Source organism: Pongo pygmaeus, chromosome 8 (genome assembly GCF_028885625.2).
Source record: "Pongo pygmaeus isolate AG05252 chromosome 8, NHGRI_mPonPyg2-v2.0_pri, whole genome shotgun sequence".
NCBI lineage: Eukaryota > Metazoa > Chordata > Mammalia > Primates > Hominidae > Pongo > Pongo pygmaeus.
The window spans coordinates 5,470,386-5,613,842 of record NC_072381.2 but is presented as its reverse complement, the minus strand read 5'-3'; the positions used below and the strand labels follow the sequence as shown (position 1 = coordinate 5,613,842).

At 44.8% G+C, this 143,457-nt stretch overlaps 4 protein-coding genes across 5 annotated transcripts; 2 read left to right on the top strand and 2 right to left on the bottom strand.

Annotated features, from left to right (window-relative positions):
• Positions 1-9,455: 9,455 nt before the first annotated feature.
• CALML3 (calmodulin like 3) lies at positions 9,456-11,388 on the bottom strand. The gene has a single exon (XM_054503594.2). The coding sequence runs from the start codon at positions 11,126-11,128 to the stop codon at positions 10,679-10,681; it is 450 nt and encodes a 149-aa protein (XP_054359569.1). The 5' UTR covers positions 11,129-11,388; the 3' UTR covers positions 9,456-10,678.
• A 25,078-nt stretch (positions 11,389-36,466) lies between these two features.
• On the top strand, positions 36,467-37,357 carry CALML5 (calmodulin like 5). The gene has a single exon (XM_054503593.2). It carries the CDS (start codon positions 36,616-36,618, stop codon positions 37,054-37,056), a length of 441 nt encoding a protein of 146 aa, XP_054359568.1. The 5' UTR covers positions 36,467-36,615; the 3' UTR covers positions 37,057-37,357.
• Positions 37,358-77,709: 40,352 nt separating this feature from the next.
• On the bottom strand, positions 77,710-122,383 carry NET1 (neuroepithelial cell transforming 1). 2 transcript variants are annotated; one of them, XM_054503591.2, is made up of 12 exons: positions 122,111-122,383; positions 108,312-108,378; positions 105,818-105,877; positions 83,489-83,596; positions 82,912-83,079; positions 82,521-82,583; positions 82,096-82,192; positions 81,882-81,958; positions 80,921-81,178; positions 80,325-80,495; positions 79,142-79,328; positions 77,710-78,822 (listed from the first exon to the last, which is right to left on the bottom strand). In XM_054503591.2, exons 1-12 carry the CDS (start codon positions 122,236-122,238, stop codon positions 78,416-78,418), a joined length of 1,791 nt encoding a protein of 596 aa, XP_054359566.1. In that variant the 5' UTR covers positions 122,239-122,383; the 3' UTR covers positions 77,710-78,415. The 2 variants fall into 2 exon arrangements, with proteins under 2 accessions (XP_054359566.1, XP_054359567.1); XM_054503592.2 differs by lacking the exons at positions 105,818-105,877; positions 108,312-108,378; positions 122,111-122,383 and adding an exon at positions 88,561-88,852.
• A 7,814-nt stretch (positions 122,384-130,197) lies between these two features.
• On the top strand, positions 130,198-141,948 carry TUBAL3 (tubulin alpha like 3). Its single transcript, XM_054503590.2, has 4 exons — positions 130,198-130,236; positions 133,969-134,212; positions 139,579-139,731; positions 140,596-141,948. The coding sequence occupies exons 1-4, from the start codon at positions 130,234-130,236 to the stop codon at positions 141,534-141,536; spliced, it is 1,341 nt and encodes a 446-aa protein (XP_054359565.2). The 5' UTR covers positions 130,198-130,233; the 3' UTR covers positions 141,537-141,948.
• The last annotated feature ends 1,509 nt before the right edge of the window (positions 141,949-143,457 follow it).

Genomic DNA, 143,457 nt, shown 5'->3' with positions numbered 1-143,457 from the left:
TTTAGTTCCAAGATGTGTGCCATGCCTGTTTGTAAGTTGTATTAAACAGCCCTGCCTGAAGGCAGGAGGCTCTCTGTGCCTGGTAAACAGCACAGGGCCTGGTCCACAGCAGATGCTCAACAAATAATTGTAAGACTGGCGAATGGATGAATGAATGAAATATGCATGAAATAAATCTCTGATTTTTCATTCTCTAAATGCCATCCATATATCTTTGTGTTCACTACAGCAAAAGAGGCTACAGCAATAAAGATAGAATCGCTACTTATGAGGGGGGCCATTCCCTTTCCTACTACCTTCCTTCCAGACGGCTGATGCAGGGTTAGAAATGAGAACGTGAGGCCAGCCACGGTGGCTCACGCTGTAATTCCAGCACTTTGGGAGGCCGAGGTGGGTGGATCACCTGAGGTCAGGGGTTCGAGACTAGCCTGGCCAACATGGCGAAACCCTATCTCTACTAAAAATACATAAATTAGCTGGGCGTGGCAGCTGGCACCGGTAATCCCAATTACTCTGGAGGCTGAGGCAGGAGAATCGCTTGAACCTGGGAGGCAGAGGCTGCAGTGAGCTGAGATCATGCCACTGCGTTCCAGCTTTGGTGACAGAACAAGACTCTGTCTCACAAAAAAAAAAAAAAAAAGAAAGAAAAAGAAAAAGAAAGAAAGAAAAGAGAACGTGGAAGGGAATAGATTCCAGCATCACACTCTATTTTCCTCGCTGAAGCCTTTGTGTTCTAGGTTAAATAAATCTCTTTTTAGCCTTCCTTCTTTGGAGTTTCCTGAGGTCCCTGCAGGTTTTTTTTTGTTTTTGTTTTTTTAACAGAAGGCTTGGTTATTGCAAAACCTCTTTGCATGTTTTTGTTCCCTTTCAGTGGAGACTCTGTTTGGCAATAGAATTAAAATTTCCTCACAGGTTTTAGGTTACAGATAGGGTCTTACTCCATCCCTGAGTCTCCTTTGGGAGCACAGTTTTTTAAGAGTTGTGACTGTGCAGAACCGGGGCTTGCATAAGGCCACCAAGACTCTGGATTCAGGAATGGAAAATTTCCTTTTAAAATTAGTTAGGGGAGTTTGGACCAGGATTTTTATTTGGATAGCCTAATTCTTGGAAATGCAGCTGGTATCCCTTGGGATATTCCATAAAAACTTTCACGCATAGCTTCAGGCATTTATTTATTCCTCGTAAGCCTTGATGGGGAGAGGTCTCCACACAAAGTGCTGTGATCAGGACTTCAGGAAACACAAAGAGGCTTTTTTATTCTGCGCAGGCCAGGTTCGCACGCAGGTGAACTGTTCTGCAGTTTGGTTTCCCCTGCAGACAGCTCCAAATCTGTGCTATGGTGAAATTCTTCCTCATGTCGAATCAAAATCTTCTCTGTTGATGTTTAAGACCACTTTTTTTGTTTAAGTCCATTTAGTTTTTACTGGAAAAGAGGAACAACTCTTTACCTTCTGCCTAATCTCCCTTTCTGAATTGAAAGACTGTAATCTAATCGCTGTGAAGTATTTTCTTTCCCAAGCGAAAGAATCACAATTCTCTGAGCTTCTGCGCTTTGGCGCGGCGATAACCACGGGCGGAAAGAGTGTTGGGGAGCGTTTAGAGTCTCTGGCAGGCTGACCACACACTCGGGGTTGTTAGAAGCTCTTTCCCGACTACATCTGTCATCTAGGCCGGGAGAGTTCAGGGAAAAGTTCTGGGGCTTCAAGCCTGCTGTGCAGAGGGAGAAACTGAGGACCAGGTATGAGCCGAGCCCAGCCTGGCCGACAGGTCCTGCGGGTGGCACAACGTGAGGCGTCGCTTGGTATCTGGATTCTCTCGAGTCCACAGGCAAATGGCATTACTTAGTCACTCTCCATTCAGTGTGTAACCTGACAATATCAGCGGTGCTTTCTGGACAAAGAAGCTAACAGAAGAAAGCCAAAGTTGTGCCATCAGGCTGGGTGGAACAAACGCCAGGCCATCAACAAAGAGCCTGCTTCGATCTTCATCATGGGAGGATGGAGGGTCTGATGAAGCAGCCACAGTCTGCGTCTGGGTGTGGCAGGCCCTGCCCGGGGAGCTCAGTGGGACATGGTGAGCAGGGCAGGCACATAATTTGGGGGGCTTAGTGCAAAATGAAAATGCGGGGCCCCTTGTTCAAAACTCATTAAGAGTTCAAGACAGCAACAGCAGAGCCTTAAGCCAAGTGTGAGGCTTTCCTGAGAAAGGGCCTGCGTGCCTGTGAGGGAGCGAGGAGGGGGCGTGTGGTGACCCTCCCACCTGTGGACCGTCTCTCTCCACGCTCCGCACCCTCCCTGGGAAACTTCATCCATTCTTCTATTTGGAAATCCTATTACCTGAAAATCAACGAAAACCTAGAATTTATCATCCGATCCCCCCTCCCATGTCCTCCAACCATCAAACTGTAATTGTAACCCATTTTCCTTTTTCTGACATTGTTCGCTCCCAGTTGCTACAACCTTGCTTCAAGCCCAGGTCTCTCACTTGGGCCGTTCTCAGGCTTCCTAATGAGTTTCCCTGTCTCACCCCGACCCTAATCTTCATCCCCTAACAGCTGCCAGCGTGCTCTCCATCCGCCTCCTTCACACGTGTGACCCACAACTGTCCACTGCCCCTGGAGTTGAGCCCAGGCTCCGCAGGATGGCAGTGGGTGGGCCTCATTGCCCGGCACGCCTACCTCTCCACCGTCCTCGCCAGCATCTCCTCCCAGAGCACACCAGGCTGCCCCATGCGTCCAATCCACACACACACTCAAACAGCCACTAAGCCAGGTTCCGCTTTAGATCTTCACTGTGAAGATGCTAACAAGAGGAGCTGATGCTTCGGTGGGGAGCAAGGTGGAAAAGAAGCCCTCATGGGAATGGATCGAGGTGAGTGCCCGGGTTCCAGATGTGCAGGTGCAGGGTCTCCAGACCAGCCTAAGGCCGGAGGTCAGGGCTTGGAAAGTCAGGAGGGGCTTCCTAGAGGATCTGATGTCAGGACCAAGGGCATCAGGATGGGTAGGAAGTGGTCGCGCAAGAGGAGAAGAAGGCCTGCTTTGGGCCCTGTGCCTTTTCCCACACTGCTTCAGCCTGGGACACCCGACACCGCCTTGGTCTGGCTGCCCTGCAGACCCGGCAGGCAAGTCCCTTCTCTGTGGAGTCTGTCCCGGTACCCACTCTGCTCCCTCCATGTGCTGAGCCATGGCGGACACCTCCTCTTCTTGGCTCCAGGGCACTCTCCCAGCCCTTGTGAGTGTCTCATCCTTGTCTGTTCACTAACCTCCCCTGTTATGTGTGAGTCTTTCTCTCTTGGCATCCACTGAAGCCTCACACACATGAGCACATGCCTGGCACTCAGCAGCATTGCAGAATGTGAGTCTGCGTTGAGCCACGAGCTTTATTCTTACAAATGCTGTATTATTCAGAGCAGGGGGAAGTAGCTCTGGCCACAGGCACTGGTCCCATCTTCAAGGAGGACTCTGAGAAGCTGACATGTGTCCCAAGCTGAGCTACCACTGGGGGATAAGGGAGGAACCTTACCCACTGTCAGGTAACAACCTCTGGACAGAGCCTGGAGAGGAGAGGATGCCGCGTGGGGCCTGAGGGCACCTGCTGCTGCCGGAGGCACCAATACGTGGACACATGGAGAGGGGCTGCTGCTCTAGACTCTCACAAACATAGAGAGAATAAAGGGGCCAGTGGGGGCAGTTACATGGAGGCACTTTCCAGACCTGTCTAAGGAAAAGCTTTCTGGGGAGAGCAATTTTCCAACCTTTGGGCGACTTGCCTTGACCTCCCTACCACGGTCACATTCAAGGCCGTGCACACCTGCCATTGCTTAGAATGTCACCACTCACAGGCCTCTCATCCTGCATGGGAAATTAGGCCAGATAAACTCTGTGATGCTGTGCAAACCTAGGCGTCTACAAGCCTAAATGTTGATCTCAGCCTGACTCTCACCCAGCCTCGGGCCTTGCGGTACCACGGCTGTGCTGTCTTCATGTCCAGGTTGCATCCCAAGCGGCGATACCCTGTGCATGGCTGTGCAGCCTCCAAGGATCCTTCTCTTCCTCAGCAGAGCTGGGGTTGGGAGAGCAGGGGCTTTCCTGGGATGCTCCGCTGCTCCTCAGCAGGGCCAGACTTTGAATCCCACTCACACATCTACGGTCTGGAAAGACACACCAGAATTTGTCAAAAGACAGGTGCCCATATTCAAGGGATTATTTCGCTCCTTCTCCTTCCTTTACCCTTGGATCCTCTCCAGAATCAAGTGGATCTGACTCCCTGCATCCCCCGGGGAGTCACTATGAAGTCGGAATTGTACTCGGACAAAGGACGGCTCTGGACCAAGTCCCCAGCAGCCCTTGCAGACCTTGGAGCAGGAAGAGAGGACGTGAATACACCTGACCCCCTTATAGTGGATGCTTGGGAGCTGCCATAACAAAGCACCACAGATCAGATGCTTCAGCCACAGGAAGGTCTCATCCACAGTCCTGGAGGTTGGAGGTCCAAGGTGAAGGTGTTGGCAGGGTTGGTTCCTTCCAGAGGACTGTCGGGAGGGGCTGTTCCAGGCCTCCCTCCTGGGCCTGTGGACAGCTGTCTTCTCCCTGTGTCATCACACTGTCTTCCCTCTGGGCATGTGTGTCCATGTGTCCCACCCTGATATGAGTTTTTGGAGGTTGGGGGCACAATTCAACCATAGTAGGCTCATGTGGCTTTTTCTGACTGCCCGTCACCTGAACCCCAAGATGTGAGTTTGGATGAGAAGCTGAGAAGCCCGACACCTCCCAGCTGCTCTGCAGTAATGAATGGCGAAGGTTCGTGCAGCACTTTGGCTGCAGACAGATGGACCTGTGCAGGGCAGGGAGAGGACTGGGACCTCCTGTTGCAAAGATGTGCCCACTGCAGGATTCTCTCTTGTTTTCTGGGACTGCAGCGGCCCCAGCAACTGCATGGGGTCCAGTGGTGGGCCAGAGGGGCAGTGAGACATCACGTCTTACATGGCAAGTGGGCAGTCCACCAGCACTCCTTCTGCAGATGCCCACACCCAGACACAATGGGTCCTGTGGCTCCTGGATGTTCCTGGCATCGATCAATTCCTTTTCTTTTCTCTAGGTCCTCTCTGCCCAGACAAATTCTGCCTGACAGCTGTTTCCCACTTCCAGGCCTTTCCTACCGAGATCTCTCCAGCAGTCACTGCCTCTGTGAGCTCAGCGCCTCTCGGTTTCAGGGTCCTTGCTCTGAGAACTCCTCTCTGGCACAGTGGGAAGGGTGTGAGCTTTGCGGTCGGTCAGACCCAGGGTCAAACTCTGATTCACTAGATATACGGCCTTGGAGAAGTTATTCAAAGTCTCAAAGTCTTAATCTTTTCTTCTCTGAAACACGCTAAAACAAGCTACTGCACTGACTTGTTTGGAGGATTAAAGGAGCTAATGAAATGCAAGACAAGTGCCTCCTGACAGTGTGCCCCAGTGAGGGTTGAGCTTCTATCATGGGGGGCCTTCAGACCAGAGTCTTCAGGTGTGCAGTGGGCTATAGGTGAGACTGGTTTGGCTAGTGATGATGGGAGATGAACTTCACCATGGGCCAGCAGGGCCACATGTGGTCATTCTTCAGGAAGTCACTCCCTGGATGTTCAGCTCTCCAAGGTGTGCAGGGCCACCCAGTTGGCTCTCCGAGGCCTAGGCCCACCTGATGTTCACCTTTCAGATGTTCCCCTCCTTATGTGCTAAGAGCCTGTCTCCTTTCCCCTCCCGGGTAGTTCTGCACACACTACACAGACATGAAAGACCTGAAGAAGGTGTTTAGGGGACTGCGTGTGGTTCCTTCTGTTATTATTCTGATAGGTATTTTCTCCTCCGATTATGGAAACCCTGCCATTGTTTCTAGGTCTGTTTCAAGCTCCTCACTTCCCTGCACTTTGAGGAAGGTGCTTGTCCCACCCAGTACTCAGCACCCAGCCTTGTCCCTGTTAGAAAGGGCTCAGAGGAGGCCTTTCCCAGGCACTTCCCTTTCTTGCCCAGTCCAGACCCCTATCTGAGATCCTGTTGCTATGGAAATGACTACCGGAAAAGCAAGATGGTGAGGAGATTGACACATGGTTTGGGGCCAGACCTTTCTCAGAGGTGGTTTTTGGTCTTGTCTTACTTTATGTAGCTTTGTTTTTTGGTGGAGAAACACAACTCATATTCCCCATTGCTACCATTCTCCATGGAGCAGTCTCACCCCATACACGAGTTTGATACTACATTTCTCTAGCGGAAGCCATGAGTCATTTTTAGCTGGCTGGTTCTGGGAGCCTTTGAACAGGCCTTTGGAATCTTTGAGGATAAACAGGAGCCGGCAGGGCTGGGCTGCATTTGATTTAAAATTGGAAACACGGGAGTCAGAGGCGAGCTTTATATAGTCTAGGAGTGCAGGAGCCCCAAGTCCTGATTTATGAGGGAGCTCAGTGAAAGCACGTGGAAGCCAAGGTAATATTTATAAATTCCTTTCCCCTAGGATGGCTGGAATGTTGTTTTGAGCTGCAGTCAGATTGCACCTTTTTGGGGGATGAGGGCAGGTTGTTTAAATTAGGTTATTCAATGACTGAAAAGAAAGGGATATGCCAGCTGGGCAACTGCCTCTAAGTCTTTGCCACAGAAAAACACAGGGCAGAAGAAAGCTCCACCCACAGGGCTGGGTTCCTCTGGGGAACCCTGTATGCCCATTTGGGTGGCTCCTTCCTCCTGCTCCAACCCCCAGGCCTCCCCTTGCCTATGTCCAACAGGCAAGCACCCACCCCTGGCAGCTGGAGTGACCACATTTTACCAACAAAAAAGTTTACCTTGACATCTGGGTTTGGGGCAGGCTCTTTGGAAGTGCTGACCAGGGTGGGAAAAAAGAAGGGAAAATAAGATAAAGGGATATGGGCAGGAAGCTAAAGACGGGCCCAGGTGTGACCTAGGTAGACCTGGATCCCGAGGCTGTTGTGTGAGAGGACACACTCACTGCCATGGGTAAACTGAGTCAGAGTAGCTGATGCCATGCTGTGGAGATCAGCAAGGCTAGCCCGGTGAGAGATGCATTCACACTGTGGGTTTGGGGTCCGCTGGTGAGGGCAGGGGATTCCCTGGGCATCACACCCCGTGAGGCAGAAGGACCAGTGTCAGAGAGCATTGTCAGAGCTGCGTCCCCTTCTGGCCCGGCCTTCCTTACCCCAACACAGAAGGTCGGGAGGGGGCGGAGCCATGTGGCAGCAGACGGCACTCACTGTGGTGAGGGCAGTGACCCAGCTTCAAGGAGAAGGGAAGACAGAAGATGTTACTGAACAATCATATTCAGGGCCGGGCACAGTGGCTCGTGCCTGTAATCCCAGCACTTTGGGAGGCTGAGGCAGGAGGAAAACTTCAAGCCAGGAGTTTGGGCAAGACTGGGCAACATAAAGACCTCACCCCTCCAATTTTTTTTTTTTTAATTAGTGGGTCATGGTGGCACGCGTCAGTCCCAGCTACTCTCGAGGTCGAGGTGGGATGATCACTTGAGCTTGGAGGTCGAGGTGGGACAATCACTTGAGCTTGGGAGGTTGGAGCTGCAATGAGCTATGATTGCACCACTGTACTCCAGCTTGGGCGACACAGCAAGATCCTATTTCAAAAAAAAAAAAAATGTGTTTGAACACCAAGGGGGAGGGGAGGGGTCATTCACCTTTGCCACAGGACCCACTTTGACCTTGCTGCCTTGGGCTTCTGTCCGTATAAAGAAGACACCTCCGGCCGGGCGTGGGGGCTCACGCCTGCAATCCCAGCACTTTGGGAGGCCGAGACGGGCGGATCATGAGGTCAGGAGATCGAGACTATCCCGGCTAACATGGTGAAACCCCGTCTCTACTAAAAACATAAAAAATTAACCGGGCGTGGTGGCGGGCACCTGTAATCCCAGCTACTTGGGAGGCTGAGGCCGGAGAATGGCATGAACCCGGGAGGCAGAGGTTGCAGTGAGCCGAGATCACGCCACTGCACTCCAGCCTGGGGAACAGAGCGAGACTCTGTCTCAAAAAAAAAGGAAGACACCTCCATTTACTACTCTGCTTCTGATGACTCCCCCTCAGGGAGGATCTGGGGCTGCCAGCTCTAAGCTGAGAGCAGGTAGGACCTTTCCACCACCCCAGCCAGTGCCTGCCTGAGCACAAAGAGCCGTTGATGAAAGGCTCCCAGCACCTGCAAAATCCAGGCCCAGGTGACTCCAGAATGACTGGTGTGTGGGGTTGCAAAAAGACCTGCCCTGGCGGAATCGCTGGGAGGCTGGGAGGAAAACAAATAAAGACACTGGCGTGCCCTCCTAGCCCAGGCATTGGCAGTGCGTAGGTGCCAACCCTTGTAAGACCTTCCTCAAGCCTGCACCTGGGAAGAGGGGGCTTAGATGTCAAACCTCAGCCATGTGTATGACAGTGACTACAAAGACGCCCCGTGCAGGAAGACCTCGGTTTCTCTCCTTCCTGCAGAATTTAGGAGACATTCTACAAAAGGTGCTCAGGCCTGATGTCCTGTTCCTTTTGGCCGGCGGTCAGCAGCCATGTGGGGGCTTCTGCCTGCCCCTCCTGCTCACTGCCTCCCACCCGCTGGGGAGCTGCTGCCCAATGAACTCTAGACACTCTGTCCAAGTGTTTATGAGGCTTGTTCCCAAATCTTCCCCAGGACGTGTCCAATCAACCCCGACTCCTGAGAGTGGCAGGGAGCGGTGGGGATTTGCTCGGCAAGCTGAGCCTTAGCTTGCCCTCTGCTTCTGTTCCCCTGACAGGAGTACCTGCCCTGGGCCAGTGCTCCCCTGAGACCCCACCATCCAGCATCCCCTCAGGAATCCAGCCCCAGAGCACCTGCTTCTGCCCCTTTCTGCTCTTGTCTTGTTCTCGAGCTATGGAGAGGGGTGGCTACCCTGGACAGCCTTGCAGTATTAGAGCAGGAAGGGATCTTTAAGGTGATGGTAATAGTAGCTGTCATTATTAAGCACCTTACTACATGCCAGGTGTGTTAAGAATGTTGTTCTGGCTCCTCACAAGTGCTGGAGAGAGGCGCTACCGTAATTACCATGGTGGAGGCACAGGTTGGTGGCAGACCTGTAGCTGAGTGGTCAGGGCACAGCACAGATCTGACTGAAATCCCAGGTCTGCCTCTTACCCACTGGTGGGACACAGAGCTGTTTTCTGAAGCCCTCTGTGTCTCCACTTCCTCATTTGTAAGATGAGAAAGGTAATAATAGTGGCTGCCCCATAGGGAGGTGCCAATTGTCTATGCAGGCCAAGTGCTTGATGGTGCCCTGAGCCCAAGCAGGTGGCATGAGGGTCCTGTCATCCTGGAGGTCCCAGTGGTGCAGTGATTATGGCAAGGCCGGGGCTGGGCCCAGCTCTTTGTTTTACAAAGGAGGAAATACCGGGTGGTGGTGGGCGGGGGTGGGGTGTCAGGGAGAGAGGATACATCCACCATGGCCTTTTCTGATGAGCTCCGTCTAGTGCCCATCCCGCAAAACATACCTCCCTTTAGAACTGAAGGGATCTCTGGCAGGGCCCCTTCGACCTTCTTTGGGTGTTGCCAACCGCTTGCAGGGCTAGTGCAGGACTAACGGCTCTGAATTGCTCTTACACTTTGTGTGCCCAACTGCCCCCCAGCCCCTCACCATCTCTAGTGCCTGGCACTTCACAACCAGGGAGCACTTGCCAGGGGGAATCAAAGCAATCAGCAGGTCCCTTCTCAACGTAATGGACTCGGGTCTTTCAAGTCCTGATGGACTTTTAACCACTCTTTGCTGCCAGCGTATCCATTTGATTGAGAATATTCAATATTTCCCTCATCCAGACTTCTCTCTCTCTGAGGCACCGTCCCCCCTCTCCCCTGTATAGGAATTCACTGCATTTTTAAAAAGCACAAAAATGGAGATTCCTGCCTCATTTCAACCCTGAATTCAACAAGGATCATTTCCATGGGAACCAGAAAAAAGGAAATGAAATAAGAACGAATATCTCATTTATTTCCCTGCAGCTCTCATCCCCCGCTCATCCAAGCCTCCCTCCTTCCAGATGAACAGGAACAGGTTACAGCTGACCCGGTTTCACTCCCAGCTTCAGAAGATGAATCACGGTGGGCTGGCGGACAAGCTGGGGCAGCGTGGAAGGCAGTGCTGTTTTCAGGAGGCCTGACCTCTGTGGCCAGAGTCCCCGTCAGCACCGCTTACTGCAGGCCAAGATGCCTCCCAGCCTGCAGAATCCGAGCGCGGAGGGAGCCTCCAGTCCAGGAGCCTCCGGAAATCCTGGCGTGGGCTGAGGCCTGCAGCCCCCCTGGCCTGGGCATTGGGTGCCTGTTAGGGATCTTGCCTGGGTGCCCTAAGGGGTCACTCGGTGTCCGTCCTGGCGGGCCCGCAGAGTCAGCGCAACCTGCCCTGGTGCTTGGTCCTAAGGTCAGCCCTGCTTCTCCCGAGTGGGGAGGGTTCACGGTTTGCTTGGAGTGGGAGCGTTCCGTGTGATCCAGATGAGCAGGTGGGAAGGTCGGCAGGAGAGCAGGGAAGAGGTGCGGGGAGCGGGGTGCGGAGAGGTGGGCTGAATCAACCACGCCCGGGAAGAAGCCACAGTGCCCGGGGGACGCAGGGGGATGGGGGCGGAGGCGTGAGGCCCGGGGTTCTTGCCCCGTGGGCCGCGTGGGCGCCCAGGAGCACGGTGGGCGCCGGCCTCACTTGGACACCAGCACACGGACGAACTCCTCGTAGTTCACCTGTCCGTCTCCGTCCGTGTCCGCGGCCCGGATCATCTCGTCCACCTCCTCGTCGCTCAGCCTCTCCCCCAGCCGGGTCATGACGTGTCGCAGCTCGGCGGCGCTGACGAAGCCGTTGCCGTCGTTGTCGAACACGCGGAAGGCCTCGCGGATCTCCTCCTCGTTGTCCGTGTCCTTCATCTTCCTGGCCATCATGCCCAGGAACTCGGGGAAGTCCACGGTGCCGTTGCCGTCCCGGTCGATCTCACTCATCATGTCCCGCAGCTCGGCCTCCGAGGGGTTCTGGCCCAGGGACCGCATGACCGTGCCCAGCTCGCGGGTGGTGATGCAGCCGTCCCCATCCTTGTCAAACAGGGAGAAGGCCTCCTTGAATTCCGTGATCTGCTCCTCAGTCAGCTGATCGGCCATGCCAGGGGTGGGGGCGTGGGTGGCAGGAGAGGCCACGGCGGGGTCTCCCTCCCAGTGCCGCAGCTCGGCTGCTGTCCCAGCTCTGGGGTGGCGCGTGGAGATCCGGGCGGCCGGCGGGCTGTCTCGCCCTGGCTTGAGACGCTGGAGCTTAAGAAGCGGCAGAGTCCTCCCCCATCATTGGCAGACGCCCCTGCCCTGCGGTTGCCCGGGCCTGTCCTGTTTAGACAGGAGTCCAGGGCCTGCGAATTGAGCTGACGCCAGCACCTCTGTGCCTGCTTGCACCCGGACCCAGCAGAGCCACAGGGGCCCCCGAGTCGCATCTGCAGTCAGGGCGTGGTGGACGAGCTTTGGAGCAATCCACGCTGGACTCCTTCCTCCTGAATTTCCCCTTCTCTCCTCCCTCCCCGTCTCCCACCTGCCGCCTGTCTCCCACTCAATGAGCTCCAGTGCCCTTTCTTCCCTTGAGTGGAGGGCTTTTTGCAGGATGAAAGGCAGATGAAAGAAACTTCCTTGCTTTTGGTTTTTAAAGCCTTATATAGCACCGGAGGGTTTTTGGAGGAGGAAGGTTTTCCCTTCGGGTAGAAGCAGCGAGTTTTCTTACCTTCAGAATGGACATGAATAGGGAGGGGTTTCCTCCAACCCATTCACTCATCCACTCTTTCACAGATATTTATTGAGTGCCTACTATGTGCAGTGTCACTCTGGGAGCTGGGAACACAGTGGGACTGGCAAGCCACCCCCAGTCCTCATGAGGTTAACTAGCAAGACAGCTAGTTTGCAGGTAAACTAATCGAGGAATGCAAACAAGGTAACTAGGGATTATTGATAAATGCTGACGGACATACAAGGTGGTGATGGACAGGACCCCGAGGTCACCTTTCAGCCTGGTCAAGGACAGACCTTCTGCTGAGAAGCAGCCGTCTAGGCCAGAGTGGGTATTGTGGGGCCAAGGGTTGGAAGATGATCAGTGGGGCTGCAGGCCCGTGAGGGAGGGGACAAGGAGGAGAGACAAAGGAGACCTTGAAGGGCTCAGCCAGGAAGTCCCACTATCATTCTCTGGTCCACGTTGCCCCAGGAGCTCCGAGCAGCATGGAGCTGGGGCTGTGGAGCGGCCTCTCCGGGAGGAGACCTGCTCAGGGGGATGGTGGGGTGTTCACAGCACAGACTTGGCTCCCACTCCCAGGGGGCCTGGAGACATGGCCCCCAGAGAGGCAGGAGCAGGCGCTTCACCTGTGGGAATCCAGGAAATCCACACTGGGGGAGAAACATGGAGCCCACTCTATTTTTTGCTGGGTGTGTGGGGGTGGGGTAGAGACCTGAATGGGAAAGAAAGTGTCCTTTTGAGGACCTGGACTTGCCGAGGAGAGACTATGGCAGGAGAAGGGCTCGGATATTCATTTTTTTTCTGAGTTTCCTTCCCTTCTCTATTCAAGTAGAGGCAAGTGTGTCCTTCGGGTCTGGAGGGGGTCTGTGGTAGGGGAAAATTGAAGCCACCTGCAAGACACCTTCTTTCCTGCCTGAAGTCTCCCACACAGCCTGGGTCCTGAGGGTTTGGGCAGGAGGAAGCAGGAAGGTTGAAGAATCCCTCCATCCCCATGGAATCTCTTCCTTAGAAGAGAAGTTTGTGGACCCCAGAGCAGCAGGGCTCAGGGATGTGGCGGCCACAGGCAGCCTTGACAAAGAGCCCTGGGGCCCAGGGGTGGCGTGGAGGGAACGAGGTGATGGGCATCTTGGAAGCCCTGTGTGTGGGTAACACTTTGGTGACCAGAGCCCAGCCTCCCCTCCTTTCCCTGCCCCAGAATGTTCGGTCTTGCCTGAGACCTCACACCCCAACAGCTCTAGGGGAGTGGGGAGATGGTCTGGCCAGGACTCCCTGGGGTAGGAGAGGGGCTGATAATAAAGTTTAGATTTAGAGAGAAAAATGAGGCAGCATCTCCATTTGCAGGCTGGGAGCATGCCCTGGGCCCAGGTTACAGCTCTGTCCATGGGGGGCTATGCAAGAAAGAGCGTGTGCTTTGCTCCTGGGAGCTCCACCCCTCCTCGAATATTCTGGAGAGCTCTTTTGTGGTGGGAAGACCCAGCAAAGGCTGCACACACAGCTTGCTCAAGGTCACCCCGTGAAAAGTTCAGCTGGGGATCAAGGTCCCTTTTTTATTTTGGGGTTTTTTTGGGGGCTAATTCTGGGACATGGGGACCTTCTGTCACCTTCTGAGAGGGGCTCTTGATTGTACACTGGTGCCCGATGCCTGAGTGTTAGAATTCATATCCCAAAAGCATTTTAAAAATATTTAAATATTTCCACTCTAGATCACCTGAATATCCAACAATAGCAGGTTAGTAAGAAGTACCTGAACTTTCCTCCACACCATGAGATAATACACAGCCTTTGAAATGAGAATGAGGATATAACAATGGAAAGATTTCCATGGAAAATTTTTAAAGAGCAGATAGAAAACTGTATATGTGATATGATTTCATGTATTAAACATATATATGTTTATACATTCACAGAAGAAACGCCTAGATAATCATGTACCAAACTCTTAATAGTGGATACTTTGGATAACAGGATTATAAGTGCTTTTAATTTTCTTATAAATATAGTATCTTTGCTCATTTAAAAATGTTTTACATTTGCCATATATCATTTCTATTATTAGGGGAAATGACTGAAGATTCAAAAACCATCCCTGATAAAAAATATTCCATATCTTACTGAACTCCCAATATTCTTTCTCTTTCTCTGAGGTTAGGTAATGTGGAGGGCTTGGTAATATTGTCAGCTTTATATCTCTCAGAGATATGAGACTATGGTGAGCATAGCTATTATTATGTATAGAAAAGCAGAATAATTAATAGCCAGTAACCACTCCCCCTATTTGACTGCCAGAGTGATGATCTAGTGGAAAAGACGCTATGAAGCATTTTTCTTCTACTTTCCCTGCCTAGGGGCTGGAGGGACATCTTCATGAAGGAATACAGGGGCAGTCACAGGAGAAAGGAGCACCAAGGGACACGGGCATGTGGCTGACACAGTCTTCTGGAGAGCCCAGGAAGGCATCAGGGGGAAACCTGGCCTGAGACGGTGCCCTGATGGACAAGGACAGGAATACAGTCATACCTCCTGCCTCCTTGACCAATGACCAGGATGAGAAGCCAACAGGTAACTGCTGGTTTCTGGGTCATGGCTCTGTGGCTCAAACATTAGCTTTTACCTAAATGTCCTTCTCAAAAAGGCACATTAAAAGAGGACTCAGTGCCAGGTGCAGTGGCTCACACCCATAATCCTACCACTTTGGGAGGCCGAGGCAGGCGGATCACTTGAGATCAGGAGTTCGAGACCAGCCTGGCCGACTTGGTGAAACCTCTACTAAAGGTCTCTACTAAAAGTACAAAAATTAGCTGGGCATGGTGGCTGGTGCCTGTAATCCCAGCTGCAGCTACTTGGAAGGCTGAGGCAGAAGATTCGCTTGGACCAGGGAGGGAGAGATTGCAGTGAGCCAAGATCGTGCCACTGCACTCCAGCCTGGGAGACAGAGCAAGACCCTGTCTCAAAAAAAAAAAAAAAAAAAAAAATAGGACTCAGAATTTTAAACAGCGTTGCTTAGTGCACAGTGACTCACAGAGGACTGCCTTATGATGGGCCAGACTGTTGCAACTCGCTGGTTGGGAAACTGTGACAGAGAGATTGTTTTTTATTTTCTGTTTAACTCTCTCCCTGCAGCCTCTCACCCCAATATAGCAACTCCTTTCCCTATAGAATAGATATTATTTTGGTTTCAGGATCCATTTAAACATTTAAAAATTACTGGGGACTCCAAAGAGCTTGTGTTTATGTGGGATATATATATATATATATATATATACATAAATATTTACTGTGTTTGCAACTAAAACCGAGAAATATTTAAATATTTAAGTATGTTTTTATATATTTATAACTTAATAGAAATAAACCCATTACTTGTTCACATAAAAACATATTTTTCAGCAATCCCATTACTGGGTACGTACCCAAAGGAATATAAATTGCTCTATTATAAAGACACATGCACGCGTATGTTCATTGCAGCACTATTCATAATACCAAAGTCATGGAATTAACCTAAACGCCCATCAGTGATACACTGATAAAGAAAGTGTGGTACATATACACCATGGAATACTATGCAGCCATAAGAAAGAACGAGATCATGTCCTTTGCAGGGACAGGGATGGAGCTGGGGTCCATTATTCTTTCAAACTAATGCAGGAACCAGATACTGCATGTTCTCACTTATAAGCGGGAGTTAAATGATGAGAACACGTGGACACACAGAGGGGAACAACACATGCTAGGGCTTACTGGAGGGTGGAGGGTAGGAGGAGTGAGAGGATCGGGAAGAATGGGTAATGGTACTAGCCATTAATACTTGGGTGATAAGGCTGGGCATGGTGGTTCACGCCTGTAATCTCAGCACTTTGGGAGGCCGAGGCGGGTGGATCACGAGGTCAGGAGATCGAGACCATCCTGGCTAACATGATGAAACCCCGTCTTTACTAAAAACATAAAAAAATTAGCCAGGCGTGGTGGCACCCGCCTGTAGTCCCAGCTACTTGGGAGGCTGAGGCAGGAGAATGGCTTGAACCCGGGAGGTGGAAATTGCAGTGAGCAGAGATCGCGCCACTGCACTCCAGCCTGGGTGACAGAGCGAGACTCTGTCTCAAAAAAAACTTGGGTGATGAAATAATCTGTACAACAAACCCCCATGACGCAAGTTTACCCACGCAGTAAACCTGCACTTGTGCCCCTCAACTTAAAATAAAAGTTAAAGAAAAACAACATTTTTAAATGAAAAATAAGTATTTTCCAAGACAAGGAATAGGGAGAAGAGTAGCGTTTTACAAAGTAGTTTTGCAAATATCTTTCATGCTTGGCATTCCAGAAGCAAATCTGCATCTACGCTCAACCTGTGGCAAAATGTTTTGGAGTGTATGATTATCCAGCCTCACACAGGTATGCAGCTGGGGAAGGAGGGAGCATGTGAATAGTCTTTTCAAAAAATTGTGGATATTCTTCTTTGATACTACATCAAAATTTGACAAATGGTAGTTTCTGAAAGAGCTGCAGTGTGGAATCTGAGACCATGTCAGAGACCTTTTCATACTGTTAAATGAAAATCCATTGGTCTCTTTTGCCCTTTGAACAGACCTGTTACCCCATGCATGGTTTTGTAATGCCACGCATTGGTCATGTGCAAAATACTGGTTCACTGGTTGAACAATTTCATACATAACATTTACAAGTCACATTCATTAGGCCAGGTGTGGTGGCTCACACCTGTGATCTCAGCACTTTAGGAGGCCGAGGTGGGAGGATTGCTTGAATCCAGGAGTTCAAGACCAGCCTGGGCAACATAGTAAGACCTCGTCTCTACAAAAAATTGAATAATTAGCCGGGTGTGGTGGTGTGTGCCTGTAGTCCCAGCTACTTGGAAGGCTGAGGTAGGAGGAGGACTGCTTGAGCATGGGAGAGAGATCAAGGCTGCGGTGAGCTGTGATCATGTCATTGAACTCCAGCCTGGGTGACAGAGTGAGACCCTGTCTCAAAAAAAAAAAAAAAAAAAAAAAATTCATTAATGTCACCTCCAATCTCATTAGAAAAGCTGCTAAGTACTGGAGAGGCTCAAGTTCACAGTGACAAATACAAAATTTCAAAAATTCCAATTTTCATTCAGAAGCTCAAAAATTTGTAATGGCAACAAATACTGTCAGTTGTTTTCCTTGAAGTGACAGGCTCACTTCATCCATTCTCGAAAAAATGTCTGCCAAATACTAGGTCTGAGTGATCATGGTTTGTCCATCAGCTGTTCTTTCCAACAAAAAAGATGTTCTATGAAAAAAGCTTACCTTGCTACTCATTGATCAATCACACAATGCTTTCCTCATGACAATCATCACACTTCAGTATCAGCAGACTATTAAAAATGTACAAGTAAGCTTTGAAATTTAATAAAAATAATTCTGCTGCCTCAAGGTTATTTTTAAGTGCAACCAGCTTTTTTGTTTGTTTGTTTGTTTAATGAGACAATGTGGCAGTGGAGAGTGTCATGATGCCTAGCACAGGGTTCCTAATTCATGCTAAGGCACTGGTTTTACCCCTGTTGCTTTTGACCTCAGCGTAAATATCAACACAGTGAAAAGGGCAAAAAACACTGGTTTATTGTGAAAATAGTTTTGACCTCTCAGGCCCTCAGTAAGGGTCTTGGGACACCCTGTCCCCAAAGAGATTCATGGAACAGGCTTTGAGAGCCGGGTGCCTGGAGTGCTGGGACTCAGGAGTGTGAACTGGGTGTAGAATTCCCAGGGCTGCAGGCATCAGGTAAGGACTCTGGAATTGTGGTGGGACAGTGCTGGCCTTGCAGAGAATAGTATTAACGAAGAATCCAATAGATACAGATCAAAGGAACCCCCACCCCACCCCCCACACACACCAACTGCAGCTGCTTTCTTTGAAAACTAGAACCCCTAAAGCCAGAAGGCCCAAGGTGATTTGCTTTTCCCGCATGAAGTGGTGTTGTAATAGCCTTTGTTAAGAAGAATTTGTTAAGTGTCCTTTTAAATGTGCCTCTCCTGCTGGGTGATATAAAGATATGAAGATTCTCCAATCTTTAGCCAGTTCCATTTCTGTGACCCTGCTGGAATGGGTGTGGCTGAGTAGTTCTGAACTCTATCTCTTTCCTCGATAAAGCCATCCACCAGCCCTAACACTTGCTCATCAACTTCCTTCCTCCCCAGTGTAAATATTAGCACTTTTATGTAACTGAACCCAGCTTCGGCTGCTCACCGCTTGAAAGCTGGACTCAAGAGACAAGGGGTGGTGGGAGGAAAAGCAGGTTTATCTGGAGAGCTAGCAAATAAAGGGGATGGTGGTGAGCTAGTGTTCTAAACCATTATACCATCTCAAAAATTTCAGGCTGGTCGGGGTTTTTTTTTTAATGGGAGGGGGATATGGGGGAGAAGGGAGGATTAGCATCAAGAGGTGATTGAGGACTGCAGATATCTGGGTGCCTGTGAGGGTCCAAGGAGTTTGGGAACTTTTTTGTCCTTGGTGAGGTCACAAGGCTCCCGTAAATCTTTAACAACACATAGTTAATTGTTTATATGCTTTACCTTTAATCTCAGAGTGAGTTTCAAAAACTACATGATTTCTGTGTTTATGTATTATCTCAGTGCTCTAAAATCATCCTAGCATCCGTGCAGGAATGGGTAAAGGCCCCTTAAACAAAAATGGAGTTAGTTATGTTCGTTCTTTTACGGTTTCACGGTTACATTTATAATGTAAGACATGGATTTGCTTACTATCCATTGAGCAATTACTATCCTTTGTGTTATGTCTCCATGTCACAGATGATGAATATGAATTAAAGTTGGACAACTAGCAAGTTTAAAACTTGGACTGGGACCTAGATCTTCTGATTCCTACAGCTAGCCTCCCTTTCCATCTTCTCTGTGGTCATCACTAATGCAGTTTTTGACCGTCTTGTCCAGAAGCTGCAAAACAGACAACAGAAGCCAGGAATGGCCCTGCCTTAGATGGCTTTCAGTGCAGGAAAGTATCAAGACAGGCTTGTTCGTAGCGTATATCTCTCTCCATCTTTTCTGCTAAGCACCTCATGTATGCAGCTGCCAATGTAACACCTCCATTTGCGTGTTTAATCACCATCTCAAGCTAATGTAACCAAGCACACTTCTTGGCCTTCATCCCTGCCTCCTCTAGTCTTCTCATCTCTCTCTCTCTCTCATTTTGAGACAGAGTTTGGCTCTGTCACCCAGGCTGCAGTGCAGTGGCACCATCTTGGCTCACTGCAACCTCTGCCTCCTGGGCTCAAGCCATCCTCCCAACTCAACCTCCCGAGTAGCTGGGTCTTCCCATCTCTTTAAAAAACAATTCATTCAATTGTTCAGAACAAAACCCTAGAGTCATATTTAATTCCTCCCTTCCTCTTGCACTTCTAAACCAGTCGTTCAGCTCTACTTTGAAAATGTTTCTTTACTCATCCAGTGCTCCAAGCTACCATCACCTCGAGGCAGAAATATTCAGTGGCCTCATAAGTGGTCTCCCTATTTGTGTTATATTCAATGCATGTCTTTTCTTACTCAAAATCCTATAAAGGCTTCTCTTCACCATCCATGACTGTTTCCCGCCTTCCTCACTATGATCCCATCGCCGACCCCTCAAGACTATGTTCCAGCCTACTTTCTGCTCCTTGAACAACACCCTTAGCCTGATTCCCACTTTTGTGACTTCGCATGAGTCCCCTGTCTGCCTGGACACTCTGCCCCCAATCTTGAAGTGCTCACCCTTCCCTGTCACTCAGTTGAAAGTTAAATTCCATTTCCTTTTGAGGGCTTCCCTGAATACCCACTTTTAATTAACTCTCTGCCTCCTCCCATCACTTCTGTTTTACCCCCTCTTTTAGTTCCTTCCCATCTTACTTTCACAAGAGCCAGGGCTGTTTCCAACTTCTTTCCCTGTCAAGCCTCCTTAGACAGGACAGGTCCTCTGCCTCACCGTCTTTAATCAGTATTTGCTAAGTAAGCAGAGCACAAGAGGATCATGTTGTCATCAAAGAGCAGCTCTGCCTCCAATTGCACAAGGATCGTTGGAACCTCATCCTTCCTTCAAGTTCTGGTTCAAAAAATTCCATGCTATGCCTCACACGGCCTTGCCCAGGTGCCTGTTTTATTTGCCTGTGTTGTCTGTTCTTTCTTCCCCACTGTCCTCATTTGCCATGTGGCTCAGTGGTGGCTAGAGACCTCCATGCTGGCCCCTGGGAGCAGCTGCTAAGGCTCGGTGCCTCAGGACACCTTGGCACCTGTGGATATCGACCACCAGGCTTCTCCTCTGTTCATGTCTCTGCAAGAATGAGAACCTGCCCTCATACCATTTGTGCTGTGTAGGCCTCAGGAGGCATGGACTCACGCACCCAGCTTCTTGCAAGCCCTCTGGTACGTCGCAGTGTTTACCCCCAGCTCTCTATTACAGCTACCACCCAGCGACTCTGGTGCAGGCTCCTTAGAGAGAGGCCAGGAAACTGCCAAGGTGATAAGTGACAGCAGGTCTTGGGGGAAGAGAGGACTTCTCTCCTTAGTAAAGAACCCGTGGAGGTCGGAAAGACACTCCAGGCTCAAAGCCAAATTTGAAAGTTAGGCTGACAGCCCAACTAGGGCAGATTGGAGGAGCCAGGTGGAGAGAGGATGTGGGGGAGTCGGGAACGAGGTGGAAGGAGAAGCCTGGAAGAGCGGCCCCGCTCCTGGAGCATGGCCAGCGTCACTTCGTCAGGACCTCGACCTTCACCCACTAGTGGGAGGGTGTTCCTCGCATGACTTGCAGGATCACCTGGGAAACACACAAATGGAAGAATTTAAAAATATCTGCTAGGACACCCCGTGTCCCCCACAACTCATCACAGAGCAAACTCATCACAGAGCAAACTCCTTGGCTACTTCTTGTCTTGGGCCGTCTTTTCATCTGGCCTGTTTGCCTGACTGGACTTTGGGGTCTTTGTTCCCAGCATCAAAATTTCCTACCATGGACTTTCCATCACAGCTCCCTTCCAGTCTTCTGGAAATTGTCAGAAGTGCCTGGATTTGCAGGGCCTGCACAAGATATGCTGTCGACCTGGGATTTTGGGGCATTTTTGCAGTTCACACTCCAATGTGCAACAGCAACCAAATGGAGATGGAGGACGTGAACATGAGCTACTGGAGATGCTGATGAAACGTGTATAAGGACTGCAATGGTATCTGTGTCCTGCTCATGAAATTGACCAGATACTGCGGCTTCCTTTTGCTTCCCAAGGCCCGGATTGACCTGACAATTGATATGCTTTGCTCTATACTCCAACTCCCATTGACCATGGGGTGAAAGCACCCTTTCTCGGTCAGCCTCACTTCTTCCCCGCAGAGGGAGGGATTTCCTGCAGGAGCATGGGCCCTAGGCCTTCCTTTCACACTGTCTCTTGAAAGCCTCCTCCAGATGTGCTGCCTGGCTCAGCTCTTTGGGTGACTTTTGTTCCGTCTCATGTGACTCATCAAGATTCACACAGGGTGTTTCCCGGGCAGGGCTGGAGTTGACATTCAGGGAGGAGATCACTGTTCTGGAACAGAGCAGTGATTGGTTTAATTGAAATCTGATAGATCATCATGTAAAAAGCTGGCATGTAAGCATGCTCCCCAGAGTCTGCAGGGCCCTGCACAGCTTCTTGCCTGGCCATCACGAAGAGGTGGTCCTCTTGCATGGTTGGGGGCCTCACCTGCTCCACGGACCCCCAAGCCAAACAATGAGATTGTACGGAGACCATCCTGGGCAGGTCCTCACGTCAGGTCTTGCAGTTTGCACCAGGTAGCCCCGGGCTATCCTGCCATGCGAGAGCTGCTTTCTCAGCACATGGAGTTCTACGGCTGCCTCGGCTGCAGAGGTCAGCTCTGGAGCCTTGCTGAGCACCTCCATGGATGCATTTTGCAAAGGGCCGAGTAAGAGGCATTAACGTGGCCTGTGCTTAGTTCCTGACAGCAAGTGGGATTAAACCAGGATTAAAGGATCAGCCCTAAACCAAAGCAGACCAGTAACAGGTCTCGTGATAAAAGCAGCCAAATAATAATAATAAAAATCTATTCTTGGACTTGTTATTTTCCTGGGAAAAGGGCTATTTCTTGTGAAATATGCAGGGATTGGAACTTTCCCCGACAGCCCGCCGTGAGCTCACTCACTGCCCCTGCCTGTGCTGGGGGGTGGTGGGTGGTGAGAGGTGCAAGTGGAGGGTCTGGACAGAGGCAGAGGGAGGAGAGGGGGCAGGGGGATGCGGAGGAAGAATGGGGGGTTCGCTCTGGGATAGCTTCGTGAGCCACTAAACCTTTCAAACTTGATGCTTGATGTTTTGAAAAAAATGACAGAAAATGTGGGCCGGGCACTGTGGCTCATGCCTGTAATCCTAGCACTTTGAGAGGCTGAGGCGGGCAGATCACCTGAGGTCAGGAGTTCAAGACCAGCCTGGCCAACATGGTGAAACCCCATCTCTACTAAAAATAAGCCAGGTGTGGTGGCCCATGCCTGTAATCCCAGCTGCTTGGGAGGCTGAGGCAGAATTGTTTGAATCTAGGAGGCAGAGATTGCAGTGAGCCGAGATGGTGCCTCTGCACTCCAGGCTGGGTGACAGAGTGGGGCTCTGTCTCAAAAAAAAAAAAAAAAAAAAAAGTGAAGGAGTGGGATGTCATTGAGGGGCTTAGCCACATGCTACAGATCTTTTTATACCAAGATGCATTCAATGATTAGCTAAGTTGGACAGTTTGTTACTTTTAGCCTCCACAACCAAAGGGGCAAGATAATTATCTCCCAGAGAACAAGCTGATCTTCCTTGAAGGATAAGGAGTTCCCCAAGCAGCAGGAAGAGCTTCTGTTCCCAATTCCAGCCTTTGAAGTTCATGCTTCAGAAGAAAACCTTAGCATTTAATACAGGAAGGCACGCACGTGTGTGTGCATGTGTTTGTACCCACACATGTGGCTCAAGCTTCCCTGTGACAATGGGTTGCCTGCGGGTAAGCGTGGGATGTGTGGAGAAGGCAGGAGAGTTTAGGGTGTGGGCTCAGTACCCTGATGAGAGATTTAAAGCAGGCAAAGGGATTTGGCAAAGTGCAGCTCCCATTTCATCATTTCTTCAGACCCTGCCTTAGTTATTTACTGCTGTGATTTTAAACTCTGCTCTTCGAAACCCTTGAGTTCTGCAGAAGTCCTTCGAGAGGTTCGTGGGGGCAAAGGAAAGGTGAGGGGCAGGAGCCCAGGCCACCCGGCCTCCTTCCTTTCCCCACCTCTGCTTTCAACTGTTTCATATGCATCATGCAAATCGCAGCTGTCATGGCTCAGGTCCTCATGTGTACAATGGGTGCCATGGCAGCATCCAGGTCAGAGGGTGACCAGAGTGACATGAATTAAGACATGAGAGGACTCCAAAGAGTGGTCAGGCCTCTCACGTCATAAGATCTCCATAAATAGTCACTATTATTTTGTGTTATTAGGGGTACGCTTTTCATTTGTAAGATGACTTCCATGGAGCCCCACCCCTCATGACACCATCTCACCGCCTGCAAATACCATCCCATGGAGAGGCAGGACTTGAGCCTATGAATTTGAGGGGGACACGGTTCAGTCCAAACCTCTTGGTGTTTCTGTGTATCCATTTTTGCATGTGTAAAATGAACAGACAGCTTCCGACCTCATCTCTAAAGGCGCACGGAGGAGGTGGAAAGGCCCTCGCCTGAGACTGAGCACTGCAGCCAGCGCAAGGCAGGATTTGCTGCTTCCGCGCGGGGACGCCTTCGGAAAGGTGGCAGGTGCCCACGGCGAGGAAGGGGCGGGAGTGAGGGGTGCGTGGCCCAACAGAACTCAGTGAAGAAGGCCATTAGGGAGGAAATGAGGGAAATGGGGTGTGCCAAGCTCTGAGCTTTTTCTGCCCGGTTTGGCTGAGGACACGCCATGGGTGAGTATCTGCCTCGAGGGGAGCTTGGTGGGTGAGGAAGGAAGAAGACACGATAGAGAACTGGAGGCAAGAAGGGAGGAAACCAAAAGGAACGGGGAGGAGAAAGGGCTTCTCTGGAGCTGCTTGCTTTTCCCAGATTCTCCTGCCATTCTTGGCTCCAGGGAGTCCTGAAAGAATGATGGTTAGGGCGGAGAATCCTGCAGAGGAAAGAAGAGAACAGACTAGAGCTCACTCAAGGCTTCTTGGAGGGGAGCGGGGAGCAGGGGCTCTGAGGCTGCGGGTCGCAGGCTCCAGGGAAGGAAGCTCTCCATGGGAACCTCAGTATGAATTCCACCGAGGTGCGTCCCGGCACAGACCCGAAGGCAGCCACATTTGTGGAAATGAGGTTTGAGAAGGTGGACTGTGTTTTGCAGAATGGACCAGCGGTGGGGGCTGGGGGGGCGGGAAAGGACTTTAAATGCTGGCAGGACTTTGTATTCCACTCATTCATGCATGCATTCATTCAGCCAGCCATCCTTTCGCTATCATTCATCAAATTAGCGCGCACTGAGTTCACTTTGTGTCAGCGCAGCGCCTGGCCCGAGGACCTCAGGGTGGTTTCGGCAAAGTTCTGCTGCCAAGGAGTTCACGGGCCGTGTTTCCTGCCAGGCCCCAGACACACTGTGCGTGGAGCCCGAGGAGGTTCTGTGTGACATGTCACCTGCGGGAAGAAAGAGGTGGAGGCTCGGGGTTTGTCCAGTCACACCCCTGATGGTGAGAGACGGGCGGGCGGGGCCTGACGCCCACTCCCAGCTGGATGCCTCTCTCCCACCCTGCGTGTCCTTTCTCAGACCCCAAAGCTTCCTGCCTGGTCTCAGTTCTTGGGAGAAGAGGGATAGGAAGCTGGAACAGGTATTTCTGCTAATGGGACATGGCAGATCAGCATTTGTGGGGGCTCTGTCACCCCGTGAGATGTCCCAGCAGAAAGCATGGCGTGTCTCCACTGAGAGCTCCACGGAGCAGCTTTGGCTTCCTGAGAAGTCGAGGTGTGAGCAGTAGCGGCCTTCCCTTTGCAGAGAGAAGGCTTGGGGAGAGAAGACCCTGGTGCCATCTTCAGAGGAGGTGGAAAGGAAACTGTATGACAGGAGAATGAACCAGGTTTGGGGCTCAAGGTGCCGGCCACTGGGAAAAAGAGCTGCCCCGAGTTGCAAAACTCTGGGTCCTATATGTATAAACTATGCCCTGAGGAAGGAATCTCAGATGTATCTTAGGAGAAAATGTTCTAGCTTGGGAAACAAACACAACAGGACCGTGAATCCAAATATTTCAAGTGGGTTTATTGGACTGGAGTTCCAAACGCTGCTTTAACTGTAAGTGATCACACCCCGGAATGTGCTGAAGAAAGGAAAATGGGCCAGTACCGGCGAGGACTATGGGCAAGGAAAACGAGAGTGTGCGATGTGTCAAAGCAAGACATCTGTGTATAGTAATATAATCAAGTAATAGATAGTAATAGAATCAAGCTGATGTATTTGGCAGGGGTGGCGGGAGGATGAGGCGACTCCTATCAAATTAGAAAGATGTTAACACTGTAACAAAAGGGGGGCTCCAGGAAGGGGAAAAGCGCGGCTCTCTTTTTAAGACGCCAGAAAGTAGTCAGACATGCTAAGAACAAAACAAACACAAAGAAAAACCAGCAAAGAAAGCTTTTTGAGAAGAGTAAGGCTACTGATCTTTGGGAATCAAGTCATTATTTCCACACGTGTCACGAAGAACACAGACATTAAAGCACAAAGGAGAAACTTAAACGAAAGTAGGATGGAGAAGTCAAAGCTCAAGTAAAGAGATTTTTAACCTAGAGAGGCTGAGTTATCAAGGAAGAGAGAAGGCCAAGCCAGCTTGTTGCAGAATGTTCCAGAAGATAAGATAATGATAGACTTAAATAAATAGGGACTGATCAAGGTGATAGCAAGTTCTTGGTGAAATTGCTTCCAAGGATTTTATAGAAGTGTATTTCATAGAAATGTACAGTAACCAGATGACTGTATTAAAATTTTAAAACTGCTGGGCGTGGTGGCTCATGTATGTAATTCCAACACTTTGGGAGGCCGAGGCGGGTGGATCACTTGAGGCCAGGAGTTCGAGACTAGCCTGACCAACATGGTAAAACCCTGTCTCTATTAAAAATACAAAAATTAGCAGGGTGTGGTGGCGTGTGCCTGTAATCCCAGCTACCTGGGAGGCTGGGGCAGGAGAATCACCTGAACCTGAGAGGTTGCAGTGAGCCGAGATTGCGCCACTGCACTCCAGTCTGACTCCGTCTCAAATAAAATAAAATAAAATAAAATAAAAATCTAAAACTGACTCATGCAGTTAAGTGTGTTTCCAAACAATGTAATTGGTGGGAGGCAGAGCGGGCCCGAATTGCTGTCTCTTCCCGGCACGGCCAGTGCTCTTCCTCCCACTCCCGGCCACCTCCTCAGGCCCCTGCCCATGCCAGGCCTGGGTGAAGCTGTGAATGTGCTTCTCCACTTGGGGGTGCGGGACAACGCTGGGACCTTGGGCTGGGCTTGTGGGCTAGAAAGCCTCACCGTTGAGTCAGGGGCTGCTGGAGCTGAGTTTTGTCTTCAATGGCTTATGAAGGAAAGATGAAGCTATCAGATAATGAGCAGAGGCTATGGTGCCCTGGATAAGAGCCTGGGTTCTGGCATCAGGCAAACCTAGATTCGCATTTCCACCTCTTTGATGAACTGGTTTTGTGACCTCACTGAGCCTCAATTGCTTCATCTGCTTACTCTTATTTTAATAAGAATAAAAGGAGAGGAAGAATGAGGTCATGCATCAAAGCCCGCAGCACAGTCCCTGGCACATAGAAAAGGCAGGTGCTCATCGCCTGTCCTCCTCAGGTAACCGGGGCAGCGGTGGCTTCCATGTGGTTCTGCCCAGTTTGGGCACCGAGGTGTGGCTGGGCTGCAATGGATGTTTGAGTAAAGGATAAAGCTGGTGGCAGCTGACTTTACTGAGCCCTGGTGCAGGGGGTTCTTGGAAATCCCACCGCAGAGGGTGGCATGAACCCCAGGGCTGGGGTACATACAGCACAGAGTTGTTCTGTATCTAGGGAACTTGAGGACATCACATCAACATCCCACCCTCATGAACTAGTTATGAACTAGTGACTTCTCATGAACTGGCGAAAGCTAACTTGAAGCTCCAGAACAGGGAAGAGCAACTTCCTGAAAGAAGGAAGCAGGAAGGAGAAACAGCTCCGGTGCTAGGAAAGCCATGGTTGACTGAACCAGATTGTGGGAAGGAGAGGGAAGGCAAGCTACAATGGTACAGATAGGGCTGTGGGCATCTTATCCCAAGGGAGGAGGAAGGAGGAGACACGGCCAGCCAGGTCCAGGACGTCCCAGCCTCTGGGCCAGTAGAAACGCCAGCGCTTCTTAAATGTCACCCAGTTGAGGAGAAGGGGGTGTGGGAGTAGAGCCTGTCCTAGAAAAGAACAAAAAGAGTGAAACTGGAGTTGGGGGTGAGTGGCGGAGGACATCTGGGTTCATAAGAAAGTGGGATGTAGCAGCTGGGGAAGATTTAGTGCTGGAAAAGAACAGCAAATGTGTATCTTTTACAATTAAACCTCCACCCAAGAGCCGGGGGATCCAAGAAGAGACCTGAAAACATATCTGTGGAAAAGGCATAGAGTTCTATGAAGTGGGGTTTTAAAGACATCCAAGTCCAGTGGGGATGGACCTTGGGTAATGGTCATGGGTAGGTGGGGAATGAGGGGCCCAAGGAGCCGTCGACCCCTGGTTGGGATCAGGAGCTGAACATGCCTGAGGAAGTGCCTGGACCCAGGGCAGCCGGTGAGGGACGAACACCACGTGAGTCTCGGGCCTGTATTTTGATTCCAGCTTCCTTTCCGAGGGGCAGCTCCTTCTTTTCATTCCTTGGCTTCCCAGTCTCTGAAATGGGGTTAACCGTGACGGCTGCCCTGGGCCTGGCTGCAGGCATGGGAGGAAAGGCTTGTGCATGAGTGACTGGTGAGCGCGTCCACGTCAGCCGAGGGCATGTTTACCTGGAAGCACATTCCTTCTCCTCAACCCACTCACTGCACAGTCAGAAAAATCCCAGGACCAAAGAAAGGGCCGAAGGTTTTCACAGGCCACTGGCACTGAGCTCTGGGCAAATGTAGAAATTGAGCTGAGAGGAGGAGCAGGACTGGGTCTCCTGCCTGGAAGCCCTGGTTTGCCCTGCTGCGCTTTCCCTGCTTCTAAGCCCAGAGCCCAGCAACTGCTGACCAGTCCACGTGCATTGGACCCTGTGAGGCTGGGCCTCGGGTGAAGGGTGGCTTTGCCAGGGGCTCTGTGAGGTTACTCAGTCAGTGTGCCTGACCCCTCAAAGTGTTGTCTGTGACCAGCCCCGACCAATTCAAGGGTGGCAGGGAGAACACCCCTGCATTGCGGCTGGACCTCAGCCCGGCAGGTGGGGGAGGCGATAGGTACACAGACATCCCCCTGGGAGGTTGGGGCAAAGTGCTGTGGGTGGAGGAGGGCAGTCGTGGCCCGCAGGAGGGCAGAGCTGCTTTAGGGGGCTGCTTGCATCTGGATGGCCTGAGAAGGGTGTGGTAAGGGGGTCCTGGGAGGAGTGGATGCAGCGTGGGGAGGCCTGGAGAGGGAGGCTGGGTGGGAGGGCAGCAGGGTGGTTTTGGGAGGGGGATCTTCCTGCCCTCAGTCCCCCTGGCCATTGCAGGCTTCACCTCCACCAGTGGCCTCTTGTGGGACCCAAATTCATTTCCACTATAGACATGGGGCCAGACTTGCTGGTAACCCAGGTTCCTGTCTCTGGGCTCCCCTCCAAGGAGCCTGCAAGGGCAGGGCACCCCTGTCCTTTTCTCCCCCTTCCTTCTCTGGGGCAGCCATGCTCTCCTCCCAGGACGCAGCCCCACCCAGGGCACCCTGCAGCTGAGCTTGATGCCTGGACCTGCTCTGGCCTGGAGGGGACACACATCAATCCCTGCAGATGGGCTGGCTCCTGCAGAGCAGGTTTCCCTTGGAAAGAGCTCCTGAGAGGTGGGGAGTGGCCAACCCTCCCCTGGAACTACACTGAGGACCCTCCTGTCGAGGGGACTGGGCCCGTGGGGTCAGCAGGAGTGGAGCGTAGGCACTGGGCTGCTGTCGGGCCAGAGGGAGGAGGTGGCTCTCCCAGGCTCACTGCTCTGCTGAGTCAAAGCCAGTGCCCTTCCTGTCTCTGCCAGGCCATGCATCCAACAGCAAGTGCAGAGGAGAGCAAGTGCCAGGGGGAGAGCACACCGTCCGGCCAGCCCTGTCCTCCACAGATGGCCCTGTGGTCTTGCACGGCGCCTGCCTCCTTTCCTCTCTGGCCACAAACCCACATCTCTCTTGCTTTCCTGGCCCATGTCGGACCCCAGGGCTGTCGTCTCCTTGCTTGGCACTGTGACCCCAGAGCCGTCATCTCCTTGCTTGGCACCATCCGGGTATGAAGAGGCACGGCATGGAGGCGTTGCTTCCTGAAAGCCTCTGAGCAGCAACCGGCTTACTGGGCAGGCCACTGGCCAGGCACCCGCAGCTCCTGGTGGGAGGTGGGGTCTCAAGAGGGTGGAACTCACAATGGGAGGGAAGAATGGTCCTCGCCTTTGTAGGGTGCCTTGCAGGCTACAGGCACTTTCCCATTTGCTTCTTGCAGCAGCCGCATAGCAGGAAGAGGTAGGGATTCCTAACCTCCTCTACAGTGGATGCAACCAGAGCTCCTAAGCCGAGGGCCTTCTTGTCTCCAGCTCTCCCTGGGATGGGCCCTACTCCGGAGCCTGAGGTGGGAGGACTGTTTGAGCCTGGGAGGCGCAGGTTGCAGTGAGCCAAGATCGCGCCACTGCACTCCAGCTGGGGTGACAGAGCAAGACACTGTATCAAAAAAAAAAAAAAAAAAAAAGGAAAAATAAAAAAAATAAATAGGAAACACTTAACCAAACAAAGATCCTTTAAAAATGTTTTATCCAGTTTCTTGTACACACATACACACAAACACACACAATGGCCATATCATTCAGCCTTTTTCATCTTTTCACCCCCTTTTCTGCATATTGGTATATCTGCAATCCATATTAATATCCTAGATTTTTGTTTATAGATGTATAATCCTGTTATTAGTTGTAATACATGACACATTGCCAGATTACTTAGAATAAAGCTGTCACATTTGACCTTTTCACCAGCAATGTGGAATGATAACAATTTCTTCACATCTTCTCTAGCAGTAGGTATTTTAATTAATTCAATTTTTGCCAGCTAGATTGGGCATGAAATGAAGCCTCATTATTATTTTAATTTGTACTTCCTCCTCTACCACTGAATTTATCATCTTTTACTGTTTGTTGGCCATTTGAATTTGCTCTCCTGTGAACTGGCTACTTACATCCTTGGCTTATTTTTCTATTGTTATTGTTGTAGTTTTAACAATTTTAGACCTTTTTATATATAAAATCATTTGTATATTTTTCATTTCCTCCAAGATCTATCATTTTGCTTTATCTAGATATAGTCTTTTTTTGCTGCTCACACAGAAGTTTTTACCTTTTTTATAGGTAGTCAAATATATCTATCTTTTCTTTGAGAACTTCTGGGTTTCCAGGATTATTTAAATAGATTTCCCTCTCACCTCTCACTTTGCACATCCATCTACTTGCATTTAGTTGTTTAGGTCTAAACTTCCCCAAAGGGTTTTTGTACATATGCGTTATAGCAATGAACAGGATCACGATAATCCCTGATCTTGTCCAGCGTTCAGGTTCATGGCCATCTTCACGCTTCAGAATATGGTTCTGAATCCTGAAATACATGGGCAGTCCTGAGCACCACCCTCAGAACCACAGCTTTATTACCGATTTTAGACGAAAGCTGCTGATATTTTTTCCTGACAACTGAGTTATGCCTTAAGTTCTGCTAATACTAGCTGTGAAATGAGGAGAAGCTCAGGACATGCTGAGAAGACCTATGGGAGAGGGAGAGGGGCCGCCTACCCCATGACGGCAGGTAGGAAGGGTCACCTGGGAAATCGCCACGAAGCAGGACCGTCTCACGCATGGCAGACCCCACACAAACCTCTGCGCAGTGAATGGGGGGTCCTAATGTATCATTTTAAACCACTGGGATTATACTCCATCTAATTCGTTTAAAATGATGGGGAATAAAACATGTAATCCACCTTAGATTTCCATCCAATACGGTCCAAGTTGAAATGTTTTAGTTCTCGGATAAGTACCTCTCTCAAGACACTTCTCCAGGAGGTGCTGGATAATCAGGGATGGGGGATGGGGACTGAAGAACAGGCTCTGGGTCTGGGACACCGAACCAGGTGTGTCCTGCCAGGTTCCCAGGCGTGTCATTGATGGGTAAGAGTCTGGGGGAGGACTGCTTTTGCCAACTAGCCCAGCAAGTCTAGACAGATTGTGGGCACTGGATAAATAGCAACCCACACCAGCCCCAGAGCCTCTCCTCACCCGAGAACGCACAAGCATCCTCTCCAGGAGAGGGAGTCGGGGGGGCCTCTGCCCATTGCCCAGGGAACCCCCTGGCGTGACTTCAGGTTCTTGTAGCCCAAGGATCACACCACTGATTGGACAGGAATCTAGATTGGAACACAGCTCTCCACCTTCCGAGTCCTCAACCTGTGATGATTTCCTATAGAATTATGAGCCTCTGTGAAGCGTGTTCCACACACGTGGACCATGTGGGGGACCCCAGGAGTGCAGTGGACAGGAAGGTCGATGCTGTCCATGGCATCAGTGAAATGGCATGGCATCAGTGAAATCAGGCATTTCTTTACTCAGCTGAATCCCTGAGAACTTAGAATTGCCACCCGGGTCTGCAGTGAGGATACTTCTGCTTTGGCCAGGAAGCAGCCTGGCAAGGCACCCAGCAGAGAGCTGGCGCAGGTGGGGGGTGCAGGAGCTAGCAGGGGCTCTGCCTACTGAGTGCTTGCTCTTGCCAGGTGCTGGGCGGAGGCTTTCCTGCAGGACTTTGACCCTCTCAAGGCTCCTATAAGGCAAGTGCTAGTACCATCTTCTTCACCAGAGAGGCAGGCAGTGTTTAGGGGTGAAGCAGCTCCCCCAGGCCACACAGGTAGCAAAGTGCAGAAGCCAGGAGCTGACCCCCAGTGATCTGACCACACGCTGTTGGGAAGACGTGTGCTGTGTAGGGGAGGTGTGTGGTGTGCAGGGGAGGTGTGTGGTGTGTAGGGGAGGAAGGTATGTGATGTGTAGGGGAGGTGCATGGTGTGCAGGGGAGGTGCGTGGTGTGCAGGGGAGGTGTGTGGTGTGTAGGGGAGGAAGGTATGTGGTGTGTAGGGGAGGTGTGTGGTGTGCAGGGGAGGTGCGTGGTGTGCAGGGGAGGTGTGTGGTGTGCAGGGGAGGTGCGTGGTGTGCAGGGGAGGTGCGTGGTGTGCAGGGGAGGTGCGTGGTGTGTAGGGGAGGTGCGTGGTGTGCAGGGGAGGTGCGTGGTGTGTAGGGGAGGTGTGTGGTGTGTAGGGGAGGTGCGTGGTGTGCAGGGGAGGTGCGTGGTGTGTAGGGGAGGTGCGTGGTGTCTAGGAGTACCTAGGAAAGGGGGCTCAGAGCCGGCTGCCTGTGAAACCAGCACAATCGCTCATCATTTCTATTTCTCATTGCTGAAGATAATCGCAAGGGAGATGAGCTCTGTGAAGCTGGGTCCCCAGTGTTCTCTTCCACAGATCACACCCTCCACACAGGCCCTTCTAATTTCCCTTCTCATGTCCCCAGAGAAGGTCAGGGCTGTGCCAACACCGCGGAGACAGCACAGGTGCCAGGTGAGATCAGTTTCTGCAAACACAGAAGTGTGAGGAGTTTCTGCGCTGGTTGAGGCTCCAAAGCCTGTTTGACTGGTTTCTCCACTCTGAGGAGCCAAAGTGTAGTGGAAGTGCCAGAGTGTGTTTTTGTTCCTGGGGTGAGTCTGGTGTGAAAGCTAGAGTTGGCCTCACCTGAACAGAAGGACGGCCACCCTACACCCTGCATATCTTCTCCCAACACACACACACACACACACACACGCATGCACACTTGCACACACATGCAAACTTGTGCTCACAAGCACACACAAACCCACACCCACACACACATGCACACACAAATAGACATATACATACACACACAAAAACACATGTGCGCACAGCTAATGCACAAGGCATTCCCATGACTGATGATAACTCTCCCCTTCCTGCCTCTGGGGACCCGTCTAGCCACCTTGGAGAGGTTTTCATCCTTCCTATAGCAAGTTGCAGACATCTTCAGTCCTCCTCAAAGAAGGAGACTCCCTTTCTCCTCCAGGGTGGCAGGGAGAGTTGGCGTCTCCATGAGGGGCTCAGCTGAGAGGCGCGGGAGAGGGGAGGAGAGCCCGCCTCCAGCACTCAATCACAAAGGTGCCATCTCCCTGCAACCCCCCCCACTTCCCTCTTCCGTGCTGATCATGACCTTCTCTTTCTCACCTGGTCCCTGGATCCTTCTCTGCAAACTTCAGCCTGTCCCTCTGCTGCAGCTCTTCCCAGCCTTCTGCACCTCCCTTAGGCCCCTCGCACACAGCTCCGGGGGCAGCCACCACATTAGGGCTAGCTGGGGCATCTTCCTTTCACTTCTCTGCTGGGTTTGCTTCTCACATGGCCCCTGGGTCGGGGGAGCTCAGCTGTGGGATGTGGAGCCAGTGGCTGGGCACCCCAGCTTCAGGATCCTTATGGAGTGGAGGACGGATGATGCTCTTGGCCCCTGCATCACACAGGGATACACGCAGAAGGCATCGCCTGAGAATGCACCTTAGCTAGAAAGAAGGGTTTCTCCCTCCTCAAAGCCAGGCTCTGCACCCAGCTGCTGTGCTAAACCAGCCAAGGCAGAGGGGCTTGACCAAGCTTGCCTAGATTTGACAACAAATGCCATCTTGTCCCTCTTTGGGAGCCCCCATTTGGGATGTGCCAGGCCATCTGTGGTGCGGGTCACTCATGCATGGCTGTCCTTGGTGTTCCTAGTGCTGAACCCAGAGGAGGGGAGTGGAAACTTCACCCACGGAGGCTGAGCCAAGGCAGCTGACGGCTTGCATACTGTGGTGGGAGGCTGAGGCGAGGATGAAAAAAACGATCTCAGTGCTTGTACATGCCCTGAAAAGAGAATGTGTTAGGGAGGAAATGACCCCGGATGGGGAAACACGCAGCAGGAAGTCAGGGGACTTTCCCTATGGACACGGCCTCTCCCCATCTAGAAAATGCACATCGCGAGAATAGTGACCATTGTCCTGTCTCGTGATGAGACAGCCTGAGACTTTTTCTAAATAGGTGCTTCTGCTCTGCATGGAACTGCCTCTGTTTGGAGCTGACACTGAAAAGTCAGCTAATGCTCTGAGCCTTGGCATGTTGGACTTAACTAAACCTCGAGGTGGACGCATTTAATTTTTCAGTTCAATCAAAAGAGGTCTAATCACAAAATTGTGAGATTCCCCTTCAAGTAGATGTTTTCCCGAGTGTTGATTTACATCAAACATGAATCAGCTTGTTATTGACCATGAGGTTTATCATAGAATAATAACACCTGCTGCTGGCTCTGTACTTAATATTCTGATCCTACACGCTCCGATCAGATATGGTGGGTGCATCATCCTAGTTTATAGATGCGGATATTGAGACACAGGTTTCCACATCACTGACAAAACTGGAACTGGGAGCTCAAGTCTCCTAATATTGTTTGCAAAGTAGTATTTAATACCTGGGGAAAATGACAAGAAATAATTATTAAGCATTTGGATTTTAATCACAGGTCCCATCAACAAGATGAGAAGGAAAGGAAATTTCAAATATAGATTTAAATCTTCAAGTATTCTTTAATGAAATAAAACAAGGAGCTGGGCTGAATCCAGCTATTAAGAGCCCCGCCCTCCCTGGGCCCCTCACCAGGCAGGATGCTTCTCTGTTCTCATCTCCTGGCCAGACCCACGTTCTCCACCCCAAACCGGTTGTCAATTTCATTGAGAAATTGGTTGCTCAATATTTATTGAGGCCTCTGTATTATTCCACCACTGAGGTGAGCTAGAAAATCTTCAAGATATCTTTACAAAATGATTCAGACAACTGGGACACTGCTCTCTGCATCTCTCTGTCTATGCTGGGTCCCCCTGAACTCTGGTGGGGTGACCCCCTTGCTTCCCTCTCCCTGCTGACCATGACTTTCCCTTTTGCACCTGGTCCATGGAGCTCCCTCTCTGCAAACCTCAGCCTCTCCCTCTGCTGCGGTGCTTCCGAGCCCTTTGCACCTCCCTCTGGCCCCTCACACACAGCTCAGAGAGCAGCTGCCGCACCAGGGCTGGCTGGGGCATCTTCCCTCCTCTCACTGCTCTGCCTGGTTTGCCCCTTGTGTGGTCCTGGGGGACTGAGCTGTGGGTCATGCAGTGAGTGGTTGGGCACCCCAGCCTCCGGCTTCCCTTGGAGAATGTGTGCAGCACCAAGGGGCTGGGAGGTGTTTGTCTGGCTGCACTTTAGGGAAGGAGAGGGCATTTGGTCTATTTGATGGGCTGAACAGGAGGGAGGTGGAATGTATAAACTTTCTCAGGGGAATAAAGGAGTTTGTTCCCTGTGTACGGGCAGGGGCTGGGGAGAAGAATGGGAATCTATGGAGATCAGAGGGGACTTGCTTGAGAAAGGCATCTTGGGGACTCCAAGGCAAATGTCCCCTCACAACTGTAGGTCACATCAGTGGAAGGACTTGGGGATGGTCCCCCGAAAGCTTAGCTGTTGCTCTAAAAGTTGCTCAAGGCAAGTGGCCCTGGGGGTTTCCTTCCAGAGAACAGATCAGATCGAGGGCCCCAGTAAGTTCCCAGATGGGTTTCTGTGCTCAGGGCTGATGCTTAGTAAAACCACAAGGAGGCCAAGTTTGATGGCAGCCACCTGTTCTGCATCCTCCTGCCCCTCTGCCTGCACCTTTGGGGTATGCTGGGCACTGAGGCCCACTGTGTCTTGCTGCAGCAAAACTCCAACTGTAGCTGTTTGATGCCCTGTGAATGGAACGCCTGCCACTGAGCTCCCAGAGTGCCTGCACAGGGAACCTTGGACTTGGCGATGGAATTGAATTGTAGGAATCCCTGAGCTAGAAGGGGGTATTCTGGCGAGACAAAAAGTCTTTCCCTCTCCTCTGAAACTGCACGTCACATATTCACTTGATAAACACCATCTCAGCACCAGCTATGGCTCTGAAGGCAGCCCTGGTCCCTTGCTTCCTTGAAGTTACAGGCAGTGAGCCCCATCCTCTGTCTCTAGACCCTGGACTGGGAATCTCATGATACCCACAGTTGTGCCCTGGCAGAATCAACGCTACCACCCACTTCCCTTCCACCAGCCCCAGCCTCAGGGCAAGAGCTAGGCAGCAGCACTGGAGAGAGGGGTACGGAAACACCAAACACTGGGGCCTGCTGTGCCCTTGAGGGAGCCCTCTTCAAGCCACCTCCCCCACCAGTCTCAGTCTTTGTGAAGGTGGAGAAGCTGTCTTGAACCCCTTGGCTTGGTCAGGATCTCCGAGAATCAGCTGCAGGGGAAACTATCCCTTGGGCAGAATGTTCCTGGAGGGAGGGTGGTTGCTCTCAAGGCCAGGAGGGGTTGGCAGGCTAGCCATCCGATACCCCGACCCCATGGCAGTTCCCACCTGGCGCCTGACAGCTCTCCCACTCCCATTCCTGCATTTCCTGTCTGCAGCTGATCTGTCCCTCCCTGGGAGGCGGCTGTCACCCCAGGGCATTTGGAGGGTGGGGAGCCTCCCTCCTCCCTTTGTTCCGATTGCAGAAAAGGAGGGGGTTCCCATGCCAAGGCAGAACTGTCTGGGACAGACGCTGCCCGGATCCCTGCGGCTGCCTGCACTCTGGACCACGAGCTCTGAGAGCAGCAGGTTGAGGGCCGGTGGGCAGCAGCTCGGAGGCTCCGCGAGGTGCAGGGGACGCAGGCATGGCCGGTGAGCTGACTCCTGAGCAGGAGGCCCAGTACAAAAAGGCTTTCTCCACGGTTGACACGGATGGAAACGGCACCATCAATGCCCAGGAGCTGGGCGCGGCGCTGAAGGCCATGGGCAAGAATGTCTCGGAGGCCCAGCTAAAGAAACTCATCTCCGAGCTTGACAGCGACGGCGACGGCGAAATCAGCTTCCAGGAGTTCCTGACGGCGGCGAAGAAGGCCAGGGCCGGCCTGGAGGACCTGCAGGTCGCCTTCCGCGCCTTCGACCTGGACGGCGACGGCCACATCACCGTGGACGAGCTCAAGCAGGCCATGGCGGGGCTGGGGCAGCCGCTGCCGCAGGAGGAGCTGGACGCTATGATCCGCGAGGCCGACGTGGACCAGGACGGGCGGGTGAACTACGAGGAGTTCGCGAGGATGCTCGCCCAGGAGTGAGGCTCCCCGCCTGTGTCCCCCTGGCTGCGCTCTGAGCCTTCAGGGCCACCGCCCGCTGCTGCTTTTGTGCTGGGACTCTCCAGGGAAACCTGGTCGGTGGATGGGAAACTGCCTCCCCCTGGGAGGAAGGCTTTGCGCTCCGGGGCCTGGATGCGGCGTCCTCGGGCCGCCTGCGAGCCCCTCGCTGCCTCCAGACCTTGGGCAGAAGGCGGCCTCCTTGGGCCTGGTCCCCCTTTGCCCTGCAGTGGAATGAGGGTCCCTCAGCCCCGCATTGATCTAAATAAAGGACTGCCGAGTCCCATGTGTGCTTGGTGTTTGTGGGGCGGCGGCCTCCGAGGGCCCCCACCTGCTTCCAGGGTTCCTTCCAGCCCACCCCTCTCCCAGCCCACCCCTCTCACCTGCGGTGGGAGAACTGCCTGGGGCAGGCCCCAGGGGCAACTCCTGCCTCCCCTGACGCCGAGCAAGGGCAGGTGGGCAGAGGATGTGTGAGGATGGTGCTGGGCGGTGTCTTTGGCTCCAGGTTCTGCCTGAGCTGCTGGTGAGGACCTGGGCACGTGTCCTGCACAAACAGGAGCCCGCGCCTTGCACGGACAGAGGGAGCCCAGCTGCCAGACTCTGCATGCAGCCTGCCTCTCTTCCGCTGCAAATAGTATACGTGTATGTCTGTGTGTGCATCTGTGCGTGCGTGTTTGTGTGTCTGTATGTGTGTCTCTGTATGTGTGCATCTGTGTGTAAGTCTCTGTATGTTTGTGTGTCTGTGTGTCCTTGTGTGCATCTGCATGTGTATGTGTGTATCTGTGTGTGTCTCTGTGTCTATGTGTCTGCGTGTGTCCATTTGTGTGTGTGTCTTATGTGTGTCTGTGTCTGTGTGTCTGTGTGTGGCTTTGTGTGTGTATCTGTGTGTGTGTGACTCTGTGTCAATGTGTCTGCATGTGTTTATGTGTGTCTTATCTTCATGTGTGTCTGTGTATGTGTGTTTGTGTGTGTCTGTGTGCCTATCTGTGTGTCTGTGTGTCTGTGTCTGTGTCTGTGTGTTTGTGTGTGTCTGTGTGTCTATCTGTGTGTCTGTGTCTGTGTATGTGTTTATGTCTGTGCATATGTGTCTGTGTATGTGTATGTGTGTGTCTGTGTGTGGCTCTGTGTGTGTATCTGTGTCTAGGTATGTCTGTGTGTTCGTGTGTGTGCCTGTGTATGTATCTGTGTGTATCTGTGTGTCTGTGTCTAGGTATGTCTGTGTGTTCGTGTGTGTGCCTGTGTATGTATCTGTGTGTATCTGTGTGTCTGTATGTCTATGTCTGTGTGTGTGTGTCTAGGTATGTCTTTGTCTGTGTGTCTGTGTATCTATCTGTGTGTCTGTGTGTCTATGTGTGTGTGTCTGTGTGTCTGTCTGTGTCTGTGTATCTGTGTGTCTGTGTGTGTCTATCTGTGGGTCTGCATGTCTGTCTGTGTCCGTGTGTGTCTGTGTGTCTTTGTGTGTGTCTGTGTGTGTCTGTGTGTCTGTATCCGTGAGTCTGTGTGTGTCTGTGTGTGCATCTATGTGTCTCTGTGTCTGTGTGTGTGTCTTTGTGTCTATGTGTCCGTGAGTCTGTGTGTGTCTGTGTGTGCATCTGTGCATCTGTGTCTGTGTGTGTCTCTGTGTGTGTGTGTGTGTGTGTGTGTGTGTGTGTGTGTGTGTGCATGCGTCTGTGTGGTTAGGGTTGGGGGAGGTGGGGAAAGGGAAGAGCAAGGGGGAGAAGGACGGTGCTGAGCAGGCAGGGCCCTCCACCCTGACAGGGCATAGCCCTGTATAGATTTGGGTTGTGTTGGTGCCGTGATGTTTAGAAACGAGACCCAGCCTCACTCATCAGAGCCCGGCATTCCCAGGGCTCCCTTTGTCCTGGGTCTCAGATGGTCGGACCCAGGCGCCTTGCTTGGCAGATGTGGAAACTGAAGCCCCAGGTGGGTACAGGAGCAGCCAAGGCCAACTTATGGTAGCATCGGGTGAAATCGGGCTTCGGGGAGGTGGCGGCCCTGGCCTTGGAGTCAGGATTTGTCACTTTCCCACCTGCCGTGCTCTTGGGCACACCTGTGGCGGGGGGGAGCACACCTGTGGGGGGCACACACCTGTGGAGGAGCGAGGTGGGCCTGTCCACTTTATCTCGGCTTCAGCACAAAGCCTGGGGGGCCAGGGGTAGCCCGGGGCACTGAGGCGGGGCCTGGGCGTTTTCAGGAGTCACCACGATCTCTTGCGGTCACTCATTGCGACCTGTTCCTTCTTGCCCGGTGCTCAGAGCCTGGCCAGTGCCCTCCAGGCCCTTCCAGCCTCAGGGCTGGGGCCAGACCTTCCCTCCTCTGCCTGGGCTGTGGGCAGGGAGCACCTGGGGCTAGGGAGAGGAGAGGTGGACACCCCAGCCTCCTCCCTCAGGGCTCTGAACAGGAAGGGCTGCAGAGGGGGCGGAAGACAGAAGATAAGGAGGTGAGAGGGGAACAGAGCAGAGGCAGCCTCACACCTGCCTGGTCACCTGACTGAGCAGGAGGCCCTCGGGAAAGTCTATGTCCATCCTGGTTCTGCCTGGAGGTCCTCCAGGAAAGCCCCATCCTCTTAGGGACGCGGGTCACAGAGGTCTCATTTCTGAAGCGATGATTCCTCAGTGCTGAGCTGGTCAAGAAGAGGTTTTCCAGGGTCTGTGTAGGAAAATAAAATAACAAAAGAAAAATAAAGGCTTTGTGTTCACTTTTTAAATTCTGAGGATATGGTGCATTTTCACCACTGAATTCCTTTGTCTTAGGAAGCTACTGTAATCACAGGAGATTTTTTTTTTTTTGGTATTTCTTTTCCTTCGTGTTCGTACTCTGCAAAATGGAGAGTCTCACCATTACACAAATTTCTTTGGAAATGCTCCTGGTCCAGGAGGATCCCAAAGTCTGAGAACAGCAGCTTAAATCTGTAGAAGGCAAAATCGATTTTCTTTTCTTTTAAAAAATTCCTGATTTTGAAGACACATGCAGCTCATACATGGGGAAAATAAACTTCTAACTCAGGACTGACGCTTGCTCTGGAGCAGGCGGGAGGGGTTTGGGGAAGGCATCAGAGGGGCCTCAGCTGGTTCTGAAGGTTTCATTTCTTTAGCTGATGATGTTGATGGTTATGTGGGTGTCCTCTATGTTAGTCTCTATATTTTTATGTGTCTGAAATGTTTCATACTAAAAATAATATGGGCACATCATGGAAGGTTAGAAATCACAGAGGAGCACACGGGGAAACTCGACCCTCCCGCATGAGGCCACGCCTCCAGAGACCCATAGCCTGAAGCTTTGCTGGATTTTCCCCTGTGGGAAGGTACTGCTCCACTGGCCCCGACTCCACAGTCTGTTGACCGACTCGGGAGGAAAGGGCTTGAGTTTTCCATGGAACTAGCAAGGCACCTGACTGTCTCCATTTCTATAGTTGGGGATTGGGACAGAATCTGGAAGGGCTGAAGAAACACCAAAACCAAAAAGAAAAAAACAAACAAGGCATTTTTTTTCTTTTTTTTCGAGATGGAATCTCGCTCTGTCACCCAGGCTGGAGTGCCGTGGTGTGATCTCGGCTCACTGCAACCTCTGTCTCCCAGGTTCAAGCGATTCTCCTGCCTCAGCCTCCAGAGTAGCTGGGATTACAGGTCTGCACCACCACGCCCAGCAATTTTTTTGTATTTTTTAGTAGAGACAGGGTTTCGCCATGTTAGATAGGCTGGTCTTGAACTCCTGACCTCAGATGATCCACTCGCCTCGGCCTCCCAAAGTGCCAGAATTACAGACATGAGCCACCACACCTGGCCAAAGAAGACATTTTCTACAGTAGCGTTACCAACTCTAGGGTCAGCATATACATCCAGATTTGTCATGATGGTTAGATCTGGGCTCTCCTTGCAACCGTGGACCAAGGTCCAACCTTTGAGAAGAAAATGCTCTGGAATGGAAGTTCCTGGGTCCCAGGAAGGAAGGCCCTGGCCCGCCCTCAGAAACATGGTCCTGTTGCCGTCTCTGCAGGCTATGGAGGCATCTGCTGCTCTTCCATCCCCCTCTCTATCCACTCACTTAGAAAAGGAATCAGCTCCACATGTAAGGGAGCAGGTGAGAGAAAGCAGCTCAGGCTGATTTGCTGCTGGGGGAGTAGCCAGGAGACCAGGCCTGTAGACCTGCGGTGTGGACCACACTTCTGTTCCTTTTTCTGGAAGCAATAGGGGAGCTCCCCTGTGGGCTAAGAGCTCAGGCAATGGGGTGGGCACCATCCTGACTGGCTGGGATGTAAGGGGTCTTGGAATGCTGGGCTTGCAATGTTAGAACCGGGACGGTGGAGGGCACCAGGGCTGAGCTGATCGACCCAGATGAGGATGAGGGAATGGTACCCGGTGGCTAAAAACCTGTCCAGAAACCCACACACTTCAAGGGAAATGGGAGTCAGGGCCCCAAAAGCCTTGGTCTGATTGACTTTTTTTTTTTTTTGAGATGGAGTCTGGCTCTGTCACCCAAGGCTGGAATACAGCTGTGTGATCTCAGCTCACTTCAACCTTGGCCTCCTGGGTTCAAGCGATTCTCCTGCCTCAGCCTCCCAAGTAGCTGGGACTACCGGCGTGCACCATGCTGGCTTATTTTTGCATTTTAGTAAAGACGGGCTTTCTCCATGTTGGACAGGCTGGTCTTGAACTCCTGACCTCAGGTGATCCGCCTCCCAAAGTGCTGGGATTACAGGCAGGGCGAGCCACCTGATTGACTTTTATTGGGGGATCTTTTAATGGGGCAAGGAGGACGGTTGTAGAGGAAAGGGCAACCTTCCCTGCAGAAAAGTCCCAGGAACTGCACAGGATGCCAGACTGAAGAAGGATCAGCCTGGTATTGAAGGAGAGCCCAGGGGACTGAAGAAGGATCAGCCTGGTATTGAAGGAGGGCCCAGGGGACTGAAGAAGGATCAGCCTGGTATTGAAGGAGGGCCCAGGGGACTGAAGAAGGATCAGCCTGGTATTGAAGGAGGGCCCAGGAGACTAAAGAAGGATCAGCCTGGCATCCTGTGCAATCCCTGGGGCCTTTTCTGCAGGGAAGGTCATCCTCAAACCCTGGGCCATTTGCACATTCCTCACTGACAATATTTACCTGTCTCTAGGTAAACAGCAGTTTCTCAATTTTTCTTCTCCTTCAGACCCAGCCTGGAGCCCCTCAGGGCCTGCAGGGCAGTTCCTAATTCCTATACCTCCAGGGTGTAGCCTGCTGCACACAGAACATATGAACTGCTTTGAATAAACAGGGCCACTCCTCCCTCAGTGAATGTTTGCTGGAGGAGGGACCCCCTTGGCCTCCCTGGACTCCCCTGGAGTCTTAGCAAAGACAAGAAGCCTGAAGATGAGAGGAGGGGGCAGGAGGGATTTCGTCGAGCAGGGAGAAAGTTCGAGAGGGAGCTTCGCCAGTCTCCTGAAGATGAGAGGTCATCGAGCAGGGAGAAAGTTCGAGAGGGAGCTTCGCCAGTCTCCTGAAGATGAGAGGTCATCGAGCAGGGAGAAAGTTCGAGAGGGAGCTTCGCCAGTTTCCTAAAGATGAGAGGTTGTTGAGCAGGGAGAAAGTTCGAGAGGGAGCTTCGCCAGTCTCCTGAAGATGTGAGGTCGTCCAGCAGGGAGAAAGTTCGAGAGGGAGCTCCGCCAGTCTCCTGTGTGGTGGGCATTTCTAAGGTGAGTAGGGACCACTCACCTGCTGTTTCTGGGAATTCTGCCTGAGAGCAGGAATTTGCTGTGCCTCTTGGAAGCACCCACGGGTGTACATCTCCCACCACATTCCTGCTTAGCTTCCAGGGATGTGCCAACATTCCACACCCCTGCCCTGGGCTCTGGCTGCCCAGGCCCCTCTCTCCCACCTCAGGTGTCTGCTCTCCCTGCCTTCCTGCTTTCCTGGAATCCAGGACAGCTGCTGTAGAATGATGGGCTCTGGTCTTGCTTAGAGGGATGCCATAGTGGGTGTGCTTCAGGCAGCAGGGATTCCAGGTGGTGGGAGCAAACGGGAAAGGTGAACCCTGGAGTCTCCTGCAGTGGCCAGGCCAAGCCCAGACCCTCCTCCTGGGCCACCATCAGCCTTTCTACCTAGCACTGGTATTGAAGGAGGGCCCGGGGGCAGCTGCTGCACAGGCTGGGGCACATTCCCTCAGGGAGTGAAGGTCAGAGGCCTCACTGGTCTGGTCAGGCCCCAGGCCCCCGTGAGTGTGGAGTCAGGACTCCCAGGCTCCAGGCCTGAAGCTTGGGGCGTGCTCTGCTGGATGGTTTTAGGTGAGCTGCCACACCTGTCTGGGCTCACCTGTGTAAGGTGGGGAGGCGAGGAGCAAGAGAAACGTAGTTCTTGGAAGGAAAAGGTCATGCTGGTCATCAGGAAGGGACTTCAGAATTGTCAGTCCAATGCTCACCTACACAAGCATAGACAGCAAGATAAAATGGAAACAATTTTCTAAGCAAAGACCATGTGTAAATATTTTGGAACATACCCTGCCTTTTTTTTTTTTTTCCTTTTCTATCCACTCACATACTTCTATTTCTACGTACTTTTCCTTCCCAGAAATGGCATCATGCAGATGACTCTGTAACCGTTCTCTATTTAATGCTATATTGTGGACACCTTTCCTTGTGAAAATAATGGAGACCCACGCCATTGCTTTTAGTGGCTGATCATATTCCATTCAATGGTTGTGTCACCCCTGGAGCCTGCAGAATGAGATGGAGAAGGAATTAAATCCCAGATCCGCTGTCCATGTGGCCTTGAGCAAATACCTTGACTTCTCTGAGTCTCGGTTTTCTTACCTGGAAAATGAGATCAATAATAACACCTGGGCTACTGGGTGCTGTGAGGCTAGCACCGGGCACACTGCCTGCGGAAGGTACTAGAAAGCCCTCAGAGCCCACTGCAGAGCCCAGGCTTCTGGAGCGTTCTACTGTGAGCGTGTCCCAAGGTGGCCTTTGCCTGTGGAGTCCACACATGGCCCAGTGCAGCCCCTGCCACGTAGCAGGTGCTTAGTGCTCACAGCAGGTGTGACTCATGAGTCCCCAGCCGCACACACTGCCCGGGGTACGAGGGTCTAAGTGAAGAACAGTGAAGGAGAGACAGGATCCCCAGCCTGAGTTCGGTAATTCTGTCCCTCTCAGAACATCCATCATGTCGTGGGAATACAGTCTGGAATCCCAGAGCCAAGGCCTGCTCCAGGCTTGTGGCCGACTTGGCATCAGGGAGTCTGGGTGCTCACGCCAGGGCTGTGGCCTTGGCAGTCAGAGCAAGGCAGGGGGGCAGGGGTGAGCCCCCTGCAAAGAGGGCTGTGGCAGGAAGCTCTGTGCTGATTTGGAGGTCTGGGGAATGGGCAATCAGAGAGAAGCATTAAGGAAGGAGAGAAGTGAAGCCACTCAGACAGCCTAGGGAGGCAGAAGACCTGTCTGGGGCAGACAGAATAACAGAGACAGGGTGTTCTAAGCCAGTTGTTCATTGTTGTCGAGCCCATTCTTAAGAAGGGCTTTGATGGGGCCACAAAGCAATAAGAAAGCAGCTGATTCTCTGAATCTACTGACCCAAGAGACGAAGAAGGGAACCTGAGGGACTGGAGAGGAAGAGGCTCACTTCAGGTCTTAGAGTAAGGTGCTGAGAAAGACCTGGAGTGGAATTCAAGGGCTCAGAAGGGGGTCAGGGGACCGCCTTCAAGGGGTGCTTCCTGGGCAGACTCTGCCCAGGGACTGGTTTTGAGGTGGGGGTCTGGTGGTGGGGTTAGTTGGGACCCACATGGTGGAATGTCTTCCGGAAGCTGGTGACTGTGAGTTACGAGAGATGCACAGACATGGCCTCTCTGCCGACTCTGAATGGCCTTGAAGATCCTCAAGGGCACAGACCAGGCTATGCTCCACGTCTGGGCCCACAAGGGTGCCCCGTCTCAGCTCAGAACACCAAAGAGAGTAGACAGAGCCCAGGAAGCATCTGAGCAGCTTGCGCAGCTTCAGGTCACTTAGGAAAATCCAGTTCTTTGAAAGCTGCTTCTCTGAAAATTGACTTGCCAGAAGCTTAGTTCTGCGAATGGTAAATGTGCTGGTATTTCCTAACTTACTAAAAAGTTTTTTTTTTAAAGGTTACTTAATAAAGATCACAGAAATTCATATTGGATGAGCTATTCTAACAGTTGTTAACTATTTCTTTGACGTTTTATTTACCAAGTTTAAATTTTTAGTTTTGTTCAGTTTTACTTTTAGTAAATTATTTTAGTGGCAGTCAGTTCACCTAACCATTGTACCATAACCTGACAGTGTTTAAAGTTGTCTGTTTTTGTTTTGTTGTTTCATTTTTAGCATTTTGGTTCAATGGTTTTGGAGAAAGAGAGCTTTTGGTTCATTTCAACATTCAGCCATTGGACACGTCTTCAACGTCCAGGATTTTATAGATTGGCAGGTTTCTTTCCCCTAATAGAATTTCAACTTAAATCTATTGCTTTAGTACTTCTTTCAATTCAGTGATTTATTCACTGGCTCAGTCAAATGGATATTTTGCAAATGGTTTAAGTATTCGGTAAGTGCTTGGTGTCTGAAATATGAATCACACATGAAACTGACATTCAGCAGGGGAGAACTGAACTCATGAAGCTACTGGAGTTGGCTTGGGTGGGACAGCATTGGGGAAACCAAAACTAATTTAAAGTAAAGCAAAACTTCCCCCAAATCTTCCAAGAAGTTCATCGGTAGATTGACTCATCGGTAGATTGAATTACTCTACTTCTGATCCAAATACATGTTTCAAATTTCATATGTGAAATAATACATTTTCTTCATTGGATTGCTCCCTGGATCTTTTAAATCCTAGTTTATATCCATCCTGGTAGGCCTGGTGACCCAATCCTTCTGTTAAGATCCACACCAAATGCCTCCTGCTTTTGGAAGCTTTCCGCAGTGGGGCCTGGCGCACAGGAGGTCCTCTGCACCTCTTTTCCAAGCAAATGGCTGAAGGTCATCTCTCCCTATTCGTACAGTTCTTTTCAGAGTGCACCTCTTACATCATTCCTAGTGGACAAGGCATTCTCCATCCTCAGAACCCTGAATAGTGAAATAAAGCCCATCAATGCTTAAACTAGATAACAGGCTCCTCAAGTGTGTTGGATTCTGCATGAAACCCTCCACAGGCACTGTGATGGCACGACCTGTCAGGCTCCTTTGCCCAGAAGGCCTCATCTCCAGCATGGGGGAGATGGCTTCCGTAGTGCTGATGGGGTTAAAGGAAATCTTCACAGAGTCGTACTCTGCAACAAGAGGGAGAATCAGAAACACAACTGCAGAGAGAGGACTCCTCTCTTGTTCTCTCTTTCTGTTGTCCAGGAACCATGAAAATACTCCTTGTATGATCACAAAATCCCAACTCATTCCCTTTTGGTCCAAACATAGGGAGAGTCGAAGGCATGTCACCCTGCCAGGTAGTCAAAGATGTGGACTCCAGACCTCTAAGACCAGCTTTTAAGAGTTCAAGCCATTGTTTCTCTCTCCACAGTGAGTCCCCCTTTTATAAAAACAACAACAACAACAAAACTCACAAAGAACAGATTCCCAACAGGTACAGTGATCACGTGTTCCAGAAACAATCTAGGTAGCATATTCTATCTCAGTTTCTCTGAAAATGAGTCCAGCTTTTAGTTTTTGCGTGTGAACCATGGCCGCAGTGCCTAGGCTGCGCAGGGTCGCCCTCCGTTCCTGCTGGAGAAGCAGGTGAGGCCTTCCCAGCCTGGGCCCAGTGAAGTCAGGCCCTGCCCAGCCCACACATGCCTGAACCTTGCTCCTGCCCTGGCTTCCCTCTCACGTGGCTGCAGCTGGGGCAAAGGCCCAATGCTCCTTCTGCAAGCTGCTTCTTGCTTTTGCACTGTTTACCATCTCCAGGTGTGAGCTCATCTCTTTCGCCACCGCAGGTGGCCCCACCCAATCTCAGCTCTGCCTTTCCCGCCTCTCTGCTGGGTTGCATAAGCCAGCGATTCCCAACCCTGGCTGCACCTGGAAGCTACCCCAGGAGCTTCTGGAGAATGTGCGGTGTGAGCCATCCCCCTGCACTGATGAGCCCTGGTGGGTCAGCGGTGGAGGCACCCAGGCGTGGGGGTCTATTTTAAGCTCACAGGTGCTGTGCGACCAAGATTAAGAGGCACCGCTCCAAACTGTCCTGGAAACTCTGACTGTACCCAGCACTCCCCACGCCCAACCTCCCTTCTGCCCCTGGGCAGTTTGGCATCCAGAGTGGGGGAGAACCCTGGAGGCGAGCGCCAGCCTGATAGAGCCCCACTGGTGGGAGGCCTGCAGGTTGGACATAGGCGAGGTCTGAGTCACCTTGGTTGGGAGCAGATGCTGCCCTGTTGGTGGCCTGCCAGCCTCTGTCCCCACCCCACCACTCAGAGACGTGGTGTGCCTGCACTTTCCTGATCCGGGAGCTCCCACCTTGCTGCCCAGATGACCTTTGGCCTAGAAAGAAGTCAAATCTCAGTGTTTTGGACCGGGCACGGTGACTCACAACTGTAATCCCAGCACTTTGGAAACCCGAGGTAGGTGGATCACTTGAGGCCAGGAGTTCGAGACTAACCTGGCCAACATGGTGAAACCCCATCTTCACTAAAAATACAAAAATTAAGGCGTGGTGGCAGGCACCTGTAATCCAAACTACTCAGGAGGCTGAGGCAGTTGAATTGCTTAAACCTGGGAGGCGGAGCTCGCAGTGAGCCGAGATCGCACCACTGCACTCCAGCCTGGGCGGCAGAGCAAGACTCCATCTCAAACAAAAACAAAACAAACAAAAACAAATCTCAGTGCTTTTGAGGAACAGTATTTTCCCGCACCGGGAGCCTTGTGGTTGTGGCTTCATGGAGGAGGTGTTGGTGACTTTCATTCACTCACTCACTATTCTACAAGTGTTTCCTTGGGTGCTCCTCCTTACTGTGAGTCTGCGGGGACTTGGAGGGAGACGCTGCGCCGGCCTTTGGGCCCAGGAGATGTAACATAAATGGCTGTGCAAAGACAGTGGGTCAGGTCCCTCGTCAGTGGATTCCCATTCGAGGAGGTGCTCAGAGAAGGGGACAGACTTCCAGGAAGTGGCACTGAGGCTGGGGCAGATTTCAACAGGAGTAGGGTGTTCTTAGTGAGGAAACTGCATGAGTGACGGTTTGGAAGTGGGAGCGTCAGTGTCTTTTGGGGAGCCCACGCTGCCTGGGAGGTAAGGGAGAGGTCTGAATGCCATCGCAGACAGCCTGATGGTTTGCTGAAGGAGTCTGGATCTTCTTCAAGTCCCAGTGAAGCCTGGTGATGTGGCCTTGGGCAAGTCAGCGGCTCTCTCTGCCTCAGTCTCCTCAACTGTAACTGGGGGTAGGTGTGAGATCTGCCTCAACGTGGTTGTGAGGAGGGTGGGGGGTAGGGGGTGGGGGGGATGTGGAGAAAGTGCTAAGAACAGCGTCTGTGGGGCAGCAGAAGTGTTTTGCATAATGTCACCAAGATTAGTGCTGTTTCTTCCCCAGAAGATCAGATGGAGACTCACGGAAGGTTTTTAACCTGTGGGGCTGTGCAGCCAAATTGTGCTTTAGGAAGATTATGCTGGCAGTGATGTGTGGTATGAAGGAGGGCAGGGAGATGGGCCCTTGTAGGAGGCAGATTCGGCCACCTAAGTCTGAGCTGATTAGGGCAGGAGGGAAGGTGGAGGCAGTCAGCAGAGAAAGGAAAGGACGTGGGGAGGGGAAGCGGAGAGGAAGGCTTTGGAGGGACAGGGCCTGATTTAGTAACCCCGGGGCCTTGAGCAGTTCTGGACGAGGTGGGAGGGGAGTGAGCAGGTGACGGGAGAGACTCCAGCCCCACCAGGCTGAGCCGTGTCCGCGCCCTGCCAGGTCAGAGTTACTGCTGGTACCATCGGGAGGGTGGGCCAACCAGGCCCATCTGGCCTCTTGCCTGTCAGATGGTGGAAGCACGTCAGAGTTCTAAGAATCCTGGAGCCGCTGAGAGCCCGAGGAGCACTTGTCCAAGACTCAGGCTGTGATCGGAACAGGGTAGAAGGTGCTGCTTCTAACCCTGGGGACTGCCTATCTCCAGAATTTGGAGAAAAGAAAAGTCCTGGACTCCTCTCAAGCCAGGAAGGTGCTCACCAGGAGGGGAGGGTCAGGGAGGCGGCAGTCAGCAGGGAGAGCTGCCTCTCCTCTGCCTGCAGGCCCTGGCCCTTCCTCACCTCCAGCTCCACCAGCTTCAAGGCAGAATCTGAATCCACACAGAGTCTGAGGCATCTAGGAAACCCTCTCCTTCCCTCTTGGATGTGCGGACTGTCAGACATTGTGAAAAGGAGAAGAGGAAGAGGAAAGACGCTGCCCCCAGTATGCAGACAGAGAGCACCCCGTTCCAGAGAGGCCAGCGCACCAGGAGTGACAGCTGCTAATGCCCTTCTTCCTTCATTTTCCCTGCCCCAGCTGCCCTCTCCCTCCCTCCTCTCCCTCTTTCCCGCAGCAAAACACACGGAGCCCAGTGATCTGCAGGCACAGTGCTGGGCCCTAGCGCTCCATGGGCACAAGTGACAGCCGTGGCTGAGGTCAGGGAGGGTGCTGGACTGGAAGCCTCGGGAGGCTCTGAGCACACAGGATTTGGGGGCTGATACTGTTGAGGGTCAGAGGCTGCTGGACTGGGTTGTAAAGCATCTGAGGCTTTGAAGACCATTTGGATAATTGGGTGTTGCAGGCTCAGGGTGAGTTTGGGGCTTCATGGAGACTTTGGGGTGCAGAGTAGCCCCTTCCTAGGCCGGCTGTCTGCCTGCCTTTGGACCTGGGATTTTTCTGCTGGGAAGCAAGTGGACCGGTGCCTTGGAGAGGGATGCCTGTGTGGAGGGGCTGGACTGCTCACAGGGCCTCCTGATCCTCGTTTCTCAGTGTCACTGATGTTCAATTCTGAAAGTTCTGCCTTTCTGCCTTTAGAGTTATCTCAACGGCGCAATGTACCTCCTTCCTGGCATGGTTGTCCAGGGGCCGGCACCCTTCTGGGGTTGGCCTGTTTGGGAGAAGCCTGAGATCTGGAGAGAAGTCTGCCAGGCGGCCTGGGACTAAAAGCTGCAGAAGGTGGGGCACGAGGAAGTGGTGGGCAGGCAGAAGGAGTGGGCAGGTGGTCTGCTGCTGCCTCAGGGATGCTGCTTGAGCTGGTCTTTCTGCCTGGCTCCCTCTTGTCGCCGAGTTTGCAGCATACATGTCATCCCTCAGAGATGCTGACTCGATCTCTAATAAAAGCTATCAGCCTGTCCCCCTTTACTACGAGACCCCACTTAGCTCTGCAGAGCATCTATCATAGCTAGATATTTTTGCCTTTTTTTCCATCCACCCACACCCCCCACCCCACCAGGATGTGAGCCTGGACTTCATCTTGTCATCCCAGCAGCAAGGACTCGATTTTGCAGGATGGATGGATAATACAGAGAGGACCAGCTTTTTCATTTCTGGGCACCTCACTTCTAACCTGGAACCGGTTCCGAGAGGAAGGACCAGGAAGACCCAAGTGTCGGGAATGGTGGATGGAAGGAGTGTGCTCAGCCGCCACTGAGAAGACCACACACTGGGTGCTGGAAAAGAGGGGGGACCTGCTAGGAACCATGGCCCTGGGCTAAGTCAGGGATGAAGGCAGGAGCTGCTGTGCTGGGCTGCAGCTCAGCACGGAGACAGTGAGCCTAGATTGTAGAGCTGCCCAGGGAGGGATGTCACCTTTGGGGATGGAGGCTGCAGGTGCTCCTCAGACCTTAGGGAAACATATGGGAGGGAGCTTGTTGAGGAGATACAGGTACCTCAGGGTGGCTGGGCTGGATGGACTTTGATGACCCTTCCTTTTTTGAGACCTGATGGTTCTCTAATTTGGGAATCATTTCCAAAGATGGTTCTAAAAATCCATGTTTCATTGGAAATAATGAGTTTGCTATGATGCTTAAGACCAAGCACATCACCGTTTGTTATTACTGCACTTTTCCCTGCCATTTTCCTTTCCCTTTATTTTTAACGGATGATGTTAGGTTGCAATGACATTTTGTTTCTATATAAATATTTAAAGGTCTTCGTAAACATATAAACATCTTCATACATTTTTGTTTGCTTCTAGAACAATGTGTATCCTGCTATTGTATTTTTGCTAGAGTATATGTACATGGAAGTGTGCATAAAACAGTAAAACACTATTCACCAAAAGATAAAAAAGAGATATCAGGATATAGAATTACGAACTTTTTTTTGTTTTTGTATGTTTCCTAATTTTGCTTCAACAAGCCCATACTTCTTTTTATAAAAGAAGAAAAACAGATGATGAATAATGTAGGTGCATCATTTATATCCATGATGAGCCAGAGCCAGCTCCTGACTCATGAGACTGACTATGTGAGCTCTTCTCTACTGCAGGGATACAGCTGCATGAAATACAATGAATCAGCTGTATCATGTTGGCAACTTGAAACACCACAGCAACTGGCAAACGCTACAAATCAGGTCCTTTTTCCCCCCCCTGGAAAGCTGGTTATTAACCATGTACCAGTCCACCACTATTTATATTATTCATCAATTAGTAAAAAATATTTAAGCAGTAGAGAGGTATGGGGTATGGTTTTTAAAATCTCTAAATGACATGTAAAAATAATTTGTTTTCGAGCTTTCCATAACTACGGAGCTTTACAGTTTCTATTCCCCCCTCACATACATAATCTCATTTAATCCTTAGGACAATGCTAAAATATTCTTATTTTATAGATGAAATACTTATTTCAGATTTTATGACAGGTAAACTCTGATAGAATTGGATTGTTCTAGATGAATTGGATTGAACTGGATGTTCTATTAGAACATCCACATTGACTTTGAGAAATTCGGAATGCCTATAAAAGCCACCTAGAACTGGAGTTTTCGTCTTTTCTGAGAGTTTTAAATGTGTAGGAGAACTTTTTGAAAATCCCCCATCAGTAGAAAATGATTTCAATTGTGTTTCATGAGGCTGCAGTTGTGTAATTTTGACATTTCTTTCTCAGTGTCCACCCCTTCTCCGCTCAACCTAGCACCATGTGCATCCCGCCCTCGCTCCTTCAAGACCGACCCTGTGGTCTGATTGATTGTGCTAAGGGCCCAGTCTGGTCTGGACAGGAAAACAGCAGAAGGGAGCGAGGTCAGAGGGGACCGTTGGCTGGAGGGTTGAAATGTGAAGAGGGGTCACTAGCAGATTTCAGCACAGGCACTTTTTGCCTGGAGCATTCAGGACCTGATGCATTCCAAATAAACAATAGGTTTTTGCTTTTGTTTTTGTTTTTTTTGCGATACGGTCTCTCTCTGTTGCCCGTGCTGGAGTGCAGTGGCACATTCCTAGCTCACTGCAGCCTCAAACTCCTGGGCTCAAGCAATCCTTCCACCTAGGGTTCTTGGGTACCCAGGACTGCAGGTGCACACCACCAAGCCCAGCTAGTTGTTTCTTTTTTTCTTTCTTTTTTTTTTTGAGATGGAGTCTCATTCTGTTACTCAGGCTGGAGTACAGTGGCAGAGTCTTGGCTCACTGCAACCTCCTCCTCCCGGATTCAAGTGATTCTTGTACCTCAGCCTCCTGTGCAGCTGGGATTACAGGCCGGCTAATTTTTGTATTTTTAGTAGAGATGGGGTTTCACCATGTTGGCCAGGCTGGTCTTGAACTCCTGACCTCAGGTGATCCACCCGCCTCAGCCTCCCAAAGTGCTTGGATTACAGGTGTGAGCCACTGCACCCAGCCTGGTTTCTTTTTTCTTTTCTTTTCTTTTTTTTTTTTTGTAGAGATAGAGTCTTGCTATGTTTCCTATGCTGTTCTTAGACTTCTAGGCTCAAAGGATCCTCCTGCCTTGGCCTCCCAAAGTGCTGGGATTATGGACATAAGCCAGTCTGCCAGGCCCAAATTTGATGTCCAAATGCAAACAATCCCAGTAACTGAAAAAAAAAACAAACAATGTATTTGGAAAAATTGGTATGATACACAATTTAGGATAAAATGGGAAGAAACAAGCAAAAGTTGAGGATATGTTGCTGTCATTTGTGATGTTGGCATGAATACCATGGTGGGTCTCATTCTGAGTCCCTTTAAAAGCCACTTTGTTATTTTTATGCTTCTGATACTTAGATTCCCAGAGAAATAATCATCTACTGTATTTTAGAAAGTAGAGTAGAAATTTCTCTTAACCTACAGAGGAGAAAAAGGTCAAACTTCAGTGTTTTGAGTTAAATGTACACATTCATTCAGTAAATGTGTTGGAATAACTGTTGCGAAGGCTCATGATGTGATATGAACAGAACAGAAATGGTCTCTGTCCATGCAGAACTTACCATTCACTGGTGAGGGGGCCGTGGGTTGAAGGGGGCCTCCCAAAGGGTATGTCCACGCTCTAACACCCAGTCATGTGAATGGGCCCTTATTTAGAAATAGGGTCTTTGCAGATGTAATTAAGGATCTCAAGGGGAGATCACCTGGATTTAGGGTGGGCCGGAAATCCACTGACTGTTGTCCTAAGGGAAGGGGACACAAACACAGAGACCCAGAGACCGCGGTCATGTGAAGACGGAGGCAGAGACTGCATGGAGGGGCCCTGGCTGCCCTGGGTGCTCAGAGAGGTGTGGAGGGATTCTCCCTCAGGGCCCTGCCTGTTGCAGGTGGTTAGTCAGGCACCAGCCAGGCACCAGAGGGCTCCCCTGCCACCCACCAGGAATGTCAGGGGATCATCAGGTGAGAGTTCAGCAGTTGTCCCACAGCCTCTCTAAAAATGATCATTGATCACAGGCTCCAGGGAGAGGCGATTCCCCAAACAGATAAAAAGGCTCGAGATGTGTAATCGGCTTCCAACAAAGTCTCAGAAATGGGGCGAGTAGGCTCGGGGATGGGCATTAAGAGACAAAACGGAGGAGTACGGCTTTTGGGGGCACTCCACTGGAAAAGGGAAGAAAGTCTCAGGGAGGACACCCACCACTTCCTAAACTCAGGGCCCGGTGTTCGCCTCCTGGGGCTGAGGAGGGTACCGCGCGTGCAGGCAGTCCACCCTGAGGGGAGAAGCACGGAAGAGGGACGGGAACCCGGAAGGATGCCAATGTTTCCAGCCCCAAATCCAAAGGTCAAAGGCTGCATTTGTCCTTCCAGGGGTCCGCTTGGGTCTCTTCCAGTTGTTCTTCCCTTTCTTTCCTGCTCCAAAGCTTTTTAATAAACTTCCACCCCTGCTCTGAAATTTGCCTTGGTCTCTTTTTCTGCCTTACGTCCCTCTGTTGAATTCTTTCTTCCGAGGAGGCAAGAATTGAGGTTTCTGCAGACTTGCCGGTAATTCAGATATTTGCCGCCCATAACGTGCCCACAACTGTGTCTCAGACTTCTGGTCCCCAGAACTGAGAAACGATACATTTCTGCTGTTTTAGGCCACCCAGTCTTGGTACCTTGCTAAATAGTTGTAGGAAACCAACACAAGGGGGTAAGAAAGGGCCAAACATGTTGTTACAAGTGCTTGTCCTGAAGAGAAGCACCGTGGTGCCTGTGGCGTCCTCACTGCAGAGCGACCCGCAGTGAGTCTGCCCCGCTGCCCAGGTCTCCTCCCGTGTCCTGGATCAACACAAATTAGGAAAATGAAATGAGTGGTTACACAGCAACTGTGTTTGGTAGAAAGACATTTGAGGAACACAGGATCCTTGGCCGGAAGAGAGTTGGGAGCCGTGCACCAGATGTTCTGAGAGCCCCTCCAGCTGTGAGGACGGAGCCCACCAGATGTTCTGAAAGCCCCTCCAGCCATGAGGATGGAGCCCCCAGGCCTCAGGGGGCGAAACGTGAGGCCCTGAAGCAAGAGCCGGGGAGTGGGGCCGGCCACGGGTTCATCTCGAGCCCAGCCCTGCTGACAGCTTCTGAGTAAGAACAGGAGATGGGGCCTCCTCTTCTGCGTGGCCTCTGAGAAAGTCCGAGAAGGATCTCAGCACAGGAAAAGCTTCATTCCTTGGTGTCCTTGGGGCTGTCACTCGCGACCTGCCACCCCAGGGTTGGGTAGGGTGGGTGGAGATGGGAGGGGATGACCTCGGGGCTCTGCAGGGAGGGGAAGGCAGGAGGGGGCAGCCCAACCACTGCCAGGAGGGGAAGCCTCGGGACCACCCTGTGAGGCGGGAGGGCCTTCACCAGACTGACTCTGCCCTTCCCACTGAGGGGCTCACATCAGCTTCATGAGTGGCGGTGGACGGCCGAGCCACTGAGTTCTAGAAGGCACTGGACATTGGTGGCAGAGCCTCACGTGGACCCACGTGGGGAAAGAAACAGAGGCTCCGTCACGGGGAGTTGTGGTGACCTTGAACTTGGCATCATCTTTGAAGAAGCTGAAGGGAAGGAAGGAATGACAGGTACGAGAGGGGGTCAAAGTGTTTTGTGTGTGTTTGAATTGGAAACGCGTGCCTGGGTTCCATGTTGGGCAGAGCCTCTTAGACATGGTTTTCTCATTTGCAAAACGGAGACAGGGACACTCCTTCTTCCTCTGCTTTATCATGCAGTCGTGAGTCAGGGCCACTCCAGGCCTGGTGGAAGCCGGTGCAGGCGCCGTGGTAGGAGACAGCTGTGGTTGGAGGAGTTCGATGCAGATGCCGTGGCAGCAGACAGCCGTGGTTGGGGAAGCACTGTGCACACGCCGTGGCAGGGGACAGCTGTGGTTGGAGGAGTTCGATGCAGATGCCGTGGCAGCAGCCAGCCATGGTTGGGGAGCGCCGTGCACACGCCGTGGCAGGGGACAGCTGTGGTTGGTGGAGTGTGGTACAGACACAGTGGCAGGGGACAGCTGTGGCTGCACCTGTGTCTTTGCGGGACAGGTCCCTGTGAGTGGCGCACTTACCTCCCGCCCATCAGAGCCCTGGGCTTCTGGGCCTGGGGCCCTGAGAAGATGGGCTCTTTTTATTTCTGTAGCTTCGGGTGGAGGCTGCCCAGTCCACCCAGGCCACTCGGCTTCCTTCTCTGGGTTTTCCATGAGGCAGAGGGGATTTCCTATCAGGAACCACCGTGGTGTCTGTCAGGGCCTGTGGGGAGGGATGATGGAAACAGAGCCCCTTATCTCTCCCAAAACACAACCCTGGTGCCTTGCTGTGGGCAGGTGCTGGAAAATAAAAAGTCTTTTTAAGCAGGTACTTTTAGACCAGAGGATTGTATTTGTGGGTGTGTTGTAATTATCGTGGGGAAGTAGCTAAGGCATCTGGGGAGGAGAGGGGAGAAAGAAACAGAAGAATAGTGAGAATAGTAGCCTTGAAATGGACTACAGAGATCTCCAAGGCTTTGCCAGAATTTTGCTATGTGCCACTGACGGTGTCTGAGGGATTTCAAGGCTTGCGATGGCAAACAGAAAAGGAGACAGCAGACCTCTCTCAGAGCCAGAGAGGTCCAGGCAGCGCTTACTGACATTATTTTGTTTTCGGTATATACTTATTGTTATCATTTCCTTCTATATAAAGCAAAGGAAGCTGGTTTTCCATTTAGAATAATCACATAAAGTGTTCATTTAAATTACGTTCACTAAAGACAGAAACTGTAGATTTGAAAGTATTGAGTAGATAATGAATGAAAAAGTGCAAAACTGTGGCAGTGACACAAAATGAGTGGGCCTGTGGAAACGCGCTGTAATCCCAGCCTCTCACGTTCCTGGGGAAGACGCCAAGGCCATGGCGGGGGGCTCAGCCAGGGGCCTGCGGGAGAGAAGGACGCAGTGCAGCCAGGGTGTGAGGGGGTTGGAGGAGAGAGACAGAGACACAGGCCTCAGACGAGAATCGCGAGGGTACAGAAAGGGACCTCAACCGACCCAGACGCTCTCATGGATGGCTCTTGCCCAGCTCCAGGGCAGCCGAGGCCACAGACAGTCACAGGTGGAGGGAGAGAGGTCCTCGGCGGCCCAGCCCTGGTCCTATAGGCCAGGCGGCCCCCCTGCCCTGGCTCCTCAATACCTCCCAGTGAGGAGGCTCCCCTGGGAGAGGACACAGCACCGCTTACCTCCCACCCCTTGATCAAGTCCCGGGGACGGCCCCCAACCCATGCCAGAGGCAAAAACCTGGCCCCAGCCACGAAACGAACTTTCTGAAGATACAGCTTCCAAATCTTCTGATTCATTTTGCTAGAGGTTTCCAAAAATTCTTTGAGGCCTCAAAACTTCTGCTTTTGCTTATCAAGAAAAGCACGGGGGTCATTTTCTGTCCATGACCCATAGATTTTCAGCCTACCCAGAGGGAGGCAGAGGAGCAGGGAGACTAGAAGAGGTGGGTGCCGTCTGTCCTGAGGTAAGGAAAGAAGAGAGAGCACTCAGTGGCCTTGTGGTCTAGGACAGCTGGAGAACTGAGATAAACAAGTCCAGGAGGAATTCAGGGTAGACGCCCAGGAAGGTCATCTGGTAAACCTGCGTGGGCTCTGCAGAGGCTTGGACTAAGTCCCTTCTGGAAGCCCCTTTATGCCCTAGAAGTCTCTCTAGACAGAAGTCTCATGTGGGGGTGCAGGAAGGCGAGTGATTTTCCCAAGGCTGGTCCTTTCTCTCTGCATCTTACTGCCCGGGTATGCTTCCTGCATACAGAGGCCAGGAGCTTAGTGGCTGAGAGGTGACTCTGGCTCTGGTGGAGCCCTCTCTGCAGAGACTGCAGCAGGAGCAAGGACTGGCCCCCAGGGCAGGGTGGTGGGAGCCTTTCCCAGGCCCAGGGCAGTGGGTAGCTGAGTTTAGGGGTCCCCTGGGGACCACCAGGTGATACCTGCAGAAGATCACAGAGCCTCACAGGTTGGGACTTGAACCTGGGACTTTGGTGAGGTGCACGAGCTCCCCAGAGGGGTCCAAAGGACAGATGGACGAGGGAACAATGACTGTCCTTAGAGACTAAGGATCCTCAGATGGCAGGACTCGCTCACTGGACAGTTTTCGAGGCCTGTGCTTAGTTGAGTAAATTAACACGTCTAAGGACAGAGCGTCTCTTTGTCAATGGGGCACGTGGATGAGGGGGCTACCTGAGATACGGACGTGGGAGAGGGAGAGCCTGCAGGCAGCTGCGCATGCCAATGTCCGGGGAGATGGCATCTTGGCTTAAATATTTCAGTCCCAGCGGCTGATACCTTCTCTCGTGGTGTTAGCTGAGCAGCTGAGAAACTTTTCTTAAATCCGTGTAAATTCCTTTCATTTTGGTTATGCTATTTACCATTTCCATGAACTTCAAACATTTCAGCAGTGAAACACTTAAAAAACATCAGGTCATATGAGAAGGACCCAGAGATAAGTGGTTATGGGTTAGTATAAATTCATTTTGCTAGAGGTTTTCAAAAATTCTTTGAGTATAAATTTATTCTTAAATTCAGATCTGGAACACGGACTTAAGATAAGCAGCCTCCCGGCCTTTCCTGGGAGAATTGCTCAGCACAGTTAAGTCAGTTAATCCCCATGACTTCACCCCGTGGGAGTCGGAGCTGGATCACAGCCGCTCTGAGCAGAGCATTGGGGTTGCAGTTTCTGACTGGGGGCTAATATTTGAAGCCCCCATTTGCTATCTCTGTCCATGGCACCTTGACATGTAATCCTCATGTCCCCATCCCAGTCACTTGGCAACGGACTGGGGTGCTCAGCTGCGGAGGGTCACTGCCCATCTCTTTGAGGTGTCTGCTAATGCCCTCCAAGCTTCCCAGAGTAGATTTCAAAAATACCCAGCCAGCAAGTTCAGGTCAGACCATTCCAGCCCGACCCTGAAACTCAGGGAAAACATCTCTCTGGCCATTTTCTTGGGATGCAGAAACAGAGGACAGGAGCTTATTTATTTCCTGCGCGTCCGTGTGAGGAGACCACCAAACAGGCTTTGTGTGAGCAACAAGGCTGTTTATTTCACCTGGGTGCAGGGGGGCTGAGTCCGAAAAGAGAGTCAGCAAAGGGAGATAGGGGTGGGGCCGTTTTATAGGATTTGGGTAGTTAAAGGAAAATTACAGTCAAAGGGGGGTTGTTCTCTGGCGGGCAGAGTGGGGGTCACAAGGTGCTCAGTAGGGGAGCTTTTGAGCCTGGAGAAGGAATTTCACAAGACAATGTCATCAGTTAAGGCAGGAACAGGCCATTTTCACTTCTTTTGTGGTGGAATATCAGTTGAGGCAGGAACTGGCCATCTGGATGTGTACGTGCAGGTCACAGGGGATGCGATGGCTTAGCTTGGGCTCAGAGGCCTGACATTCCTGTCTTCTTATATTAATAAGGAAAATAAAACGAAATAGTGGTAAAGTGTTGGGACGGCAAAAATTTTTGGGGATGGTATGGAGAGAGAATGGGCGATGTTTCTCAGGGCTGCTTCGAGCGGGATTAGGGGCGGCGTGGGAACCTAAAGTAGCAAAGATTAAGCTGAAGGAAGATTTTGTGGTAAGGGGTGATATTGTGGAGTTGTTAGAAGAAACATTTGTCATTTAGAATTATTGGTGATGGCCTGGATACGGTTTTGTATGAATTGAAAAACGGAATAAGAGAAGGAGAAAAACAGGTATTAAAGGTCTAAGGATTGGGAGGACCTAGGACATTTAATTAGAGAGTGCCTAAGGAGATTCAGCATAGTCCTGCCAGCAAAGATTATTTATTTAGTTTAAGAGTTAAGAGTGGCAGTTTGGGGATAGCACCAGGAGATACCAGCTGTGATGGCTTGGAGAAACAGTGTAAACTGGCAGTGTAAACAAGAGCAGGGCATGTATGAGTAGTTGAGAACGGTGAGTAGGAGTATGACTAGACAGAAGATAGTAGGGATAATAAGTTTTTGGGGCGCAGTCCAAGTTGGTCTGGTGTCTGGAATGAGACTGAGGCCTAAAAAAAACGAGTGTCCATACAGGAGCTCAAATGGGCTGTACCCTGTAGCATTCTGAGGACAGGCCTGAATTCTGAGAAGGGAAAGTGGTAAAAGTATTGTCCAGTCCTTTATAAGTTGGTGGCTGAGCTTGGTGAGGTGTGTTTTTAAAAGACTATTAGTCTGTTCTACCTTTCCTGAAGACTGAGAACCGTGAGGGATATAAAGGTTTCACTGAATACTAAGAGCCTGAAAAAATGCTTGGCTGATGTGACTAATAAAGGCCGGTCTGCTATCGGACTGTATAGAGGTGGGAAGGCTAAACCGAGAATTATGTCTGACAGAAGGGAAGAAATGACTGCGGTGGCCTTCTCAGACCCTGTAGGAAAGGCCTCTACCCATCCAGTGAAAGTGTCTACCCAGACTAAGAGGTATTTTAGTTATCTGACTCGGGGCATGTTGAGTAAAGCTAATTTGCCAGTCCTGGGCGGGGGCAAATCCCTAAGCTTGATGTGTAGGGAAGGGAGGGGGCCTGAATAATCCCTGAGGAGTAGTAGAATAGCAGATGGAACACTGAGAAGTTATTTCCTTGAGGATAGATTTCCACGATGGAAAGGAAATGAGAGGTTCTAAGAGGCGGGCTAGTGGCTTGTACTATAGCATAGCCTGCCTTTGCTGGTGTGTGGCGATTAGGCCTGGTGAAACTGCCATCAATAAACCAAGTGTGATCAGGGTGAGGAACAGGAAAGAAGGAAATATGGGGAAATGGGGTGAATATCAGGTGGATCAGAGAGATACAGTCATGAGGGTCAGGTGTGGTATCAGGAATAATGTGGGAGGCCGGATTGAAGTCCGGGCCAGGAACAATGGTAATTGTGGGAGACTCAACAAAGAGTGAGTACAGCTAAAGGAGCCGGGGAGCAGAAAGTATGTGTCAGGTCTGAGGAAGAAAATAGATTTTGGAAGTTATGAGAACTGTAGAGAGTGAGTTGAGCATACTTTGTGATCTTAAGGGCCTCTAAAGTATTAGGGCAGTGGCAGCCGCTGCACGGAGACATGATGGCCAGCCTAAAACAGTAAGATCAAGTTGTTTGGACAAAAAGGCTACAGGACGCGATCCCGGTCCTTGTGTAAGAATTCCGACTGCACAGCACTGCACTTCGGCTGTGTGTAGTGAAAAGGGTTGGGATGACTCAGGGAGAGCTAGAGTGGGGTCAGTCTCTAAAGCTGTCTTCAAGGAACGGAAAGAGGATTGGGGAAAGGATTTAGGATCTATGGGGTCAGCTAGGTTTCTTTTTGTGAGTTTATATAATGGTTTTGTTAGGATGGCAAAACCAGGTTATCTAAAGTCGAAAGTATCTAACCATGCTTAGGAAGGAAAGGAGTTGTTGTTTTGTAGGTGTTGGGGTTTGAGAGATCAGCTGGACATGATTGGCAGGGAGAGTACGTGTGTTTTTATGAGAATTACACTGAGATAGGTAACAGATGAGGAAGAAACTTTGGCTTGACTGAAGTAATGGGGGATGTCTGTGAAGATTTGCAGCAGTACAGCCCAGGTAATTTGCTGAGCCTGATGGGTGTCAGGGTCAGTCCAAGTGAAAGCGAAGAGAGGCTGGGATGAAGGGTGCAAAGGAATAGTAAAGAAAGCATGTTTGAGATCTAGAACAGAATAATGGGTTGTGGAGGGAGGTATTGAGGATAGGAGAGTATATGGGTTTGGCACCATAGGGTGGATAGGCAAAACAATTTGGTTGATAAGGCACAGATCTTGAACTAACCTGTAAGGCTTGTCTGGTTCTAGGAGAGGTAAAATGGGGGAATTATAAGGAGAGTGTATAGGGTTTAAAAGGCCATGCTGTAGCAGGCGAGTGATAACAGGCTTTAATCCTTTTAAAGCGTGCTGTGGGATGCGATATTGGCGTTGAGTGGGGTAAGGGTGATTAGGTTTTAATGAGATGGTAAGGGGTGCATGATCGGTCGCCAAGGAGGGAGTAGAGGTATCTTATACTTGTGGGTTAAGGTTGGGGGATACAAGAGGAGACGCAAAGGAGGCTTTGGATTGGGAAGAAGGGCAGCAATGAGATGTAGCTGTAGTCCAGGAAGAGTCAGGGAAGCAGATAATTTAGTTAAAGTGTCTCGGCCTAATAAGGGAACTGGGCAGGTGGGGATAACTAAAAAGGAGTGCTTAAAAGAGTATTGTCTAAGTTGGCACCAGAGTTGGGGAGTTTTAAGGGGTTTAGAAGCCTGGCCGTCAATACCCACAACAGTTACGGAAGCAAGGGAAACAGGCCTTTGAAAAGAAGGTAATGTGGAGTGGGTAGCCTCTGTATTGACTAAGAAGGGGACGGACTTACCCTCCACTCTGAGAGTTACCTAGAGTGTCTGTGATGGTCCTGTAGGCTTCTGAGGCGATCGGGCAATATCGGTCTTCAGCTGCTAAGCCAAGAAGATCTGGGAAGAAGTCAGTCAGAGAGCCTTGGGCCAGAGTTCCAGGGGCTCTGGGAGTGGTTGCCAGGTGAGTTGAACAGTCTGATTTTCAGTGGGCTCCTGCACAGATGGGACGTGGCTTAGGAGGAATCCCAGGCTGCGGGCATTCCTTGGCCTGGTGGCCAGATTTCTGGCACTTGTAGCAAGCTCCTGGGGGAGGTGGGCCTGGAGGAATACCTAGCCACTGCTGTTTAGGCGTTTGGAAGTTCTTGTGTGCTGGAGATGTGGCTGGGGTTTGTCTCACAGTGGAGGTAAGGAATTGCAACTCAGAAATATGTTGCTACTTGACTGCCTCTACTCTATTATTGTACACCTTGAAGGCGAGGTTAATTAAGTCCTGTTGTGGGGCTTGAGGGCCGGAATTTAATTTTTGGAGCTTTATTTAATGTCGGGAGCAGATTGGGTAATAAAATGTGTATTGAGAATAAGACGGCCTTTTGACCTTTTAGGGTCTAGAGCTATAAAGTGTCTCAGGATTGCTGCTAAAGGGGCCATGAACTGGGCTGGGCTTTTTATATTTAATGAAAAAGAGCCTAAACACTAACTGATTTGGGAGAGGTGGGATAAAGAAAAAGGAGCATTAACCTTGACTATGCCTTTAGCTCCAGCCACCTTTTTAAGAGGAAATTGCTGGGCAGGTGGGGGAGGGCTAGTCACGGAAAGAAACTGTAAGCCGGACCAGGTGTGAGGAGGGGAGGTGATAAAAGGATTATAGGGTGGAGGAGTAGAGGCTGAGGAAGAATTGGGACCTAGTTTGGCCTGGCTAGGAGGAGAGAGGTCAGATGGGTCTATAGAAAAGGAAGATTAGAAAGACTCAGCGATGCTTGGGGTTGGGACTGAAAGAAGGAAGATTTGCGATGAGTTGCACTGGGAACAGAGACTAGGGAGGGACCAATGTGTAAAAGAATGCCTGGACGTCAGGCACCTCAGACCATTTGCCCATTTTAGGACAAGAATTATTTAGATTTTGTAGGATGGAAAAAATGAAAGTGCCGTTTTCTGGCTATTTAGAGCCATTGTCAAGTTTGTATTGGGCCTAAGTGGTGTTGCAGAAGAAAATAAGACACTTAGATTTTAGGTCAGGCGAGAGTTGAAGAGGTTTTAAGTTCTTAAGAACACAGGCTAAGGGAGAAGGAGGAGGAATGGAGGGTGGAAGGTTGCCTATAGTGAAGGAGGCAAATTTAAAGAAAAGGGAGAGTAGAGACACGGAGGGAAGGGGTTTGGGGGTTCTTACCCTCTAGAAAAGCAGGAAATAAGTGGTTGGGGCACAGAGATAAGAGGTTGGGGCACAGAAATAAGGGGTTGGGGCACAAAGATAGGGGGTCAGGGCACAGAAATAAGGGATTGGGATGCAGAGATAAGAGGTTGGGGCACAGAAATAAGGGATTGGGGGTTCTTGCCCCCTAGAAAAGTGGGACTTGCCACTAAGGGTGAAGGAGAAGGGGTTGAAGGGTTCTTGTCCCTGCCCCAGAAAAGTGGAGAAGGGGTAGAGACACAAAGAGAAGGGGTTGGGGTTCTTGCCCCTCCCCCGGAAAAGTGGGACTTGCCGCTAAGGGTGAAGGACCAAGGCAGGCATCCCCGTGTGGTCAGACACCTCTGAAACGTGGGTGAATTATCAGAGAGGCATCACTGCAATGATTAAACACCAAGGGAAGGCTGCCTTCCCGGTCTGTGACCAGCGCCGGAGTTTTGGGTCCACGGATAAAACATGTCTCCTTTGTCTCTACCAAGGAAGAGATTGAAGTGTGGTGCCAAGACTGAAAAGAGAAAGAGGTTGGGGGATAGTGAGGGAGGTTGGAGAAGAGAGTAAAAAGAGGCCGCTTACTGGATTTGAAATTGGTGAGATGTTTCTTGGGCTGGTCGGTCTGAGGACCTGGGGTTGTAGGTGGATCTTTCTCATGGAGCAAAGAGCAGGAGGACAGGGGATTGATCTCCCAAGGGACGTCCCCCGATCCGAGTCACGGCACCGAATTTCATGCATGTTCATGTAAAGAGACCACCAAACAGGCTTTGTGTGAGCAACAAGGCTGTTTATTTCACCTGGGGGCAGGCGGGCTGAGTCTGAAAAGAGAGTCAGCAAAGGGAGACGAGGTGGGGCCGTTTTATAGGATTTGGGTGGTTAAAGGAAAATTACAGTCAAAGGGGGGCTGTTCTCTGGCGGGCAGAGTGGGGGTCACAAGGTGCTCAGTGGGGGAGCTTTTGAGCCAGGATGAGCCAGGAGAAGGAATTTCACAAGACAATGTCATCAGTTAAGGCAGGAACAGGCCATTTTCACTTCTTTTGTGGTGGAATATCAGTTAAGGCAGGAACTGGCCATCTGGATGTGTACGTGCAGATCACAGGGGATATGATGGCTTAGCTTCGGCTCAGAGGCCTGACAACTTATATTAATGAAAATAAAGTTAGTAAATGGAAGCAATGCAGCATCATGGGGAATGCATGGAATTAAAACTGGGAAAAATGTGTGATGATCACAGGCTCCTTCCAGCCACTGTGCTGCCAACGTTTGCACCAAACACTCATGGGTCCTCCCTGGCACAGGCTTGGTGGGACCCACTCACCACTGTCCACTAACACATGCCCTGGCTCCCAGCCGCGTTAGGCACAGGCAGAGGAGGGTGTTCTGGCAGGCGGTGGCTGTCGTTGTGGACCCTGCAGATGGGGGTGCTAGTTTCCTGGACTGTCTTCTTGGGCTTTGTCACTGCAGCCACTGACGCAACTCTGGGCCTTCCAAGTAAGGCAGCACCAAGCAGGGCCCTAGAAGGGCCAGAGATGCTGCTGCTCTGTCACCTCCAGGGAGCTTGCTTCTCCCTTCTAGAGCAAACACACGGCTAAACCACGGAGGAGTTTCTCGCTGGAGGCTGGCGATCTGGGGCCTTGCAGATCAGTGGCAGGAGAAAGCCCAGGAGGGCCTCCATGAGGGGGACCCTACCTGTCTGCCCCCGGCCCAGTGGTTGCCCACGCATGCTGAACTGGGATCTGAAGCAGAGTGATTGGTAGCAGGATGGGCCAGGGGCGCTAGGCCTGGGCTATCCCCCCAGTATCCTGGCTGCCTGCTTTCCTGGCTGAGAGCCCTGTCTCTGGCCGCTCTGTCCTGATCCGTCCTGGGACTCTAGGCTTGAGTGGCATGGTAGGGCCTGGCAGTGACTCCACCCTAAGCCTCTTTCTTCTCCTCCTCTCCTCCCTTGTGTGCATGGGCCGGGCCGCCTGTCCCACTCCATTGGTCTCAGCACCTGGAAGGCTCAGCATCTGGACTGCCTGTGGGACCAGGTGGAGCTGTGTGCCGCCCCTGGCTCTGCCGCCCACCGGGCAACCTTGAGCACATCCCTGAAGCCTCAAACCTTCAGTCATCATGAGGATTAAATAAAATAGTGGGTTGTGTTTAAAGTGCCTGGAAAAGTCCTCTCCTGAGACCTGGACGTTGGGCCTCTGCTCCTGGTGGTCCTCACTGTGAAGGCTGCAGGAGCCTCTCCAGCCCTCCCACATCCCCTGAGGCCAGGGCCTGCTGGGGCACGAGGTCATGCCGGCCAGAGCATCCACCCCACTTTTAGAATGTGTTTCTGGCGGGGGTTGAGGGGAGCTGGAATTCCCTTCCTGGGTTTGCTTCTGACTGTGGGACTAGCTGTGTGGGGTGTAGGGTACATGGGCAGACATGGGGTTGAGGGCAGGGCATGTGCGAGGCCTCTCCATGCAGGACAGAGCCGGGCTGGGAGGAAGGGATGGACTGTGGGCTGCTGGCCTCTACTTACGATTCTTTTCCTGCACCTTGCAGACAGCAGGAGCAGGGCTGGGTGAGACAGTGGGTGTGCATCAGTGGTGGCTCTCACTGTGTTTCTATTGAACCATGATGCTCATGCATCTGACAAAGCCTATACTGTTGTTATGCATGGGGATTAGGATGATCAGAAGCATTCTGGTGTGAGAGAGATGAGGGGGAAGGAAGAAGAGACAGAGGAAGGAGGAGGGAGGGAGTGGAAGGAGAAAGGAGTAAAAGCTACTGAGCCCCACACTGTTCATTGTATGGCTAGGGTGGCAGTGTGACCAACACTGAGCTGGAGGGAGGAACTGTGCTTGTCCCCACGTCCGCAGCCACCCAGGAGCTGTTGCTAGAGATGCATTGATTCCCTCCTGGGTCTGTTTCCCCTGCCATGAAATGAAGCAAGGTTGAGTAAGACGGGGACGTTCAAGGTCAGCTTATTTGCTGGTGTCCCCTGGGACGTGGGATCCAGGGACAGAGGGCAGCCGGCCTCAGGCCTCAGACTGCAAGCAATGCCTGATGAGTGTTTATGTGGCCTGCTTGGCCTGCTCCTCTGTTTTGGGCCTCAGGGGATGAGGTCTTGGTGCCTCTTCTTGAGATTTGCTGCTTCTTTATTCTCTCTGGTTTGGGCCAAATTCGAGAGCTCTGATGAGCTCCTTCTGGCCTGGCTTTCCCAGTGGTGCACACCATGGTGACAACCCAGCCAACTTTCAGGACTTGGAGTCCTTACCCATTGCTGCACAACAGACTACATGAAAATCGAGGCTTCAAAGCACAATAAACAGGCATTCCCCGCATTTCTCTGGGGGCTGCTCAGCTGGATGGCTGTCTCAGCATCTCCCATGAGGCTGTAGCCAGAGAGCAGCAGGTGGGGCTGCATCATCTGAAGGCTCGACCGGGGCTCCCTCCTGCAGCAGGCAGTGGGTGCTGGCTGTCTGCAGGAGGCCTCAGTTTCTCCTGTCTTGGACCTCTCTGCAGGGGAGCTCAAGTGTCCTTATGAATACTGGCTTTCTCCAGAGCTGGAGGTCCTGGACAGGGTAAGCAGGGGCAGAAGTGTCTCTTATGGTGTACCTCTGAAGTCACATTCTATCACTTTTGTCTTACTCTGTTGGCCTTGCTCTAAGGTACTGGCCCCGACACCTTGTGGGAAGGGTGTGAATCCTGGGAGGTGAGGTCCTCTGAGGCCTCCTGGAAGGCTGGCTCCTGGAATGCTGGGTCTGAGAGGCTCTGAGTCCCTGAGCAGCTTGTTCACTGAGCCATGGACTCTGGCTCATGCAGAGCTGAAATCAGTCAGTCTTTACAGTTCACTCAGCAAACAAGTTTGAACACATTCTGTGTCACACAAAGTGGTAGTTTAGGGGGACACACAGACCAATAGACTTGGAGACTTGTAGAGAGGGCAACACCCAACCTGGGAAGTGTTCGATGTTGGGGACAGGAACCTAAGACTGGAGCATGGGGTGGGGCCCAGCAAGTAAAGAATGGGCTTCCCCAGGGACTCAGCGAAGGCTGCCTGGGAAACGGAAGGCTCAGCTGCATGTGGAGCGGTACAGGGGATCCTGGCAGAGGGCGTTGGGGAGGGGGAGGCACAGCCCTCCAGGCAGGGGGACCACAGTGAGCAAAGGCAGAGCCGGCCTGGCTGGTCAGAAGACTCAAGGTGCTGGGCACTGCCGGAGTTAGGGTGTCATTTCTCCAGTATGCCCGGATTCCAGAACCTTCCAAAACAACAAAAAATTTCTCCTGCTTTGTAAAACTCCTGTTAAGTCAATGGTTAACTTGTTTGTTACTGCAACCAAGAAGCTCATTAGAAAGTTCTGGAGAGACTCAGCCCTGGAGGACCTAGGTATAATGTTGGGCCAGCCAGAATGAAAGAAATAGTTTCCATCATGGAAAAGATTGTCTCATGCTCCTTCGCTGCAGGCGAACATAGCTTCGTGGCTTTCGGGCCCCCTCCCCACTTGCTCTCAGCTAGGGTGTGCATGCATCTGTATTTATAGGCCCATGTGTCATTTTCCTTTGTTTTGGAAGAGTGTATTACCCACAGGGATCAGTGGAGGCTGCAAAAAACCTGAGGGACTCACGGGCCTGCCGGGGCTGGAAAGTTTAAAGGCTGCTTTGAGCTTTCGGCTCCATCTGCCACCCCATAAAATGCACATCTATGCGCATTTGATGGATGGAAAATAACACACCATCTATTCATTTGTACGCATGGTGTGTGAGCTGCCGAGGCCTCTCCCTGTGGTCTGTCTGTTTCAGAGCTGCCTGTCTTGGATTACATATTCCTAGCGGGCAGAGACATTCTGCTAATCCTATCCCTCCTGCCTGGTGCACAGAGAGGCACGCATGAGGTTTTGCAATGTGATAGAAAACAGGAGAGGCCTGCAGCCTATGTCAGCCCCATTGATGTCTTGTTCCCCTTTATCAGAGTTGCCCTGGGAGGCCCTGGCCCTCCCGGCCTCCCCCTCTCCCCTTGACAGTCCCTCCTGGCTTCTTTCCTTCCCTTCCCCCACCTTGGGTAGGGAGCAGAGGGCTGAGCTCACACCTGGAAATCGCCCAAGACAAAGAGAACCTGCCTAAGAGTCTGCTTAAGGGGTGGGGACAGCGAGGCCTGTGATTGTAGTTGGCAAAGGTAAGTGATGTCAGACAGCAGACGTTTCTCTAGCCCTGCAGCAGTTTCCAGGCGTGGAGGGAGGCCTGGCGCCAACTTCTCAAGTCACATTCAATGAACAGCTGTGGTTTGAACTGTGGAGAGTGGGGCCTGCAGGGGAGAGAGAAATGCACCAGCCAAAGGCTGCAGCCCGGCTCTCCTGATCTCATCGCTCAGCCCTGCTGGGGAGGAGTCTGGGGCTGCAGCTCTGGGCGACTTCATAGTGGACGGAGAGAGGAGAGGGCTGTGTTTCTGACTGCAGCAGGCGGCCTGCTTCCTCTCTGCCTTGAGGCTGAGAAGAGGAGATAAAAAGACAAGGGGAATCTGTCCCCAGGTTGGTTGACTCCAGGTTACCTGGAGCAGAGCCCAGGGACACCCACAGACTTGCCTGGGGGAAGGATGGCGAGGCTGTAAGTTCCCTCATCGCCCAGATCAGGGTGCTGCTGCTGAAGGCTGTGATTTAGGAAGACACCAGTCCTTGCCTTTTACCTGGTTCTTTTGCAACCCCGCTCCCCGCCCACCCCAGTGAAAGGTTCACCTGCACAGGCTAGGGTGGCCTGGGGTTGGGCCCTGAGGCTCCTGGGCCTCTGGATGTAGAATTTTCCTAAGCAGTTATTGTCTGAGAGTCAGAGGTTGCAGCCCAGACCTCCAGATGAAAACAGCCTGGGCTGCTTTGCTAAGCATTTAAATTCAGCGTTTGTAGAATTTGCATAGTATCATTCCAGTTTTGATCTCCATAGGTATGACTTGAAGGAAGTGTACTAATGCCATCTATTTTTCTGGGTCTGGATACTTTTTAATCGACTTTATGTTTTAAAGAAGTTTTATGTTCATAGTTAAATTGAGCGCTAAGTACAGAGTTCTCAAGCCTCCTCCGCCATCAGCATCCCCACCAGATGGTGTGTTTGTTACAATCGGTGAACCTATATGGACACGTGATTGTCACCCAGAGTCCACAGTTTACCTGAAGGCTCGTTCTTGGTGTTGTACATCATGTGGGTTTGGACAAATGTATAATGACATAGATCCACCATGATAGCATCATACTGATCGTACTGAATTGTTTCACTGCCCTAAAAATCCTCTGTGCTCTGCCTACTCATCCCTTTCTTCCCCCAACCCCTGGCGACCACTGATCTTTGCACTGTCTCCATAGTTTTGCCTTTATCAGAATGTCCCATAGTTGGAGTCTTATAGGAAGTAAGCTTTTCAGATGGGCTTCTTTTGCTTGGTCATATGCATTGAGTGTTCTCTGTCTTCACACAGCTTGATAGCCCATTTCTTTTCAGTGCTGAATCGTATTCCATTGTCTGCATGTTCCACAGTTTGTTCATCCATTCACTACTGTCTTAGTCTGTTTGCGCTGCTATAACGAAATATTGGAGACTGGGTAATTTATAAAGAAAAAAAATTCATGTATCATTGTTCTGGAGGCAGGAAAGTCCAAAATGAAGTTGTTGGCAGATTTGATGTCTGGGGAGGGCTGCTCTCGTTTTCCAAGATGGTGCCTTGTTGCTGCATCCTCTGGGGGAGGTGGACACTTTGTCCTCACATGGCAGAAGAAATGGAAAGGAAAGAACCTTCTCACTCTCTCCAGCCTTTTTATAAGGGCTCTAATCCCACCTGTGAGGGCTCTGGCCTCATCACTTAATCACCTCCTAAAGGCCCCACTTCTTACTACTAACACATTGACCATTAAGTTCCAACATAGACATTTTCATGGACACATTCAGACCATACAGAGCACCTGCTGAGGAACATCTTGGTTCCTTCCAAGTTATGGCAATTATGAATAAAGCTGCTGTAAACATTTGTGTGCAGGTTTCTGTGTGGATATAAGTTTTCAACTCATTTGGGCAAATACCAAGGAGCAAGACTGCTGGATTGTAGGGTAAGAGCATGTTTAGTTTTTTAAAGAAGCTGCCAAACTGGCTTCCATTTTGCATTCCTACCAGCAGTGAATGAGTGTTCCTGTTGCTCCACATCCTTGCCAGCACTTGATGTTGTCAGTGTTTTGGAACTTGACATTCTAATTGGTATGTAGTGCTATCTCATTGTCGTTTTAATTTGCAATTCCCTAATGACATATGATGTAGAACATCTTTCCATTTGCCTATTTGCCATTCGTATATCTTCTTCTTCTTTTTTTTTTTTTGGTTTGTTTTGAGACAGAGTTTCACTTTGTCACCTAGGCTAGAGTGCAGTAGTGCAATCTCAGCTCACTGCAACCTGTGCCTCAGCCTTCTGAGTAGCTGGGATTAGAGGTCTGTGCCACCATGCCTGGCTAATTTTTGTATTTTTAGCAAAGAAGGGGTTTCACCATGTTGGCCAGGCTGGTCTCAAACTCCTGGCCTCAAGTGATCCACTGCCTTGACCTCCCAAAGTATTGGGATTACAGGCGTGACCCATTGCACCAAGCCTGTATATCTTCTTCGGTGAGATGTCTGTTCAGGTCTTTTGTTCGTTTTTTAATTGTCATTTTCTTATTGTTGAGTTTTAAGAGTTCTTTGCATATTGTGGATAACTGCCCTTCATCAGGTGTGTCTTTTGCAAATATTTTCTCATAATCCGTGGCTTGTGTTCTCATTCTCTTGAGGTAACTTCTTTTTTATACTTTCCTGAATTTTCCTAATTTTCCATGACAAAAATATATAATTTTAGCATCAGAAGAAATATGTTTAAAGCTCTAATATTTTACTAAATTGATATTTTATCATTATCTAATTTTTGCTTTAGAAAGATCATTTGGCTGCTATATGGAGGATGGATTGAAGAATGGTGAGAGTTTGGGGACCAGTTAAAGGCTAATGCTGTTCTTCAGGCAAGAGCTTTCTGCAGCTAATACTGTTCGGAACAATGAAGGCAGTGGGAAGCGGTAGAGTTCTGAATGCGTCACAGAGGTGACACAGCCTATGGATGGAGTGGTCAGGGAGCATGAGTAAAGTAGAGGAATCAAGAATGGGTGGAGTGGTGCCACTTACTAAGATGTGGAAGACTGGGGGTGGAGAGGATTCAGGATGGAAAAGCTAGAGTCCTCTCAGGTCCTGTTAAGCATGAAGCACATTAGACTTGAAGAGGACATGTCAAGTAGGATCTGGGTAGCAAGTCAGGAGCTCAGAGGGGTGGTCAGAACTGGAGATGTAAATTTGGAAGTTGTCAGGTATTGGTTATGTTCAAGCCATGGGATGGATCAAACTCCCCAGTAGATAAAACAAGATGTCTGGGAACTGAGCCATGGCTGTCCAACATTTAGAGGTCTGGAAGAACAGAGGTCCAAAGGGAGAAGAGGCGAGGGCGGTAGGAGATGAGGAGAGTGTGCTGGCACCCGAGAGTGGAGGAGAAGGTGTTCCAGGTGCTGCTGAGGTTGAATCTGATGAATTACCCCTGGAAGCTGCCGGCTGCTGGAGATGGGAGCTGGGGTTGAGGGTGGCTTAGAGGAAGGTGGGGGTGGGGGTGGCCTAGAGGAAGCTGGGGAGTCAGCGTGCAAAGGGAGCAGGGTCGTCTGGGCAGGAGTGCAGTCGTGTGAGCTGATGATGGAGGGGGAAGGAGGTGCAGGTTTAGGAGGCTGACCCTGGATACTGGTACTTGGGGGAGAATCGGAGGTGGGGAGCATGCATGGTGAAGAGCTGCTTTGCCCTGGGAGGGGGCCACTGAGCCGAGCATTTAGAGCATGGCCTGGGAGTTTGGGGTAGGGTAGAATGGGGCAGGGGGGCCACATCTCAGGCTGGAGGGAGGGCAGGCTGGACAGGAGAGGAAAAGCCGGTGCCTGGTGGGACAAGGTGAAGGAGGGGAGGAAGAAGAACAAATACAGGGGCACTCAGATGCATTTAATTTCAGCTTTGCCACAGGCTGGCTGCCTGATCTTGGGCAATTCACTTGATGTTTGTAGATTTCAGGTTCCTCAGCTGGCAAAGGGGATCAGACTAAGTGATCCATGTGGGTTTCCAGGTCTAACTTGATAGATCTGTCCCTGCTTGTCCTGCCCAGTGAAAGAGGAAAACAAAAGGCTATCCACCCGCCCCCAGCAGCAGCTGTTGAAGAATCTCGATTCTATGGGAGATTATCAGATTCCTATGAATCTAGCTAATTTTGCCTTACTTTCTGGTCTACTCAACAGCAAACATTTCCAGGTATTGTAACGCTATCTCCTTTCTTAGAAGACAGTAATGCAGCTAGTGCACTGGCCGTTGGTGACATTCTCAGGGCCAGGCTGGGTGGATTGCTTCCTGGGGGGCCGAGGAGCTTCCTCAGTGTCTTCTCATTGCCTCAGCTCACACGGAGTGTGGCAGCCACGTTTGTGCGGCAGAGAAAAAGGTGTTGGCAAAGGAAACAAATCATGGTAGAGAGATACAAGGAGGAGAGGGAGAAAAGGGGCTGTATTAATGAAGCCAGAATCCAGATTAGCCTAATATGACTGCCAAGTTGTAATGGAGAGAACAGCAAGTGTGAAATTCAGGCAAAAGGTCTGAGTTTCTGTGAGATAGTAGACAGCAAATGCAGTATTTTGAAAAGCAGAGGCTGAGGGTTTGGGGGAAGTTAAGAGGCTGAGGAGCTGGAAGCATTATAGATACCTGGAATTCCACAAGTTCTGTTCTTCCTTTTCGTTTTTTAAAGCAGTGGTTTCTTCGCATGTCACCCAGGCTTAGTGTAGTGCTAGTCACAGGCAGGGTCATGGCTCACTGCAGCCTCAAACTCCTGGGCTCAAGTGATCCTCCCATCTCAAGTCTCCTGAGTAACTGGGGCTACAGGTGTGTGCCACCACACTTTCTTTTTAACTTCTGCTTTTTTGTAAAGAATCTCCAATATACACACACATGTGTGTAAAGAGTATGATGAATTCCCTGTGTGTCTGATCCAGCTTCAGTGAGTCCCAACTTATGGCCAATCTTGTTTCATTTTTGTCCCAACCATTCTCCTGCCTCGTAATTTCAAAGAAAATCCCAATTGTCATTCAATTTTACCCATAAACATTTCAGTAAATGCTTCTATGACTCTAATCAAAGTGCTATTGTTAAACACAAAAATCTAACAGTAACTACTTGACTTTAAACATACACTCAGTGCTGGATATTTTCTTATTTAAAAAGTTTGATTTAGCTCTAAATGAGGGCCATGCATTGCAATTGCCTCTTAAGTCATAGATTCCCCTCCATCTCTCCTTTTTCCAGTTTCTATTTCATTGAAGAAATTCTACTTGTCTTAGTTTCCTGGAGATCAGATTCACGTGTGACCTTGGCAGGACTTAGCTGGGATGCAGGTCCCTCGGGAGATAGTGGCTTGTGTGTTCTGTGCCCTTGATGATCCTTCAATGCATCAGGGCTATGAGATGGTGATACTCTACCATTTATTAGCTGCGCTACTGCTCCGCAGAGAATCTCCCCTTTGTTAGCTGTTTGGTTGCTCTGATAGTCTGTAGATGAAATGGTAGGATAAATGCCTGATTCTTTTCCTTTATTTACAGTTTTCAAAGCCCTACATTGGTTCCCTGAGATACTCCAAAGGAAATCAAAATTTTTATTTTGTAAAGAATCATTATGTAGCTATGGGCTTAAATGTGTCTGATGTTTCAATCCATGGTAGTTATTATCCTAATGAGCTCTAATCATCTCAAGCACTTTTAAATTAATGCCCCACTTGTCATGAGACACCTGTGCATCTCCATACAGGACCGTGTCATTCCAGGTTTAGGAAGGGCACCTGCTTTCACTCAAGTCTGCATTCATCCGTCTCACAAGCAGCCCATCTTCTAAGAAAACAGGCATATTTCTTGATTGAACAGGTCTTAGAAGAGAGAAGTATTCTGAAGCTAAGGCTATGTGGTATCAAACTGAAAGTACTTTACAAAAGCATACTGGATACTTTTATATTATCCCGAAGAAACATATTCAGCACGGTCGAATGTGTCACAAGTGTGACTTAGCAGACCAGAGAGAAGTGTGAAAGATTAATGTTTTTGACTCTTCTTTATATAACAAATGTGATGTCAGTGCACGGAGAACCCAAAAGAACAAAGTGAATCCGTGTTCCCCAGCAGGTTCCCTGGAGTCCTGTCAGGACAGACAAGAGGATCTCAACTTGGCATCCGCAGGGTGGTCTGGGGAATATCCCTGAAGTTCCAGTCATGTGGATGTGGATGTACATACATTTTCCTGGGGAGAGGGTCCAGAGCTTTCATTAGAATCTCAAATATGCATGCTGTAAGTGTAAGTACCACTTGACTCGAATAACTGTCCATCCGGGAGAAGTCTTTGGTCTTGCAGTTGGTCCTGGGGATTGCTGAGTGCAGAAAAAATTAAAACTTCTCTGGGTCTAGGGAGATTTATTTTTGAGGACATTCCTCCCACCGGAGTTAGATTCCATGGACAAAGGGGTATTACTCTTTTATCAGTGTTCTCTCATGCCAATTTTAAAAAGCCCATTTGGGCCGGGCACAATGGCTCATGCCTGTAATCTCAGCACTTTGGGAGGCAGAGGTTGGCTTATCACCTAAGGTCAGGAGTTCAAGACCAGCCTGGCCAACATGGTGAAACCCTGTCTCTACTGAAAATACAAAATTACCCAGGTGTGGTGGCACGCGCCTGTAATTTCAGCTACTTGGGAGGCTGAGGCAGGAGCATCAGTTGAACCCAGGAGGCGGAGGTTGCAGTGAGCTGAGTTTGCGCCATCGCACTGCAGCCTGGGAAACAAAAAGCAAAACTCCGTCTAAAAAAAAAAAAAAAAAAAAAAAAAAGCCTGTTTGAAGGCTGAGATATCATCTACTTTGAACCCCCAGGACTCCTAAGTGTATACTTCTTAGCCAGTTTCAGCTCTAGGGACAGGCAGGAATTTCAAGTGAGGAATATGATGAAGACCAACTGTAACATTGCCACTTTAGGTCTTTCTGCCTCTGTCATCAATATTTACAGATGAGGGCCTTAACTAGGCATTTTCTGATGCTTGTAAAATTAATTACTAGCATTATAGCCATATATATTTGAAACAAATATCATGCTGTCTGCATACTGAGAAAAGCATTAAATACAAAGCAGACCCAGCTACCACAAAAGTCGCTGAACGCATCTGATGAGTCAGTTGTGTCCTGATAGATCCCAGGGTGATTTATCTGTGATCCACGGATGGCTAATAAGATGACCTGGTTTCCCTTACCACTGTGCGTACACACATCCTGAGATGGACTATGAAGTTTAAGAAGATTTTCAGGGCAGAGACTATTCTTCGCTGAAAATATGTAAGCACACCCACTGGAGAAAGGTAAAAAGGCAGGGAAATTTAGACTCTCTTCAGCTCTGACTCGGAACAGGTTAAGGCAAAAACTAGGAATATGGTGGATACATGTTGACTTATTATATATCAGTTACCCAAAGGGGGCTGATATATAATAGATGAGTGAATACTCAATGCTGATCCAAGGAATTCACAGCACCGGAATTGCTAGGAGGGATGCTTGCAAACAGAAACAATCAGCCCTCTACTCCAACGCCCCACAATCTGGATGCAGTAACATGGTGTATATGGGGTTGCAGTGGGTATGTTAGGGGGTGAGGCCCAGTTACTTTTTTTTTAAGCACCTCTAGTGATTGTGATACCCAAAGAGGTTTGAGAACTAATGTGCTAAATCACTGAATGCTCTCAAACACAGGTGCTATTTCTGAAGAACATTCATTTAATATATTTACTTAGAATCTGGGTCTTATTTTTACCCTTGAGGGAACCAAAGGAAGATACAGTTTTAAATAAAACATCATTCCATTAACAACACTTGAACTACTACTTGCTTCTTAAACTTCAGAAGCTGATCAAGGTAACTCTGGAATAACTATTCTATACAACACCTCTGGAAATGATTAGAAATCTTGCTTTCTGGTGTTGCAGATCACAATCATTGGTGTAATATACACTTATGAATGTGAATTTCCAAAGACAAGAACCTGAGGTACTTATATTAAAATTAAAATCTGAAATTAATCAGGATCCTTTGCCACGACCCTTACTATCCTATCCAGAAAGTAACAGGTGTTCAGTTATTTTCAATACAATTGCTGTGTCTGATTACACCATGTTCTTGAAAGATTTCCTAACACAAGACTTATCTACCTTTCACTGATTTATCAATGAATTTCAAAGGTTGAACTACAATTTTTACTAACTTTTATGAGGCTTACCACTACCTCCTTTGCCACACCAGCATATTTTGCCAAATGCCCCCAATATAGCCACCAGGCAAGAAACCTTCAGGGTGATTATGTGTGTGCTTTTTTTTTTTTTAATAGTATCATTCATTTGTACAGAGAAATCATTTGGATGGATCTATTTACAGTCTTTTCTGATTATCATTTCCACTGGCCAAATATATTTCACAGAATAGTCAACACTGACTTGAACTGATCACCATTATAATCGGGCTTTTACTCCTCCTCCCCCCTTTCAAAGAAGATGATCCCATTTTAACAGAAACATTTTGTAATGAAAGATTCACCAGTCTTTTTCCATCTTATGAATAAATCCACCAAAATTTATCTAATATGGTCAAATTTTTAACACATTTCATTATTTCTTTTCAAACTCATTATTTGCAGGTATTGCAAACCAAGGCAAATAAGTCCACGTCCCCTCGAGCCTTCTACAACTTACTACACGCCCTCAAGTTGAGCTTCTCCTATCTCCTTTCACACTTGTGAAATGTCTGGCACAACCAGACATTTTACTTGAAGACAAAACTACTCTCTTTTCCTCTCTTTTTCTTTTATCATCTCACTACCAATCACCTTCCCTCTTGCATTTCAGACAACACTAAAACTTTCAACAAAATCTTTGAAGTGGTTTTCTTTCAGTAGTCTAGAATACATCAAGTCATTTCATGGGTCTTTACCCTGAAATGCTACACTTTAAAAATGGCAATTTTCTTAATTGGCTCAAAAACAGTATGGCTTGGTTTCACTTGGTAAAATTAATGTGATTAAAAAAAAAATATATATATATATATATATACACACACACACACACACATACACACACATTTTTAATCAGGAAGAAAAATAAAGACATGCCAATTTGAAAAGGCATCAAAGTAAAAAAATAAAAGCAAATGCTAAAAACTACTTTACAATAAAAAAATTAAATAATCGGCAGGTTAAATGAATGTAAAATGAGGAATGTACAGTGAAAAACAAACTAATATAAAGCATTCCAGTTGATAAAAACCTCCTCAGGCTTATGGTTTGTTTTCCAAGGAAATCATGTTTCAAGGTAAAGTTTGAAATACTCCAGACATACATTCCATGTAGGTTTTGGGTGCCAATGTTAAAATTTCAAATTTTGCATGCAAGGCTTATCAAAGAAACACTGGTAGAATTCCAGTATTTGCAAAATTCTAAGTTTTGGTGAATATTGTAAATATTACAATTGGTATTAGAAAGCCATGATGAATCCAGAATTAAGAGAAAACCCATTTCATAAATATTTTGATTAAAAAATACCAGGCTTACCATGTTCTAAATAATTCAAGAAAATATCTTAAAAAAAAAAAAAGGACTGCAATTTAACAGTAATCTGTATATCTTTAGCTGCCATTAAAAAAAGAAAAAAGAACAACCAAAAACAATGAAAATGTTACAACTGGTATAAAGTAACCCTATGATGCTCCTCTTACGAGAAAACAAAACTGTACACATTTATAAACAGTCTCTCCACCAGTTAACACACAGAGCCTTCTCTACACCAAAGTCTCTTTCCGTTTGCCACCAGACCGGGCTTTGTCCCTTGCTCTTCGGATGCCAGGCTGTGTCTGGTTTGTCTTTAAGCTCTTGCTGTCCTCTGCCATCTGCATGCCAGAGCCACATTTGTAAGCGTTTTCATCGACTTCTACCTGAGTAACACTGGAAACTGTGGATGCCCTCCTCTGGGCTGTGAGTTTCCTCGCAGAGGGGTGGTTCCCCTCACACTCTTCGTGTAGCTCTGGCAGGCCCTGCAGCTCAGGCGGACTGCCTGCCGACTGGAAGGGCGCAATGGCCGCTCGAATACAGTTGAACCACTGCTGCTTATGGAACACGTCATTGGCTTGCAGAGTGTGAGACTGGCCCGGGGAGGGGTCATGGAAGCCAATTCTAAAGATATTTTTAGCTGGAAAAAAAAAATTTGGAAAAAAAAAAGAAGAAATTAGGCTACAAAAAGGTTTATTCTAGACAAAGTGGTCATACAATCTTCACATGACTGTCAATTTATGGCAATTTATTTATGTCAATGTGAATACATTAAGCCTATGCATTAGTTCTTAGATACACCTGCGGGTGTTCGAGCTGGGAAGGCCTGGGCAACTCAATGGATGTAACAAGTGTAGGACAATGGAGCCATTTCATCTCTAGAATTCTTAAAGGCAAAACTAAATTCACTTCAGTTCTGAGTTTCTATTTCTTTAAATTATTTAAGGCCTACATTTTACCTTTCTCTGAGTTGCTGAAAGCTCCTCGAAAGGAGCCTCCCATTCTCACATCTCCATCCTGCAGGTCTTCTAGGACCAGCTCCTGGACTGGGATTGGCTGCCGGTAAACCTGGTAAGAGTGCCGTTCGTTCCGTGTGACGGGCCGAGTCAGAACCAAGATGTCTTGAAACAGGAAAATGTAAAGTTTCTGGAGAAATGGGAAACAAACTCTTTCTAAATATGAAACTTGTGTTTTTAAGTGACTGAAATATATTGCTAAAATAACTTGACATTATTAATTTCATCAGATTTATTTTTCGAAGACCTCTCTAAGTGACAAATCCAGTAATCCATAAAGATGGTGATTTCAAGGCTAAGCATGTTCTATTTGGAAAGTTTTTCCAATCTCAGAATAAATAAAACGTTTCTTATTGGTACGTAATATCAGATTAAGCAGCCGCTAAGTGAATGCTCTGCATCACAAAGACCTATTAGTAGTAACATGACTTGAAACACTAGTGTTGTATACCACAGTTTTCTCACACGAAGAAGGGATTAAAAATGCAAGCTGGTAAAATGTTAATGGTTCTATTTTGTCCCACACAAATTTATATCTTTATAAATTTTCCCCTCATGAGGGAAAAATCAGACATGTCAGATTTCAAATTTTTTTAAACAAAACTCCAACTTATAAATTGGGCTTTTGAAAATGCATGATGAAACAAAAATACCATTCTGTGACTGCACTTAGTTCTAGCAGGTACTTTTATAATTAGCATTTAAAAAATAAATTTGCATTCATTCAGTCTGCTTCAGAAATTTATTATGTAGTGCAAAAAACCACTTTCATAAGCATAAGATAAACTCTTAAAAGTTTTTTTTGAAGGATGCTTTTTTATTAAACATTATGGAACTAATACTGTATTTAGACAGGAACCCCTGGCCAAACAAGTTGATGTATGCTTCGAAACTAAAATATAAAGTATTACTGATTCTTCACTGAGACATTTAAGGCATCTTCTTTATTCTGTAGTCACAGAAACCAAATGTTGGCTTTATGAAGCTGGTAATATAAAATTAAAATTGGCAACCTTCTTTTACTATGTCATGACTTTACCTTTACAAGCCTGCTTCATAATAAACGTGTAAAAGTTAAAGAGGCAGGAGGGAAGGCTGCTCTGCCACGGCAGCAAAAGTCACCTACATGTCCACTCTTGCTCCGCAGCTCCCCATGGCACAGCAGCACTTTGCTAGCTTCGATTCTGGGGTCCCTCTGCTTTTCATCCAGGTACTCCAGCTTGTTGATGTAATACTGGCACTCGGATTCACCTTTCTTCAAGTTGATATCAGAGAGGACTCCCTGTATTATCAATATCTGAAAGTGATAAATAAAATTGACAGAGCAGCTTCAGTTTATTAACTCATTCTGCTTCCTGCAGAGCAAAAATGTCATACGGAATGGAAGAACTTTAAAGCTTGAAGGGACTCTAGAAATCAGTTAATTCTGCCAGTCTGTTCATTTTATAGATCAAGAAACAGTCCTAGCCAAATTGAGTGATTTGTTCAAAGGTGACAAGGTGAGATCAGATGAGAATCCTGTCCCTTAAGATACAAAATGTGCGAAGTCCAGCATATACATCTCCTTATTGCTTGGTGCACATCGTACTAACGCACTGGGTACTTAAAACAACAAAACAATTCACTATGCTGATGTGAATCAGCATCTTCAGAAGATAATGTTCTAAAGCAGCCTAATGTATAAACTTAAAAAACAAAACAATCACTTAAGGGACTACTTACAGCATCCTCCAGAAGCTGAACATCAGGGTGCTCTTTTGGAGTGTGTTTAAGAATTTCTTTTAACAGTAAAGGGTATTTGACTAGGCGACTTCGAGGGATATCTAGGAAACTCCAAAGATCTAGTTTTCGACTGAAGGGAGACTCGAGACATCGCTGGAGGAAGTCTTGGACTCTTGGATCCTGTTTCTTTTGATCAAGAAGAGCTTTGGCTGCCAGCTGGTTACTACAGTAGCCTCTGTAGGCATTCAAGCGCGGTAACTGAAGAGTAATAAAAGAAAAGGTGTGATGTGTTCCTGTTATAACCGAGTGCATTAACAAGCCTGCAAACATGAAACACAAAATGTACAGCTATTCTTGAGAGTTTTAACAAGCTGTGGACATTTTCTGGCAGATAATAATGGAAGCTGAATAGCATTTTAGCAATCATCAAAATGCTCTTCAAATTTTCATAATTTGGCTAAATCCAAGTGAAGACTCATGACTTCTACCCCCCTCCAACCTCAGACACTGGCAGTCTGTGCTCCCAGGACACTTGAGTGTCCTCCATTTGCCACCAGCCCTGAGACTGTTGATGTGCTTGGCTATTCCTTCACTAGGCTATAAAGGCAGAGACTGCCTTTCATCACTGACTCCCAGCGACTCCTCCTCAAACAGTGCCCAGCATCTGGCACGCACTTAAACATACGTGACAGAATGCAGCGGATAATCGCACATGATGTGGGAATTCATCCAAGCACGAACGTATTTGTAACACAAATGAACCTATAGCATTAATGAAGCTGTTTTTTTTTTTTTTTAAGCAGACTGTAACTTCTTATGTCACTGTAAATTTGTTTAGTTTTAATGCCTTATGTGTTTGTAGAACAGAGTTATGGGATCAAATCTGTCTCATATTCATCAGAAACTGCAAGATGGCACATCTGTAAGAAACTGTATCTGGGGTCAACAACTCACTACATACCCAGCTCACGAGAATGTGACCAATCTGCTCCACTGTTCCGTCGGGCTTGGTTGCTTCTCCTATTCTTGTCAACAAATCTGAAGTGATAAAAAAGCATAAACACCATTAACAGGTTTATTTAAAAAATAGGTCAGCACTACATTAGAAGTTTAGACTGAAAATTACATGCACTGCTGCTCTTTAGATTTAATGACAATTAAGTGGCACATCTAACCTTCATGCAGAGGTATGTAAGAGTCCAGATCACCAAATATATGTGTGAGTTCCTCTTCTGACATGATGGACAACTTTAACATGGGGTCATGGTAGGCCTGTCAGAGGGAGAAATGTATCACAGAGGGATCACGGGAGGAAAACATGAGGGATCTATACTTGGAAACAAAGAGAATTAATTACATAAAAGCTAGCGTGGATTCTGTTTGCTACACATAAAATAAATTAGTATGTATTAATGCCCAAATAAACTCTCTTACTAATACTTGTATTTGAGGATGTGTCTAGACCTCATCTAAAAAAAATGTATTCGCCAGTAGATATTTTCTATTCTTCTACTTCTAAAGGTTAAGAAAACTATCCTTTAGATTTTGTGAAATGTAATTTTTAAAAACTAGGGTATCTGATAAGAAGTTATTTACTGACCTTTCTTGCAAGTTTGAGATCCTCAATTAAATCCTGTTCACCTCGGGACATTTCATATATTGCCTAAAAACATCCAGCAAACATCAGAGGTCATTCCTTCCAGAAAGGAAAATTATATACAACTGATAATTACATTATTTGAGGTTTTGAACGGCATTTTAAAAAGTAACTCAGTCTGAAAATTGTAATTCAGAATGGAATCTCAAAAGGTTGCCATATATTTGGTAATTTTACCCTATTAGAGTTGTTTAATTTGACCACCATCCATCATTAGGTTTTGTTTGCCATGTATTAGGAATTGTTGCTCAAACACAAAAATCCAAGTAAATTTTGCCACGGGCATCAATTTGCTGTTCTTTTGAGAAAACATGTGCGCTGAGCGCCAGCATACCTCCTGCCGTCTGATCTCCCTGGTGGTGAGAGACTCCTTCATGGTGATGTCCAGCATCTCTGACCACAGTGCACTGCTCCTTCTCTTGGCGGGTGTCGGGACTGTTGACCTGCTAGAAAACTTCTGGGCAGAGGCTGGGGATCTGTGGTCACCACGAAGGGTAAATGACTTAAAAAAGAAAAGGTGAACAAAAGAGAAAATAAGATTTGGAAGAAACAGAATTATTCCCATTTTCTTTTTTTTTTTAAAGTGAAGAAAGACAAAGTTCTGAGAATTTCTCAATGCAGAAAACAATAATTTATCCAAGTTTCCACCTACCAATCTTAAATATTTATCAGCTAAAATTACATTTTTGGGAATAAAAACTAGCCAAGACTATGCATTGATATAAGAATGCAAATTAATACAATGAGGTTACACATTGTTCTGGAACAATATTCCTTACTAGCATATTCTAAAAAGAAAACTATGTTTAAGTATAATAATACAAACCTGTTTGTACAGCTCAAAGACAACTACAAATTCCAGGCTTCTATAAAGTCCCCTGACTACATTACTCTTCCTCCTCTCTTTTTACCTGTATTGTTTGACCAAAACGTCTGACAGCTCCATTTCTTACAGGAGAGATTAAATTTGCCAAGGACGTGACACGAGCCAGAGGTCGAACTCTTTTATTGCTGGGTTCCTATAAAAACAAACCAGATGACACTAAATATATGTCTAGGTGCAATGATTTCATACGAACTTGGACAAAGTAAAGCCCTCTCACAAAACAATTTTTGTACATTATAAAATACAGAAACATGAAAATAAGAGTTGTTCTTCATTGTCAAAACAATAAGAACTCTATTGAGTAGCAGTAACTTTTCAAAAAATAAGTGTGTAAGAAAGGCCAGTCAAATATTTCCATTAGGGGAAAAAATTAAAATTCAAACAAGGAAATTACATCCTAAAATCCAATAGAACTTTTTAGTTTAAGGCAGGGAATAACTTTTTTTTTAAAAAAGACTTATTATTATGAAAATTTCGGAACATACATGAAAGTGGAGAATGGCATAATGGATCCCATGTGTCTATCAAGCGGCCTCCATAGTGTCTGGTATAACAATTTGTTTCATTTTTGTCCCTACTTAAATATTTTAAAGCAAATCTCAGACATTGTATCATTTCATTCTTAACTACTTCCGTTAGAAAATAAGACCTTTCAATAAACATGTCTGACACTGGAATGGGCTGAAAAATATTGAAGCCAAGGCAGGGAGGAGTTAAAAGAGCACCCAGGCTCTGAAATCTGACTGGGCACAAATCCCGGCTCTACCACTTGCTAGGGCACACCCTTGGCGTCAGTTTTCTCATCTATAAAATGGGGCTAAAAGTAGCACTTCTCTTATGAAGTGGTTGTGAAGATTAAATGAATAATAGGGCTTGAAACAGTGCCTGGCACATACTAAGTTTGAGCTACTGCTAACAGATTTTAGGAATATTTCCATTTACTACATAAACACTGGGATTCATAAATAAATTAGATCCTCTCTCAAACAGTAATTTATTAACTTAAAGGAAAGGTATACACAAATTGAGGAGAAATAGTTATGATTCTACATGTTATTGCTTTTAAATAATAATATAGCAAACACATCACTTATTCAAGGATTTTGAAACTTTACAAAAATTGCATTATTCTAATTTTATCGCTAGAAAAATGGAGGCATATCAGTAGGTGACTCACACAGTTACTGAAATGAAGAATGCCAGATCATAAAACTAGCAGGTCTATTCTTTATAATGTCTATGGAGCATAACTGTTTGTATTTTGTGCTTCTGACAACTGTGGCATACTTGACAAAATTTTGATGAGAATCCAGGAGGACATATAATTTAAAATTATATTAAAATTATCACTGAAAAATAAGACATCATTTAAAAATAACAGAAGAAGCAACTTTTTCTAAAAATTCTTTGACATGACTAAAGTAATATAAAAAGGAAGGGGTGTAGAAAATGAGTAAAAATAATGCCTTTAAACAACTGAAGACTATATTGACCATTTTTGGTTTGGGTAAAAAAAAATTTTTTTTAAATATTTAAGAATAAACTGACAGGAAAAGTTAACATTATTTGGAAAGAAATGTAAATAATTTGAATATCCAAAGAAACAATTAGACTCATTAAAGCTCCTAAATGTATACATATGTATCAGAAAGGAATGTGAACTATTAAGGAAACTTGGTAGATAATCAAAGAGAATTTAGAAATTTGAAGGCTTTAAGAGGCAGAGTTGTAGATCAACCCCTCATACCAAATAATTAACTCCAAAGTAAAACTTTGAATATAAATGAACTGCAAAAGAAACCTTCGCGATATGTAATAAGATGGCACACGCTGTGCTTCTGAGGACATGTGTGGATGCCTCCCCCACGTACATCTGTGCTGACTGACTGACACACGCATGTGCAGGGGCCAGCAAAGGCATTCCTTTCCATTTAGTAAAGACAGCACAAAGAGTCTCATGTTGGACTGAAGATAGAATTACCTCACAGAGTAAGAAATGCTGACATTTCACTGGAACAAAGCAGTTGTCAGAAAGTTCTGTTCTGCTTTTTGGGAACAGAGGTTAACTCCTCTTCCTTGTTTCATGCATTAACAAATTTGACTTCCCAGAAAATATAATATTTAATTTCAACTTAAAAGGTCTTTGGAAAGGTGCTTTTCCCAGTGAATATGAAAGGAAAATTTAGTTAGCAGGAAATAAATTTTTGATATCTATTTTATCACATAAAATCAAATTAATGATAAAAATTTATTATCTTTATAGGACCAGTTACTGTACAACTACTAACCTCCTGGTAACTCAAAATTATGTGATATTTTAAAACTACAGAATTCAGATTTAGATAAGTGAATGTAAATATATCTAAAGCATACTTCTGAAACGAACACGGGTTTTGTTGATGTGGTCTCTTTAGGGTGGCAGCATATTATGCCAAGTGGTATTTGGTGGTTAAATATGTTCCACAGTCCTTCAAAAACCCAACTATAATCTCACTTCTCCACAAAGGAAATGCTGCTCTTCAGAGTTTATCAAATCTAGGATGTCTTGGGAAGTATGATGCTTACTCAGGAAATACAGGTTGGGAGAGGGAGAGAAAGGAGGAGGGCACTTTGCACTTTTTCACATGTTTTTGGGGACTGAATGGTGGGTAACTTTCCTGCCTCACTCAAAGGACATACATGAAGAATGCCAAATACAAAACAAACTTTTAGTAAATATATTTTAAAAGTATGAACAATTTTAATGACTAAAATAACGAAAAGTGTGATTGTGAAATGTAAAGGTATAATGCTGCTACTAATTTCAGGATACATATACTATTTGAAAGCAGACTCATACATGAAACTTCTGTGGAAAAGTGACATGGTTTGGGCATTCACAGGCCACCTAAAAGGTTGGGACAAAAATTTGTGTCTTTCGGAATACAGGTTAGAAATTGGCCCATGTGAGCCGAAACCAAAAGTAGTTTTCTTTAGAGGTCCACATGAACTATCTTAATAATCTTGATGTGACTATTAAGAACCTAAATATTTGCAGTCACAAAACAGATTCCTAATACAATATTTAGATAGGCCAGACACAGCATTTGGAGGTGATGAAGGGTGAGTGGAATAGGCGCTTTCTATCTCACCACCACCAAATGGAACGCACCCATAGTTCCACTGCTAGGATTGTTTATTTTTCCTTTGGAGTCCTGGAAACATGTTATGGCAAATTCAAGAAGCTTAAAGAACAGATATGAATACTGGAACCATACTCTCCTCAAAAAAAAAAAAAAAAAAAAAAAATCCAAAAATCCATGGGAATAAACAAAAAATGCCAACAAGCTTTAGACGCTCAATGAATTTTCTGCTGCAGGGAACCTTTCACCAGGGCTAAAGTTCACTTGGAGGGAAAAAAAGTCCAACACTCTCTAACATAAGTTTATGTTGTTAATTTAGGTTAATTTTTAATCAGACTAGGTTAGCTAGGCAGTCACATGCATTATTATAGGCAATCTGCCCACAGATCAGGGTATTAATTAATGTTAGTAATCCACTTGTAGTTAGATTTTATGCCTTAAAAATTTCTCGACATCTATAAACAGAAAATTGTTGAGAATAAGTTAAAGTATTTTTCAGGTTATGCCTTATACCTAACTGCAACAACATGGAAAAATCCTGTTGAGAAGTCAGCATTTTGTAGAAAGGCTTTTTCTTCTGATGATGCCAGTTAGAGAACATATTTTAGGAGGGTCTCTTCTATAACCAATCATATCAAGACACTGAATAAAAAAGACAGTATGCGCCTGGGTCTATTCCTTTGGGTTATAATAGTTAAGTAATCTCTCCTACTTAGCAAAAACTTTAAAATCAAAAGCAAATAAAAGTTATTTTTAAAAAGATAAAAATGAGTTATGATCACATGGGATGAATTCCTTTTCTAGAAATACTCAAATTATTTAGAGCTGTGTCACTAGATCTAAAACCCTGACAACATTCCTAGTGCTTGTAACTTAGAAATAAAGGTAAGGGGGAAACACAGCCCATGCCTGATACTAAACAAAGGCCAGTTTCTATGGGCCCAACAGATGATAAGCTGCAGGATTCACACTAGTGACTGTGGATGACTGTTCTACTCAAAGGAAATGCTTATACATTTTGAGAAAACTGACACATAGGCAAAGACCAAAACCAAGAACAAAAACCAAAGCCAAACCACACCAAATAAAAGTGTACTTCCTTAAGACGGCAGCTATTTTAACTACCAAAAGGTGTGTGTATGTGTACACATGACAAGCAACTTTGCTGGGGTATTCAGTAAGCTTTACATATTTAAAATGCACAATTAGATAAGTTTTGACGTGTGTACAGAGACGGAAACCATTACCACAATCAAGAGATACACAGTTAACTGAATGCAGGAACACTATTCCTAGCATATAAGTGACAATGTAGTATATATTAAAGTATATAGTATAAACAGAATATCACACAATATTAAATTAAGATTACATAAAATGGCATAATTTGATTTATATTGATAAATGTTCATAAAGACTAAAAAAAAATAACTTCAGACAAAGCAAGGAGGGTAAAAATAATGAGTCATTGGTTTAAATATTCGAACATGCCTCTTTCCTTCTGAAGAAAAAAGTGGCATACAATGAACTCATCAGATGGAAGAAAAATGCACACCAGGTCAGACTAAACATTAGTCGCAATTTGTTCACTAGCACTGATTTACAAGAACGGGATTCTTTTCCTCTTGCTCCATTAAGGTAGTTTCTAAGACTGGATGATATAAATTCAAGTTAAAAAAACAACAATTATATTAAGCATCAGAAACGTGACAAATGTAACCAGAGTAACATATACATTTAAAATCTTTTCCTTTTGTATAAAAGCTGTGTACTCAAGCTATGCTATGTATAAACTATTTAAACTTAGACCACAGTCCCTAAACACATTTCAAGCTTACACATAAATCAAGAACATACATTGTAATAATAAGATCAAAAGTTTAAAATTATACTGTTAATAACTTGTTAAAAATCTTAAAAGCTCCGTGGAGTTAGAAAACATTCCTTTTGCCTAACGTTTCTCTTAAAGTCTTACCTCTTGTTCTCTGAAGGACTGGTTATTGACATCTAGGACTCGTATGGTCCTTTTAATAGGTAGGAGACCTCCAGTCTCATCATGTGCCACCATGCTTCCCAAGTACTCCCTCAAACCTTTCCAATCAATCCACACCGAGTCAGCGCTGTAGCGACGCTACGCAGAGGCAAACGGGCTTTTCTTCCCAGAGCTCGGCCACCCTCGGCAGCCACGCGCCCATGCCTCTCCCCGCGGTGGAGCAGAGGCTTCTGAGAGCCGCAGGCAGCAAGCACAGACCCCAGGGCTCGGGGGCGGGGCCACAGCCAACCGGGCCCTGGGGGCGGGGTCCACCACCACGTGACTTCAGTTAACTGAGAGCTGGGCACACCTAGGCCTCTCAGCTTTCGCCCGGGAGGAGAGTGAAGCTGGGTTCAAGTAGGACAGAAACTTCTCTTCCTGATTTAAAATGCATTCCCGAAGGAAAACAAATTGTTACGTTATCTACTCTGGTGCTTAGTCACAGACAGGCAGACTTTTCCTATAAAACCCTATTGCCTGGGAATAAGTTTATTATGGACAACTTGACAACTCAAATAAGGAAATAGAAATTCTTATTCAATAGGGCTGAATCAACGTATATAATGAAGAAAAGACTAATTTTCCAGGAAACCTGCTTTTATTTTACAGAAGTGCAAGCATATTCACAATTATAAAATAGATGATCTAAGTCTTTAAATAGTTCCCACCACTTTTTCTTAAGACTAGCAGGGTAAATACAGCAGGTGCACTTCTGTTACCTCTCTTCCAGAAGAAAATCTCCCATGAGGTTACAGGTAAACTGGGCTACTTCAGATTTCAAAATCAGTATTCTTAGAGGTAGATATTTTTTCTGTATCTTTTTAAAAACTTGATTATCTGTGTACTAGATATTTTATAACAAAGGTGATTTGTTCTCTATATTGTATACATAGTATATAATTGTGTATATATTATAATAAGTATAAATAACAGGGTCCTTCTCTAAACTGAATTAACTGATCTTGATATAGCTTGAACAGGGTCAAAAGACTGCTTAAAAAGTCTTGCATTTTACAGGTGAAGAAATGAGGCTCACAGAGGTGAAGTGCCAATAGTGACAGTGACCAGTGACAGTCTCCAAATTTCTAGCCTAAGTCTTTTCCTCTAAGGAACAACACTACTTTTGTTGGCTTGGCAGGCCTGCTGTGAAGCAGATTTCCTTTTAAACACAAAATTCGTTATTCTATTTGGAATGGTAAAATTTTACACTATAAACTACTGTAATATGATGGTAGTATGTTGGAAAAATATTTCTATTCTGAGGATTTATAGAATCAGAGAAATCTATTATATAAAAGTCACTATTCTAGATACTTGGGTAATCAAAAAAAATAGGCTTCATATCTGCTAAAGAGACCATTGTGTAAAGGCAGGCCACATGAAGAGATAACAGAAGACAGCTTTTGCAAATTCAAAACTAAGGTGTGTAGCCAATAAGTGCTACAGGAGTTCTGGAAGAGAAACCACTTCAGGTAGTTTTCTAAGCTAAGACATGGCTGGGAACAATGCCAGGAAGAGGTTTAAGATGTTATGTCTGTGGGGCCTTGAATGTAATATTTTTCATAGATTTGAACAAGAGAAAATTTCAAGGAGGATGAGGGAGTGAGCCCACACTGTGAGGTCACAGGCTGTGTGTAAAGATGGAACAGATGGATGTACTCAACAGATGAGAGATAATGAGAGCTATGTTGTAAAAAGATATATGTAACTGGTGTTTAAGATGGTTGAAAGATGACTGAAAACATAATGCAAAAATCACAATCAGGCAACAAGAACTTTGCCTAAAGTAGGACCAGTAGGGAAAAAGGAAAAGGATATAAGCAAGAAGTCAAAGATGCCTAAAATTCTTTAAATAGGAGGGGTAACTGTTAGTGCAAATCAAGAAATAAGAAGGAACAAGCTTTGAAAGAAAATTCTAAGTTACATTTTAGATATACTGAGTGTGAGGCGGTGGAAGAACATGCAAATGAAAATATTCTGCTGGTAGTTGGAAATGTTGGACAAAAACCTGAAAAAGAGGCTGGAGGCTAGACTTAGACTGGAGAGTCAGATACAGAGATAAAAATCGAAGCTATGGGAATGAATGAGATGCCTGGGAGAGAAAATTTGGACAAAAAGAACATGGTCCAAGGATCTAACTTTGGAGGAAAGCCAAAGGAAGGAGAATTCTGCAAAAGGAATAGTTAGAAGGAAAGAAACAAAGCAAAAGCCAAGGGAAGAAAAAAATGTTAATTACAGCAAAGAGGTTAAGGAGGGTAAGAAAAAAGCCATGGATTTAGTGATTACAAGTTTAATGAGGATCTCAAGTGTGCTATTTCAGTGGAGTAAAGACAGAGGCAAATTACAGGGGTTGAAGAATGAATACAGAAGAATAGTGGGCGCAGACTATTTATAAAGACAATCTATAAAAAGTAATTGCCTAAGGTTTGCAGGAGAGTTGCTACTTCTTGCAGGAAGGACCACCACTGCCCTTCTGTAGCTGTGTGTGTTTTATATACGAGATGTGGTAATAATTCATCTTTCTGCTTTGAGTTTATTTTTTAAAGTAATGGAGATTGGCTCTGTTTCATCATCTACTCTATTGTCCAGTCTGTCCTGGGCAGTATGTGTGATGTGGTTGGCCTAGAGTGGATGACTGTAGAAGATATTTCCATATAGCATGAAAGTAGAAGCACCTGAGCGATTGTGGACTCCTAATTTTACTCTTAATTTTAAGAACAGTGATCTGCCTACATTCTCAGAGCTAATATGAACAGCCTAGGCTAGAACCCAGCAGTCTGGTTCAGTTAGCTTCATCAGTTAAAATACGGCGTAAGTAAGGCCAATACTTTACGGCCACATAGTTTCTAAGGGAATAAAGGATTACGTGCAGTGGGAGTTAGGAAAGAAGCAGCTGGGAGTTCTCCTGGGATTCTTACCCAATGTCTTTCTTGAAACTGTTTTTCCACTTAGTTCCAACAGAAATGAGCCAAGATAATGAGGAGAAGGGGTATCTTTCATTCTCTCCTTCAGCTGGGGACCCAAGAGGTAAAGGTAGAAGTCTTTATATGTAAAAACAGAAATAGAAAACAAATAGGGTATACTGATGACAGCCATGTTCACAAAAGCCCCAGCTCACCAACACTAAAATCTTAGTTTCAGTTTGAATGTGCAGGTTTGGGGTCTAAATGTAGACAGCATCTAAAAAAGGAATGATGAACATGTGGAAGTTCAACTAGACTCAAGAATCTTGAGTCTTGTCACAATGCTGCATAAAACCAGAGGACTAAACAGGCCCTCTGAGATCATTCACCCATCCTCTTCAGTTTTCTCATAAGGAAACTTAATGGATGGTGGTGAAAAATAGAAGAAAAATTTAAGGTCTTACTCTGTGCTAGAGTTCTATACGTTATCTTATTTAATCAACTCTATGAAGTACTTATTATTTCAATTACTTTGTGCTAGAGCTTTATACATGTTATCTTAATCAACTCTATGAAGTACTTATTATCTCCATTTTAGAGATGGAGGAAACTAGGACTGACCAAGTTTAGGAAACTTGTCCAAAGGTACCTTGTTAATCAGTGGCTTAACAGACCTAATGACTCCGGTCTGCTCAGCTGTTGTGACACTGTCCAGATTAAGATAACCCAGGTAAAACCTTTAGCACATGTTCTGAGACACACTAGGTGCTCAGTATATGTTAGCTGACCTAAGTTAACAGTAGACCTAAGTTTAAAACCAAAGTCTCCTGAGTCCCAGGCTAGTAGTGTTCACTAAATTGCCAATACTTTTATAGAGGAGGAAACCATAAAAACGGTTGAGAGATTAGCTGCCTTATAGCCTTTTTATAACAAGACATGGGGTAGGTAAAAAGATAATAAAATAGTTCCAGTTGTTTAAGTTTAGAAGAGTATTTTTTCTTTCTTTCTTTTTTTTTTTTTTAAAGACAGGGTCTTGCTCTGTTGTCCAGGCTGGAGTGCCATGGCACAATCTCAGCTCACTGCAACCTCTGCCTCCTGGGTTCAAGTGATTCTCATGCCTCAGCCTCCCGAGTGTGCCATCATGCCTGGCTAATTTTTGTAATGTTAGTAGAGACGGGGTTTCACCATGTTGGCCAGGCTGGTCTCGAATTCCTGGTCTCAAGTGATCCGCCTGCCTCGGCCTCCCAAAGTGCTGGAATTACAGGCATGAGCCACCCTGCCTGGCCAACAGCAGCTATTTATATAACTCTACAAATGGCGTAACTGAGGCACAGATTGGTTAGCGTCTTTTCTTTGTGTAGAACATCTAGAATTTATAAATGTAACTGAGTTATGTAAAGGTAAAGAGAAAGATAATGTTTCTCTTATGTATAGAAAAGGAGTGTTAGGTTACTTGTTCTCTCCCTTTCAAGTGAAAAACTGCTTGGAATTTAGAAATAAATTAGAGCTTAGGAATAATCATTACTTTTTTTGGTCTAGGCATTATTATTTACTTTTACCTGGAACAATAACAACCAGTTGGAAATTAGACTAGGGAAGCCATACTACAGGCAAAGAGAAAACAAAATCTAAGCTCTCTGCTGCCCTCTACATGAGATATTGTGAAATGCAATTGTCAACCTGTTTTTCAACTTTGTAATTATATTTGTAAGGACATTACATAGATGACTACATAAACAATCTCTTAATTTGTGGAAAAATATGACCAGTAAAAGCTCTATTTTCAGTCTTTGTACAGCCTTCATGTCTTATATTACTAAATTAAACATATATTTTAAAATGATACAAGTATATGAAAAAGATTCCACAATTCACAAGAAATATTTTAAGAACTTTTTCTAAATATAAGAAAACTACATTCCATTTTAAAACTCTAGAATTCAAGATTACAAGCATATACTCTGTATCTCACTAAAAATAGGTTAGTTAAAAATAAAATTTAAAATCTTACTAAAAAGGAAGTATTAATTGAAAAGTGGAACTTTTGAAAAACCATAGTTCCAAAATATCTAGTAATAACTTAAAAACAAAAAGAGTTACATTTGAATTGGATAAGTATGAAAGAAATTAGTAATGAAGTTATATGTGCTTTGACTCTCCAAGTTTAGTACTAAGAATTTGGTTTGGGGAAAAAACATCAGTTCAGACCAATTAAGTATTATTAGACACACTTTAAACAAAATAGTCTCATAGGCTAATAAGTTTGGTATTGTCAAAACAATGGTTCTTTTGTGCGATGACAACACAAATAGCCAATCAAATGGGGTATCAGCACTGTTAGTGGTGACTTTTTATCTCAGGTAACGAATAACTTCCAGTATAACGTAAGACCACTTATTCTTCTGTAACAAGCTGTTGAATGGGATTCCTCCCATTTTCCCCTGAACTTCAGCTTAAGGCCCCAAACTAAAGACAAAACGATATTGTGTTTTGTGCCCAGCCTCCTGTTTTCTCAGCCCAATTTGACATTGCCATAGCAACTGGCTCCCCACAGGAGTGACCCCACAGTCCCTTGCCTCAGCTGCACTGGGTATCTCTTGCTTTCCACCCTGGGCTTCTTGGATGCTGCTGTGTGGCACATGCGCACGTGTAGCCACGAGTGTGTGGGATGGACACCCGAAAGGCCACTTGTTGACTAACGGAGCACAGGAGCTGCAGGATAAAAGCTCCCCTCTTCAGTCCCTTGAGAGGAGAAGTCTGTGGTGTGTTTTACACAGCTCTTCAGAGGGTTCCAGCGAGATCTACCCCACTGCCCACAGTAGTGACAGCTTAATTAGACACTGCATGGGCCTCCTTTTACTTCTCCAGCTTGTTCCCTGGGATCATACCTCAAGAAAGACACCTGTCAATGAGTCCTCGTTTTAGGCTTTGATTTCTGGAGGGAGAACCCAGGCTAAAATATGGACACTGAGATTGGTCCTAGAGATCAGAAACACAGGATAGGACTCTGAAACAGACTCACTCACTAGTAAAATGGTGATAAGGACTACAGGTATGAATAGGGATGAGACACAGAGTAGTGAGGCAATGCCTTACGTAGTAGTGGTGGCAAATGAACAAGAGAGGGTCAGTGGTAATTGTAATGATTGTAGTGTTGACTGGCTTTGGTTAATTGCTTTAAAAGATTTGAAAAAGCAGCTGACAGAACTTTCATAATGTTCTCAGCACCACGGTGGGAATAGCTAAGTGGGAGTCCCTGAAATTTCACCCCTTAAACCTGGGCCAAGATGGTAAGTCAGAAGCAGTATTGCACACCAGGAGACAATGCAGAGATCAGCCATCAGAGTTACAGACTGCACAAGTGATAGTCTCCACTAGATCCTCATTCTGTTTATCTGAGTGCCTCTTACAATAATGAGGTGGACTGTGGTAAATGACAGTGGACCACTGTAAACTTAAGTGGTAGTTCTAACCTCAACTGTTGTGCAAGATGTAGAGTCTACTGGAGCAGACCAACAAATCATCTAGCATTTGTTACATGGTTATGGTTATGGTTACTGATCTGGCCTATGTGTTCTTTTCAATCCCCATTAGTAAGAAGGGTCAAAAGTAGTTAGCTTTTAGGTGGGAAGGACAGCAGCCTGTGACTGCTCACGTCCTGAAGCTGTTCACTTTCTGTTTTCTGTCACGAAGTCAGCAAGGACCGGATATTCCACAGAACATCATACAGGCCCACTATATTAATGACATTATACCAAAAAGACCTGGTGAATAGGAAGTGGAAAGTATTTTGGATATCCCAGTAAATCAAACGCATGCCACAAAAATTCAGGGGTTGCCATGTTGGAAAAGTTTTAATAGATCCAACAGCCTGAGGCTTTCTGGGATCTCCCCTCTACAGGAAAGGACAGGTGTTGCACCTTGCATCTCCTAGGCACAGTGCTAGCAGGACTCTTCATCTTTTGGAGGGAGTATCTGCTATATTTGGGAATGCTGCTGTGATAGTTTTGAGTAGGTCTCAGAGCAACAGAGGTCTCTGTAGCAGGTCCCCTAGGCTGTGGTGCAAACTGCCCTGCTGTTCAGGCCATAGGACCTGGTATATCACATCAAGGTTGGGGTATTTATGGTAGACAAAGATGCTATGTGATGCTCTGGCAAGGCCAGGAAGAGAACTGCAATGCAGAGCCTTAGGGCTCCAGAGCAAAGCTCCGCTTTCCATGGCAGAAAATGACTCCGGTTTGAAAAGCAGCCCCAGGTGTGGGGCAGACCTAGTTAGAGTGAGGCCCTGGCTATGGGACATCATTTAACTGTGCTATCAGAGGTGCCCCAAACAAACAGGGTCACATCAACTGAGTCAGAAGGCTGGGAGGTACAGCAGCAATCCGTTATACAAAGGAAATGGTCCATTTGTGATTGGCTTAAGGAAGACCAAAGGGCATCAGTATATAACATGAACAGATGGCCCAGACTGCCATGTAACCTAGTACATTACACTAGTACTTCTCTTTCAACTCTTCATTTAGGGGTAGAGTAGGTCTCTAAAACCACTAAGAGAAAAATTTGGCCCTCATTCACACATGAATTAGCTTCATATGTTGGTATGAGCAGAAAATGGACCACTATTGCATTGCATCCCATTCAGGGGTAATCCTAAAGAGAGCGGCAAAGGAGAACACTCCAGTGTCAGTAATGCACTTGGTTGTTCACTCTGTGTGAAGGGAGAAATGGCATGACATACAGATATACACAGGTTCCTGAGCAGTGGCAAATGGGTTGGCTGATTGGTCAGGAGCTTGGAAGGAACCAAGATTGAAAAGGCAGAAATCAATTTTGGAGAAGAGGCATATGGATGGGCCTATGAGAATGGCCACAAAGTGGAAGGACCCTTGTCTCTCATGTTAATGCTTACCGAAGACTCTAAGGTGCTAGTGATTTACGTTGTGGATTCCAGTGCTGGTGCAATAGACCCATGAGCACAGGAGCCATGATGGCAGGCATGAAGCCTCAGTGTACTCCAGCAGCAGGGGCGCTCTTTTACCAAGGCTGGTTTAGTCACTGCCACTGGTGAATGCCTAACCTGCCAGCAGCTGAGAAATGGTGTTGGTCTATAGTTTTCTTTTCTTGTAGTGTTGGCTTTGGTTATCAGGATAATACTGATCTCTTAGAATGGCTTAGAAAGTATTCCATTTTCTTTGATTTTCTGAAAGAGTATGAGAAGGATTAATGTTAATTCTTTTCTAAATGTTTGGTAGAATTTACCAGTAAAGCCATCTCATTCAGAGCTTTTCTTTGTTGAGAGGTTTTTGATTACAGAGTCAATCTTTTTACTAGTTTTAGGTTTAGTCAGATTTTCTCTCCATGATTCAGTCTTGGTAGATTGTGTGTTTCTAGGAATTTGTCCATTTCATCTAGATTATCCATTTTTTGGCATACAATTATTCACAGTACTTTTATTAATACTATCCTTTTTATTTCCGTACAATATGGTAGTAATAGCCCCACTTTCATTTCTCATTTTACTAAGTTGAGTCTTCTTTTTTTCTTAGTCTACCTAAAGGTTTGTTAAATTTGTTAATCTTTCCAAAGAACCAAATTTTGGCTTTACTCTATTGTTTTTTGATTCTATATTTTATTTATCTCCACCATTCTTAATGAATTTCCTTCCATCTGCCAGCTTTGGGTTAAGACTGCTTTTCTTTTTATTACCTCCTTCAGGAATAAAGTTAGGGTACTGATTTGAGATATTTCTTACTTTTTAATGTAAAGTGTTTACACCTGTAAGTTTCTCTCTCAGCAATGCTTTTGTTGCATTCCATAAGTTTTAGCATGTTGTGTTTTCATTTCCATTTGAACGTATTTTCTAATTTCCTTTGTGATTTGTTTTGACTCATTGATTGTTCAATAATGTGTTGTTTAATTTCCACATACTTATAAATTTTTTAGATTTCCTTTCGTTACTGCTTTTTAGTTTCACTCTGTGTGTTAAAAAAAAAAAATGGTCTGTATGATTTCAGTCTTTATAAATGTATTAAGACTTGTTTTGCAGCCTGACATACCGTCTATCCTGGAATGTTCTACATGCACTTGAGAAAAATGTATAATCTACTGTTGTTGGGTGAAGGGCTCTGTATGTCTGTTAGGTCCATTTGGTCTGAGTGTTGTTTAAGTCTTCTACTTCCTTATTGATTTCCTGTCAGGTTATCTATCCCAATTGTTGGCTAAAAAAAAAAAAAAAAAAAAATACTAGGGAAAATACAGAGTTGAAAAGGGTACTCGGGTATGAATATTATCATAAACCGATAGAAAAGTATCAATTTGTCAAACATTTTGGAAGACAAATAGACAATATTAACAAAACTAAAACTTGCAACCCACTTCTAAACATCTATAATAGAGACACAAACATGATCCCTCCTTGTGCACAAGAAGGTAAAGTACAGCACTGTTTTTAATATGAAAAAAATTAGAAATATACAAAAATAGTCATTCTTAAAAGACTGGTTAAATAGATTATGGTACTTTAACACACTATGGAATACAATATAGCAACCAAGAAGAATTAGGGAGCCTGCTTTATATGTACCAATAAAACAAATTAAAAAAAGCAAGCTATAGCATATATACAGGATAATCACATATCTGTAGTCATTACACATACTGCATGAAAATAGATAAATAAAAAGAAAACAACCTGGACAAACATCAAATAATAACTGGATACTTCAGAGGCTGAAGGCAGTAGAAGAGGTCTTTAAAAAAACGGTTTCAATTTTTTGCCAGAACAATGTATTCCTATATTAAAAAGGAGACATAAGTATTTAAATACATTGCAGTCTAGGAATGATTAAGCTTAAAGATAAATAGCGCTGTATTGCTCAATGGCTTCTCAGAGCACTAATCAACAATAATTGTTTTGTATTTAACTTTTATATTTTTGGCCAAGAACACCATTTTCTTATATCAACAACTGAACCAGCAGTTGGCTTTCTTTTTTGGACCTCTGTCACAGCAAAACAATGTTTTGTTATCTTATAAGGCAACCAGTAGAAATCATAGCTAAATCAAAGTGCAGGTGGAGGGCAACAGTAAGCTAGGTAAGTCACTAGGTTTCACATGCCAGCTAGCTTCACACTATTCAAATCTGTGCCTTGCAACATGATCAAATTACCTGTCATGGTTCTAAGAGGTTGTTTCTCAAAAGTGGTATTTGGAATGTTAAATCAGAAACTGCCAAGACATTATTATAATTATAAACAATCACAATGCTTTTAAAATTATTTATCATTTATATGTTATTTATTAGGACTGAAACACTTATTATTATATTTAATCTAAAAATGGCAGAGTATACCAGTACTCAAAATACAACCCCCAGGCTGGGCACGGTGGCTTGCGCCTGTTATCTCAGCACTTTGGGAGGCCGAGGCGGGTGGATTACGTGAGGTCAGGAGTTCGATACCACTCTGACCACCAGGGTGAAACCCTATCTACTAAAAACACAAAATTAGCCCACTACTTGGGAAGCTGAGGCAGGAAAATCACTTGAACCTGGGGGGCAGAGGCTGCAGTGAGCAGTGAGCCGAGATTGAGCCATTGCATTCCAGCCTGGGCAACAAGAGCAAAACTCCACGTAAAAACACACACACACACACACACACACACACACACACACACACACACACACACACACACACACACCTGGGCAACAAGAGCAAAACTCCACGTAAAAACACACACACACACACACACACACACACATACATCTCCTTTTAACTTCTAGGAAAATGGAAAACTGAGATCCTAAATTTGAAGCTTCAGAAAAAGAACATACTTTAAAACATTTTAGAAGTGTTCTAGTTTGTGTTATAATCATTAACTATCAGAGTTAAAGAAATTAAGTCACAAAAATATGCTCAGTATACTCATGCCAGTGTTATTTCACATTAACAAAGTCAACAGCCACTTTTGACTCTTCCTATCAAAATAAAAAGGAAAGGTTGTAGTTGCTAACATACATAGCTGAGAAACACATTTGGAAAACTAATACTGTGTTCTTTTAAAAATGAATAATTGTATATATAATACAGAAGCAAGTCAGCCAAGACAAGGCTGAAATTTTACCTAGAGAAAACAATCACAGCTTCAAGACAAAATAGCTAATGATCCATAACATGAAAATTCAACTGACATCAGAATTAAATTCTTCATATAAGATATCCAAAGTCCAAATACGTAATACAATGATCATGTTACATGCTTACGTAAGTCCAAGGTCTTATGTCATTCATTTGACCTGTATTATTAATATTTCATTCATTAATTCAATATTTATGGAGTATCCATTTTATCTATCTATCTATCTATCTATCTATCTATCTATCTATCTATCTATCTATCTATCTCAGGCACGGAGGCAAATAAAGTAGAATGGCTCCTAGCAACAGGCATCAAATAATTGTACTAACATTATGTTTAGCTTATTACATAAAAACTGTTGTATTTAGATGTAAGTCCAAGCAATAATCAGGGGGAGGGAGGAATAACTTTAAGAATGTCACATTCTAGTTTTTAACTCTGGCTATACATGAGAATCACTTGGTATCTTTAAAAAATAAAAAGAAAAATCAATGTTCCTAGGTCCCAATGTCACTTATCCTCATTTCCTCCCCTATTCCTCCATTCATATATGGAATTGGTCTGGAATAGGTCTCATAGCACACTTCTGCTACACAAGCCACCCTCAGGTGACTCTGATCCGCAGCCAGGGTTGAGTATCTCTGTTTTAGCCAATCATTATTTTCAAAGTATAAATACAGCTTAATGCTACTGGGATCATCAGAACTTCAAGCCTTTTGTTTGATTCACTATTTGTTACTGAGCAGGCTTTTCTACAGCTCTGAAAAAGTAAAAGTTAACTCTGTAGAAAACTCATGGCAATGCAAATAAATTTTGTAGGTAGAGATGCAGATGAGGGTATTAATATTTTATATATAATTTGGTAATCTCAGTCCACCATTCTTTCCTTCAGTGATTAGTGTATGTCAGTGTTTCCTAGTCCTTTGATCAGCTTTTCTATAATGTTGGTTAACTCATTAATAAGTTAATTCTTTGACAGGTCTTTACTTTTAAAGAAAAAAAAAAAAAAAGAGCAACTAGCATAACCAAAGGGGGAAAAAAAAAAAAGAAAACTCACAAATAAAATCCACAACAAAGAGAAAGATTCCCCTTCAACCTCAAAATATGAGCAGAGTGACAAACCAGACGGTTATGAGGCCCACAAAGTATCAGCATTTGTGCATGATGAGGCAGAGGGAAGGCACGGGGCTTTTCTGATGGCCCTGGGAATAGGAGAATCCCTTCAACCTCCCCTGAAGCCTCAATGGCATACTAGTCTCAGAATAGCAGCCTCATCTGGGAAAGGCTCTGAAGGATCTTGTTCTCAGGCTGCGAGCAAGAACAATGCCATGCGAATAGGTGCTGGAGCAGTCTGGGCCATGTAAACTCTTGACACTGATACTTCTTTTAGAAAAACTCCTAGGAGTAGACTCCAGACTGAGAAGAACAGGGCAACAGAAGCAAAGACAAGAAAAATTCCAAATAAAAGAGAAAGGGAGCAGAAAAGATCTCAGAAAGGATGAAACCATACTTTGAAAAATCACCTTGTGAACACAACACAAGAGGGAGCTCTAGAGTTATGAAGCTGAAAAGGCTATCCTGGCCTATTCCTCTCACCATACAGGAAACTTACTGCACTGAAAAATGAGCAACAGAAGTATTAAGAATTCCACTTAAAACTATTATAAGGAAACAGAAACTGGAGTAGAATCATGTCTCTACAGCGTGAAGTAAATTAAGAAAATTACAGAAGCTCTGAAGAAACATAAGACTCAGAAATTAGGTGACTGGAGAAGGAACTGAAATGAGAGGTGATAGAACTAAGAATTAAAAATAAAAAAATTATTTCAGAATGAAAAGTACAATGCTTAATGCATTAGGGAAAAAAGGAGGATGGCTTTAAAAATAAAAAGATAAAAAGTTTTGAGAAAAAGTAATAAATAGAAAAGATTTTAAAAGATGAAGATCCAACATAATATAAATGGTACAGAGGGGAAACAAAATACAATACATACCAAAAGGTATAATTCAAGAAAAAAAAAGTTCCTAAAACAAAAGATGACCTGAAACTACACATTTATTATGACTTTGAACAGACATAGTTTATGCCAGAATACAATGGAGTAAAATATTAAATATACTCAATGAAAGAAAAGGTGAGCCATGGGTTTCACATCCATCCAAATGAACCTTCAAGTATAAAGGTTGCAAACAAACTGAAAAGAACATGCAACATGCAAGTACTTGGGGAATACCATGAACACTGCCTGAGAATCTACTCAACTCCAGGGCAGGGGTCAGCAAACTTTTTCTGTGAAGGGCCAGAGTCAATACTTTTGGCTTTATAGGTCCTATGGTTCCTGTCACAACTGCTCAGCCCAGATACTGCAGTGTTTACGAAGGCAGCTATAAACAAAACATAGAGAGATCAGTCACATATGGCTTTGTGGGTCATGGTTGCTGACCCCTGTACTAGAGAATGAGCTTCAGAAACCAAAACAAACAAACAAACAAAAAAACTAGAAAGGACTCAACATGAGGACTGGTGCTGAGAATTAAATATATATTTACCAGTAGAACTAAGACTACCTGATGGTTATCAGGGTCTACAGTATAGCTTGTAATGGCTAAAAGCTCTGACAAACTATTTTTAAAAATGGGAGGAAAGTGGTGAATGTACATGAAAAGTAAAATAAGGTCACTTACTGCCTTAAATGCATTAACTACAAGTCAAGCAATAGTACTTCAAATCAGAAGAGAAAGAGGGTAGGGAGAAGTGCTAGTTAACTAAATGCTCATAGGAATTAACTCATTTATAGTAGCCCAAAAGGCATTACATAAGGTATCAGTATAAAGAACCAGTAGAACAAAAACACAAACCTACCTAAATATCAAAAGACATACCAAAGCAAAGAGCAAACATACAAACAAAACATTATGAAAGACAGTAGGCTACATACAGTTCATCCAATAAAGTGGAATACTATATATATATAGTTGCTTATATATTTTAAAAGTGGAAGGATAAACCATAAAATAAAAAAAAAAAAGATTTCATCTGAAAGAGTGAGTAGGGTAGAAGAGTCAGGAATAGGAACAAGAATCCTCTGTAGAGTGACTTCAAAATTCTACATAATTCTGTCACACAATTATAAGATAAAAAAGCAGTAATTCTTAAACAATAAAATTTTTTTTAAAAACCAAATGAGCTGTTGGTGTAATTACACACAGAAGTGAGTGTAATAATTTAAAAACACAGTAATTTGACTGTACATCCCTATGTTATAACCTATAGGTTTAAAAAAAGCTGAAAAATGCAAGAAAACATAAAACGTTTTCAGTAATCATTAATAGTAATGCAAGCCGTTGTCTTTGAACTGTAGTATAAATCAAATGTGTAATTAAATCAGTGTCTCTGGACTTTTGCTGAAGTTGAAGGAACTCTACATAGTAAGACTGATAAGATTAAGTTAAATCCCTTTATCTTTGAATTTGAAATTTCAATATAAATTCATATATATTTTTTTAAACTATATTTATCTCCTAGCTCTATTCATTAAAAAGGCCTGTCAACAATGACCAATCCAGTAGAAGGGAGTATTCCCAATGCCCAGATTTTAGCCTCTACCATTTCCCAAAACAACCAGACTCCTTTTAGAAATGACTGATTCCAGGCATAGAGCAAAAAAATAGGACCTGCAATAATTTGTCATCCTAGAAGGCAAGGAGGCTATTAAGCCACTAGATGTGAGATAAAGGTCATGTCAAAAAGACACAGGAACCATCCTGAAACAGCATCCAACAGCCAAAGACAGATATGTGTGAGGCATCAGTAAGAACAACTGAAATGAGGTCAGGCGCGGTGGCTCATGCCTGTAATCCCAGCACTTTGGGAGGCCGAGGTAGGAGCACTGCTTGAGACTAGGAATTTGAGGCCTTCCTGGACAATATAGTGAGACCCTGTCTTTTCTACAAAACAAAATTAAAAAAAAACTGAATCCATGTAAAACAAGTATTTATATGCATGAGTTCATAATATTAAGAAGAAAAAAAATCATTACTTTCAGAGAATGCTAATGAATAGAACTCATTATTGTTGAAAACTGACAAAGGAAAAGAATCAAGCACTTGTTCTGCTTTTATTATAAATCAGAACTTCAGAGTAATCATATGGCTGACAAGGGGAATTTCCTCTTTACAGAAGTATTCCAGTTAATAAACAGAGGTCTGATAAAGACATGTCATCACTTTGCAACCACCAAGAAAAAAATGCATGTAGGCAATGAGCATCCATTTTGAAAGCATCACAGAAAGGCGTTACATACTTTTTGAGGTAAGTACATGGCCCAAAAAACCCACACTGGATCAGCTCTCTAGGTCTAATTACCAACTTATCAGAAATACAGGGAATAGAGGAACATAGTCAATGATACCATGGGGATGCAATCATAAATATTCAGGCTACAAAAAGATCTATAGGAAAATCCTGCGTGATATGTTTCTTCAAAAACAAAAAAATTCCAAGAAAATAGTTAGAGGGGAAACCAATGAACTAAAAGAGACTTAAGAGATATAGTTAATCATAATGTATGTGTCTTATTTGAACTACAGACAAAATGAACCCCAAACCAAAAAAAGCCTAAACAAACAAAAAACCCCACAAAAACACACAAACAAGATCAAGAAAATGCATGAATTCTGAACTGAATCTGATATTAAGGAATTATTTGTACTGTTTTGTAGAAAGTGTATTTTATTATGTATTTAAAAAGTTCTTATCTAAGGTCTGGCATGGTGACTCACACCTGTAATCCCAGCACTTTGTGGGGCCGAGTCTGGAATTCAAGACCAGCCTGGACAACATGGCAAAACCCCATCCCTACTAAAAATACAAAAATTAGCCAGGCATGGTGGCACACACCTGTAGTCTCAGCTACTCAGGAGGCTGAGGCAAGAGAATCGCTTGAACCCAGGAGGCGGAGGTTGCAGGGGGCCGAGATTGTGCCACTGCACTCCAGCCTGGGAGTCGGAGCGAGACTAAAAAAAAAAAAAAAAAAATTTTTATCTAAGACAATAAAGATAATAAATGGAATATTTACAGATGAAAGGACATGACATCTAGGATTTACTTCAAAATAATTCATATATTGATAATTGCTAAAGCTTAGTTGAAGACCATGTATTTTACTGTGGCAAACTACAAATACTATTTCTGTATTTGATTTGATTTGAAACATACCTAAAAAATAATCAAGGTTGTCATTTCATACTTTTTTCTTTTTTTGAATACAAGATATTTTAAATGCAACTAAAACTGTTTTGCAAAATGCCTAAAACTTAAAACACATAATTCTTCTATGAAGATACTGTGTACTAAAAATAAGAAAAAAACTGACTTGCTGGATTTGTTAAAATGTTGATGAGCAGATTATAAAAATTTAATTTTTAGAAAATATCTTGTCTTTAAAAAGAAACAGCAGCTGCTGCTGTTAAACATAATATGAAACATTTTTAAAAATCGCATTTAAAAATGTACAACTCTTTTATAACCTTAAAAAAAGACTCTCCAAAACCAAGATGCTACAGTAAAATTTACTAACTGGCAAAAATGATGTTAGTAATTCCAAAGATACTAGGTTTTTGGACTTAAGTACAATTGCATATAAGAAAACTTCCAGTATTTTAAAGTGTGCGCTGAGTGTTAGTTTATTCTATGTCACATACTTGAAGCCTTGAAGCCCATGGGCCACATATGACTTACAGATAAGTTATTTTGCTTGCATGTATTTTTTAAGAAAAACTGACTCAACATTTAAAATTCAGGAGATTTCACATAAAAATCCAGGTTTTGACAGTCCTACATGTGACAATGGGCTACAACCTGGGGCTCTCCTTTTCACCACCGGCCTTCTCTTACCTCGTTCCTTCGCACAGATTACAGCCTGTCTCCTTAGGCACAGCCTAACATTTTGAGAGTGGTTTCTCCCTCATTCTTAACAAAGAAGTAGAATAGCAAAAAAGACGGTGTCTATGAGCTAATATTATTCACTTTTGCACTTACAAAATGCAAAAACAAAAAAACAAAAAACCCCAAACCAGCATTCGTTATTCTTGTAGCACAGAAACAAAATGCTATCTGCATATTTTTAAACGCTTTTCTTTAACAGGGCAGCAGGGCTTACCTTCAGATCAAGGCTGCTAAGGCTTACAACATCATCATCCTTCTCTCTGCGTTTTCTTTTCTAAAAGAAAAATAGAGATTTCATTCTCATATAAAAGGAATGCATATTACATCACAAAACAAAGACTCTACAAAACTAGGAAAATCAATTTTAAAAAGTTAAGCCTTTGGCTATAGTCACAAGAAAATTACTTTGAGGCCAGGCGTGGTGGCTCACGTCTGTAATTTCAGCACTTTAGGAGGCTGAGGCGGGTGGATCGTCTGAGGTCAGGAGTTCGAGACCAGCCTGGCCAACGTGGCGAAACCCTGTCTCTACTAAAAATACAAAAAAAAAAAAAAAAAAAAAAAATTAGCTGTGCGTGGTGACACATGCCTGTAGTCCCAGCTACTCAAGAGGCTGAGGCAGGAGAATCATTTGAACCTGGGAGGCAGAGGCTGCAGTGAGCCGAGATTGCGCCACTGCACTCCAGCCTGGGTGACAGAGCAGGACTCCCTCTCAAAAAAAAAAAGAAAATTATTTTGAGGAGGGACGTTCATGAATTGTCTTTGGAATAGATACTGTCTAAACAGTCTCCCCTGACTAAGTCATCACTGCTGTGAAGTGGCTACCCTATTAAAACACTACTTAAGTTTTTCAGAACAGAACTCTTATGTAAATCAAGGGCTGTCTGTACTTGTTAGAGAAAAAGTAAAAACTTTTAAAATATAAAATCAGCTAGTTTTTTTTGAAAAGGAACACATTATTTATCTTGGGGGCAAGGTCTTCATTAGAAAAAAAAAATCCTTTTCTCATGGCCCAAAGTAATTAAGATTTGTTGCCTGAAGCACGATTGATTAACTAGAAGGTGAACAGCCATGTCCCTGGAGTACTTTCCACTTACCATTTATCACTTTCATTCAGCCCTTCTGGCACCAGTAGTGGCAAAACTGTGTAACATATCTACCATTTCTGGTACTTAATCAATAGTGAATAAGCACCCATGAGTAACACTTCATTCTCCCATATCTCAAAATAACTTTTCAGGTTACCTACACAGCTTAGTTCTTGGCAACTCTTAAAAAGTGACTAGTTAGGGTTCTCTTCAACTTCCTGGCCCCACAGTGAGGAGAAACTGCTGGGAATTGAATCAAAATTGAACAAGATAGGGCCAATAGAGAAGAAAAAAAAAAAAAAAAAGGAAAGGCAAAGTCCAGATAGAAGTGGAGAAAGTAACAGAGCCAGGCGGTCTCAAAAAGCAAGCTACCATAAAAACAACACGAAGGAGGGTTGTGAAGTCAGAAAAGCTATCTGAACCAAGATTTTGTGTACAAGTTGAAAACTAAATTCACACTAAAATGAACAGAAAATTCTCAAAGTCAAATTCTACACAATATCATTCTACGAAAAAAGAAAACAAGGAACAGAATCTATCCTCTAGGAAATGACTGCACACCAGGAGGAAATGCTCAAAGAAGCAGAGCAAAATTATAACACATTTGAATTGAGCTAAAAGACATTAGGAAAATGATCTAAGACATGAATGAACAATATATATCAGAATGGAGGTGTTGGAACTCAAGAAATATTTTACTGATCCCAAGGTCATACTCAGAAGATACAGAAAATTATGAATAATATGATCCCAGGTTTGAAAAGCCAACTAACCAAAAATCCTGCTTGTGTATTTATCTGTGAGCCTGTTTGTGTATATTAATGATATGAGCAAAATATAGAAGGATACATATGGTACTGTTGACATGGTTAGAGCAGAGCCTGGGAATGGACTAATATGGAGAAGGAGAAGAAGGGGGGAGGAAACTGCCCAGCAAAATAAGACTGTACTAAGGGGAAAAAAGCACATATATGATCATACTTATGCATTTATATGAAATTGTATTTTGAATCACTTTTGCTATTTTTCCTAGATAAGCATAAGAATCATGATCTATTTGTACATACTTTATTTATACATGTATTATGAGCTAACGAGTTTTAAGTACAAAAAGAATCAATCTTCTGTTGTCACTTCACACAAAATTAAATGCCTCTGTAAAGTCCTGCTATAAAAATAATAGAGTCCCTCTATGCTGAGATGATTAATAGCAGAAAATCATTCATTATATATATTAAATATATATACACAATGTGCAATCAAGCATTTTTATATTTTCAACCAAGAAAAAAAGGCAATAGAGGATGTATACAAATAATTTCATGTTTCATAATATATTATCAGATTTAACATTGAAAGGAATAAGAGAAAGGATGGCATAAAGTTAAAGATTAATAGATGTGAGTACTTTGCAAAATATGTTTTATATTTACTTGAAACAAAAAAGTTATTACAGCTTGTTAGTAGAAAAGGACTAAATTAGGCTGCCAAAGATGGTTACAGGAATTCTGTTCCTCAAGACACTCAGAAGTACAGACCGCTGAGCTGTGTAACAGACTGAGACACAACCGGGGAATTAATTCTATCTAATGTCTTGAAATAAAAACCCAGGTATCTACTCACCAAAGTGAAGTCCCAGTTGGGGCCAGGTGTTAAGAATGTGAAGGAGCTGCCTCTTCGAAGGGAACATCTATTAATGGAAAATTCAAACAATAAATAAAGAGACTGACTTTAGCATAATAGAGCATCAAACAGATAAAAAGCTATACTTTTCATACCTTCAAAACTGTTTAAAGTGGCCTGATTGTCATTCAATCTTAGTAATATGAGAGATGGTCTATATATATATATAAAAAAAACAAACAAACAGGGTACAGGTTTTGGTCATTCTCAGCATCTTTAGAGTGAAAAGGCCTATATAAAATTACTGAACAGATTATTTTAAAAAATAATTTGCCAAACCCAACAGAGTTTACCTTAGGAACATACATATAGTTCAAAAACATGAAATATATTAATAGGTTAAATAAAAAACAGCAAACAAACTTCCTAAGTGCAAAAAACTTAGCAACATATTCATGTATAGTATTTTAAAAAACAAAAATAAAAGGATACTCTTAACAAAACCTAACTTCACATTACCTGCATTTCATGTAAATCCCTAATTTTTTAAAACTGCAATTTAACAAACAAAATACAAAGCTATGAATAACTACATTTGAGACAAAGATCTCAAGATTAAAATGTGATTAGAATTTTGTTCTTTACTATTAAGTGAAAGATTTTTCTGTTTTTTTTTCCATTCAATGTAAACACATAAAGCAACAAAGTCTTATGACAAAATCTGTCTTCACCTTTCTAAAATATAAGCCGCTATATGTTTATAAAGTATAAACCTCTGTGTTTATAAAATATGTAGAAATTACAAAAACATAGCTAGCACAAGAGATAAAAGCAGTTTATAAAGTATATTTATTATTAATCACTTCAGATGTAAACAAATGTAGAATGAACACAGATTTTTTTTTTTTTTCCTTGTGGAAATAAATGAAGATCAACCAAAAGAGAAAAGCAAAGGCTATTTATTCAGTGCTTGCTACAACAAGGGAGTCATCTATTGTCATTTGCATCTTGACAGAGACTAAAAGACAGGTAGACGAGTGTGAAGTTTCATAATGGAAAAAAGAGAAGGCTCAGGTATGGCCTGATGGAGGCTGTTGGCCTGGGGAGCCATAGGCAGGCTAACTAGAAGTGGGGGCATCCTACTGTGATTGGTTAGGGGTATATTTGGCTTTCATAGGTTGGTTATGAATTGGAAGTGTGACAAAAATTAGGAAGCTGGCAGTTATTAATGAAGTCCTGGACATCTTAGGTCAATTGTTATGGTAGTTATTATTTGGCTTCTTGGATTGTCAAGTCATTGTCTGTCTATACATGTGATCCTTAAGCTTCAGTCTTTGTTCATCAAGCTATAGAAACACCACTGATGAGTGTCTTTCCTGCAAAAATGTACTAGCTTAAATCAAATCAAGGGCTTCTGGAGTTTTCTAAGCTAAATATGAAGGAGAAATTCTTTTGTTGTTGTTTTTGTTTTTTTCCGACAAGGAACACAAAGGAAACTGGCTATAAGGTAAAGAGGAGGTCTGGAAAGCTTCACAGATGAATTAACACTTAAGTAATACAAAGTATTACTGAATCTGAAAGAAAAATAGCAATTAACAAAGCATTAAGGTGGAGTGAAATTAGTTACATTCTGGAAACTGCAAGTAGTTCCTCACATTTGAGTAAAGAAATAAGGAAGGGCTAAAGCATCATGAAAAGCCTCACTTACTGCACTCAGAGAGAATGGCCTTGATCTTGAGTATGTGTGGCAGCCATTGAATCTTAAGTAACGTGAACAATGGATTGTAAGAAGGGAAGACTGCTCAGATGGGAGGCAGCTCTAATATTGCTTACAAAAGATGATTGGGGCTCTGGCAGCAGTAACAAGATTAGAGAGGAGAAGCTGATTTGAGAGAGGGTTCGATGTCAAAATTGCCAGGAAAGACTTTCCCCTTTTCCTCCCTAAACCTGTTCAGTTATTACCAAGGTTCTTGACCTGGGGAAAATATGCCACTAACAGAAATTACATGCAAAGATCTTAAGATACTTAAAACAAACATTTCCTAAATAATTATTTGGAGAAGATCAAAACACAGTAAGACTACTCATGGAGCTCAAACTAGTTTTGAGGGCCTCTTTAGTGGCACAAAACAATCTAAGAAGCTGATTATTCCATCTTTTCTTGCTACTGCAGAAAAGTCAAGCAATAACAAAGAAAATGGTATTTTTTTCTTGAGAAAACCCTGGAACAAAGTATTTAAACAAAAAAAGTCATCTGAAATAAATTATAATTCGTATCAAGAAATACATAGGATGACTATCATAAACAAATGGTAAAATATTATGGGAAAGACAGGACCTCTCTGTCATGAGTCCACAGATCACACTTAAAAATACTGCTCTAGGAATTAATACTCTTAGTGTATTAAGTGCTACTGTATGCTACATGGTTAGCAGGAGCCATCAGTGGGCACTGGTTTAAGAAAAAGCAATTATGATTTCTCAGGTTATTTTAAATCTAATACAAATCTACATTACAAAGTGGCATTAACTGTGGCACTTAAAATATTCAGTAAATACTTCCTTTCAGGTATAAGTATTAGGGAGTATTACAAAACCAAAGCTACTAATTTCTTTATTCCCTAGAAATGACCACACTAACCTCAGAATGCATTTGCCATCTAAAAGCTGGAAAGAAAAATGGTTCTTAAGAATTTTTAAAAGGTTAACTGGAAAAATATTTCCAATCATATGATAAAATTCTTTCCAGCAGTATCTGTAACCAGCTTTACAGTAATGCTATTTTTTCCCACTTCAATAACAAGCTTCTATTTATTTTGAATACCCATGGAAAAAAGGAACCCAAAAAAACAAATTGTGCCCACAAAGTATGTGAGACAGTGCCAACTCTCACAAATCTTGGAAAGACATATACTCATTTTTCACAAGGGTCAGACTCAAAATGTAATAGCTATTTTAAATCCTTGTGGGGAAAAAAATGATTTCATAAAACATTAAGATTGCAAGTTGTTTTTCCAGAAGATACACAGAATAACCTCCTAAAAAGCAGGGCTTAAAGGATGAAATGTAGAGCGAAAAGTGGCAGTCCACCTTTTCAAGAATTTTTGTCCATATATCCAATGTATTTTTCCATATATCCAAATAATTACAACATTTAAGGAATAAAATAAACTAATACATTAAGGAATTAGCTTAGTGTATTAAATTAAGTTCCCGATTTGACTCCTGTAGATTTTCCTTGGCCTTTAATGTATTTCCTTTCATATCATTTGGTATGTTTTTGAACAATGTATTTACACTAAATTAGGTTTAGTCTAAAGAAATCATAATTAAAATGATAAAGCTGCTGTTCAAAAGAAAAGCATCTTGTTAATTCATTCTTAAGCGAAATTATGTTTTCAGAGATTCTGATTTGTGTCACCACCTCCTCCATCATGCCAGATAAGACCTGACCTGAAATTATAAATATTTTCAAAAAACGTATTGAAAATTACTATTACCAACAGGAAAAAAGCATTCTTAAAAGCGTAATTTACCCTCAAGATGCATTCATCATAAAAAAAAAAAAAGGATGTAGAATGAAAACGAGTTTCAGAAAAAGATTTTAAAAAGGACAATGTTATCATTTATTGGGTGCCTACTATGTGACAAGCACTGTACATATACTCTTACCCTAAAAATAACATTTTTTCCAATTAAATAAAAAATGTAATCTGTAAATGCCAAACATATAAAAAGAATTATACCATACGTGTAAAAAGAATGGTATAATTTATCCTCTGCAGTTAACATTTTTTACATTTGGGTGTGCTAAGCAGCTGAGGTTCTCAATTTCTTTGCAAATCAGGCAAAAACAAACTAAATTATTACAGAAACAATTCATTTATTTGGGTCAAATATCTGATGTAGTAGACATCCACTACTGTTTTGACTGTTCAGCATCTTTGCTATTAAGGAGTTGTCTCTTCTTCCACTTCTGACAATCATGTAGACTATGTCTTCTATCATACTAGGGTTTTCTCATCTGCATGAGAGTCTCAACTAATACATACATCTTGGAATATCTTGTCTAGAACACAGTTGAGCATCTAGAAACCAGCAAACACCGCCCCCAAAGCACCCCAGACATTCTAATGTCCTGCATTAATTCTCAGGCCTTGTCCACAGCAGCAAATTCAGGGAAGAGGGAACAGGGCATGATGATAACAGCAAGTAACAGAAGGAAAGAGAAATTCTGAAGGCTTCCATCATTAAAAATCCAGTACTCTTTGGAAATAGTGTGGCAATTCCTTAAGATGTTAGTGGTAAGTTTACTGTAGGACCTGATAATTCCACCCCCAAGAATTTACCCAAGAGGAGTGAAAACGTATGTCTACACAAAGACTTTTTTTTTTTTGAGACGGAGTTTTGCTGTGTCACCCAGGCTGGAGTGCAGTGGTACAATCTCGGCTCACTACAACCTCCGCCTCCTGGGTTCAAGCGATTCTCCTGCCTCAGTCTCCCAAGTAGCTAGGATTACAGGTGCACGCCACCATGCCCAGCTGAATTTTATATTTTTAGTAGAGACAGGCCATGTTGACCAGGCTGGTCTCGAACTCCTGACCTCAGGTGATCCACCCGCCTCGGCCTACACAAAGACTTACATGCAAATGTTCATAGCACCATTACCCATAAAAGCACCAAACTGGAAACAAATCAAATGTACAACAGCTGGTAAATGGAGTTAACAAAATGTAGTATATTCATATAATGGAATATGGTTTGGCAATAAAATGAAATATTGATGTAAGTGAAAGAAGGCAGATGCAGAAAGACTACACATTGTATGATTCCACTTCTTTGTCCTGCAAATAGAAATTTATAGAGCTAGAAAGCAGATCAGTGGCTGCCTAGGGCTGGGGTGGGAGCAGGGATATTTGGGGTGATGAAATGTTCTAACAATGGATTGTGGTAGTGACTGCACAACTCTATCAATTTACTGATAATTACTGAATTGTTCACCTACAGAGGGTGAATGTTATGATATACAAATCATATCTCAATAAACTATTTTAAAACGTAGTCAACTTATTTGGGAGCACATGGCCTTACAAGCTTCTGTGAGCATGCTTTTTATTTTTGGCAACTGCTACTACTACTAATAAAGATCCTGGGTTGTCAAGAATGGGTTTAAGACTATACCTTTAACTCTGGATATCCACTGTACAAATCCATCAATTAATTTTACTGGAAAAACAAAATTCAAAGAGTAAGCCTTATCACTGTTGGTAGATCATAGGTCATACTATTATTTTTCTACCAATGGACAGCATTATTTCAAATCTGCAAAAAAGGAAAATATAAAATCCTTAAAACGATCAGTATGTATTTATATTTCTGCCATATGGGTGATATGTAAATTTCTATGGCTTTCCCTAAGGCCCTGAAAGACAGAAATAAAATTATTTAAACATTACTTGTGTCCAATTTTCAGGACCTTAGACATAGGCACTATGAAGTGAGATTTAGAGACTAAGTAACTTGCCCAAGGTCCTTAAGAGCCAGAATTTGAACCTAGGAAGTCTGACTGCTTTTAATGCCTAAACTCTTTAAACATTACTCTTGTCTACAGGTTCTAGTCTAAAAGAATGTTAAAAGAATATACATTCTCAAAGGAGAAGACAGAAAATAATTAGGTAAATCAAAGCTGAGGCCAGAACAGACATGGTATCAAAAAAACTAGGCCAGAAAAGCAGGCCTCGTTCTGAGCTCTCAATCATGTAGTATAACCTAGGGTTCTTTAGAAAGACCCTTGCTGGCCGGGCACAGTGACTCACACTTGTAATCCCAGCACTTTGGGAGGTCAAGGTGGGCGGATCACGAGGTCAGGAGATCAAAACCATCCTGGCCAACATGGTGAAACCCCATCTCTACTAAAAATACAAAAATTAGCTGGGCATGGTGGCACATGCCTGTAATCCCAGTTACTCGGGAGGCTGAGGAAGGAGGATCAGTTGAACCAGGGAGTCGGAGGCTGCAGTGAGCCGAGATCGCACCCTGCACTTCAGCCTGGCGACAGAGCAAGACTTCATCTCAAAATAAAATAAAATAAAATAAAAAAGAAAGACCTTTGCCTACTACCCAGAACTGGGAGGTGAGGAGAAAGAAGTTAAGAGGCCTGTCATATCATAGGCAATATCTATATAGAAAACATAACTGCTGCCCCAGAGAAACTTGCACAGGTGTATAGAGGAGATGTACCAACAAACAACCTAAAATCCCAAATACATCTTATACAACATACCAAATAAATTCCACCTGAATTATAAAAATTTTATAATATCTCACTGTACAGAATATCATAATGTATTTAGCTTCCTCCTCCTGTTTTTTCTAACCTTTCTACTACACAAATGTGCTAGGATATACTTTCTTGTACATACATCCATGTATGCTTGCCCATTACTTTAAGATAAATTTCTGTGGGTAGAACTGCTTGGTTTAAATATTTGCATTAAAATTTTGTTTTATTTGCTATATTTCCCTTCAAATACACATAATGGGAATGCCAGAAAGAGAGGAAAAGAGAAAAGAGCAGAAAAAAAAAATTTTCAAAGAAACAATGGTTGAAGCTTCTCCAAATTTATTGAAAAACAACCATCTACACATTTGGAAAAAGCTTAATAAACTTCAAGTAAGATAAACACAAAGATATCCACAGACAGACACATCATAGCAAAAATGGTAAAAGTTAAAGATAAGAAAATCTTAAAAGCAGCAAGAGAAAAAAAGACTTGTTATTTACAAGGAACCCCAAAAGATTCTGACTTCTTAACAGAAACAATGGAAGACAGAAGCAGTGTGATAACATATTCAAAGTGCTCAAAGAAAAAGAAAATTTCAGCAAAGAATCCTATACTATCAAAATTATCTTTCAAGAATGAAGGAGAAACAAAGACATTCCCATAAAAACAACAACAACAACAACAAAACAAAGAAAATAACAAACAAAGAGAATTTGTTGCTAGCAGACTTGCCTTACAAGAAATACCATAAGAAGAATTTCAGGCTGAAAGCAAGTAACCACAGACGGTAATCTGAGTTCACATACAAAACCCAAAAAAGCCTAGTAAAAGCAGTTTCAATGAAAAAAATCAGTAAAGAAATTCAAATGCTATAAATTAGAAAATTCTCACTTAATGCAAAAGAAAGCAATAAAGGAAGAATAGAGAAACAAAAGACATATACAACACAACAAAATGGCAGACATAAATCCAACTACATCAATAAATAATGTTAAATGTGATTGGAGTAAACAACCCAATCAAAAGAAACGGACAGCCAGACAGGATCAAAACCAACCAACCAACCAACCAGGATCCAACTATATGCTGTCTACAGGAGACATACTTTAGTTTCACAGATATAAACAGCTTGAAAATAAAGGGATAAACATGTATCATGCAAATAGCTAGACACAAGAAAGCTAGAGTAGCTATATTAACATCAAACAAAACAGACTTTCAAAGAAAAAAATGTTACCAAAGAGGGATATTTTATAATGATAAAAGGATTGATCCATCAGGAAGATATAATTACAAACATATGTGCATATAAAAACAGCACAATCTCAATAAATGTAAAAGGATAGAAATAATACATAATACAAAGTGTATTCTCCAGCTACAATGTAATGAAATTAGAAAAAATTTGTGAAAGTCACAATTATGTGGAAATTAAACAATGCATTCCTAAATAATTAATGGCTCAAAGAAGTCAAAGAGAAATCAGAATTTGAGATTAATGATAGTGAAGACACAATATATCAAAATTTATGAGATGCAGCTAAAGCAATGCTCAGAGGGAAATTTGTAGCTGTATCCCTATATTAAGAAAAAGATCTCAAATCAGTAACTTAATCTATAATCATGACACTGGAAACAAAAAGGGCCAACTAAACCTAAAGCAAGCAGACTAATCTGAGCAGATTACTCAGATTACTGAGCAGGAAGAAGGAAACAATAAGGATTAAAGTGAAAATAAAATAAAGAATAGAAGAACAAAGAAAATTAATGAAGCTAAAATCACATTCTTTGGAAAGATCAAGATTGACAAGGCTTTAGCTAGATTGACCATTATAAAAAGAAAGAAGACACAAATTACAAGAATCAGAAATAAAAGAGGGGACATTACTATTGACATTACATGAAAAGGATTATAAAGAAATACTATGAACAAGGGTACACCAACAAATCACATAACTTTGATGAAACAAATTCCTAAAGAGATACAACCTACTGAAACTGACTTAATAAGAAACAAACTATCAGAAGACACCTATAACAAGAGATGAGATTGAATTAATAATAATAATAATAAACTATCCACAGAGAAAAGTCTAGGCCTAGGTGGCTTTACACTGAATACTACCAAACATTGAAAGAATACCAATTCTTCACAAACTCTTTCAAAAAAAAACAAAACAGTAGGGAATACTTCTCAACTGATTTTATGAGGCCAGTATTATCCCAATACCAAAACCAGACAAGCATAGTACAAGATAATAAAACTACAGATCAATATCTCATGAATATATGTATAAAAATATTCAACAAAATATTAACAAAATGGATACAACAATATATAAAAAAAGCTATACACAATGACCAAGCAGGACTTATACCAGGAAGGCAAAGTTGGTTTAACATCCCAAAAAATCAATTAATGTAACACATCAATAATAACAACAACCACATGATCATTTGAATAGACTAAAGAAAAAAAACCCTAAAACCTTTCATGATAAAAACCACTCAAAAACTAGAAATAGAATGGAACTTCCTCAACCTGATAAAGGACATCTACAAAGCTTACAACTAACATCATACTTAATGGTGAAAGATTGTATGCTTTCCCCTTAAGATCAGAAACAAGACAAGAATTTCCCGTCTCTCCACTTCTGTTCGGCGTTGTACAGGAGGCCCTACCCAGGGCAATTAGGAAAGAGAAAAAAGTAAAGGGCATCCAGAGATTGGAAAAAGAAGTAAAACCATTTTTATTTGCTGATGACATGACCCTGTACATAGTAAGTCCTAAAGAAACCACTAAAAAACTATTAGAACTAATGAGTTCAGCAAGGTAGCAGGATCCAAGATCAATATACAAAAATCAATTGTATGTATTCCTATACAATTGAAATTATTAAACTGAAAATAAAGTGATACAAAGCGGGGCAGGGAAGTGCTGGGTAGAGGAGAGCGTGGTCCCTTGCTAGGGCTCCATCCCCGGGCCTGGGCCCACGGACCTAAGTGAGGATAGGGATTTCTGTTTTCCTGACCAAACGTTGCATTTCCCAAGACCACCCTGGCCCACCACACCCCCATCCTGTGCCTATAAAAACCCCTGAGACCCTAGCAGGTAGACACACAGGCGGCTGGATGCCAAGAGGAACACATCGACATGGGAGTACACCAGCACGCTGGCAGGCCATCGTTTCGCAGAATGACGCAGAGCTTGGCCAGGGAGGTTGGAGGAGAACTGGGCAACCTGACACCAGGGGAAAACCATTTCCCTTCTGGCTCCCCCATCTGCTGAGAGCTACTTCCACTCTATAAAAGCTTGCAATCATTATCCAAGCCAACGTGTCATCTGATTGTTCCAGTACATCAAGGCAAGAACCCTGGGATACAGAAAGCCCCCGTCCTTGAAATAAGGCAGGGGTCTAACTGAGCTGACGAATACAAGCCGCCTACAGATGGCTAAACTAAAAGAGTACCCTGTAACACAAGCCCACTGAGGCTTCAGCTGTAAACATTCACCCATAGACATGGCCATGGGGTTGGAGCCCCACAGCCTGCCTATCTATGTGTTTCCCTAGAGGTTTGAACAGCAGGGCACCGAAGAAGCGAGCACACCCCCAGTGCACGCCCTGCGAGGGGGAAAAGGGAACTTTTCCCATTTCAAAAGAAATGAATCCCATTTACAACTGCATCAAAAAGAACAAAATACTTAGGAATAAATTTAGCAAAACATGCAGAACTACACTCTGAAAACTACAAAACACCGTTGAAAATAATTAAAGATCTAAATAATTGGAAAAACATCCCTTGTCCATGGATCAGACTACTTAACTCTCTGTAGAGGGCAGTACTCCTGCAAATGATCTACAAGATTTAATGCAATCTCTATCAGAATCCCTGTGGACTCCTTTGTAAAAATCGATTAAGCTTATTCTAAAATTCACATAGAATTGCAGGAGACCCAGGATAGCCACAACAATCTTGGGAAAAAAAGAACAAAGTAGGAGGACTCACATACCAATTTCAAAACTTACTATACAAAGCAACGGTAATCAATACACCATGGTAATGGCATAGGGCTATTACATATAGCTCAAGAGAATAAAAGTCAAAGTCTAAAAGTAAACTCTCATGCTTATGGTCAACTGATTTTTGACAAGGGTGCTAAGACTACTCAGTGGGAGAAAGAACAGTCTTCAAAAAATGGTGCTGGGGTACCTGGATAGACACATGAAAAAGAATTAAGTTGGACCCTCATCTCACATTATATACAAAAACTAACTCAAAATGGACTAAAGACCTAAATGTAAAAGCTAAAACGATAAAATTCTCAGAAGAAAGCACTGGGGAAAGGATTCATAATAATGGATTTAGCAGTGATTTCTTGGATGTGACACCAAAACACAGGCAACAAAAGCAAAAATAGACTAGTAGGACTACAAACTAAAACATTTTTGTGCTTCGAAGAACATCATGAAAGTGAAAAGACAACCCACAGAATAAGAGAAAATATTTGCAAATAATCTATCTGATAAGGGACTTGTATCCAGAATAAAGAACTCGTTTAACAACTCAATAAAAAAGAAATTTAAAAATGAACAGGGCCAGGTGCGGTGGCTCACGCCTGTAATCTCAGCACTTTGGGAAGCCTAGGCGGGCAAATCACAAGGTCAAGAGTTCAAGACCAGCCTGGCCAACATGGTGAAACCCTGGCTCTACTAAAAATACAAAAAATTAGCCACACGTGGTGACACATGCCTGTAGTCCCAGCTACTCGGTAGGCCGAGGCAGGAGAATCACTTGAACCCGGGAGGTGGAGGTTGCAGTGAGCCGAGATCGCGCCACTGCACTCCAGCCCCGGTGACAGACTAAGACTCCATCTCAAAAAAAAAAAAAAAAAAAAAAAAAAAAAAGAGCAAAGGATGGCCCACTAAAAATGGCCACATACATTACATAAATCCATTCATATGCAATGTCCAGAACAGAGAAATTCCTACAGACCGACAGATTAGGTTTTGGGGCAGAAGGGGTAGGAGGGGAACAATAGCTAAAGGGTACAAATGCTCTTTCTGAGGTGATGTTCTAAGTAGTAGGATTTAAGTGGCCAAATTGTACTGTACGTATTTGTCTTTCAAATTAGTTTATACTAAGTTTTGCCTGCGGAACATTTTTCAATAGTCACATAATCATACACACAAATCTTTTTCCTTATGATTTCTGAATCTGATACAGTGCTTAGTTGCTTCTTGCCTCACAATTAATACTATCTTGTAATATTTTACGTATTCTTGTAGATGATCTTACATCTTTTCTGGAAAAGGAATATGTTATTTAATTCTCCATTTTCCCTCCATGGTTCTTCTAACTGTGTCTCACAATGTATCATTTCCTACCTCACACAAAAAATAGAGGCCTGGTGGGAAAGTCCTCAAATTCCTGCTCACAACACACCCCATTCTTCAAAACTATATACCATCCATAGCTTCTTGTTAGGCTAAATCCTCTACCTTGAATTTGGATTCTATCCTTTTCTGCCTTCTTGGATCCTTGTTCAACCATTTTTCTCCTCTACTGTCTGTTCAACCTCTCCCTCTATTTGTTAACTCAGCACAGCACATTAAGAGAATTTATTCTTTCTTAAGAGTCTATCCCACAAACTTGTGTTATTTCCCTCTATTCTTTCTTGTCTTCCTGTTGCAGTGAAACTTCTCTTCACCAATCCCATTGCCAGCTATCAGATTCGAACAATCATCATTTTTTCATTTAGACTACTGCAGACTGATTTCCTACCAATCCATCACCTAAACTTGGAAATTTTAATTTGGTATACACAGCTGGGTCCACAAATCTCCTGAAATGTTTATGTATATGTGCACATTTTTGGGGAATAGTTTTCATAAAATACGAAGAGTGAGATGACTCTAAAATGTTGCTTATTTTTTCTCATGGAAGACAAACTGATCTTTTAGAATGCAAATATGTCATGCCATTGGCTCATTTAAAGTCTTTCAGTATTTCCCCATTACCATGAAGATAAAACACAAACTCCGTCAAGGCATACAAGGTCTCTTCGTGATGTGGCTCTTACCTCTTTAGCATAATCTCTCATGAGTACCTCCTCCTTCTCCCCATATTGGTCTCTCCTCTACACAAATAGCACTGTTAATATAGTAATAAAATACAATATATACCCACAACTCATCAGACTCATTTGCTTCAGGGCTTTTCTACATGCTTCTCTGCCTGAAATCATCCATTTACATCTGCTCTCTAAACTGGTCCTTAAAGACTCAGGGATTACAATAGGAAATCATTTCCTATTCTCTCCAGTCAGGATTAAGTCTTCCTTTTAATCTACGGCATTCTGTGTATACCACTACAATAACTTTTATCACATATTATAATAATTATTAACCTACTTATCTTTCTTCCCCACTAGATTATAAATCTTGAATAGTAAGAACAGTATTTTTCCATTTCCATATTCCTAGTGTTGGCACTCACATTATTTTCTGAACAAATCGCACATTCTCTTCTCAACCTGTTGCAAAACACTCTAAGTTCGATATTGTAACCATTCTTGGAAACCATCTAAGATCAATACTCTCTTCTCATTACCAAATTTAATTTTCATTCCTCATCTAGCTTAATCCTCATCTTATTTTACTTAATCCTCATGTTATTTGACCTATCAATAACATCTGACATAGCTCGCCACGGCCTCTTCCTTGAAATTCTTTCTTCATTTGGCCTCCTGGATACTGTTCTCACTTAGTTCCCTTCCTCCTAATTCACCAGCTATCCCGAGCTTCGCTTTGGGAAATTTCACTGCGCCAAACACGAGTCATACACTCTCATTTCAATGTACACTTCCACAAAAAGTAAAAGAAAAAACACGAAAATGGTTGTGATGAACTCTCTAATAGGCATCTCATAACATATCCCGAAGTCAGCTTATCCCTTGGTCTTTTCTTTCTCAGGACATGGAAGCCCATTCTCGTGCTGCTCACCATGACAGTTGCGGTCTGAGCAAAGGCATTTGGGAACGCCAGCCTACAGCCAGTTGGGTGTGGAGAACAAAACCACTGTGGTTTTTCCTAAGTCTCCCCTGAGAAACAGTCAGGAGGCGAGGAGACTCGATAAACCCGCCCCTTTGCCACAGGCAGGGAAAATCGCAGTTTGGGGTCTCAGGACCGACCTCGGTCCAAGGCCAGGCACACTGTCACTCCAGCCTGTGCCACCCTCACTTCCAGCGGCCCCGGTACCCCCCCACCCCCCGCAGTCACCTCCCCCACCCCCCACTCACCTCCCAGCGGCCTTCGCTTCCCCCTGGCCCTCACCAAGCCCCCCACTCGCCGCCCCCCACATCCAGCTCCCGGCCAGCCCTCCCCTCCCCCCGGCCCTTGCCTCTCCAACACTCACCTCCCGTTCGGCCCTCCGCTCTCCCACACTCACCCTCCGTTCGGCTCTCCCCTCCCCAACACTCACCTCCCGTTCGGCCCTCCCCTCCCCCACACTCACCTCCCGTCCGGCTCCGGCCCGGAGGTGTTGGCCGAAGGCCCCGTCGCTCCCTCCGTGCTGAGCCCACAGGCACGGCGGCTTCGCCTCCGCGGCCGAGGCTGCTTCTGAGCGGCCAGCTCGGGCTCCATGGCACGGAGGAGGGGGTGGGGCGGTGGCCGGGTGCCCGGGAGACCGGCAGGGACGGGCACGATGCCCGCCAGCCTCTGCCAGGCAGAAAGCGCCTGTCAGCGGACTGCAGCCGCCACCGCCGTCATCCGGGGATTTGAAAATGGCGGCTGAGCAGGGATCAGCCAATCAGTGAGCGCGCAGCGGTTCCTAGGAGACGTGGAGTCCCGCCCCTCCGCCGTTCCCGGGATCTACTTGCCTAGGAAAGAGCCTAGGAAAATTTGCCCTTAACTCCTGAGCGCAACCCTGAGTCCCCAAGGCCCGGTACCTCCTTCGTTGTTCATTAGGACTTTCACTACAGGCCAAGGCGAATGGACTGGAAACATTTTAATTCACCAGATCTTTCTTAGCATTTGGGGAGAAGAGAGGTCCAAACTAATGACCTGTAAACAAGGCTTGTTTATTGGCCATATACACACTAAATTATTGTGCACGTGGCCAATATGAGATATATTTCCAATTACCAAAGGTTATGCAAGTGTGTTCCCCGGACTGTCTCTAGGAAACCAGCAAAATCTAATTATGAGCCCTCATGTCTTCCAATAAGGATGACACAGTCTCTCCCTAGCAAAACAGAATGAAGTGACTTCATCCTTTGCTTGTAAAAGTCAGCAAAAGACAATATAAAATAAAGGACCTCCTCAAGTAAAAAAAAAAATTGTTAAACAAATTACACTTTCTTTGATTTTAAGTATTGCTTTATGTGTGTCAAAGTCTTTAAAAATAGCTTCTCCTGACCGGGCGCTGTGGCTCACGCCTGTAATCCCAGCACTTTGGGAGGCTGAGGCAGGCGGATCACGAGATCAGGAGATCCAGACCATCTTGGCCAATATGGTGAAACCCCGTCGCTACTAAAATACAAAAATTAGCTGGGCGTGGTGGCGCATGCCTGTAATCCCAGCTACTCAGGAGGCTGAGGCAGGAGAATTAGTTGAACCACAGAGTCGGAGCTTGCATTGAGCCAAGATCGTGCCACTGCACTCTAGCCCAGTGACAGAGCGAGAATCCGTCTCCAAAAAAAAAAAAAAACAACTTTTCCTTTGCCACTATATTTCCACTTCTGGAAATTTATCCTAAAAAATAAAATTATATAAACATGAAGCTATTAATGACATTGTTTATAATAGAAACATTTAAGACAACCTAAATAAACAATGATTTACAGCTCATCCACTGAGAAGAATATTTTCAGCCAACAAAAATGAAGTGTGAAGTATGTAATAGTATACTGGTAATTTGAAATAAAAACATGAAGTATAGAGGTATATTCAGTGTATTCAAAGTTATGAATTACACAAAGGAAAAAGATAATGTCAATGTATTAAAATGTATTAAATGTATTAAAAAGTCAATGTATTAAAATGTCTCTAGGTAGTTAGACTTTAGGTATTCAAAATTTTTATTTTTATTTTTTGCATTTAATTTTTTAAAAAATAAGGACATATTGAATTTGCAGTACCTTTATAACATGAGGGAAAAATGTTTTAGTTTTAAAAAGAATAAGAAATTAGGGAGTAAGATTGAGAGGTGAAGCCAGCTGGACTTCCTGGGTCGAGTGGGGACTTGGAGAACTTTTCTGTCTAGCAAGAGGATTGTAAAACACACCAATCAGTGCTCTGTAGCTAGCAAAGGGATCCTAAAATGCACCAATCAGCACTCTGTAAAAATGCACCAATCAGTGCTCTGTAGCTAGCAAGAGGATTGTAAAATGCATCAATCAGCACTCTTTAAAAACACACCAATCAGTGCTCTGTAGCTAGCAAGAGGATTGTAAAATGCACCAATCAGTGCTCTGTAAAAAGCACCAGTCAGCAGGACCCTAAAAGTAGCCAATCGCACGGAGGATTGAAAAAAGGACACTCTGATAGGACAAAAATGGAACATGGGAGGGCACAAATAAGGGAATAAAACCTGGCCACCCCAGCCAGCAGGGCAACCCACTGGGGTCCCCTTCCACACTGTGGAAGCTTTGTTCTTTCGCTCTTTACAATAAATCTTGCTGCTGCTCACTCTTTGGGTCCGTGCCACCTTTAAGAGCTGTAACACTCACCACGAAGGTCCATAGCTTCATTCTTGAAGTCAGCGAGACCATGAACCCACCGGAAGGAACCAGCTCTGAACACAAGTTGACCTTGGTCAAGAACCACTTCTGTTCTACCTTCCCCATCCCTCCCCAAAAATTAAAGAAGAAAGTATTGCTTTGTAGCAGTTAGAGTGTAAGAATACAGAAATGTTCTTAATATTTGGGGAGTTGGTCTCCACCAAGGCAGAGCTTCAGAGGATGCAGATGTTTAGATTATGAACAAAAATAAACCTGTAAGAGCAATTCTTCAAGTCAGATCCCAAGTAGGTCACACCTACACTTGTGTCCAGAAAACTCACACCCCTTTGGGATTTTCACAATTTACCTGAATTGACCAATCAGGGCTCACCTGATGTAACCAATCAGAACTCATCTGCTTTATCCAATCAGGGTTTAGCTGTATTACCCAATCTGAAGTGGCCAAGTCTGAATCTTTCATTTGCATAAACACATCTGATTGAAAACCTGGACAAGTACTTTTTCTATAAAAGCCAAACCCTCCCCTTTATTCTCTGGAATCACCTTTCTTTTACTCCGAAGGCTGTGTCTCCCTGGTTTGCAAACTGTTCACTAGAATAAAGTCTCCTTTCTCCAAACTTCGTTTTCAGAGAACTTTTGTTCACAAGATAGGACCATGTGAATCCTAACATTTGGTCTTTTTACCCACAGAAACAGCCGTTTCATATTAATAGTTTCAACATACTTCAGTGAGATCCTCAGAATTCAGGGTCTGTCCTCAGCTTTGCAGGTCCTGAAACTGGTTTTGATTGTGTCATCAGAGGTGGTCAGTCCTTTGGTAACTTGTGATAACTACTCACAAAGTGATAGATACTGCAGGATGTCAATGTGGGGATTCCAGTGGTGGGGGTGGGCACTTCTTTCCAGTGACCTGAATACTATTGTTTTATGCAGAGCAACTGTTTCCAATTTTCATTCACTTGAGAACTTATGATTTTGTTCAATTATTCACAAAAATTTATTAAATTCCTGCTATAATATGCCAGGATCTGTGCTAGACATTAGGGAAATAAGGAATAGAAGACAAATTTTCATCAGAAAATGGCTGGGTACCATAGAAGAAGAACAAAGAAAAGTGACTGCTCTGAGGGTTGGTCATTGAAGACCTGGGAAAGGCTGGTGACATCTCTTGATCTTACAAGAGATCAACTTTCTGGTGTCTGAATGCCATTGTCCCCATATTCTGTGTCTTACACTGTATAGAACAGTCCCAAAACCATGACAAATGTTCTCTGAATCCTTTCTCTTTCAGTTCCCCACAAATCATCCTTCTCCCTTAAAATATTCACCGGGATAGGATTTGAGGAAATTATTTCGATTTCAGCTTTCATATATATAAAATCTGACTCTAGAACTCCCTCTCTGAGAGGATTTTCCTACTAACTTGACTGGAGCAAAGTGTAACCCAAACTTCTTCAATCATAGATTTGCAAAACAAATATTCTTTTGGGGAACTTCCTCAAAGATTATTTCCAAAACCTTCAGCCCTATGTGATGACACCAATCATTTTGCAGGTTGATATTAAATATATTCAACAATCAATAAATGAATGTAAATTATTATGTAAATCAATAATTTAAAAATCTATTTTCTTTCATTATCTAAGTAAATCAAACTATTTTTGCAAAACTGCTTACCAAGTTTTTTATATATATGTATATATTAGAGTACAAAGTGTTCATCAAAACACTCTATTAATTTCCAAATTATTTGATGATTTTGATGTGATATTTTGTTTGCCATTGCTATCACTAGCTAAATGATTCCCCCTTGGTCTGTAGGTTCCCATAGAAAAATGTAGCAAATTTGCAAACAATGACCTATCATTAGAAAACTAGTAGTCTTAATAACTAGAGAATTGCCCTTTGCATCAGCGTTTTTCTTTTTCGTCTGAATCTTCTCATAGCTTCTTGTGAACTAACAGATTACATTCAGGAGAATGAATGTACGTATATGTGCATATACATATAATTTATATATAGAATGTTATAATAAAGTCTGAAATTTTTCAAAATATATTTACTATATCTACTATTGATTAATTTATAAAACTGTTTATTAGACTGTAATTTTTAATTGGGTCAAACTCAATTGTTCCTGCCAAATGAAAGGGAGTATAGTCCAACAGCTAAGTATGTGGACTGCATTGATTGTCATTCTGACAAGCAGAAGTGTACTTATAGGCACAATAGGGCAGAATATTTGAAATCAGGTTTGTCATCCCTTAAACTCTATCACTGTGTGTGTATGTGTGATGTGGGGGGAGGTTGTTTCATTTTTTGCCTCAATCAATCAATCAATCAATCATCTGTGAATCATTTGTTTACCATGTTGGTTTACTCTTAGGTATTCCAATGAGGAAAATGGAAAATTCCAAAATCTAGCTGTTGAGCTTAGAGAAGGAGAATAAAATTTGAGATGAAATACATGTGGCCAGAGAAGGTGCTATTAATCCAAAGTAGACTGTAATTCATTTTTCTTAACGCTTAGACTATCTTCCTAAAGACATTGCAGGTCTAACAGACTGATTTATATTAGCAGTAGGAAAGGAGAACAGAGGAGGAAGGAGAAAGGGGTTTCAGTGCAATGGTAGGGGGCAGAGAGAATGGCAGAGGACAGTGATCTGGCTGTGGTCGTGAGGCTGCCAACAGAGAATTACCAAAGAGAACTTCAGAAATGTCAGAATGTCAATCAGAATTATTGCTCAGAGTTGAACAATTTTTTTTTTTAAAACAAATTTTCATGCTTAGAAGGTTTTGTTTGTCTCATTACTTGGCCAGTGAATTGACTGGCTCACAATGAAAAATACTTAAGAAATGAACTTTTTTTTTTTTTTTTTTGAGATGGAGTTTTGCTCTTGTTGTCCAGGCTGGAGTGCAATGGCGTGACCTTGGTTCACTGCAACCTCCACCTCCAGGGTTCAAGTGATTCTCCTGCTTCAGCCTCCAGAGTAGCTGGGATTACAGGTGCCCACCACCACGCCTGGCTAATTTTTTGTATTTTTAGTAGAGATGGGGTTTCACCACATTGGCCAGGCTGGTCTTGAACTCCTGACCTCAGGTGATCTGCCCACCTTGGCCTCCCAAAGTGCTGGGATTACAGGCATGAGCCACTGTGCCTGGCCAAGAAAGGAACTTTGAACAAGGAAATCGTAACTATAAATACCACACTTTTATCACTCTGACATTTTTTCACTCTCAGAACCTAAAGGTGGCCACCAAGTATGTCAGAGTCAGTAGTGTGTGTGTGATTTATTTTAAGGAGTAAGTTAGTGTGATTGTGGGGCTGTAAAGTCTGGAATCAGTAGGGCAGGCTGGCAGACTGGCAGGCTGGAAACTCCTGAGTAACAGCTAAAGCTGAAACTAAAGGTGCCATCCTTAGGAGAAATTTCTTCCTCAGAGAAATCTCCATTTTGCTCTTATGGTCTTTCAACTGATTGGATGAGGACCACTCACATTATTGAGGATGGTGTCCTTTACTTAAAGTCAAAGTTTACTGGAGATGTTCACCACACCTCCACAATGCCTGCACAGCAATACCCAGACTAGTGTTAGTTTGGATAACTGGGTGCCACAGCCTAGCCAAGTTGACACAAAAACTATCACCCCAGAAGGCCTCTTCAGACTTGAAATTCCAATTATTATCACTTGAGGAAACTTTTTTCTTTAAGACTTAGTCTTTCAAAGAAATAAGGAATTACTAAAAGATAAGATGCATTTCTTAAATTATACTACAAAAGAGATTTTTCTAGTTTCTTTCTAATTCCTACATAAATCTAAGTTAATCATAGCTCGATGTCAGACTGACAATTTTTAAAAGTTAATGAAAGATACTGAGTACATCAGTGGACTAGAAATGAGATACTCACATTATCTCATCTTGTTTCAAACTGAAAATATCTGGGACCAGTGGGAGAAAATTTGATACAGCAACAAAATAAATATCATTCTGATTTTATAAAATGGAACTGGCTTATTTTTTCTTTTTATTATATGGAACTACCAGGATACTAAACATCTGGGGAGTTATCGACAGAGACAGATAGGATTTACTTTATGAAGATCAAAATGAGAGAAAGTATAATTTATAATAAGTTCAGGAGAAAACTGCTGAAGAACACTATGGTTTCTTAATTTTCTCAAAGTTGTAAGGAAGAATTGGTAGAAACCAAGATTCCTGAGTAACAGAAATTTTGTCTTGATTACTGAATAATAAAATTGTTACTATGCTAACAAAACATGTCATTAATTCAAAAGAAGATCAGGAAGAAGAGAGAACTTAGAAAATGGAGACAAACAGAAAGCACAAAATAAAATAGTACTCTATATCTAAACCCAACTATATTAGTTATTATATCAAATGTAATGAGCTGAATTCTCCAATTCAAATACAAAAATAGAAAAAAAATTCAGTTATATCATGCATACAAAGAACACATCCAAAATATGAGAATATGGAAAGGTTTTAAGTTTCTAAGAATGTAAAAAGATGGGAAAATACATCATTCAAATGTGAACCAAAAAACCGTATTAAAGTAGTAATATTAATATTTGATCATAAAAACTTTAAGGTAGGCCAAGGTGGGCAGATCACGAGGTCAGGAGTTCAAGACCAGCCTGGCCAACATGGTGAAACCCTGTCTCTATCAAAAATACAAAAAAATTAGCTAGGAATAGTGGCACGTGCCGGTAATCCCAGCTACTTGGGAGGCTGAGGCAGAAGAATCGCTTGAACCTGGGAGGTGGAGGTTGCAGTGAGCTGAGATCGCACCACTGCACTCCAACCTGGATGACAGAGCAAGACTTCATCTCAAAAAAAAACAAAAAACAAAAAACAAAAAACTTTAAGGTAAAAATCATTAATGTGTATAAGGAGGGTAATTTAAAAATAAAAAATTGTTAAAGTTTTTGAAAATATAATAATTTAAAATTTATGTGCTCTTCATAACATGGCCTCAAAATTGACAGAAAAAGAAATAATGGGTAAATTCACAATTATAATGGAAATTTTTAACACATCTTTTGAAATAATTGATACGCAAAATTTGGACTACACAATAAATCCATTTGATTTAATAGATTGATTGAATGATTGGTCTATCTAAAATATTGCATCCAACAAATGCAGAATGCACATTCTTTTCAACACTCATGGAATATTTTCAAAAATTGACCATATAGTAGAACATAAAGGAAGTTTTAGCAAATATATAAGGAGAGAAATCAGTTAAGATGTGTTATCTGATCTTAGTGCAATTAATAAAAAATAATAACATAAGTATATATTATGTATAATAATATAAAAGTTCAAAAGACAATAATAATAAAAACAGAAAATTCCCATATGTTTGGATGTGGTAGTGGTTGAGAGGCATGCATAGGACACAGAAGTAAAAAGGACACTGTCTTGGTTCGCTCTATGTATTCAGGGATTGTTTAAATTTATTTAAGAAGATATTCATATAGTACTCATGCAATAGAAAAAGCTGCTTTGCTGTTGCAGAAAATTTTACTCATACTCTTTCCTTTTCTCTGCCAATGCTAAATAAATTCTTAACCCAAAAGGGTGATTTTTAAAAGACACATGTTCTTTTCAACATAGGTATAAGTTGGACGTAGATTTGGATAAGCTCTCAGTAGTTCATCTGTAGCTGTGTACAAACTTTATCCCAGGTTGTTCAGGCCCAACACAGCTACTCTGAGACCAGATAACTAAAAAACTAAAAAGAAGCTATACCACTTTAAGTGAAGAAAGCTCCAGCCCTCAGGTGGAGTCATTTCCGGGCCCTGTGATAAAGCTCAGCTGGGAGGCTCCTCAGTCATTACTACAGGGCAGGAGGGGCACATTCTCATCAGCATGGTAAGTGACTACACGCCTGTGCATTGTTGTAGGAAATTTTACTAATCATATTTGGCCCTTTTCCCACAGCAAACAATTCTTAATAAAATTGTAATGCAAGAGAAGACATTTGTAAAGAAACATTTTTCTTTCAGTATCCATGTAGATGAGTTGGGAGCAGATGTGGACAGGCTGTCATCTATTCCTCTGTTATGTTGCTTCTTTCAAGGTAAAGCTCAGTTGATTTGTAGTATCTCACTGCCATTAATTGAAGCACTGAAGCAAAAACCTCTCCTTCCTTTAGTTTTCATCTTTGTTTTGGGCCCAGAGTGCTGATTTTTCTGTAGATATTAATTGCTTCACTTTTCGTTAGGCTGCTAAGAGTTTCTGAGGACTTCAGACTTAGGTAACCACGGCTAACCTCATAAATGCCTGGTAGGGTAAAGTGCGCAGGCATCCTCTTGGCCCTCCCTTGAGTTTAGTTCTTTGGGCACCACGATGAATAGAATAACTTACAATAATTCTGTTTTGGGACGACCTTTTCAGATCCATTTCCCCTTTATTTTCTTCTGTGCCAGTTTTTCAGTATCTTTGAATTTTTAATTCTTCAGTGGAAGCAACATTTCGAACTGCTTCTTCATCTTTGATTTCTCACCCCATTGATCTCTCTGTCCAACATTAAAAAATTTTAAATTGTTTTGCTTTTAAAAATTATGCCTTTCAACATGAGAGAGACTTGTGATAATAGCATGTTCTGTATCTTGACTATCAGTGTCAACATTCTGGGTGTGATTTTGTATTATGGTCTTGCAAGATATTTCCACTGTGGGAAATGGGTAGGGGATACAAAGGATCTTCCTATGTTATTTCTTACAGCTGCATATCAATCTACAAAGATCTCAAAATTAAAAGTTTAATTGAGAGTTATGCTTTTCTAGTAATTCAAATAATCCTTATAGCAACGTTTAATAATGTGCTATGACTTATCAGTGTTGACGTTCAGTGGGCATTTTATAGTCTTCTACTTTATAGTGTGACTAATATTTTCATAGAAAATTTGGAAAAAAGGGAGAGGCTAAGAGAAGAATAAGGTAAAGATAGTCTTCTACACCCTTGGACAGAGTTATGTTATAAGTTAAGCTCCTTCAAAGACGAAGGATGCTTGTTAGGCCAGGCTATTCGTGCTGAGTTCAAAAAGAACAGCATCACTCTGCTTTCTGAGTCACTTGAACAGACCATGTGAAGAGGAACAATCTTTTTTTTTTTTTTTTAATGTTAGTGATTATTTTTACTGTGACTCTTATGAACAAATACCACATGTACACCTGAATTTTACTCGTCACTGTAACACAGGACTGGGTGGTAGCCAGTGGAGAAGACAGAGATATCTACATGTAAACTTTACAAAGTAAGAGGTTTTAATGATGTAGAAAAAATGAACATTCACCCTCTCCTTTTAAAATGTTAACTTAAATTTAAGGAGCCAAGTTTTGATCAGATTACAGCAGCTAATGTATTTGCAGCACTTTAAGTCCGACAGAAGGGGAGAGGAATAAGATTAAGGTTATCTGAAGCCTGATAAGGGGTATCCGAAGCCGGTTTAAAACAGAATATGCTGTCTTGAGAGGTGGAATGTTAGTTTGTCCTAAGTGAAGTGCTTTCTAAATTAGAGAGACTGATAGGTGCACAGAAAATAAACAAGATGGAAGCCCTGCTAAGGTAGTAAACTTGAATTGGTCATGAAGCAAAGAGGGCTGTGTTATGCCTTGTGAATCACAAAGTACAAAGGTTTGATGCCATTGAACATGAACAGAGTCCAAGTCAGATTGCAGGGGTGTGGCCCACCAGAGCCCTCTCCTTACTTTCCTCTGACTAGTGGTCTATGTAGACCAGTGGTCCTCAACCTTTTTGGCACCAGGAACCCCTTTTGTGGAACACAATTTTTCCATGGAGTCGGTGGTGGGGATGGTTTCTGGATGAAACTGTTCCACCTCAGATCGTCAAGCGTTAGTTAGATTCTCATAAGGAGCACACAGCCTAGATCCCTCACATGTGCAGTTCACAATAGGGTTAGTGCCCCATGAGAATCTAATGCTGCCGCTGATCTGACAGGAGGCAGAGCTCAGCCAGTAATGCTCACTCACTTGCTGCTCACCTCCTGCTGTGAAGCCCAGTTCCTAACAGGGCACAGACTGGTACTGGTCTGCGGCCAGGGGGTTGGGGATCCCTGTGTAGACCACAGGCGAGGGATTGACAGGAGGCCTGAGGTCTTTCAGTAGTTGAATCTCAGGCTTTAGGGCAGTGTAGCCATGAACAAGGGCAGGGTTCCCCTCAGCTTATCTGGTCGAACAGCCCAAAGGGTCCTGATGGTGCAGAAGACATGGGGATCTCATTCTACAAGACCCCCTAAATAGATTTGTTTTGGGACCACTGTCAATCAAACCACACCAATATTAAGATCAGCGATTGCTATCACCTTAGATTTCTTAGGATTTAGCTTTTACTTTCCTTCTGTTTTTTTTTTCCTTCTCTTAAAAATGTAGATCATTGTCTGTTTAACAGAATAGTTGTTTGCCTTAAAAAAAAAAAAAAGATGATTTAAAGTGGGATGGGGGAATATGAAGGTGGAAGAAATAGTAAAGTTTAGACAAGAAAATAAAATCACTACCCAGATATTACTAGACTTAATATCTTGATGCATTTTCTTTTAGATTTTTATGCCTATTTTTGAACATGTTGGACATCATACTCTATATGCAATTATGCATCTTATGTGCTTTTTACTTAATATGTTATCATAAGCATTTCCCATGTCATAAATCTTTTTTTTTGAGAAAACATTTAAGGGTTGCATAACATGTCATTGTGTTGATGTAACATCCTTTAAATGCTCAACAATATATAAATGGTTAGATTAAATAGATTGGTTTTCGGTTTTCATGCTTATGAATTATGATGCTTGTGAATGCCATCGGCCTACGTCCTTGCGTTTTAGAGTCTTTCTTTTGTAATTTGTTTGTTTATATCATTTGCCTATCTAGTGGATGTCTTAAGTGTTTTTTTTTAGAAAGTTGATATATATAAAATCAATTTTTATCTCTATATGTTTGTTATAAAATGTTTACATTTTGGAATTGTGAAATCTATTGCATTTTGCCTTGTAAAATTTCCCTCTAGTTTTAAGTTTAGTATATCCATCCTTATTCAGAGTGTATATGAATGGTAAAGATAACATTTTAAATTTATCTGCAATGAGTTTTAGTACTTGACAAGGCTATATATTGATTTTGGTTTTATTTCTTTCCAATTGGAAAGAAACTTTCCAATTTTCTTTCTAGACAAGCCCACCTGATATATATAACTACACACACACACACATACACACACACACACACACATCTCACCTATATTAAAAGAATAAAGTGAAATTAGTTGTATTTTGATTTGCATTGTGTGTGTGTATGTGTGTGTTTGTCTTAATTCAATTCTTAGCCCAGTACAGAGTAGGTGCTTAATTTATGTTGTTAAAACAAACTTTTTAATGGAATTTAAATCCCTGGTTTAATTTTCTCTGATGCTTAGCTGTACCCTGGGTCTTGGTTTCCATGAAACGCTTTTGATTATCCTTATAACACATCCCTCCATGGCCCTAAGCTAGCTTGGTTTCTGTCATTTGTAACCAGAAGGGCTGAGTAACAGATCTCCTGTTGTCTAAACACCTGCTCAGTTCCAACTCACCATGACTTATTTCAGAGGGAGTGCCTTTCCATCCACATCGGTCAAGCTGGCATCCAGATTGGGGACGCTTGCTGGGAACTCTATTGCCTGGAACATGGAATCCAGCCAAACGGCATTGTTCTTGACAGTCAACAGGATCAGCTGGAAAATGCAAAAATGGAGCACACAAATACATCTTTCGATACCTTCTTCTGTGAGACAAGAGCTGGGAAGCATGTGCCTAGAGCACTCTTCGTGGACTTGGAGCCGACTGTTATAGGTACAATAAATGTTCCATCCTATCGTACTTAACTGGAGCCACACTCAAACAAATCAAGTGGGTGGGATTAGCAGATTATACTGGTCTATCTGAATGAAATCACATGGACCTTTCCCAAATGTAGAGGCTTACTCAGTGGCCATGGGTGATTAACATGAGAAACACACCCAAAGGGAAGACTAGATTGGCCTTTTGAAATTTAAATTTAAATTTATTTATTTATTTATTTTGAGATGAGTCACTCAAGCAGGAGTGTAGTGGCGTGATCTGGGCTCACTGCAACCTCTGCCTCCTGGGTTCAAGCAATTCTCCTGCCTCAGCCTCCGAGTAGCTGGGATTACAGGCACACACCACCATGCCTGGTTAATTTTTGTATTTTTAGTAGAGATGGAGTTTCACTATGTTGGCCAGACTGGTCTTGAACTCCTGACCTCAAGCGACCCACCTGCCTTAGCCTCCCAAAGTGCTGGGATTACAGGTGTGAGCCACCACGCTTGGCCTAGGTTAGCCTTCTTAACCTGTGTGATGAAATGAATTAAGACCTGCTAATTGATCCACACATGTATTGTAACAGAACATGAAGTCTTTTCCTGGGTTTGAGAGCCATTTGCTAGAAGGCACTGGCAAAGAATCAAAAAGTTTTTTGATAGCTGCTTAAAAAGAGTAGAATATCTGGAAAGAATCCCAAAGGAACAAGAGGCCAAATATATACTCTAGTTATGGTAAAAACAGTACAGTTTTATGATTACTAACAATGTACTTTGTCCTATGTCGTGCAAAAACTCTTGAAATGGAGCTAGAAAAATACAGGAGAGAGAAGGGGCTGTTACTTTCTTAAGAGAAAAGCTAGAGAGTGGGGTGGATTTGGGTTTGATGTTGTACATCCGATTATTTGTTGGTGTGCGATAAACTTCCCCTACATTTAGTGGTTTAAGGCAATAATGATTGCTGGTTTGTTCATGAATCTACAGTTTGGGTGGGGCTCAGAGGCGACAGCTTGCCTGTGCTCCATGTGGTACCAGCTTGGAAGGCTCAAGTGGGAACTGGGGCATCCACTTTGAATGTCATTCATTTACATTGCTGCCCCTTGGTGCTAGCTGTTAACTGAGAGAGTGGGAGGGGTGGAGAAAAGGAGAGGCTGACGAATTCAAGATCATGATATGAAGGAATTGAATACGACCCCATAAACACTTCAGCTGGGTGATAGGAGTATGAAGATGAATAAATGTTGATTTTTGCCTTTGATGTGAAGATGCCTGTCTTGGTCAGCTCGGACTGCTGTATCGGAACACCATGGACCCGGTGGCTTAGATGACAATTGTTGATTTCTCACAATTCTGGAGGCTGGAAGTCTGAGACCAGGGTGCCTGGTGGTTGGCTTCTGGTGAAGGCTCTCTTCCTGGCTTGCAGGTGGCTGCCATCTTACTGTATTCTCATATGGCAGAGAAATAGTCTGTGTCTCTTCTTATAAGGGCCCTAATCCCATAATGAAGTCTCTACCCTTATGACCTAATTACTCACAAAGACTCACCTCCAGATACCATCACATCAGGGATTAGGGATTCAATGCATGAATTCTGGGGGGACACAGCCATTTAGTCCGCAGCAGCTATTGTTTACTAGTTGGGGACCTACACAGGTATTTTCTTCTGATTCTTTCAGCACTCTGTCAGGAGACATTATTATCATCCTCAATTTATAGATGAGGAACTTGATAAATCTTGGGGAAGTCAAGGAACTTGCTTAAGATCACTGAGTTATTAGAGTAGAGCTGGGTTTAGTCCTAGATTTGCCTTCTTATTAAATCTATTGTCTTTTAACAGGAAAGTAGCCTAATCTAGTGAAGAAGAAAATATAAATAGTTATAACAACACTGTTGAAATTGAGCCATATAAAATTGCCAGTGTGTGACTTTTTTAATCTAAAAAAGTTAATTGTATCATATATGATACAACTTAATAGACATTTCTACAACAAGTGTGTCCAATAATTTGGCCTCCCTGGGACACATTTGAAGAAGAAGAATTATCTTGGGCCACACATAAAATACACTCACAGTAACAATAGCTGATGAGCTAAAAAAAAATATATTGCAAAACAATCTTATAATGTTTTAAGAATGTTTACCAATTTGCGTGGGAATGCATTCAAAGCCATCCTGGGCTGCGGGATGGACAAGCTTGCTCTGCAAAGCAGAAGGAATGAATAACTAGGGAGTCATCCGATATGTTTGTTTGTTTGTTTTTTAGAGAGAGAGACTGGGTCTTGCTCTGTCACCCAGGCTGGAGTGCAGTGGCATAATCATAGCTCAGTGAACTCCTGGGCTCAAGCAATCCTCCCACTTTGGGGTCCTGAGTAGCTTGGACTACAGGCACATGTCACTACATGTGGATAAGTTTTTTTTTTTTTTTTTTTTTTTTTTGAGATGGAGTTTTGCTCTTTTTGCCCAGGCTGGAGTGCAATGGCACCATCGCTGCTCACTGCAACCTCCGCCTCCTGGGTTCAAGCTATTCTCCTGCCTCAGCCTCCTGGGTAGCTGGGATTACAGGCACACGTCACCACGCCCTGCTAATTTTGTATTTTTAGTAGAGATGGGGTTTTACCATGTTGGCCAGGCTGGTCTTGAATTCCTGACCTCCAGTAATCCACCTGCCTCGGCCTCCCAAACTATTGGGATTATAGGTAAGAGCCACCATGCCTGGCCAATTTTTTGTTTTTTATAGAGATAGGGTCTCACTATATTGCCCAGGCTAGTTTCAAACTCCTGACCTCAAACAGTCCTCTCACCTTGGCCTCCCAAAGTGCTGGGATCCCAGGCATGAGCCACCACACCCAGCCTCACACACCTTCTCATGAGGCAACAGCATTTGCAAATTCAGAGTCATGAAGGAATGCCCCACAAGTGTAACCAGGAGTTCAGCGTGGCCAGGCATACGTGTGAGCAGGCGCACAAAGCAGGGGACGAGGCTGGGAAGATGGTCAGGGGCAGGCTCAAGGGTGAAGTTAGGGCAAAGTGAGGAAGTTGTGGTCGGAAAAAGGAATTTGCACGTTTTAGATTTTGGAAGTGGGAGAGTTCTGAGTGATGATGATTGAAGTGGAATGCAGCTGAATGACACCGTAGTTAAGGAAGCTAAGGAGCCATCATATAATTGTTCAAAAGCCATTGATGTCTGTGAGGATATTGATTAAGGGCACCATGCTGGGTACTAAAGCCCCTGAGCAAACTGTGCCCGGGAAGTTAGAGTGGATGGCATGGATTACTTACGAACGGCAGGTGCTGCAACCACTAAGCCCTGAGATAATGGATTTTATGGAAATAATTTATGAAGCTACTGACCCTCAACATCCTGACTCAACATTGTCCTGAAGAAGGAAGCTTCCGTAAATTACCTCCTTAGCCTGAATGCAGCCTTGTAGCTTCAGATGAGAAGGAAATAGTCCACCCAGAATTACACATTCACTTGTATCTTGTTTATAAATGTATCTTTTAAACATCCTAGCTCTGAGGGAGGTTTGTGTGTAAGCTAGTTAAAAGTTATTTAAACTCAATTTCAATAAATATTATTTGAGAGGTTGCAAAATTGGAGTTTAGAAATTCATGGTCACGCACAGGAAGGCACGGTGAATTGAAAAGCAATCATGCTCTTATTAAACAGAAACACAATGCATCTCTCCTTAGGCTGTGAGCTTCTAGGACTGGCTCAGCTATCTGCTGCCAAGGCTGGTGGTGTATAATGAGGTAAATCTGCATAAATGCATGTCATGAAGCCAGTTCTATCATTGTTACTTATAATTGCTGTTGTTATATGGGCCGTGCGTTGTGCCCTATGTTCTCGTAACAGCTCAATGGGGTAGATCTTGTTATAATCCTTATTTATGAGCTAAAATCATTGACTAAGTAACTTCTCTCTAGCTTAGTGAGGAAGGCAAGATAGGAACCCAGGAAACTGATTCTTGAAACATGCATTTAACTACTAAGCAGTGCAGTATCCCACAGTAACCAGGGCAGCAGTCCCAAAGCCTACTTAGCCCTGAAACACTGCTGCTTAATCATCAGGAATAATGCTATTTGAGTAATTGTAAGGTGGAGGAGTAGGGCATGCTGCCCAGGTTTTTAAAAGGCAATGAGACCTGGCAGGGGCTACCCTCAGTTGTATTGGATACTGCCAACATCTTAACGCCAATTGTCCTGCGTCATGCATTTATGCACTCGGCGTTTGGGTCGCATGGGCATTTGAGTTTGCTGTGCCTTCCCTGTTAAATCCTCTTTTAAAGCAGATTTAAAAGATGGATATTCCTTTATTTTTTAAAATTCATTCTATTTTATTTTACTTTTTTTTGAGACAGTTTCACTCTTGTTGCCCAGGCTGGAGTACAATGGCATGATCTCCACTCACTGCAACCTCCTGGGTTCAAGTGATTCTCCTGCCTCAGTCTCCCAAGTAGCTGGGATTATAGGCACCCACCACCATGCCTGGCTAATTTTCTGTATTTTTAGTAGAGACAGGGTTTCACCATGTTGGCCAGGCTGGTCTCGAGCTCCTGACCTCAAGTGATCCACCTGCCTCAGCCTCCCAAAGTGCTGGGATTACAGGTGTGAGCCACTGCACCCTGGATATGCCTTTCTGTGTGCTTTTCCAGCACACAGTTGGCAATTTGTAGATAAAAATACTTGTCTCAAAATGCCAATGTGTCCTAGGGTGGGCAGTGGGTTGAAGTGTGTCCCCCCAGATTCATATCCATCTGCAATCCCAGAATGTGACTTTATTTGGAAACAGGGTCTTTGCTGATGTAGCTAGTTAAAATGAGGTCCTCCTGGATTAGGGTGGGCCCTAATGCTAAAGAATTGTGTCCTTATCAGAGGAGAGAGCACAGGCACACATACAGGGGAAAAGGCTTGTATGCCAGAGGTAGAGATTGGAGGGGAGTAGCTAGAAGCCAAGGAGAGCTAAGAATTGTAAGTCACCAGGTGCCAGAAGAGATGTTTGGACCAGACGCTCCCTGGGGCCTCCAGCAGGAACCAAGCCTACCAACGCCTTGATGTTAGACTTCTGGCTTCCGGAGCTGTTAGGAAATAAATTCCTATTGTTTTAAGCCATGACGTTTGTTGTCATTGGTTATGGCAGCCCTAGGAAACTAATAAGGGGTGCATGGTAGAAAAACATACTTTCCACGTATATGTAAAAAATTCCACTTTTCCTGGACTAAGACAGGCTAATTCAGCACTATCTAAATTCCATTCCTGGACCACAACATTGAGAGAAAGCTTGGGGGTCAAGCACAGGGAGGCCCCAGGAGGACTATCAGCAGGTGGACAGCTGAATTGCACTGAGTGAGTTGCACTGACCTCCTTTAACCCTCTGCAGATGGGATCCGGACGGGTCAGCACCGTTCACTCTTCCACCCCGAGCAGCTCCTTAGCGGAAAGGAGGATGCTGCCAGCAACTACGCGCGAGGCCGTTACTCTGTGGGGTCAGAGGTCATCGACCTTGTGCTGGAGAGGACCCGGAAGCTGGCAAGTGGCTCCCCGTCTCCTCCGAGTGGGCTGTGCCTGGGGCATGTGGGGTCCTGTGGCAGAACTCACAAGCATTATCTGCTGTCACCATCACCACCAACCGTCTCTCTCTGGGTGCTGGTCTGGGTGCTCAGAACTGGGGAGGGGTCCTCATCTTGGCTTTGATTTCCCCTTGTTAGTAGGAAGGAGACAGAAACCTTTATACTTACTGGGGGTCCCCTGATCACCTGATCATCCCTGGTTCTCCTAACACAGGGTTCATCTTGTTATGAGAGACTCCCATAGCACTCTAAAACCTGTCAATTTCCAAGAGTAACCTGTCATTTTCCAAGAGTAACTGATGTTTATGAAGTTAGCAAGAGGCACTCCCTATCTGGAGATGCGTGACTCTATTTACTGACAGTTAATTCCTCTTTAGGGGCCTGAGTCTGGAGACCCTTTGCTGAGTAAGGGTTTTGGTGTTTGCCATATTTGTTAGCTACTACAATGCCTTTTACGCCAGCATGCCAGATGGAGCATAGACGTGGGGGGAATGTTATTTTGCTTCAGTGTTTTGTCATTTTCTTTGTTATTGATAAAGGCCTTGCTTGCGATCACATACAGATAAATGCACAGAGGTCAGTGAAAGACAGGTGGATATTTATGCTCTGCTTATAGTAAAGCTCTGAAGTGCTTTGCCTACTCCAGAAGTCCCCTTGAGAGTATTTCGAAGTAGCTATGTTTGTTGTGGAGTTAACAATGGCAAAGGAGTCCTTTCTGAAAGATTTTGTTTTGGGGAAACCTGTTGTATCCTACCACTACCATCCAATTCACTGCTTCTGGATTTATTCAGCTGAATTCTCACATCTCATTTACTTTCTCCAGGCAGAACAGTGTGGTGGACTTCAGGGATTTTTGATTTTCCGAAGCTTTGGAGGAGGTACTGGTTCAGGGTTTACGTCTCTCTTAATGGAGAGGCTCACAGGAGAATACAGCAGAAAGACTAAGCTGGAGTTCTCGGTCTACCCAGCCCCCAGGATCTCCACTGCCGTGGTAGAGCCTTATAACTCTGTCCTCACCACCCACTCCACCACAGAGCACATGGACTGTACCTTCACAGTGGACAACGAGGCCGTCTATGATATATGCCACCGTAAACTCGGTGTTGAATGCCCCTCTTATGCCAGCATCAACAGATTGATGGTTCAGGTGGTATCTTCTATCACTGCCTCCCTCCGGTTTGAAGGGCCCTTGAATGTGGACCTAATTGAGTTCCAGACCAACCTGGTACCTTATCCAAGAATACATTTCCCCATGACAGCCTTCGCCCCCATTGTCTCTGCTGAAAAAGCCTACCATGAGCAGTTCTCTGTGTCAGACATCACCACTGCCTGCTTTGAGTCCTCCAACCAGCTGGTCAAGTGCGATCCTCGGCTTGGGAAGTACATGGCCTGCTGCCTACTCTATAGAGGAGATGTGGTCCCTAAGGAAGTGAATGCAGCAATAGCAGCCACAAAGTCGGGGCACTCTGTTCAGTTTGTAGATTGGTGTCCAACTGGTTTCAAGGTGGGCATCAACAATCGGCCACCAACGGTGATGCCGGGTGGGGACCTGGCCAAAGTCCACCGGTCCGTCTGCATGCTGAGCAACACCACGGCGATCGTGGAGGCCTGGGCCCGCCTGGACCACAAGTTTGACCTCATGTATGCCAAGAGAGCATTTCTGCACTGGTACCTCAGAGAAGGCATGGAAGAAGCAGAGTTCTTGGAGGCCAGGGAAGATCTGGCAGCCCTGGAGAGGGACTATGAGGAAGTGGGGCAAAGTTTCTGAGACATGTATGATGGGTGCAAATGAATGTCAAGTTAAAATGGCATGTTTTCTTTTCAAGCCGTTATATGCCTAGTGGGTAGTTCCCCTGATGAGAAGAAAAATGAACTCAAATCAGGCAAGACTCTAGGTTCCACACTAAATTAAGTGGGTCAGTACCAACAATGAATGCATTATTTCCTGGTCTACTGATACAAGTCAGCTCTGCTACCTGGGAGCCTTTGGAAGCTTAGAGTCCTTTGAACTGCTGGGTCACTTCTAGGTGGGATTTTTTTGTTTTACCAAGAGACAATGAAATCCTAAAGTTTATGCTTTTCCTTTCTGGTACCTGAAGTAGAAAACAGCACATATTGATTACGAATGTTTTTTCCCCCATATCCACATTTTTTACACTGATTAAATCATAAATATTTTCAGCATGGTTCTTATTCTTCTTTGAAATGTGTGCCCAAAGGGCTCAGTTTGCTTTTTATGTAAACAAACTTGGGTCTTTCTAAAACTTGAATTTGGGTGTCCTGCAGGTCAGAGGTGAAAGCCATCTCTTCCACTTCCCTTTCTTGGAGGTGGTGTTCTCAAAGTGTTGCCCGCTTAACTCTGTGCCAGAGTCACTTCAGAAGTTTAGTAAAAATGCAGATCGTTGAGCTTCTCTATCACTTGCTAAGCTAGAATCCTGGGGGCTGGAGGGGCTGTGTCCTAAGGATTTGAGATTTACAGAAACACTAAATGGAATTATTTTTTGGCACTGAATAGTTCCATTTGAGAAAATAATTTACTCTGGACAAAGCTATAAATGCATTAAAACCACTAGTGAGATTTTAAATAACCACAATATTTTGTCTTACTAATACTTTGAATTAAGGCAACTTAGATGCTGCAAAGGTACTGAGTTGGGCTGAGGTGTTGCTCTTGGACTGATGGTAGATAATCCTCAGGAGCCTCATCCACCTGTGCTGTTTAACCTGTCAGCCCTCACCCTTCAGCTATACTCTTGGCCTCAACCAGGTACATGCTTTTGGCTCAGGTAGACATCGGAAGATAGGAGGCACTAATGCCTTGGCTGGAGGCATGAAGTTGTGTATCTGTTTTGAGATTCCTCAAACTACAAGGCTACTACCTTCTTGCTTGTGCAACTGGACTCAAAAATGGACCCTCTGTATTTTTTTTTTTGTAAGATCTATTTTTTAGAGTATTTATAGGTTCTCAGCAACATTGAGTGGAAAGTATAACCCTCCATTTCTAACAGTTTCTTGGGAGATTCTTTTGCATACTAAAATCACTCCCCTGAGATGTGGCCTTTAAGAGTGATACTCAAACAATGTACCATTTTGCCTGCTTTCAGTTGAAACCATTCTCACTGTGGAAGCCAATGACCACTGTTTGGTGGAAATGATATTTAGCTACTCTTCAATGCCAGTAAGGATTTTTTTTTTTCCCAGCACAGACAACTATCGCTGAGTTTTTGCTCAGTCGCCAAGTCTCTAAGTATCTGGCTGTGTCCCCTTTGGACTCCACTTCCAAGCTTCTCTGCCAAGGGCTCAACTTCTGTTCGCACGAAAACAACCTCATAACAGGGTTTTGTTTGGAGCCTGTTAATTGAGATGTGCCAGGATTCCTGGTATAGTAACAGGGAAAGGAACATGACTGTCATTGTCACGTCTCTGACTTGATGGGATCAAACGTATGGAGGAAAGTAAGTTAAAAAAGTTATTTTGTCCAAACAAAAGGAATGATTTGGTGAACTTTAGTGTGTCTTCACTATATCCAACATAGACCAACAATATCTAGAATTGGCTCTTTATTGAAGTGTGGAAGAAAACTGTTACTGAGCAAAAGGGCTGCTGCCCAATGTGCTAGAAGCCAACAGTGTTGCGTTGCATTTTTGAGAAAAGAAAGGCTTTTATTGTGAATTGACCAACAAGAACAT

Excerpts from the sequence above, each read along its gene's own strand:
- CALML3 (XM_054503594.2), bottom strand. The coding sequence starts at position 11,128 with ATGGCCGATCAGCTGACTGAGGAGCAGATCACGGAATTCAAGGAGGCC.
- NET1 (XM_054503591.2), bottom strand. The coding sequence starts at position 122,238 with ATGGAGCCCGAGCTGGCCGCTCAGAAGCAGCCTCGGCCGCGGAGGCGA. Across the intron at positions 79,329-80,324 it reads TGCGGAGCAAGAGTGGACAT|AAACTTTACATTTTCCTGTT; the intron begins GTAGGTGACTTT and ends CCATTTCTCCAG. Across the intron at positions 78,823-79,141 it reads TTTCAGCAACTCAGAGAAAG|CTAAAAATATCTTTAGAATT; the intron begins GTAAAATGTAGG and ends TTTTTTTTCCAG.
- CALML5 (XM_054503593.2), top strand. The coding sequence starts at position 36,616 with ATGGCCGGTGAGCTGACTCCTGAGCAGGAGGCCCAGTACAAAAAGGCT.
- TUBAL3 (XM_054503590.2), top strand. Across the intron at positions 134,213-139,578 it reads CTTGGAGCCGACTGTTATAG|ATGGGATCCGGACGGGTCAG; the intron begins GTACAATAAATG and ends AACCCTCTGCAG. Across the intron at positions 139,732-140,595 it reads GAGGACCCGGAAGCTGGCAA|AACAGTGTGGTGGACTTCAG; the intron begins GTGGCTCCCCGT and ends TTCTCCAGGCAG.